General features: G+C 52.1%; 3 protein-coding genes and 1 long non-coding RNA gene across 11 annotated transcripts; 1 reads left to right on the plus strand and 3 right to left on the minus strand.

Moving 5' to 3' along the window:
- Nucleotides 1-3,169: 3,169 nt before the first annotated feature.
- On the minus strand, nucleotides 3,170-96,859 carry POC1A (POC1 centriolar protein A). 7 transcript variants are annotated; one of them, XM_045493034.1, is made up of 12 exons: nucleotides 96,840-96,859; nucleotides 74,295-74,379; nucleotides 73,152-73,323; nucleotides 72,596-72,775; nucleotides 71,587-71,694; nucleotides 70,534-70,649; nucleotides 62,292-62,425; nucleotides 51,784-51,852; nucleotides 49,238-49,336; nucleotides 39,097-39,186; nucleotides 23,602-23,745; nucleotides 3,170-3,921 (listed from the first exon to the last, which is right to left on the minus strand). In XM_045493034.1, the coding sequence occupies exons 3-12, from the start codon at nucleotides 73,310-73,312 to the stop codon at nucleotides 3,823-3,825; spliced, it is 1,200 nt and encodes a 399-aa protein (XP_045348990.1). In that variant the 5' UTR covers nucleotides 73,313-73,323; nucleotides 74,295-74,379; nucleotides 96,840-96,859; the 3' UTR covers nucleotides 3,170-3,822. The 7 variants fall into 7 exon arrangements, with proteins under 7 accessions (XP_045348990.1, XP_045348984.1, XP_045348983.1 ...); XM_045493028.1 differs by lacking the exon at nucleotides 96,840-96,859 and adding an exon at nucleotides 77,664-78,108 and having other exon boundaries at nucleotides 3,170-3,917; XM_045493027.1 differs by lacking the exon at nucleotides 96,840-96,859 and adding an exon at nucleotides 77,664-78,074.
- A 4,170-nt stretch (nucleotides 96,860-101,029) lies between these two features.
- Nucleotides 101,030-103,670, minus strand: LOC123605704. 2 transcript variants are annotated; one of them, XR_006715857.1, is made up of 4 exons: nucleotides 103,050-103,670; nucleotides 102,651-102,808; nucleotides 102,099-102,190; nucleotides 101,030-101,342 (listed from the first exon to the last, which is right to left on the minus strand). It is a non-coding gene; the product is annotated as an uncharacterized LOC123605704 (long non-coding RNA). The 2 variants fall into 2 exon arrangements; XR_006715858.1 differs by lacking the exon at nucleotides 102,099-102,190.
- Nucleotides 103,671-103,785: 115 nt separating this feature from the next.
- On the plus strand, nucleotides 103,786-118,028 carry ALAS1 (5'-aminolevulinate synthase 1). Its single transcript, XM_045493026.1, has 11 exons — nucleotides 103,786-103,937; nucleotides 104,925-105,144; nucleotides 107,861-108,088; nucleotides 108,887-109,036; nucleotides 109,453-109,675; nucleotides 111,085-111,269; nucleotides 111,825-112,004; nucleotides 112,357-112,521; nucleotides 115,039-115,307; nucleotides 115,985-116,147; nucleotides 117,720-118,028. Exons 1-11 carry the CDS (start codon nucleotides 103,788-103,790, stop codon nucleotides 117,878-117,880), a joined length of 2,094 nt encoding a protein of 697 aa, XP_045348982.1. The 5' UTR covers nucleotides 103,786-103,787; the 3' UTR covers nucleotides 117,881-118,028.
- A 6,079-nt stretch (nucleotides 118,029-124,107) lies between these two features.
- On the minus strand, nucleotides 124,108-134,504 carry TLR9 (toll like receptor 9). The gene is made up of 5 exons (XM_045493035.1): nucleotides 134,391-134,504; nucleotides 132,525-132,675; nucleotides 132,269-132,390; nucleotides 128,242-128,344; nucleotides 124,108-127,344 (listed from the first exon to the last, which is right to left on the minus strand). The coding sequence occupies exons 2-5, from the start codon at nucleotides 132,588-132,590 to the stop codon at nucleotides 124,252-124,254; spliced, it is 3,384 nt and encodes a 1,127-aa protein (XP_045348991.1). The 5' UTR covers nucleotides 132,591-132,675; nucleotides 134,391-134,504; the 3' UTR covers nucleotides 124,108-124,251.
- Nucleotides 134,505-140,794: the final 6,290 nt, after the last annotated feature.

The raw sequence follows: 140,794 nt of genomic DNA on the forward strand, positions 1-140,794 counted from the left end.
TTCCGGGTAATCACAAACACCCACCCTTGAGCCTGTGCTGGCCCTGGTGGCAGCCTGGGTGATAGCAGAGAGGTGGCCTTAAGAGTGCTGGCCTCCCTAGGTGGGGAGGGGCTGCCCTGAGTCCCCCTGCCTGCCCGCCCAAATCCCCGTTCACCACAGGCATGCTCATGGCAGGGGCCACAGGATCAGGAGTTCGTAACTGTACCATCTAGAATTCCAGAGCCAGAGGGACCGTGGGACCATCAGCCCATTGACACATGGACCAACTTCCAGGAAAGGGGCCTGACCTGTCACAAGTGTCACCCCAGACTGGTGGTGGTGGGGGTCATACCAACAGTCACACACTGACCACACTCTCGCTCTGTGCCAGTCACTGCTCTGAGCGCCTCATGTGCCTGAATACATAGGCATATAACCTCAGAGAGAGTCTACAAACTTGGGAAACTCATTCAAGACCACGGAGCTAGCAGGTGGCAGAGCCGGCGTCTGGAGTTGGGAGTCAGCGACCCCTGACTCCATTGCTCAACCTCTCAGCAGCCTGCTTGCACAAGGTTCATCTTGAAACCCCAAGAATCTGGCAAAGGGTAGGTGGAGGGAAGCACAATTTAAATCACCCATCACCAACACCTGTTCTTTTATTTCCCGTTAGGAAAATCAGGGCACGAGAGAAGGGGGTGGTGGGAATTGCCACTAGGATATACTTCTTTTTAAAAAAAAATTTTTTTTTTAACGTTTATTTATTTTTGAGACAGAGAGAGAGCATGAACGGGGGGAGGGCCAGAGAGAGAGGGAGACACAGAATCCGAAGCAGGCTCCAGGCTCTGAGCTGTCAGCACAGAGCCCAACGTGGGGCTCGAACTCACGGACCGCGAGATCGTGACCTGAGCTAAAGTCGGAGGCTTAACCGGCTGAGTCACCCGCCCCTAGGATATACTTCTTAACAAAAAACCCCTAACCTAATCTCACCTTCCTAGCAAAAAGAAGAAAAAAAGAGAGAGAGAGAGAGAGAGAGAGAGAGAGATGCCTGCAATTTGGATTTTGGGGGACTGTTATCAAAATCTACAACCAGAAAATACGGTGGCTGAGCTGAGGCACTTGCATTTCCAGAAGGCAGAAACACCAGTGGGGGCACTGGTAAGAGCCCCTATGACGGGGGAGCCGGCGGCAAGGGCTGGCAGGGAGACACCACCACAAGAAAGCCCCTGTCATGTGGCCCCCCAACCTTGCCAAGCCACCTCAAGCCCACCTAGGCCTCACGCTCCTCCCTTGCTTGTGAGGGTCCCCACAGCCAAACAGCCCAGTGTTGCCCAGCTCAGGGTCCTGTAGCACCTTCATGGGCTGGGGGTGGGGGGTCAGAGCACCCTAGAATCTCCCGTTCCCTCTTCCTCAGGAAAAATCTGGGCCCCCTAGATCCTCACTGAGCAGTGAGGTCCCAACTCAGGCCCCACGTGAGCAATTTCAAGAAAGAACTCTTGGGGTTAGAACTTAGGCCCTTCATTGCTCTGCCTTGTGTGTGTGACACACTGACCCTCGGGCTTGGAGGAGGTGGGTTCTCTGTGGTGTTTCAAAGACCAGCGCAGCTCTCCAAGAACCTTCTTCCCCCACATTCCGGGTCTGGCTGGTGGCTCCATCAAGGCAGGTGTGTGAGTGTGCAGGAAACCCCTCAGGAGGGCCCTGCCTGGGCCACCCCAGAGAAGTCCTCTCAGACAGCCCGTGGCTGCCTCAGTAGGGGAGAGCCCAGGCTGGGCTGCCTCAGAACACGCGGACATCGGCCTATAAGGGGTGTGGTGAGGGGGGCTGATAAACTAGGGTGGGGCTTCCAGGGACAAACACTACACCATTGCCCCCAGGCCACTTCCCGAATCCCTAGCAGGCTCTCCATCTCCATTTTCCTCACAGAGAAAACTCAATCCTGGTGTAAACTGAAGGCAGGGAGATGGCAGCCTGGGCCCGGCCGGAGGGCAAGAGCTGCCACACAATGCCTGGAGACCTGGTTCCAGTCCTGCTGTCCCCAGTGCGAGGTACCATCTGTGTCTCTCGAGATGACCTCACCCTGAGATGGCTGCTCAAATCACCAGAGCTCCAACACAGACCTCCAGCTTCACGACTGGAAGCTACAACAGGACAGCCAGCATGGTGGGGGCAGGGGGTGGGGTGGGTGGGTGCTGACAAACCTAGTCCCACAAGCTGCATCCTCTCTGAGCAGGTTCACTTAGGGTACCCAGACTCCCTAAAGGCCTTTACGGAGGGGGATCCCATGACCTCCCGAGGCAGCCGAGCACCTCACCTGCCAATTCAAACCAGCAGGCCCGCCCAACTCTTCTACACGCAGGGACACATGGGAGGCCTTAGCAGATCCCTGGGGACCTTCAGAGGAGTCTGAGCCAGCAGCCTCCTCCCCACTTTCCCACTCACAGCTCATGGGGAGCGAGCCTCCCTCGTAAGCACCTGGAGGGGTGGTTACCACCACCACATAACACAAGAACCTGAGGCTCAGAGAGGTTATGTCGCCATGCGGAGGTTACACAGCTGGCTAAAGGCAGAATCTGTAGCCTGATCCTGGACTGCGGCTCTCTCTCCACACAGCCGGGGGAGGCAGCTTCCCCGTTCTCATCGTTTATCAGGGCTCAACACAGGCTGCCTCCTTGGCGGCCCAAGCTCCTAGGCATTCAGGCTCTGCTCCCACCTGGAAGCCGCAGAGGCTGGGAACCTCATTAGCTGCGTGGTACTAACAGCTCCCGAGAAGATCTAACACCCCCACCCCGCACCCCGGTCCCCCAGGGCAAGGCAGGTATGTTGAAGGATAAATACCTCCCTGGCTGGCTGGGTCCCAAGAAGCCAAATGCTGAAGGCATAGACAACACCGAGACATATGGCAAACACTGCCTGGCTCTCCCTGCAGGGATGCAGAGGAAGGCGCCTATGAGAACCCTCAGGAGTAAGTGGAAATGCAGGTGCCTGAGTCTTCCAGGATCCAATCGAGGAAGCCAGCTGGGGGGCCGGCCAGGGGAGGTGGATGTCATGCGGGGACTCTGGCTGTCCTTGCTCCCCCAATACCCTGAGCTCCAGAGGTAACCTGGCAGGGGCTCTCCGAAGTCACCGCTCTCATTCTCCCTTTATGGGCCCTGAGGATGGAGGCACTGATAAGGTCTCACTCAGAACAAGCCACTTTTATGAGAAGCTCAATAAAGTCCATTTTAATTTCAGATTCCTTCACCTTCGTGCATACAGAGGAGGAAGCCACCAGGCCCCAGTGAACATGCGTGAGGCAGAAATCGAGGCCACTGCAAAGCTACCGCCTCCCTGCCTCGAGTGCTTGTTCCTGGATAAACCTCAGATGGACCCACATTGGGCCTTCTGTCAGATTTAGAGAAAACTCCTGGCTCCCCATCCAATGTGTAGTCCATTGCTATGGGTGGGAAGAGCCAGTCATATGACAGAAGGTTGGACAAACCCTAGGAAGGGGACTCTTCTGGAGGGGGCAGGGAAGCTGCGATCTTAGGGCTCATTGGGACTCCGAGGTAGAGGTAGCAAACATTTCCGGGTGACTCCTTCACATTAAACCAAACACAGTCCATTCTGCATGTGTTGGCCCTGCCCACAGGGGGCCGGCCTCCCACTGCCAGGTGGAGAGCCTCCAGGTGCAGACAGCAGGTGGAGGACAGAGATAGGGGCATAATCTCTGGGGCTCAGGGATGAATGTGATGCCCACAGAGCTGAATCCCTTTCATTTAAATAAATGAGTCCCCAAGTCCCACAGTACCAATCCCCGGTCTGCCACCCCCCCAAAATCGACCAAGCTCTTGATTCTTGCTCCCCTGATCACGGTGTTGTTCTCTGCATGATTAGCTGCTGGTTCTCCAGACACTGCTTCAGCTTGTCCTCCGTCAGTGTCAACCGCTGCTCCAGGATGGAGACTGTCTGCAAAATAAATGGTGGTCAGGCTTCAGGGTTGCCCTAGGGATCCCCCCAGCCATTCCTGCTCAGCTGCTCGGCCTGCTGTCCTGTCAGGTCCCTGGCTCTGGTGGCGACTGGGACCGCTCTTGCTTTCATGTCTCTTCCTGGCTCTGGATGGCTGTTCTCTGATGTTTGCAGGCAGGGGGAAGACACAGTGAGGGGAAGGTTGGCAGCAGGTCCCACAGCCCTGGTCAGAATCCCTGGCCCTGGTGGTCTGGCACTTAGATTGGGGTCTGGAACAGAACCACTTCCTCATTTGGGCCAGGTTTCTATCCACAACCAACTGGAGACCATCACCCATCTCCATTCCAAAGGTAAGAAAACGACACCCCCAAGTGAAGGCACCAAATTAGGGTCCTGCCTACACCTCAGGCTCTTCACCTCTATACCTGGAGAGACTTCCCAGACTGGGAGGTGAGCGACTGAGCGACCCCGAGCCTAGGAGAGCCTCTGCCTGTCCAAGTCCAGTGAGGACCATTGCAGGAATATGCCACCTGGAAATTTGGCCCTAACTCCGCTTCCAAGCCCCCTTTTTCCTCTGTAATGGAAGGATAACGCCAAGCTCACAGGAGTCCTGGGCACTATGGGTTTTGACTCGGGATGGCACCCAGCACTTCTTAGCTTGACCCATGTTGGCAATGCTTGTCATCATGTTGGCTTCCGGAGGCTGAGCCCTTGCTCCCTGGCCTCTCCTGCACACCCAGCACGACCTAGCTGTCTAGCCTGCCCATGCCCCCAGCTGCTGGGTATGCATGCGCCTTATGGGCCAGGGCCAGTGTTGCAGATGTGGCTGCAAAAAACCTGCCCACCTCCTCTGGCTTTGGACAGAGTGCTGGCAGAGGGGCAGGTGCTATCTGGGAGCCGGTGTGCTCCCGGGCCTGCCCACCGGTCACACGGCCAACCCCACCCATCGCCCAGCCTGACCCATGCTGGCCACTATGGCTGAGCTCACATTCCCCCCATCGAGAGCTGGGTGAGTGCCTGTGCGTGTCAGGCCCGCACCTGGCACTGGGTGAGTCTGCTGTGAGCAAGGCAGGCTCGGTTCCTGTGTGGTGCCGCCTACAGCCAGCAGAAAGGCTCAGATTAAGAAACAATACTTTCTATTAATTTTACCCATTTGTCTGTGGGCTTTCCCAAGAGGTTTTGCCACCTTCCCTGAGGCTCCACGGAGGCTGTGGGCCTTGGTCCAGTGAAAAGGAAACTTTCCCTTCATACATTTAATAAAACATTGGAACATTCTGGGAGGGAGTTTCCCCTCTAAGGCTGCGATAAATTCTCACAGCATCCCGCACGGACGTCAGCCACTCACGGAGGCTGCTCCTCCTGGCGGCTGGCCCTTTCTAACTGAGCTGGCCTGGGCTGTAAGGGCTCTGAAAAGGTGCACTGCACCCTGAGAGGCAGGGCTGAGCTGAAAGAGAGTCACACTCCCCCTGTGCTGGCCAGAAGCCGTCGAGGGGTCTGTACCTCGTAAAAGTGGCGGCGGAAACAGCCCCTTGGCTGGCCCAGAGCAGCATTCCTGGAAGTTTCCACAGGCTGCTGCAAAGCTTGTGCGGAGCCAAGCTCCAAAATCATTCTTCATCCAGACTTTTTCCGATGGTCCCGGACTCCAGGCCACAGTGGGGGAGCCTGCCTGCTTTTCCTCTTTGCACACCCCCTCCCTGCCCCTTTAAACTTTTCACAGGGACCGAATTTTCAAGTGTGGAGGCAGCGGGTGCTGGGCCAATGTCAATACCGGGGGTGCCACGCATTTCATGAGGCCTCCACTTAGTTCCATGGGGGGGCCCATACTTTAGCTCGGTAGAAATAGGGCCATTTCTCAATATTACATTTCTTTGAACATAAATGCACACACCTTTTTCATATCCAGCCCCCTGAAAGGAGGGTGCCAGCCCAATTTTGGGCCCTTCCTGGGGGAGCTTTGAGAGGGTGCTTTGTGGCATGTTGTAGACAAAAAGGCTTTCACAAGTCCACTACTCCTCAAACCTGCAGCTCCTTCCTCTCCCTGACGTTCTCCCACTTCCCCCCTTTTCTAGCTGAGAAAGACTCGGGAAGAGTCATCATCTCTGTCTTTTCTCTCTACTTCCTGTCTCCCCTGTGCCCCCGGCATACTCTGCCAAGATGCTGGGTGGCAGCCACCATCCAGGGATGAAGTCTACCAGGCTCTTCCAGCTCACATTTAATCCCACCCAACCCCCGTCTGAGCCAGAAGGATGGGCCAGGGAGAGGACGATTTTTTGGATTTCTGTATGTTAGAATGTTGTCTTGGTGTTCTCTGCTCCACAAGTTTTCCTGAATAATCCTACCCTAATAAAACACGAGACTTCATTTTCATGGAAAATGGTGTCTCTCATGATAAAGTAAAACCTAGAAATCCCAACGTCTAGTTTTGCTGATGTGCCTTCCCTCCACCACGGGAAGGGTCTCCACAGCAATGGAAAGGTTGCCAGTGGGGCATCTGAGGAGCAGAGGTCAAACACACTCAGGGCTGGAGGCACAGACAGCAGGAGGGCAGGTGGGCCACCTGTAGGGACAGTCCAGGCCACCACGGTGTCACCATATTCCCAGCTGCTGGGGCCTGTGGGAGGGAGGAAGGGAAAGCATCTGGGACAGTGTGTGGGTGGGTGAGGGTATCCCCAGCAAGGGCTGGTTCTGGGACATATCACTTGGCCTTGTTCGCAGTGTGACCTCACCTGCTGGTTCAGAGCAACATGCCTGCCTGCACCAAGTGTCAGGCACACAGCAAGCCTCAGTAAACATGTGCTGCCTCAGTGTCCAGAGGGCAGAGGCCGTAGCTCGTTTCTCCCGCTGCCCAGGGCCACGCCAAGCAGGCTGCTCGCCCTGCTCTGTGCGCCGGGTCCTTCCACATGGCGTCTGCAGTGTGGCATGCCTGCCCCAGAGGCAGGGGGAGCACTACCGAGGCAAACAGCTCCGCAGTCTTCCTGACAGCCCCCCACTCCCGCCAACCTTCTCACCCTCCTTTCACTCAGGACAAATGACAGCTGGCCTCACAAGCAGCCCCTGGGCCCTCATGGCCCCTCACCTTTCTCTGTCCAGAGGAGCAAGGGGTGAGGGAAAGTCCCCAAGGAGGTACAGGCTGGTTCTGGTGGCAAATGGCAATGAGAGAAGCAGCCCTGCTTGACCTGGGCATCTGTGGACCTCTGTCTTCTCAGCAGGGCAAAGAAAATGTGGAGAAAGGGCTGAGGAGGCCAGCGTTCTGGCTGCTAGGCAGACCTGTCTGGGTAAGGTGACCCATCTCCCAGGACTCCTGCATGGTGGAGTCCAAACTCCTCCAGAAAGATCCCTCCTGCCTGCTGACCTTGGAGAAACCAGGCAACTCATTCCCTCTCCTTGGCCCTTGTGCCATCCGGGCAGCTTACTCTAGAGTCCCCTCCATAATTGAGGTGTGGAGCCCAGACTCCAGGGGAGACTGGTGGGAGGACCCGGGACAGGCCCTAGGGGCTCATCCTGATGCTTCTTGACACACTCTGCTCCAGGGGCTGCTCTCAGCAGCTCATGTTCACGGAGCGCTTGTGATCCTGCCGAGCCCTCTTCCACAATCCTTCAGCGTGGGAGCCCTCCACATGCCCATTTTTCAGATGAGGAAATCCATGCACAGTGATATTAAGCAACTTGCCTAGAGTCACACAGCTTATAAATGACAAACCAGGCCATGACCCACAGCGGCCTGGCTTCAGAGTTTGGGTGAAGGCACCGGGAGCTGCACCTTCGCTTTGTCCCCATCAAGCACGTATAAGGTGAGGCCCGGCCTAATTCCTCCCCACTTGCTCCAGCCATGCCTGAGGGCTACTGGCTACGTAACCCCAGGAGGCCTGCGTGTCCCCCACCCAGGGCCCAAGCTTGAGCAGCCCGAGGAGGAACTCGTGGATCTCTGTTCTTACCCAGCAACAGTCACCTTCTGTCCTGTCCAGGCCACCTGGACACCTGGCTCCAGATTAAATGAGCAGAAGTAGTAAAAAGGGACACCCCCCAGAGTCACCTAGCAGTCCTCTCACACCATCAGGCCACACTCACAGACAGTTCCTAGGCCTCAGACGCCTCCAATCCCCTATAAAGCAGTCTCTTACCTCACTTAACATTTAGGTTTGGAATTATCATAAAAGTCACGATTTTGAGCTACAAAAATATTATAGGGGGACATATTATAGGGGACATCCCAACAAGAACCCTTTAATAGACACACGATGAGAAAGTACCCAAACACCTGAATTTTAGACACCCTCTTTCACTGGAGTGTGGTGTCACTCAGCATAAGTGAGCAGTTCCCAAACACGCTGTGGGACTTGCCCTGGTCACTGCTGGGTGTCCCACCCCTCACAAGACGGGGCTCAACTAAGTAAGGCACCTCTCTTCCTGAACCATGGGGACAGGAAACAGAATTCAGACCCCACACCTGGACACTGTCACCCTCGCCCAACACTGTCCACTTCCAAGGTCACAGCATTCACCTGACAGCCATGGGGAAGCCTAATGGGACAAAGTCATAGGAGACTCAGAAATTTCATCTTCAAAGTCACCCTTGTCAGAGGGTCACTTGGGGGCTTGTTTCTGAACCACCTTCTGCTGCTGTTACCAGCAATTTCCAGAAAGCCACAGCCCTTGTCATGGGAAACAGGACCCTTAAAAACATTCCTGTTCGCTGTTGAACATACTCTGTTGTATCTTTAGACCGAGGCTTGGTGTACTTGGCCTGCTGTCTATTTTGGTAAGTAAGGTTTTATTGTCACGCCCATTTGTTTATGTTGTCTACGGCCGCTTTCTGGCTATGATGGCAGGTTGAATAATTGTGACAAAAGACCCTATGGCCCACAAAACCAGATATTTACCAACCCTTGCCTCAGAATGTCTTCACTCACTCATCCTCACTGAGCACCCCTGTGTTGGCTCGTGTCACCCAGGGTGACAACGGTGCACACAGACTCGGCTAGGCCTGCAGGGTGCACACCAGTTTGCAGAGGCAAGTACCAAGCAGTCGTACAGACCAGCAAGGTGTGCTGGGAAGAAAGAGGGGTTTGGCCTGGGGAAGTGGGCCCGGGAATGGAGCGGTGAGCAAAGGCTAAGGAAGAGTTCACCAGGAGAGCGGGGCAAGAAGGTGCTGGGGCCAAAGGATCACAGAGCACGGAGCCCCGAGGTGGCAGGGAAGGTAACGAGCAGAGGGATGGATCAAAGGAGGCATGTCTGAGGGAGTGAGGAAGGGCCTTGTGGAGGCAAGACATGGGGCCGGGGCCTTCTGGCCATGCTAGGCGGCGGCCTTGCCTTCAGCCTCAGAGCAGAGGACAGGGCTGGTGGTCCTGGGCCGAGTGGGGAGCAGACCCTTCTGGCCGCCACAGGGGGATGTTGCACACACGGCTGTGGTTAGGTGTGTTGGAGGCCCAACCAGATACCAACGAAGTATGAACACCCACCAAGTGGGGGTAAGTCAGAGGCAGATGGGAAAAGGGACCATTCCCTGAGGCCCCAAACATAGGACAGAACACAGGACAGGGGCAGAGAATGGGCTCCAGACAGGACGGGTTAAGTGTGAGGGCCCTCCCCCTCTGAGTGGGCTGGGCAGGAGGCCTGAGCCAGTAACAGGGGTATTTTGCATTCTGACACTATCGTCCCTGCTGGGGGCAGAGTGGGGGAGGAAGAGGTAGGGAGAGCAGAGGAACAAGCCCCTGGACACCAGACAGAATCTGGGGCGGGATGATACCAGTGACACTGCTGAAGCCCACTGGAAAGTAGCCTAGCCCCTCAGTGGGTGACAAGGAAGGGACAGCCAATGCAGGGAACCTGTCAGGGAGAGTGCTGGAGGCACAGCAGACCAAAACCAAGAGCATGAGTGAGGCCGGCTCAGGCTGGGGGTGGGGCAGCATTCCCAGCCTGACTTGGCTGCCTGAGCTCTCCAGAGGAATATCCTCTGGGAGACGCTGAACAAGGGCATCTTATTCAAATCCTCATCTTCCTGCCTAGGGGAGAACAGACGCTGTGATCTGTCCCCTGTCAAGGCAACATTAACAGGGCAAGTGGCTTCTCTCACTCACAGTTCAAGATGTGTAAGACGGTTCATGTAACACCCTGAAGGGCCTTCTGAGTGGGGTCTAAAAATAACCGACTTTAAAGCGACAGGCTTGTTTTTTTAGTCCCCTAGGAACTGTAGTGATGCCCAAAGAAGTTGCGCCAAAATGCCAGTCTTCAGCCACACGTCTGGCACCCAGGGCCCCCAGCTCCAAGCGGGAGACGACACAACACGAGGGACATCTAGACAGCCATCGTGGCTCTGGACCTCGCTGCCTTGGATAACTTTTCCCTAATGGCATCAAAGTAGCAGATGCCTGCCCACGGCTGCAGGGCTCTGGGAGCTGGAAGAGTTGAGCCCAGCTCCCACACTGGCCCCCTGCCCACCGATGGCCCAAACTGGCCAGTCCAGGTGCCCTGCATGGGGCAGAGCCTGGGGGCATGTATCTCCACTGACTTTTGAGGTGCCCAAGGGGAGAGCCTCCACTCCTGATGTGTGACAGGGACTTAGGCATCTGAAGAGTGTTGCCAAAGGCCAAAGAGCATCTACAGGGCCTCTGCCTGACTGTGCTGCCTGAGAGGGCTGGGAGCCATGATGCTCCCACGGGCTCTGTGCTCCCACGGGCGTCACATGGAGGCGGCGAGAGTCCAGTGCTCCCTGAGAGCATAATCCCCACCCTTGGAAGTAGAAGTGGTGCAACAAAGCAGAAGAAGGGCTGCTCTGCCACCCAGCGCGTGGAGGCCCCGCTCGCTCCCTTCATGGAGCTCTTCATGCTCCTCTCATGGCCGCTCTCTCCCTGCCAGTTCCATCACGCTTTCCCTGGGCTTGGTGGGCTTTTCCTTTGTCCCTTCTTTCTCCAGTGGACTGCCTACTTCCCAGCCCCCCTCTTCCTATGGTATGACCTCCCCTTCTTTCAGCCCTGTTGGCCTCTTTTTTCTCCCCAGACTGGTTTCCTCTTGAGGCGGGCTTGTCCTGCATTTTTTTTCCTCAGCTCTTTCCCCTAGTCCTCATTTCTACCTCCTTTCTTTTTGTTTTAGTTTTTAAAAAATGTTTTATTTATTTTTGAGAGAGAAAGAGAGAGACGGAGTATGAGCAGGGGAGGGGCAGAGAGAGAGAGACACACAGAATCTGAAGCAGGCTCCAGGCTCCGAGCCGTCAGCACAGAGCCCGACGCGGGGCTCAAACCCACGAACTGTGAGATCATGACCTGAGTCAAAGTCAGATGCTTAACCGACCGAGCCACCCAGGTGCTCCTCTACCTCCTTTTTAGGTCTCTTTTTCATCCCCTTTACACTTGTGTTTGGAGAGAAGGCAAGAAGGAAAGGAGCAGGATATGTTCAGAGAGTTAGCTCCAAGTGAAGCCCAGGCCCCTGACATGGCTCACCTACTCTGGGGCTAATATACCTGGGAAGAAGAGCTCTGACTCTGACTGGGGCCTGGGAGGCCTCTGTGAGAAGACAACAACCCGAGACAGGCTAAAGGAAATGTGTTCCAAACACAAGGTATAGTAGGTGCAAAGGCCCTGAGGCACAGAAGAATATGGCATTGTTGAGGAGGTGAGTGCTGTTGGTTTGGAGTGGTTGAACAGGGAAGAGAGTGTGGTGGCCACAAGGAAGGTGGAGGAGGGACCCTAGGGCCCTTGACCAAAAAGGGACAGGAACAGGGAAGCCTCCACCCTGGCACTGCCTTATCACACTCACAGGTCTGAGCAAGTACAGCCAGGAAGACGGGGCTCCTGCATGCCTGTGGTCAGTTTTCAGAACTGGTTCTAGCGTGAGTCTGGGAGAAGAGGCTCAGCCCGGGAACTGACTACGGCCACCAGGTGCCACAGTCGGAGGTGAAACGGAAGGGGGTGAACTGGTACTTCAGAACACCAAGGGCAGACCTCGTGAGCCAGGGGCCTTCCAGCAGCTGCTCCTCCTGCCAGAGCACTGCTGCTACTACGACCTTTGCTGAAAGCGTCTCTCCTGTACAGCCCACGTGCAAATGTAGCAGGAAGACTGGAGCCATAACTTCCACAAAGACCTGAGGGGCCACAGCACACCAACAGGGCCCTCCTGCCCACCTCATCCATCCCCACACATTTGTCAGATCCGCCACATGCAGCAGACAAGAGACCGGCTTGGAGGGGCTTCCGGGCACTGGCGTGGCCACAGCACTGGTCCTGTCTGGGCTGGCTTTTGGGGAAGCTGCTCGACCATGACTGACAGTGAGTAACATTTTGGAGGAAAGGAGAAAGACAGAAGGTAACCAGCCAGCCTTTCTGTGTGCATTTCTCAGATATTTGGCCAGTTCCTTCTGGAATGCTGCTGCACGTGCAGACCTCGCTCCAGGCCTCCCCGCAGCACTCCCCACCCCATCCGGCTCTGGTGCAGCCCTTCTATCCCAGGGCCCCCGACCCCAGCCAGGGAACTTCTCCATGTCCACTTTCTGCTCTGAGCAGAGCCCTAGCCCTCTTAGGTGGTTTCTATGGTCAGAATCCCCTCCTGGGCCTCCCTGGAACATGGCCCAGAGGTGGACAGGGTGGCTGGGCCAGAGAGCAAACATCCAGCCACAGGCGCCCTCAAGCTCTCTGCCAGGCTGGGGGCACCGCAGCGAGGAGAACTAAAATGGGCAGCAGTGTAGCAGGAAGCTGGGACAATGGGCCACCCGTGTCTGAAGGGGGCCTGGGGGGCAGCGAGGCGAGAGGGTTAAGCAATTGGGGTGGGGGTTGCTGCCCAAGCAGGCGTGCGGCAGGGCTACAGTGTGGGGGGAAAGTCAGGCAGAGAGACGTCAAGTATGCGGGGCCAAGTATGTGGGGCCGGGAGAGGGCGGTGGGGGTGGTGAGCACAGCAGGGCACCAGAGCAGGGGGGCACCGCAGGAAGGGCTGATGGCATGTAGGAAACCAATCGCATGACTAAATCGTGCTGTTCTCAACTCTTCTGGCTGCCGAGTCGGGCTGGGCAGCATCCTCACATCAGGGCTCTGCCTCACGAGTGTCCTCACCAGACCCAGGTAGGCTACTCCTGCCCCAGGGCTCCCAACATGAGATGGGTGCCCTAGGCCCCTCTCGGTGACTACTCCGCTCAGGCTCCACCTTCCGCCTCGGCTTTCCGGGACTCCTGGGTCACCCTCCACCTCCACACTGCTTCTGCCGTGTCCCTTTCCTATCCAGGAGCTCAGGGATAACGGACGAACTCCTTGGCATAGCATTCTCATGGCACTCAAGGTCCACGTTGCCTATTACTATTGCTCTCTCTGACCAAAGCCACCTACCAAAAGCCCCACCTCAGCCCTCTTTCCCCACAAGTCCCCCTTCGGCTCACCCCCACGCTCAGTGCCTGCCCAGCTCCTCTCCCAGGATGTCCTGGCCATAGCACAGGTGCAGACTCTTGGAAAATGCTATTATGGTGACCCCTGGTCCCTACCTTTGTCCTGTGTGGTAAGAGCACAGGCTCCAGAGCTATGCTGCCTGGGTTCAAATCTGAACTTGACTGCTAACTTGCTGAGTGGCCTTGGGCAAGTTATCTGACTCAAGGCTTTAGATTCCTCATCTGTACACTGCATCTCTCGAGGCTCCGTTGTAATACTGTATCAACAGCTAATATTTATGTGGCCCTTGCTCTGGACATGGGGGTGCACCGTGGGCAACATGGCTCCCTACTTCATGGGGGCCATGGCTAAGCTCTGAGCTGCAGGGGGCCTTGTATAGATGGGGCTTGATGAGGCCCCCAAAGAAGGCAGCCTGTGGTCAGGCCTGGTAGGGTCTGAGCCATCAGGGCACGTGGTGGTCTGGCTGCTCCTTAAAGTTCTCTTGTGACGGAAAGTTCCTTTTAATCATTTCCAGGCTTGTGGTGGATTTGGCTCCTCTAGGCGGTCTCCCACAGGGGCTGGGGCATCCCAACCCCCTCCCCCCAAGACAGAAGCCAGATTACCAGTGGTAGTGTCCGAGGTGCCCTGGGGCTTAGGGAGAGGACGCACCTGCCTGGCCACACCACTGGGGGCCTTTGTGCCAGGCTTCGGGGAGCATCCTGGCGCTGGCCATCGGCTCAATGCCCCTGTCTCGACTGTGCCGCACAGAATGTCTAACTTTCCTTTCGTTTCATTGCAAAGATGGAAAAATATGGAATTAATCTCCCCTCTAGCATGGTTTTGACTTCACTCAGATTCTAAAGATCTAAAACAGATGCAATAAAAGGGGAATCTCTTTGCTGTGGGGTCTTGTGAGCTATCAAAACAAAGTGGGGCTGCTGGGCTCAGCGCCTGCACAGCTCTGCCTTGTCTCCTGCCAGCTCCAGCTTTGTCTGTTGGTGTATGTCGGTGTATGTCAGTGTGTGTGTGTGTGTGTGTGTGTGTGTGTGTGTGTGTACACACATGCAGGGCCCTGTCTTGCTGATGGTGCCCTGGTCAGCCAGTTGCCACATGTCAGGGCTGAACGGGGGCCGGAAGGGCCAGCCTGGCTTTGGGAGGCTGCCGGTCTGAGCCAAGTGCTTCCCACCAGCCAAGGCTCTGCCTCTTTGCCCTGGCCTCTGTCCAGCGCCCAGTGGTCCGTGGCACAGGGGCCTTCGAGTCAAAGGGGCAAATGCTGGCCCTCGACAGCCCGCTGACGTCCATCAGTCTGAATGCCGGCATCATAAGGACAGGGGTTTTTGTCTATTCTTGCTCACTGCGGTCTTCCTGCTTCCAGGCACAGCTCCTGGCACACAGTAGGTGCACACTGAGTGCTGGATGGACAAATGCCAGGCCCTGAGCTCCATGAAGATGCAGGAATTCAGGTACTGCACCAGCGAGCCCATCATGTTCCCAAGGCCCAGGCGCAGCCTTACTCCTGGGATGAGCCCGCCTGGCTGGTGAGGGACGCTCCCCTCAGGTTGGGCCTTGGACCTGGCAGGCTTGAGGGGACAGCGGGGGAGGGACTGGAGGCTAGATAGGCCAGAGGGGCCCCTGCCAGCTGGCCTTGGCCTCAGCAGGATGTGGGGGTGTGCAAAATAGGATGGGAGTCCAGGAAGCAGTCCACTTCCTCCCCTTCCCACCTCAGGCCTGATTTGATGAGGGCTAGCAGCTTCGAGGCCTGAATTTCAGAGGGGAAGAAATGGGAGAATCCCTCTCCTGCTGACGTCTGACATGTTAACTTGCCCGGGATCACACACAGCTGATGCACAACAAAACGTGTTTCTACAGAAATTCCTCCCAATCTCTCTGGGCTCAGCAACTGTCTTTTTAACCAACCCCCTTCACCCAAACGTTTGCTGCTAACAACACAAAATGAGCCTTTGTCCCTCGAGCCCACAGGTCTATGTTTCTGTTTCACATTATCTCAGGGATATAGGATTTCTCTGACGTTTTTGCATCCCCCAGCCCCCACCTCTACTGCGGATTAGCTCTCTTCGGGAAGTCCATGAAACACTATTTTCTATTGGTGGATTAGCCATGGGATTAAAGAATCTTGGCTAATATACCTTCCTTGTGGCTTTAGAGCAGCTCCTTTTAAATGAACACAGGCTTTTCCATATTACTGCTTACCCCCAAAAGAGAAGCTATAAAAAGTAGATCCACTAACCACTATCCATAAAACGGAATGCTCCTGGGGCCCACGGGGTGCTACCCACACCAGGACAAAAGTTCTGAGCTGCAGACCCTGCCAAAACTGGCCTGAGTTCAAGCTCATCTCCTTGTCAGCCCTGGGCAGGCCGCCAGGGAGGCAAGGGTCTACCAGGGACACGCCCTAAGGTGCAGGATGCCAGTCACTGCTCAACCAGCGGCTTTGCTGTACTCTGACTCCGTGGTGAGTCCAAACAGGGCTGAGCACGGGCTGTGAACCTTGGCTTTGGCCATCTTCTGCATTCCATTTCTTCAGAAGTCGACTTTCCCAACAATCCATAATCCAAAGTGTTAGTTAATTTACCACAACTTGATAAAACACAATCATCCCAAGTCAGAGAGACTGTCAGGTAGCCTCCTGGAGGCCTCAGTCCAGCCTGGCAAGTCAGGCTGTGGCCCCAGCCCGACAGGACCACCTCAGGGAAGAAGGGCTCACAGGCTGCCCCCTGCCCTGCCAAGGACCCAGCGATCCATGGAGGAAACCAAGCCTCTCATCTTGGACGGTTTTCTAGAGCCACCAACTGGGCCCAGATCAGAAACGGGGACATGAAACCGCTCCCCTAAAAGCCATGTCCCACTGAGTTTAAAGCTTCTTTCTGTTTTTTCTCCTCCACCCAGGGAGAGGGTCTGTACTGACAGTCCAGGCCCAGAGAGGGCCCTCCACAGGGCAGGCGAAGGAAGTGGCAGACCTGACTCTAGCTTTCTCTGACCCTGCTCTAGTGGCAGGAGAGTGCCAAACGGCCACAGGGTCAGCTGTGACTTGGTTCATCACGGAGCCATGAAGGCCTCTTTGGGACTGCCTTTCACAACCAGAATACTCATAGGTCCCTTCTTGTGGCCTGTACTTAACCCTTCCTTGGATGGCCCGTGGGTCCGCAGAGGAGTGAGAGCAAACCATCTGGGGTCCACATCTCCCCTCCTCTAGAGTAATCCCAGTCAGTCTGAATGAGATGCCCCTGCATGAGCCTTGTTATCCGGCTCCAGCCCCTGTGCCCCCACCCCCAGCTCTCCAGGCCTGCTCAGGGCCTCACAGGAGAAATCTCGGAAGACTGTGAACATTCCTAGGCCCTAGAGGCCCCAGAGGCAGCCACCCTAAGCCCATCTGGTGGGCAGGGGCCTTCCGTCTTCAGCTCCTCTGGGGAGGGGTGCTCTTTGCCACAACCACAGATGGCAGAGAAGACGGAGCTTGAGCCTGTCCTGCCTTTGAGGGCTGCTAGCAGCACCAGCCTTTGCTTTTTGCAAAGCCAGGGGAGCCTGTGGCTAAACTGCCAAAAAAGAGTGACAGAGTTGGGAAAGGGTCAGGGCCCAGCCCCTCTGCAACTGGCTAGTCAGACCCCAAGTACGCTTCTGACACAGACCAGAGAGTGTCCTGTCCCCAGGAAGCAGCTTCTTGACAGAAGAAAAACAAGTCTCTCGTCTCCAAACCCCAAGGGGCAGGAGTTCAGGCTGTCCTGAACCTGACTTTGGTCCAAGGGTAATTCTTGAATGTCTATACAGAGGAGGACAGCCAGACGACCTCTGGACCGTGCAGGCCCGGTGGCCAGATGTGCTGTGGAGAGAGGGTCCACTTTTGTGGAAACCAGCAACCACCACCCCCACGCCACTGGCCGTATGTGCGAGTGATATAGGGGCTGCACACGCCCTATAAACAGGGATCCTGGTGGGGGCGTGGGGGCGTGGGGGCGGCTGGGCAGGGTGCCTTTTACTCTATACCTTCCCAACAAGTTGAGTCTGGGCGCACCTGAGAGGGCTGGCCCCCAGCTAAAATGGCAGAACTGTTTTAAAATCTGGAGTGTGTCTGCACAAACAACAGCTAGTCTGCCCAGGGAAGAGGTACACCAAGAGCCCCACAGTGTGGTCAGGCAGCTCGGCCCATGCGAGAGCAGACCCTGTGTTCCCACCTTCCCCACCAGCATGAAACTAGGCACCTCACACAAGCGGCGCATCAAATAGGGAACCCCCAGGACATGGGCGGTTGAGGGGGGAAGGCCAGGATGTCTCAAAACAAACAGGCCATTCTATCCAATTCCCCAAAGCTCACAGAAAAAAGTTCTTAGCCTTGTTGAGTTAGATCAGCGGAGCTACAACAACCTGGATATTTCACAAACTCAAACGTCAGGAGACCCAGACTGGCAGGGCTGGGTGGGCCTGCCCCCGCCTGCTTCCCACTGCACGCATGTTCTAGTCCTGGAGCCCAGCAGCCCCCAGTGAGTCACAGGAACCTGAACGTGACATCACAGCATGGCTGTGGCCAGCCTGAAGCACGGGTGCCATAAAAAAAACATAGTTGGAGCAGGAATTTTCATGGCTTGGTATTTTTAAAAAGCAGCAAGATGTGAAACTGGAGTCGAAAATAACTCTGCTGTGGGCTTCTGAGGCAAAACCACCAAGCCGCTTGTTGGGCCGGGGCCCCTCGCTGCAGCCTCCCCAGCTCCTGGGCACTGTCCACGCCTCTGTGCCCCACCCCTTACCCTTGAGGAAGACTGAGGGACTCTGGAACTCCCAGACACCACCCAAACCTCTGTCACTCAGGAGTCCGCAAAGGAAGCAAAGGGAGCCAACCCGGGAGGTGAGCTCATGCAGTGAGGCTAGTTGTGGAAAGCAGCCTCTCCCTGCTCATTGGTGAGTCTTCCAGCATCTGTGAAAAGGGCCCCTGGGTCACCTGACGCACCCCCACAAGAACATGAGGGGAAAGGTCACGGCCTCTGTCTGGATGCATGCTGAATGCCTATCACCAGGCAGGCAGCCCTGGCAGCCACAGGGCCCACCCTGGAGTCCTTCTTCCAGGGGAGGGGAGATATAAAGGTGACTCATGGAAAGAAGGACCTGAGGGAAGTCCTGGCCTCACGTGCGGTGCTGACCTCTGTTGCCCATCCCACGGGACAGGTAGATGGGCAGTGCCTAAAGGCTCCCCTGTATAGAGATGAAAAACCAAGGTTTACTCAGATCCACACAGATGGAAACAGGCAAAGCTGGGTCAGAGCAGCTGGGGCTTCTGACTCCTGGTCAGGGCTTTTCTCTGGATCCCACAGGCCTCCAAGGTCAAGCCACCTTTCTCAGGAAGAGAAGACTTGGGGCGGGTCCAGCAGGTCAGTAACCCATGGTAGCCATAGGACAGGTGCGTGTGTGTGTGTGTGTATGTATGTATGTATGGACAGGGTCACGAGAGAAAGAGGGGGTACACAGCCCCCACTCAGGACCTCAGCCCCAGGAGTCCCTGAGAATTCCCATGATGGGGTTTTGAGGAGCAAAAAGTCGCTAAAGAAAAACCTAAACCCCATTATTAGGAAATACTTTTTTCAACAACCATTAAGATAACTGGATTCAAAGAACAGCTATCACAGTAAGTATACAACTTTGAAGGGCTTCAATCTTGGCCCAGTGCCTGGGTCTGGGTTCAAGGCTCTCATCTAATGGGCCCCATGACCCATCCCTGATTTTCAACAGCCCCTGGGCACCTCAGTTCCCCATCACCTCCTGGGCTCCCCTTCCTGGATCTGGGGAAAGATCTCTTCCTTTTCTCCCTGTTGTCCTAGCGCCTAGCCAGACCACTAGAGTCTCACTGGCAGCTCAAGAGCATTCCTGGGACTCAAGTCCAGCAGTTGCAGAGGCCTGTGGAATGTCCACTCCTGACACTCCTGTGTCACCTGGACACCCTGGTACTTTCCCACATTCTCCTGGGAGCACGTCGACTTCGTGCTGTGCTTTATGAAATAGCTGGTGCTGGTCCAGCTAACCAAGAGCTTCCCAACAGTGCTCAGAGGACATAAGCTGGCTCGGCTGTCCCCGCTTTACGAGGGAGGAAACTAAGGCTCTGGGGAGCAATGTCACCTGCCTAAAGTCACCCAGGTGATTAATGGTGGGGTTGGTCCTCAAATCCAGGAGGGCAGGTGTGTCCAGGCTGATGGGCAGGTGGCTCACTCTGCTCCCCGGAGCTGGTAGGGATGTGTAAGACCAGAGAGACCCCAGCTGTTCAGAACATGGCATCCAGCTGGGATCAGGGTCCCCAGGAGCTCTCAGTGGAGGAATCCGTGAAGCCCTCAACAGCAACCTCACAGGAGTAAGGAGGGGTGTCTCCTATATAAAGAAGGGCCATGGCAAGGGGTATGCTCTCTGGCCAGGGACCTGAGGGTTGCCCGGCTCTGTAATCACAGAGCAAGAACATCTGGCCGTAACTTTCAGGAAGATCAAGTTTGGCTTGCAGACGGACTCCTGGATGAAGCCATCCCTGACCACATGAAAACTGTCTAGCAGGGGAAGCCCCAGGCTGAGTGGCCCCTGGGGCTGGCCCATGCACAAGCAGTTACTCTCACCCTATCCACACCTGGCATGGTGCCAGCTGCTGGGCACCAAGTGGGAGGATGACATGAGGGTCACGAAGGAGAGCCCCTGGAAAGCTGCAGGTCTCAGCCAGATGGCAGGAGGAGGAGGAGGACGGCAATGAGGACATGACCCCACACTCTGCAGACTTCCCGTCTAAAACAACTCCCTGCCAGGCCAGGCCAGTCCAGACAGCACACCTGCTCCGGGGATGGCCAAAGGCCTGTGAACCTTGTAACGTGTTCCAAAGTTATCTCCCTGAATGGATACACTTTTGAAAAACAACATATGCACTTTATAGAAAAGGTGTTCCTAAAGAAATAAAATGGTAAAAGGGTGCCTGGGTGACCCAGTCGGTTAAACTTCTGACTTCAGCTCAGGTCATGATCTCACAGGTTGTGGGTTCGAGCCCCAAGTCAGGCTCTCTGCTGTCAGTGCAGAGCCTGCTTTGAATCCTCTGTCTCCCTCTCTTTCTGCCCCTCCCCTGCTCGCAATCTCTCTCTCTTAAAAATAAATATGCATTAAAAAAAAAAAGTAAAAACAACAACAAAATGGTACAACCCCAAATCGGGAGTCAAAGGGCTGCATTTTGGATGCTGCACATGCCCTAAGGGCATGTTGCTTTCCTTGGGATGACAGGCCTTATGGCCTGGCCTGGGAGGGAAGCCACCCGGCTCGCTCACTGGCCCCAGACACAGAAAGGGCTCAAGGAATGAAGGGAACTCGCCACCCCCACTGTGAGGGCTGAGGAATGGCTCTCCTGGGCAGGGAGACAGTGGGGAGCCCGGAGAGCTATTTCTCGTGCTGCTGGGATCCCCCCGCCACCTCTGCCAGGCCATGAATAATGACAAGGGGCAGCACATGGCACTGCTGGACACCGCCCAAAGAGCCTCACACGAGCCGATGCATCTAATCCTCACAAGAGGCCCATAAGCGGGTACTATTATCATTCTGTATTCCAGACTTGGAAATTGAGGCACAGAGGTTAAGTACCTTGCCCAAGGTTACTGAGATCTTGACCCAAGCAAGCTGAGTCACATCTCTCCATGGCACACTCAGCTGCCCAACCTCCAGGTCTCTGCTTTGCACAGAGGTGCCACTGAATAGGACTGAGAACGGGTCCTGGGCCTTCACATTGGTGTAAATGGGCTACGAACATCCAGAGAGGAAGACTCAATCGCTGGGCCACACCAGCCTGTTGAGCAGGAAGCCAGGCTCTGAGGACTGTGAGCTTCCACAACGGGGTGTCCTGCTCATATCACCCAGGGGCTGGAGGCTCTGTGACTCACTCAGTAAACATCCCCAGTCACTGCAGCCCCCACAGTGCTTCCCTGGAGGATATTCTGCAGGATGGACGACCGAAGGACCTGGAAGGCAGCTTCCCTCTCAGAAGCCTCTTTGAAGTAGACTTCCTTTGGGGGGGGGGGGCGGGGAAGGGCAGCGAAGTGGTGAGATAGAGAATAGCATAATTCAGACGACTGTGAAGTGTGAGTCACTGTTGGGGTGGCTGACAGCACCTCTCCAGAGCAGAGAGGCACATTGGGATGGTGAGGAGCATTCACTGAGGGGGCAGCATGTGTCAATACCTACAGACCAAGGAGGCTCAGAGGCCGCTGAGCAACCTGCATAGGTAGCTACACACAGCAGGGTTACCTGGCTCTAGGCCTCAGAGGAGCCTCCAGAGAGGGGACTGCCCACAGCCAGGCTGGTCCCAAGAGGAGGGAACTCCCAACGCCACTGGGGACAGCTCTGGCTGTGGCTAGAACACCTCAGCTAGAGCCCCAAATCCAGGAGTGGAGGTAGACCTGAAAAAACCAGTGACCAAGCTCAAAGACAGCATCTAATTAGCACAAATGCAACTCCTACCACTTTGAAATGGGCTGAGGCCTCAAGTGGGGGCTTCATCTGTGGAACCCAAGTTTCCTCAGGATGTGTCAAGTCCATCAGGAACATGTCTCACTTGGTGGCATTCAGGAATGCACACCATTTGGCAAAGCAGGTGACTGGCTGATGGGCCTGGCATCTGGTTGAGGGCGGAGTGCTGTTTGGATCCACCAAGGGGCTGGACAGCGTGAGGTAGGACGAGGGTGCTACAGTCATCCAGACCCCGGGCCAGAGGCCCAGGCCACAAGAGAGCCTTCATTATTCTCTGTGATGCCAGTTTCTTACAAAGTTACTATCACACTCTGAACTGCTAACACATAACAAAACCTCCCATGTGCACTCCTGAAATACAGCAACGGGAAATGCTTTTAGTGCTATACTCCAAAGAAGTGATCCAATGAAGCTATTTTTAACCATCTTCTCAGACTTAATTTCCAATTTTATCCTATAAAGTTCTAATTGATTCCACCTCCCCTGATCTCTCACTTGACAAGGCTGTGAAGAACATGAGGCAGGCTTGGCAGTTTCTGACGCATCTGAGGTGGGGGATGTGCATGTTGCTCATACTTCTCTCTTAGCACGTGCCTTCTCAAGGGTTAACAGATTTTCCAAAATGTCTGTATGAGGTGCCCGCAGTTCCCCTGGCCTCCAGCCACTGATACCTGGCCTTTCCCTTCAAACGTCCTTCCTTCACTGGGCCCAAGGTGTGCAGCACCAGCCGGGATGCTGTGACACTCCGTAGACCACGTGACATGACGGAGAAGAGCTTTTCTCACTTGGCCCCAGATCCAAGTGAGCCTCATCACTGGGTGGGCTCCAGAGGGAGGGAAAGGATGCCACACCACTTCAGCTCCATCTCTGTCAGAGATTCAAGGGTCCTCTGCCTTCTTCCCACACCCTTGCTCTACCCATGAGCTGGCATAGGAAAAGGCTGTCTGCACCCATAGCCTAGGCGGGGAAGGGTCTGAGGACCTTTAAATCCTGCCTTGCCACCCAGCACCCCCCCCCCCATGCCCCATGTCAGCCACACTGGGCCTTTTGCCCATTGCTTGGATGTGCCCATGGCCCCCTCCAGTCCTGCAGGCAGGCTGCTCCCTCTGCCAGCACTGCTCTCACGCCCCTGGTATTGGCTGCCACCTTTCGCCAGGGCATTTTGCTCTTACGGAAACTGCTGCGCTACAATTCTGTATTGGGACCTGACAGATGTACACGTGCTCCAGAGGGCGGGGCCCACGTCCATCTTGACGATGGTGGTCAGCACACAGCTAACATTTATTGAGCAGCTACCTAGAGCCAGGCATAAGCCAAACACTTCCCACAGATTCATCTCCTTTGATCCTGACCACAAACGTGGGATGTGGAGTCCATGACCACTGCACATCACAGAGGAACCCACCAGGGCTTAGAGAGCCGAAGGGATTTTGCCAAGGTTGCTTGGAGGATAAGGAGCAGTGCCAGCACAAACCCAGAGCCTGGGCTCCCAGACGCCTTGACTCACTGCTTACAGTTCCCTGGCACGTCCCTGGAGTGCCCACCCGGTGATGAGCAGGATGAATGGACAGTGTTTCCTCCAAAGCTCTGCTGCAGCCTAGGCCAGCCCTGGGAGGGCATACCCTGGCAGGATCTAGCACTGCTGATTTTAGGGTCCAGTGGCCTGGCCGGGGCTTGGATGGTTCTGAGAGCCAGGATCTCAGGGCAGGCACTGCAATTTCATTAATTTGGCCTAGAAAGTAGGTCCATTATGATTATGTTTTTTAAAAATCCAGCACTTGCTGGCCAACTCCAAATGGTCCAAATGCCAGGCCAAGTGCAGACGGTGGGGTGAACACACGTCAGGGCCTACCTGGGTGAGGACGTCCAGCTGGCCCACGATGTGCTCCAACGTGCTAGTCAGCGTCTGGGGCATACTGATGGGCTCCTGGGGCTGGCTCTGCACCGACTCCTGACTCCTGCCTCTGCCTGAAGGGACAGGGAAATCCACTTCTGGCTAAAGACAACGAAAAGAAAGGGAGTCCTTCAGTCTTCATTCAGCGCTTAAAGAAACAACAGAGGAAGGAACAGCCCCTCTGAAGGATGAAGTAAAAAACCACCAGTAAACTGGAGAAAATGAGTTCCAAATATTGGCAGGAAACACAGTGAGGGGGTACTCCCACAACCGGGCCACACGCCCCCTTCCAGGACTTCCTTTCTAAGCAGAGGCTGTGAGTGAGGAGCGCAATCAGAGCATTTGGCAGTGTGGGCCAGAGGGGCCTGGGAGGGATGTGCGGGTGGGCCGGTGAGTGCACTCCGCTGGCTCCTGGTGGCCATCAGGGCGGCCAGGCCAGCTGCTGGCTCTTCAAGCAGCCTACACCCCCCAGTAGGCCTCTCAGAGTCCAGAGACCCTGAAGCCCAGCCTGGCTCTGAAGCCACCCCTCTTCCTAGTCAGATCAATGCCAATTCCCCACCCCCAGCGCAGGGATAGCCTAGACCCAGGGGGATGTTCTAATCCCACCCTAGTGCACATCCCCTGGGAAAACAGGCATTCTGTGTGAACATCCTGGCCAGATGGCTGGTGGGAGTCAGAATCCACAGGACAGGCACCCTGGGCTCTTTAGACAGGATTCCGGGAATGTGAGGAATCAGTGTTTCTGCCTAAGATCCTTCTGCTCCCAAACGCAGAAGCCATCCTAACCTCTGTCCACGCCACCCCCCACAACCACTGAGCACAAGTGATTTCCTAAGGGGACTCATCCCAGTCCTACATGTGTCCCCCCAAATTCAGGCACCAGTCTGCACACAGATGAATGCCTCTCCTAACCTAGGAAGTGCTGTGCAGGGTGGGATTCCCAAGGACAGTCAGCAGATGCCCCAGTTTGGTCTTGGAGCCTCCAATTCCTCCGTGGACATGACATATTTGGTGAGGCTTACACTCTTGGCCTGGCCCAAAGGCCCCAGTAACCCATAAATGCAGCTACACTTAGGGCTCAGGGCTTTAAACCATGACCTCACTAACAGCACTAACAGACATCCCAAATGTCACCACATTACTCCCTGACTTTGCTAGTCCTCCAGGGCTCTCTGCTGCCTTTGGGAGAAAATTCAAGCCCCTTGACAAGGCACCCCGCTTCAGCCTACCTCCTTTCACAGCTCCCCTCCTGCTTCTGCACCCTCTAGCCCAACTCCCAAAGTCCTCCCTATTGGGGGACCTCCCAAGGGCCCTCATCCGCCCTTCCTTTCCCCTGGCCCCAGCATCCTGTCCTCCACTCATTTTGCAACCCTGAACTCCTGATCAGAAGCTCCTCTGTACTCCCACACGCCTGTGGCTGCCCCACCCCAGCCACTGCATCCCCAGGACCAGGACACATGAGTGGGCTGGATCAATGCTGGCCTGCCCACAGGGCCTGCTGGCTGCCCATCCATGCGTCTATGTCCCTCTTTCTCCTGCCCACACTCATCACCCCTCTCCCTTATGAATCTAGGACATTACTGAGTTTAGAGCTTGCCAACTACCCAGATACCACAGAGCGAAGGCTACTCTACCTGGCACCCCTCCACCCCTCAATGCCATGGCCAGTGGAGTATACTAGTTATGACTGGGGCTCACCTCGGATGCCTGCACACCTGTCCACTGTCTCACCCCAACACGGCTGCCTGCACACCTGCCACCAGCACCTAGCTTGCATCTCTGAGTCTCCCCATCTCTTGGATGAACCCACAGTGGCCAAGCCCTAGAAAGACGCTCTGCCCTGGACGTGCTCACCTGGGTGGAAATCAGAGTCCTTGAAAAGTATCACCCCAGGAGATGATTCCCAACCAGCCAAGGCGGGCAATTTAGCACATGGACCCTACTGCATATCTTCCTTTATTAGGAAAGTGTTCCAATCTCATAGATAACAAACTCTCCAGTCCACGTCCATTTGAACCTGGACAAATACAGGCTTTGGAGGTTACAAAGAAAGTGAATGTGAGACACATTCTTGAAAACAGGAACAGTGCCATGTGTGCAAACCCATCGTGTGCGTGTCTGCTGTGGTGCTACAGCTGTTTTGTAAGACCCTAGCCCACCAGGGCTGGGGTTCCAGGCCTCTAGGAATCAATGCCCTTGGCTAGTGAAAGCCCTGACAGTTGTGGGTGTTTTGTTTTGTTTTTTTTCCTCTTCTTTTTTGTAATGCCAGTGCTTGACTTCAGCTTGACTGCTCAGGCATCCACTTCAAAGAGGCATCCGCTGGAAAAGGGCTATCTTGAATAAACACATTGCCAGCACACGACCAGATAAAGAGCCAGGCCACCTCCCACTGCAGAGGCTCCTTTGTCTTAGAGATCTTGGTAGATTTTTGATAACTGACCATTGGACCACTTGTTTTTTCTTAAATTCCCACTCTTAAGTTTCAAATCCACCAATAAAGAGTGAGCCCTTCAAATTCCTAGTCCCCTACCTTCAATCCCAATAAAAGTAGAACCCCAGGCCTATGAGTGCCCACTCTCTCTACCCGCCAACCTCAACCATGTCGTGTGGCCTCACGTGTGCTATTTCTAGGTACTGAAAGTAATAAACCTTTATTTTTTCAAAGTTTCCTGATGGTTACTGCTGATGGGAGTCTTATAATCATATAAGAACTAAGGGGCGGTTCAACCACAACACTGGTTATTGACAGAGACTGGCACACAATGTTAGATCCCAATGTCTATCCAGAAGTCCATTCCGAAAGGAAACATTTCAGAAGGCTCGACCAGCCTCTACCTCACTGCAGCAGCCCCCAGACCCAGGTGGCAATGTCAGGAGACACAGCAGAGTGCAGAGAGGATGAGCAGGGACTCAGGCGTGGCTCACATCAAGCTCCACCACTCACCGGCAAGGTGGCCCTGGGCAAGAGGCTTAACCTCCCTGGGCCTCCACCTCCTCATCTGCAAGATGGGGGTGATGATTGGGCCTGCCCCACAAAGGGCTGGGCTGTGAAAGGCACTTATCTGAAATCATCAGTGGACCTTTCTTGAGAAGTAGCCACGGCCCTGTGCCCACTACTTCCAAAGGACCCCCATCTTTTGGACACGCACACTCTTCCTTTGGACAGTGAGTTCCCCGTGGCTCCCTCAGGAGAGGCCATGAGAAGGAGGGTGGGAGTCAGGCAGCCCTCTGTCCCGACAGCCAGCATCCTTGAGGAGTGGTCAGACGGGCGCTGCCTGCTGCCTGGGAAAGATGGAATGGAAATTCTGAGTGTTTCTGAAAAACGGCCCAGAAACTGACAGTGCCGAGCGGAGTCTCTGGAAGCCCAGTGATGGGGGGGGGGAGGGAGCACCACTGACTCGCAACAGGAACCCTCCTTCTGAGCCAAAACCGAGCCAGCTCCAAAGGTGCACTGAGGACAGCAGCCATGTGTCAAGTCAGGGAGGTAGTCTTGGTAGGAAAGGAAAGCAGGAACCACCGTGTTTTCCCACCTACTCCAAGCTTCACAGGCTGCGTCCATTATACAATAAAGGAGACTGAGGCTCAGAAAGAAAGTGACTGTCGGAAGGTTCCCAGCCTCAAGCCTCACTCACAAGGTCCAGGGTCCTGCCTGCCCCAGGCTATTCCTCCGGCCATGCCGTTTGGTCCCTGTCCACCAGGACATGGCCCTTTTCTGCTTCCTTGTCCTCTCTCAACAGTGGACATTATAGCACTTAACACACCACCAGGCTGGCATATAAAGATGGCAGTCACTGCTGTCTACTTATTACCTACCATGTGCCAGCGTTTATACATGTCACTTCGCTTAATCCTTATAGGGGCCCTTCACAGCAGGTGTTAGTAACCTTCTTTTTTCTTTCTTTTTTTTTTTAAGTTTATTTATTTATTTTTGAGGCCGGGGTGGGGGGTGGGGAGAGAAAATCCCAAGCAGGCTCCAAGCTGGCAGCACGGAGCCCAACGCGGGGCTCAAACCCATGAACCCGTGAGATCATGACCTGAGCAGAAACCAAGAGTCAGACGCTTAACCAACTGAGTCACCCAGGTTCCCCTTAACCTTATTTTTCAGATGGGGAAGGAGGCTCAGGGAGGTAAGAATCTTGCTCGAAGTCACCCAGGAAACGACAGAGCTGAGATCAGAACCCAAAGTACAGGCAGTTCCCTGACATCAGGCAGCTACTGACAGGTGACATGGCCTGCAGTTTTGCTTCCACATGCCCAGCTTCTCTTACATCCTGTGTTTAACACTTTTTGCGTCATTCCCCCACCCACCTGCCCTGGAATGCCTGCCTAGCACAGAGCTGAACACAGAGCGGGCCCTCCACACACACTGGATGCCTCAAAGAGCCAAGCCCACCACGGTGACATTCCTGTGTAGTGAAACCTTCCCAAGACAAAGGGCCAACAGCCCCACCTGACACAGCATTGTGGCCACTCACCTGCACTCCAGCACCCTGGAGATGTGGTATTTCCCAGAGCTTGGCAAACAAGCGATAAGCAGAGATAAGATGACAAACGAGAGTGGGAAGGGACACACGCGCCAGGGCCGTGAGTAATGATAGTGATGGAATAACTGGAGCAGCACTGAAGGAGGAAAATCCTATCAGTGCTTTGCCCATTCAACATCAAAGGGTCCTGGGGCCCTGCCTGGTGGTTCGCAGGCATAGCATGCATGAGTAAAGTCACATTAGCCTACATGTACATACCAACAGAGCTGTACCAAGTTGTCATCTTTCACTTGTGCCAAATATAAACATCTCATTATTTATTATTGTTATTTTTTTATTTTAGAGAAAGAGGGAGAGAGAGTGTGCCAGTGGGGGAGAGGGACAGAGGGAGAGAGAGAGAATCTTAAGCAGATTCCACACTCAGCACGGAGCCCGACACAGGGATTGATCCCATGACCCTGGGATCATAACTTGAGCAGAAATCAAGAGTCAGCTACTCAACTGACTGAGCCACCCAGGCACCCCAAATATAAACAGCTTAACATCAAAATAAAAAAAAGGTGGGGTATCTTAGTTGGTTAAGCGTCCAATTCTTAATTTCAGCTCAGGTCGTGATCTCATGGTTCAGTTCGTGGGATCGATTCTTGCATCGGGCTCTATGCTGACAGTGCTGGGGCCTGCTAGGGATTCTCTATTCTCTCCCTCTCTCTGTTCCTCCCCTGCTTGTACTCTCTCTCTCAAAATAAATACACAAACATTAAAAAAAAAAGTGAGGGGGAGGGCACCTGACTGGAGTGACTCACTTGATTAAGCATCCAACTCTTGATTTCAGCTCAGGTCATGCTTTCACGGTTTGAGATAGAGCCCCGCATTGGGCTGTACACAGACAGCATGGAGCCTGCTTGAGATTCTCTCATTCTCATTCTCTCTCTCTCTCCCCCCCCCCCACTTGCATGCTCTCACTCTCTCTCTCAAAAATAAATAAAACACTAAAAAAAAATTTTTTTTAAAAAGGTGAAAACTCAGAAAAGACAAATCTGTTTAACTGTGGAAATCTCACTTGGGGTGTGTAGGGGTCCCCTCTCACCCCACCCTGGTGTGGGATCCTGGGCTCTCATAGTAGGTTAAATTGCTTGTCTCAGTTTCTGCTGCTGCCAGCCTATCACATGCCACCAGGAACTCACACTTTGCACACAGTAGAAACTGCAGAAATACCTGTGGTTGATCTCAGTCACTTAAACACATGGGTCACTAACCATAAATTTTCATTAAAAAACACAACAACAAAATAGCCTGCAGGTCTTCCTTGTGACATGAAGTCAACCCATCTGGACTGACTATGGTCTCACTTATTCATCATCAAGATGCAGATATGGATAAGGAGCCTCTGCCTAGGATGTAGAAAGTTGGGTAAAACATTAACCCCATCCTAACAAGAAAAAGACTAGCAATCCAAAAGAATTACAATATAGCAATTGCAAGAATAGCAATCCAAAACTTTCTTAAATCAGAGAACTGAAGTCACAAAGCAAACAGCTAGCCTGAAATCTAAGGAAAGGCAGACTCATCTAAGGAAAACAGGAAGTGAACATCAGTTCACCTATGGCAAAGCACAGGAGGAAGGGGCATTGGGTACTATATAAGTGGGTAAGAAGAACTGAGTTAAGCCAACAAACTGCTAGAGGCTGAGTATAGAGAGTGTGAGAGTGAAGAACCCCTGGGAGCCACAGACACAAATGGAGTTTGCATCCACTCACAAGTTTTTCACAGACCTCCACTGGGAATTCATGACAAAGATTGGCGGCAGGGCAGGAGATGGGAGAAAACCATCCCTGAGGGTGCAAACCCAGAGGAAGGCAGCTGACACGGAAAAGGCATGAAACCCTAACAGGACCCTTCTCTCCTACAGAACAAAACCCATAAGCTATTGGGAGATGAGCAAAGATAAAACCCCGCTGCCCCTGGTGAGGAGAGGCAAGAAACCATCCTGAGCCAACATCACTCAGGCTTCCTAAGGCTGAGGGAGGGGATGGGCTACTAAGAATGCCCTACTTCTAAGACCCAGGGATATAGGGCCTGTCTAAGACTAAAGCTGGGGCCAGGCTAACAGAGGAGACTTGCAACAAAGCTAGCCAGCACCAACAACCTTGCACCAGCAGCCTATTGCTAGGGGAGGTGTAAGAGCATGGAAATAGATGCCCTCTGAGGAACAGGCCCCCAAGGAAGGTTGAAAGCTGGGGGTGGAGCAGGAACATTGAGAAAAACCCTCCAACACCCAGACCTCACCTAAGTACACAGTAACACTAAACTCAGCTCAACTCCTGATAAGACTATTTACTTCTGTCTCTACTGTCCTAACCATGATGTACAGCATTTAATCAAAAATTACGAGACACACAAAAGGCCAGGAAAAAGACACTGTCAGACAGAAAGTAATTAGCAGAATCAGAGGACTTCGACGTTGGTACTATCAGACATACAATTTAAAATAACAATGACTAACATGTTAAAGGTCGAATTGGAAAATGCGGACAATACACACAGACAGATCCGGAATTCCACCAGGGAGATAGAAATTACAAGAAAGAGTCCACGCAAATGCTAGAAATAAGAAACCCAGTAACTGAGATGAAGAATGGCTTTGACGGGCTATTTATAGGCTCAGCTCAGCTGAGGAAAATAAATCAATGTCCTTAAACATTGATCAATTCCTCAAACTGAAAGATAATAGGGGTGAAAAAAAGAGAACAGAGCATCCATAAACTGTGAGACAATATCAAATTGTCTAGCATGTATGAGTGGAATTCCAGAAGGAAAGGAGAGAGAAAAGAGACATTCCTTATAGACCAAACTTGCTGGTAGTGAATTATTTCAGCTTTTGTCCGAAAAAAGTCTATTTCTCTTTCATTTTTAAGAGATATTTTTGCTAAGTACAGAATTCTGGGTTGACAGTTTTTTCTTTCAACGCTTTAAGATGTTACTTCAATGTCTTCTGGATTGTGTAATTTCATATGAAAATTCATCTCTGATTCTTACCTTTGACCAGCTCTGTATATAATGTCTCTTTCCTGTCGACTTTCAAGATTTTCTCTTAATGTTTGATTTTCAAAAGCTTCAATATAATTTGTGCAGGGTTTTAGTTTTGTTTTTTATTCAGCTTGCTTGTCCTTTCTCTGAGGTTTTTGGATCTATGGTTTGACACCTTTCATTAATTTTCAAAAATCCTTGGTCATTATCTTTTTAATAGCACCAAAAATCATGAATTTTTTAAACAAGTTTATTTATTTTGAGAGAGAGTGCACATAAGCATGAGTGGGGGAAGGGCAGATCTCGGGGCTTGATCTCACAGACTGTGAAATCATGACCTGAGCTGAGACAAAGAGTCAGATGCTTAACCGATTGAGCCACCCAGGCACCCCTCATGAATTTTATTATTACTTTCTTATGGTTGTTCTAACAAATTGTCACACTTGATGGCTTAAAACAAGAGAAATTTATTCTCAGAGTTCTAGAGATCAGAAATCCAAAATTAAGGTATCAACAAGATCCCTTCCCTCTGGAGGCACTAAGGGAGAATCCGTTCTTGCCTCTTCCACCTTCTGGTGGCTCCAGGATTCCCTAGTTTATGCATAACTCCAGTCCCTACCTCCATCTCCACATGGCCTTATCTTCTTCTCTGTCTATCTCTTATAAGGACACTTGTCATTGGATTTAGGGCCAATTAATTCCATCGTCAAGGATCCTTTTCCCAAATAAAATCACAATTGCAGGTTCTGGGGGTCAGGACACAGACATATCTTTTGGGGGGGCCACCATTCAACCCACAACAAAATGCTTAGATATAAGTCTAATAACATATATGCAAAAAAACTACCAAACGTTGATGAGTAAAATCAAAGAAGACCAATATCAATGAAGTACCATGTTTATATACTGAAGGCTCAATGTTATTAAGATCTCAATTCTCCCTGAAATCAACTATAGAAATCAAGAAGCTGATTCTAAAATCTGTATGAAAAGGCAGAGCAACTAGAGAAGCCAAAACAATTTTGAACAGAAGAAGAAAATGAGAAAATTCACATTACCTGATTTCAACACTTAGTCTAAAGCTACAGCAACCAAGACAAGCGTGGTACTGGTGAAAAGACAGACAAATAGAACAATGGAAGAAACAATGTCCAGAAATACATCCACAGATATCTGGTCAATTAATTTTTAACACAGTTACACAAACAACTTAGTAAAGACAGTTGCAGGAACAACTGGCTATCCATATGTAAAACAATGAACTCTGTTACATACTTTACACCACATACAAAAAGTAACTCAAAATGGATCACAGACCTACATGTAAAACCTAAAACTATAATATTTGTATAATTTTCTTTCCTAAAACATAGGAGAAAATCTTTGTAACTTTGGATTAGGCAAAGATTTCTTAGATATGACACTGAAAGAATGGCCCATAAAAGAAAGCACTGATAAAATGAACTTCATTAAAATTTAAAACTACTATTTGAAAGACAGTTAAGAAAATGAAAACTCAGGACGCCTGGGTGGCTCAGTCAGTTAAGTGTCCGACTTCAGCTCAGGTCATGATCTCATTGTTCATAAGTTTGAGCCCACATCAGGCTCTGCACTGCCTGCACGGAGCCTGCTTGGGATTCTGTCTCCCTCTCTCTGCCCCTTCCCCATGCGCGCTCTCTCTCTCTCTCTCTCAAAATAAATAAATAAACTTAAAAAAAAAAAAGAGGGGTGCCTGGGTGGCTCAGTAGGTTGGGCGTCCGACTTCGGCTCAGGTCACGATCTCACGGTTCCTGAGTTCGAGCCCGGCATCAGGCTCTGTGCTGACAGCTCAGAGCCTGGAACCTGCTTCAGATTCTGTGTCTCCCTCTCTCTCTGCCCCTCCCCCGCTCACACTCTGTGTGTCTCTTTGTCTCTCAAAAAATAAACATTAAAAAAAATTAAAAAATAGGGGCGCCTGGGTGGCTCAGTCGGTTGAGTGTCCAACTTCATCTCAGGTCACGATCTCGTGGTCCGTGAGTTCGAGCCCCGTGTCAGGCTCTGGGCTGATGGCTCAGAGCCTGTAGCCTGTTTCCGATTCTGTGTCTCCCTCTCTCTCTGCCCCTTCCCCATTCATGCTCAGTCTCTGTCTCAAAAATAAATAAAACGTTAAAAAAAAAAATAAAAAAATAAAGAAAATGAAAACGCAAACTACAGATTGGGAGAAAGTATTTATAAGTCACATATCAAGATATTTTAGAACTGTCAAAAACAATGAGAAAAAACCCTAATATTCAAAAAACAAATAAGCAAAGATGTGAACAGATACTTCATCAAAGAACATATAAAAATGGCAATGATACATAAAAAGATGCTCTGCATCATTAGTCGTTAGCAAAATGCAAATTAAAATCACAGTAAGATACCAGTATACACCTATTAGAACAGTCTAAAGTTAAAAAGACTGACCATACCAAGTGCTGACAAGGAGGTTAGAAAAATTCAAACTCAGACACTGCTGGGGAGAATGTAAGATGGTACAACCACTTTCGAAAACAGTCTGATAATTACTTGACAGGCTAAACATATACCTATAAGTCCCAGCCATTCCACAGCTAGGTATGTACCCAAGAAAAAGGGAAATTATGTCCATAGAAATATAAGTACATAAAAGTTAACAGCAACTTTATTTGTAATAGCCCAAAATTGGGAATAACCCAAGTGTTCAACAAGAGCAGACAAATGTGCTATAATCCATTCAATGGAGTACTCCTCAGCATTAAAAACAAATGAACTACTGATACATGTTAACAACAAGGGTGAATCTCAAAATAATTAGGCTGAGTGGGGCGCGGCGGGGGGGGGGGGGGGCAGACCAGAAAGAATATATAACTACATGATTCCATTTATATCAAATTCGGAAAAACACAAACCAATCTGTAGTGACAGAAAGCAGATTAGTGGTTGCCAGGGGCTGGAGGTGGAAGGAGTGGATTGATATAAAGTGGCAAAAAGGAACTTTTGGGATGATGGAAATATTCTGCACCTTGAATGTGGTGGTGATTATATAACTGTATATGTTTGTCCAAACACCTAGAGCGGTTTTTTTTTTTTAATGGTGAATGCTGGAGCTCATGGCTGGCTCAGTCAGTAGAGCATGAAATGCATGATTTTGGCTCAGGTCGCAATCTCACAGTTCGTGGGATCAAGCCCCGCATTGGGGTCCATGCTGCCAGCGCAGAGCCTGCTTGGGACTCATTCTCCCTCCCTCCCTCCCCCCCCCCCTCAAAATAAATAAGCTTTAAAATAAGTAAATAAGCAAGCCTGACTTTATTTATTTTTTTTAATGTTTATTTATTTTTGAGAGAAAGAGAGAGAGACAGAGTGTGAGCTGGGGAGGGGCAGAGAGAGAGGGAGACACAGAATCTGAAGCAGGCTCCAGGCTCTGGAAGCTGTCAGCATAGAGCCTGACGCAGGGCTCGAACCCACGAATCGCGAGATCATGACCTGAGCCGAAGTTGGACGCCCAACCGACTGAGCCACCCAGGCACCCCATGCAAGCCTGACTTTAAAAAAAAAAAAAAAAAAAAAAGATGCAGTTACAACTGAAATGCCCCTGAAGCCCGACCTGCCCATCATGACACTGCATACCCATCACAGTCACTCTGTACTCAAGGTGAAAATCACTACGTCTCCATTGGACATCACCAGGGGGCAAAACCCACGGCTGAAGGCTCCAGGTGAGGTCCATGAGGTCCACCATCGGTATGGTGATTATAGTTCCAAACCAGACTCACATTTCAGTACAGTTCAATTCCCAAAGCCTCAATCTCCCTGGTCATCAGTGGAGGTGCCCAGGCAGCATTTCCCAAGCAGCGGCTGCCAGGTGTATGGAATGTTAGGCCCCAGCCACTTAGGGGTCCCTATGCAGCTTGACAGTCATGAACATGCAAGGTCTGCAAACACCTGGCCGGCAGCCAGTAGTGGCTGGAGATTTACCACAAAGATGCTGTGAGCCGACGTGACAGAACTCCCCACTATGGTAAGTGGGGTGGTCAATTATTAACACCTGTTCAAGATGGAAATTTCTCCTCTTCTCTCAATCTCTAACACTGGACCTTGCCCCCTGCTCAGCCTATTCTGGAAACTGAAACTGTAAAAGACAAAAGTATCCAGGAACTGGTCCACGGCTTGACTCTGGACCACAAAAGGGAGAGGAAGGTGACCTGGGCCCAAGATCTAGGCTGCCTCATTGGTACCCAACTCATACAGACCCAGGAAGCAGCCCGACTGGCCACCGCCCGCTAAAAACACTGAAGTGTGTCACTGTGTTTCCAAAGCAGGGCTGAGCACAAAACTGAAAGAAATGGACAGACACACGCACCATGATTAAATCTTTTCAACTTAATCTTTCATTCAACTGCTCATTGCATAGTCTGCTAAGTGAAGGTACAGAGATTCACGGACACGTTTCTTACAGTCTTTGCCTCAGGCCTTTGGCTTTGACAATTTGCCCTCATGAAAAGTTAATAGGTGTCTATGTCTGCCTGCCTCTGTTTGCTAAACCTGATGCTGGCAAGGAGAGCAGAAAATAGGACGGAGCTCACTTGAGCTCACCCTCCTCTCCAGCTCTTCCAGTGGAAAAAGTCATGGCCATTTTCTCAAATCAGAACTCAAAAGAAACCTGGTACTGAATCCACCACACATATTTGTGGACTAGATATACAACAGTCTTGTCTGCCCTATAATTTAGAGTTCCGGCCTGGAGTCCAACAAGAGAGAAAACTTCTGGTTCTAAACATAGCCCTGAACCCAGGAGGAATTCTGGTGTCTTAAAATCATCTAATTGTTCGGCAATCTTGCCAATGTTCTTCCAAGCCAGCCTAAATATCAGTATGGAATTTGGTTACTGTGTTGGCTTTCATCTAGAGTATGAATGTGCAGGGTGCCTTCGTGTGTTCCCCACAGTAGGCTCCCAAGGAAGGCAGGGTGCTGGGTCATCTGTGTGCACAGAGGGAGCCAACAGGCTCAGGGGCACAGGGGCCTGGGGCCAACGGGGCAGCCTCAGAATGGAATCAAACGCTCCATAACGATGGATCACATTTGGGTCTAAAAGCCACCCTTTGATTCCAGGCCCCCACTGATGGGAAGGGGAAAGAGTATTCTTTGAAGTGAGAATTGTGAAGGGGTCAAAGGATGGGTCTAAAATGGATGAGGGATCCATGTGCCCGACCCACCCTAGAACTGCAGATAGCTCAGGGTGCACTTTCTCACCTCACAGTCCTCTCCTCAGGGAGTGGTCCCTTTGAGGCAGGTGGCATCCTATCACACCTGTGTCACTCACAGACGCGCCTGGCACATGGGAGATGCTAACTGCACAAACCAAGGTGCCCCACCTCCTCCCCCAGGCCCAAATCAAGACTGAGGCCCCCACACCCAGGGTCTAACAGCCACTCCCAGGCTCTAGCCCCCACAACCTCCGGCTATCCCCCAGCCACACTCTCTGGGAGTTTCCAAGTACTGCCCCACATACAAGAGGGCTGATGTATAAAAGCCAAAGTTTTCAAAGGAGTGAAAGCATTGCCTTGATAAGCAGGACCTGGGAAGTCATTCCGACATCCAAAGATGCCCCTAAGAGAAAGCAGTGGAGCTGGAAAGGTCTGTCTCACTGCAGGGACACAGCCAGGTGAGGGAAACTCTGGGGAGAAAGGAGCAAGGATGAGCCAGGAGAGGAAGGCTAAGCAACTACAAATGGGTGGAGGCCATGAGAAAGCAAGCAGGCTATCACGCAGCAAGAACTTCCCTTGGCACAGAGGGGGTCCCTGGCCCTCCTCTCTGGAAGGGCTCTGAGGGAACAGGGAAACATCCCAGGCCTTTAGGCGCTGAAGCCCTCCGGACCATCATACCCAGTATAGCCAGAAACACACGCAAGTGGGCCGCAAGGCAGAGCTGGGGGCCAGGGCCAGAGCCAAGGAGGAACCGGGCAGCGGTGGGGGTAGAGTCTTCCACACAACCCCAAGAGGCCTCGGGAGAAGGCAGGCCGGTCACGGGCCTGTGCTCATGCTAGAGGACATCTGCTGAGTCTGCCCCGGGGTTCCTGGAGCCAATGCACCTCTGAAGCATTCGCACAAGTGACAACACAGACAACCAGATGAAGCCACTGCACAGTCTCCATGCCAGTGACCAATACCTCGGCCAGCTCATTCTCTCTCTGAACATGACCTGCTTCTCTTGGGGCCAGCTCTTGCTTAGTTCCGTTCCACAAATGTTACTGAGGGCCCACTCCAGGCTGCGCGCTGAGCACCTCAGGGTTACCTACCCTCTCCCTTGAGCCAGAAACACCTACCCTTCCATAGCAAACACCGGGGCCGAGGCACTCTGGGAGGGAGCTAAAGCCCAGTGTTGACTGGAGACTTTCTTTTAAAAAAAATTAAACTGCTTTGAACTAATTTTAGACTTAGAAAAAAGTTGTAAAAAATAGTACAGAGAATTTCCATATATCCCTCCCCCAGGCTTCCCCAGTGCTAACGTCTTACATAACCATTAGTACAATGATCAGACCAGGAAATTAATCTTGGGACAATACCATTAACCAAACTAAGGACCCCACTTGAGCTCCACCAGTTTTCCTACTAATGTCCTTGGATCCTGCTGTTCCAGAATCCCATCTGGGACCTCATGCTGCATTTAGTTATTTCTCCTTGGTCTTTTGCAACCTAGGTCAGCTCCTCAGTTTTCTCTTGTCTTTCATGACCTTGACACTTTCTTTTTTTTTTTTAATTTTTTACATTTATTTATTTTTGAGAGACAGAGCGTGAGCAGGGGAGGGGCAGAGAGGGAGACACAGAATCTGAAGCAGCCTCCAGGCTCTGAGCGGTCAGCACAGAGACACGGCTCTGACCTGAACTGAAGTCGGACGCTTAACTGACTGAGCCACCCAGGTGCCCCGACCTTGACACTTTCAAAGAGTACTGATCAGTTATGTTGTCAAATGTCCCTCAATTAGGGTCTGTCCGAAGTTTTCTCAGGATTGAATCGAGGTTAGCATTTTTGACAAGAACACCACAAAAGCCCAAGCACCTGACATCACAGAACTCATGCAAACAGGACATATTATTAGTGGTGCTGACCTTGATCAATGGTGATGGTGACCTCTCTGCCAGGTTTCTCCTATGTGAAAATACATCTTTCCCTGTGTAGTTAATCTTGGCTTTTAAAATGTGGCTTTTTAAGAGGGAACGTGTTGCTGTCATTACAACTACACGCTGTCAGCCCAGCCTGCTGCTGGCTGCAGCTGCCCCACAGATGAGAGGCAGCTAATGAAGATGAGCGGCAGAGCCGACGTCTCTGGAAGACGCCGAAGCTCTCGGTGACAAAGAGGAACAGTAGCAGTTTATTTATAGATCCACTTGAAGACAGCTCATTGTAACTACTGGGGTTGAATTTTTAAAACCTCGGGAACAAAGGCTGGCTATTTTAAACTCTCCTTGCACTTAGTTCAATGGAGAGTGTTAGAGGCAACGACCACACCCAGGCATCACTTCCAAGCTTGGCAATTCATATTTTGTGTAGCATCTCAGGACACGAGCAAAGCCTGCCAGGACAGATAACCATGACTGGCTCTGCCTACCCTGCAGAGGCGGCGGGACTCTTCTGGGCCAAAGCGCTCACCCCCAGGGAGGAGTCTAGGGAGGCTGTATCCCGTGGGGTCTCCCAGCCTCCCCTTCCTGGAAAATTAACTTGCATACAGCTGTTGTGAACCAAGGTTACATCACCTCTCTCCCTGCCTCCCCCACAGGCTGCAAAGAGGGACAGCGCCCCCCAGCGGATGCCTGCCCCAGGACAGCTGGCAGCAGCTGATCCATCTCCAGGCTGGAGCAAGGGGTTCCTGGAGCTCACAGTACACAAATATCCCTAAGGATGGTGGGAGAGAGGCATCCCAGAGCTCCTCCTGCCCCCAACCTACCTGTACCTCTGGGCCAAGACTGCTCAGTCTCTCCATGCACCAGAACCACGGTGGGGAGCAGAGATTGGACTTTCTCAAAGCCTCCCAAATCTTTATTTGAACAAGAAGCACAAAGCCATATTCTTGAAACATGTGAAAAAATGTGAATATGGACTAGACAGATGATAGTAAGGAATTATTAATTTTGTTGGGTGTAAAAAGAGCACTACAGTTACACAACGAAGAAAAGTCTTTATTTAGGGTAAAATAATGTATCTGGGATTAAACAAAAATACTCCGACTCCACTAAACAAAACAAAACAAAACGTGTGTGGGGTGGGGGTGGGGGAGATGAACAAAACAGATTGGCAAAATGCTGAAGCTAGATGAAAGGTACATGGGGGTCTGTTATACTAGTCTCTCTACCTTTTGTGTGAGCTTGAAATTTTCCACAATTCAAAGGTTTTTTGTTTTGTTTCATTTAATAAAAAAGAAAAAGTTCCCAGGTGACTGGAATGAGCGGTGGCCAGGCAAGTGGGACCCTAGGAAGAAGTTGACGAGGGTCCCCAGCCGGGTGTCCTGGCACTTTCAAGTCCAGGAGGTAGATCTGTCTCAATCCATGAATGTTCGGACCAGCCTTTGGCATTGCCGCAGAGAAAGCCCCCAATGTCACCACAAGCATTCTGTGAACCCTGCAGCAATGTCCAGACCTTCAAAGAAACTAATTTTAAGATAATCTCCATGGAAACCATCTATTCTGATTTTTTCCATGGTAACCAATGAGAACATAAACACAAGCACTATCTAACACCCTTACAACACATGGGCCAACGCTGCCATCCAATCTGGAAAATATAAACTGCAAAGGGCTTTTTTCCATTGAAAATGAGAAGTACTGAAACTTCTAGTCCAGATATGCAGATTCTACCATGCTCCACTGCCCAGTTACTGCCCATACCACCCCATGCACCTGCCCCCAAAGTGGCAAACCAGGCCAGAAAGTGATTTCCTTCATTTAGCCTGGGACCATCAAAAATGCCAAAAGAAAGAGCCAGGGCCTGCCTCTTGCCTCACAGGTTCAACCCATATTGCCCACAGACTGCAGGCACGTGTCCACCGAGCTCTGATTTCCAGAGCATTCTGGGTTCCAGCGACATGCTGGGCACCACAAGAAGACCAAGGCCCCAGCCCTCTGGGGAGGCCAGACAGACCAGTGAATAACTGACTACAGGAAAGAGGGGTTGCTCCAGCAAGCAGAGTGAGTGCTCCAGTAGGTGGGGCGGGAAGAATTTGCAACCCGTGGGCCTCCCAGGGAAGGCCGCATGGAGGAAATGTCATCTGGAAAGAAGCTGAAAGGCTGAGTATAGTTCTGCTGGAGAACAGAGGGCGGGCGGCGAGGGGTGGGGGTGGGGGTGGGGTGAAGGCAGCCCAAAGTCTTAGTCAGACTTAAGCAACTGGGTCTATTTCCACTTGTGGCTCATTTCCTCCATTTTTAGGTTTCTGGGTTTGAAAAAAATAGCATGGAACTGAAGAAGACTCTCACATCCCAACAGTCTCAGTTCTTGCCCACCCTCTCTGTTTTATAACCACACATGGCCTCTGTTGGCTCTTCTGTGAAGAAGACTTATCAGCGTGGCCTGACAGGGTTGTAGATGCTTGTTACCACTGTCAGCAAAATGGCAGCATCACAGCAGTGGCCCTGGGTCATGCATGCTTTGTAGCAAAGCATCATGGTCTCAGGATCCCACTGCACACTGTCCCATGATTTAGGCTCATTTCCCCACATGCAACGTGGAATCTCCACTGACCCTGAACCCACACTATGGCTGCCAGAGCGAAAGGAAAGCAGATAGTTCTGAGAGCCTTGAATGAGATAACAGAGCTCTCAAAGTTGTGTGTGAGCGCCCAGGTTTATGCTCCCGATGTATCCTGACACACGCAGAACTAGACGCAAGGGTCCCCGGGCCTTGTGAGGATTCCAGAGGCAGGTTCTTTCATCTTCATGACACTGTGAGTATCTCACCATGCCTTGCCCAGGATTTCTGAAACCATGCCTCCTGTTGGTTTAAATCATTAAATAGGCCTTTTTTCCTTCCTGGATAGGCCTTCCTGCCACTCTTCTCTGGATAGGGAGCTACCTGTTTGTGGAATGGATGAGAATTTTCCAGTGGCAGGAAACTATAACTCAAAGGGGCCGCTCAGAGAAGGAGACGCAGCCTCTGTCTCATCCCACAACCCCATCCTCTTGCCACCACTACTGTTGCTGCTGTTTTGGGACTCGGTCCTACTCTTGTTGCCTGGAGGCACTTCCCCAAAAGGCTCCACAAAGAAGACCTTCACCTGGGGGCTTAGATGTTGAGCCATAAGCACCAGGCCATCTCAAGCTCGGGTGCCAGAGACTCTTACCTGTCAGCTTCCCTAAAGGCTCCTCAGGCTCTGGAGGATGGGAGCTGATATAGGTGTCGCTGTCTAGAGGGCAAGAGGCAGGAGTCAGGGATACTGAGGACAACGCAGGAGGCAGGTGAGCCACAGGACGTGGATTCAGGAGCAGGTGACTGGACTGGTGCAGCAGCACTGACGGGCAGAAAAGGAGCCAAGACAGCAAGACAGGTGGCAGAGGCCCACAGAGGACTGCCCTGGGTACCATCCTCCCTCCTAGTGCATCCTGGCTGCTAAAAAAAAACACACATCTGCCTGCCCAACTGTAAGCAGGGCCTACTGGGTGCCTCTGGGTTTAAAGAGCCCACAGGGAAGTGATGGAATTTAACGCTAGACTGAGATTAGAGCCAATGAAGTACCACTTTTCCTCTTTTGGAAAGAAGTGGACCACAATTCTCCAAATTGGGCTGAAAGGGACCCCAATCCCCCAAGTGCTTTTCCCAAACTATAGTTAGTCCCCACGAGCCATGTAAACTCCCCAAGATGGACAGAGGCTCTCTTCTTCCCCCTACGTCCCTGCCCAGGATGCCATGGTCACAATTGGCTAGACTGTTTTCCAGTAGACCAGTGACTCTTCAAAGTGGGTCCTTGGACCATCAACATCACCTAGAAACTTCAAATTCCTTACCAAATCAGATGCTCTGGGAATGGGGCAGGCTGTGTTTAACAAGGCCTCAGGGTGATTCTGAAGCACATTAAGGTTTGAGAACCATTGCAAGAGGCTTACTGCAATCTATGTCAAATGTTAAAGGGCCTGTCTCCTCACTGCACTGCCAAAGGCAACTTCTCCCTTCTGGTAAACACGGTAATTATTTAACATGTGCTGGGATAGCCCTGACCCACCTCCCAATAAAGTCAGTTTTAGCCTCTGGAAGGAAAAGGAGAGGAGATCTTGCCTGCTTCCCGGTAACAGACACAAGTCGGACCCTGAGGGAAGGAGCCCAGCTCCCCACACTGATCCCGGGCCCAAAGAGCCCCTCCGCGGGAAGCATCAGAATCTTTGGCGCTTCTAGACTTCGCACAGCCACGTTACTCCTGGCCACTGTACAAGGATGCTCTGATTCAAGCAGGAACTTCCTTTAAATAGTAGCTCACAGGGCGCCTGGGTGGCTCAGTCGGTTAAGCGTCTGACTCTTGGTTTCGGCTCAGGTCATGATCTCATGGTGTGTGAGGTTGAGGCCCGCATCAGGCTCTGCACTGACAGTGAGGAGTCTGCTTGGGATTCTTTCTCTCCCTCTCTCTCTCTGCCCCTCTCCCAATCACACAACAAATAAATTAATTAATTGTAACTTGGTAACAAATATTGAATCTTCTTTATTTTTAGTCTCTGTCTTCCCACTGAAACTAAGAAACCCAGAGCACTTTCCATGACTTCCTCTCAAGTAAAGGTGACGAAAATGAAACTTGAGTGTGAAGTGAGACATCTTGTCTGAGGGCCTCTGCCACCCAGAGTCAGCAATGGCTGTTGCGGCCACCCTACCCCCACCCCTGCAGGATGATCTTTTCCACAGCAAGCCCCTAAAATGGAAAATGCCCAAAGGATGTAATGTGGACCGGTGGGGAGAAATCTGAGTACAGAGAATCAAGACGAACTGCCTGAGGTCACAGGAGAGATTTGACCTAGCTTCACTGTGGACCAGCACACAGGGGCGGTACAGCTCTTAAACTGCCCGCCAAGTTGTTGAAGGCTGTCGAGAGTCTGGCTTCCATGAAACCAACCCTCTTCTAAGACACATAAGTATCTGAGCATATTCCGACTCACCTGCTGATAAGAGCCAGACAACAATCTTGGGAAATTCAGAGCCAGAATGGGGGCCAGTGGGAGAAAGGAGAGGCTCCCCTCCAACACACATAAATTTGGGGTTCAACTCTGCTGTAAACACCCAAAATGCCTTGCCTGTCAAGCATCCCCTTGAATCCATACTTCTCCCTACTACTGAAAGCAAATGTCAGCCAGAAATCTGTGTTATCAGCAAGAGACCCCAGTCCTCCACACTCACAAACAGATGGAAATCCATAAGGCAAGTGGAAATGGACCCCATCCCCTGCCTCAACTCTATGACTCCTCCAGGTAAGTGCTTGGGGTGATAACCCAGGACCCCCAGATCCTCAGCATGGGGCAAGATCCAGTGCCAAGACTGGAATCAGAGCCCAAGAACCCCTAAGTCAAGCCCCGTGTAGCATCCCAAGACAGAAATGTGAGAGCAGAAACATGGGTGCGGGAGGTGGTGGGGGCTTCACCCTCAGAACCAGAACTAGGAAGAAACAGGCCATCCTCAGACAAGGCTGAGACCTCAGATACTGTTAGCTAACCCAGCCTCCTCCCCCTGGGGACAATTCTAGCACTGAGGCTCTGGGGGTCCCAAGCACTTTACTTTGAGGAGTCATGGGGGTGGGGAGCACAGAGGACTTGGGTCTCTCATCAGGAAGCACAACAGATTCCTGCAAGGGTCTAAAACCCTCACTGGACCTCACAAAGACGACCTGCAGAAGGGAGTCAACATCGAAAATTATCTAGGTCAGAATTGCCCCCTTTCCTGCATGTTGTCTCCCCACTCCAACAATCTCCCCAACTGGGCAGGGGGCTCATCCAGCCCTCAGTCTGACAGAGGAAGGAAGAGGAACATTTTAAAAATAGCTAAAGCTTGGTGAGCACTTGCCATGTGCCAGGCACAGTTCCAAGTGCCTGCCTGGCATGTACCACCTCGTGAAATCTCATGAAGGAGGGCCTGGTGCCTCCCCATCTGAGGTTGAGGGAGAAAAGCCCTCGGCCCCTGAACTCAAGGTTACTGTCTGAACTGGAAGGCAGCCAGCCCTGACAACTCAGGAAGTGTTTTTCAGTTTTCCTGAATTACCTAGAATTCTGCATTCTTCCCCTCCCACCTGCCTAGCACAACCTTCCTTCCCAATTGCATAATGGGCTCTCAGGTATTTGGAGGAAAGGCAAGAATAAGAGTAAATCAGAATAAATGCATCCTTGTTAAAAGTGGTTTAAAAATGCCTCTATGGTTGAAGTAAAAACCAGTACTATGGTAGCTGGGACTTGGGAGGCAATGGCCAAATCCAAGGCCAGCCAAGACACAGTGGCCCTGATACCTCAGGGATGGCTCTGAAGCACTAACGGCAGGAAGGAGCTAGAACTTGAGTAGATGAGTACAGGGAGGAAACAGAGAGGCCAGGGCTGCAGCACAGGACAGAGCTAAGCACCAGACCTTAAAACCCCCAGCACAAGTACCTGCTGCAGATGACTCGTGGGGGTCCCACTCTCTGCCCCGACATGAGCCCCTCTGGGAGGCACTCACCTGCTTGCAAGCAGCCCTCCCAGCCTCCCTCCGGCCTTGCAGTATGTCATGGGGAAGAGCATGGAGCTTCCTGCCCACCTCGGCCCAGCTATTAGGCTGGAGTCCTTCCTCTACAGCCTTCCAAGCAGAGAAAGCCCCCCAGCCACAGCCCTAAACCCTCTCCTCCACAACTCAGCCAAGAACAGAGAGAAAACGGAACCCTTTATTCTCATTCTGGAGGGCTGGGAAATGGCTTGTGCTTTTCAACATGAAATGTGCCTAAAAATAAGCTGTGAATTTCAACCAGAGGTTGAAAATAGCTCTGGCAGTGAACAGAGCTCTGTTCAGAGTGAGCTCAAGGATGGCCTTCATTCCAAGAGTGAGAGCTGAATGCTGCGGCCCGAGCAAGGGTCCTGGGCAGGGGGTTTTCCAGGGCAGAGGGGCCATCACATGCTCGTAGGGCTGCCCTTGCCATGCTCTGTTGGTGGGCCTGCCTCTGGCTTTAGATTGCCATACTCTATACCAGACACAAGGTACCTGGCCTGGTGGCTTCCTAAGACGCCCCAAATGCCCAGGTGTGTCTCATGCAGCTTTAGGGTCCAAGGGCCAGGGGACAAAAGGAGCTAGAGAGGGAGGGGTCATAAGATCCAAGAGCTCCTGGGGCACAGGCCAAGCCAAGCCACCCTGGCCAGCCACCAAACCACTCACTGGTTACTATCTTGGAGCCAGGGAAGCCAGCAGGCAGGAAGGACAAGAACACTCCAATTGTAAGTGAAGAATATCAAGTTGCTAAAGGTCTTTTTTTTGTTGTTTACCATCACCTCTGGAAGATTCCAAAGTGTGACAGGCCAAATGACATTTTTATAAAATAGACTTCTGCTAGAAATAGGCTAGAGACCCAAGCCACAGCTGCGGGGATAAGCCCAAATCTGGCCCAATCGAGCAGGCTCGGCGTGGCCCGCCCTCTGTGCCGTCTCCATGCCTCCTGCCACAAGGACATCCCTACCCCCAGGCTCATTCCCACACTCCTCCCGCTTCTGCAGCAGCCTCCCTTATGGGCTCACTCCTGAGGTAGGAGTTAGTGCAGTGATTCTTGACTGGGGGCCATTCTGCCCCCCAGGAGACATTTGGCAATGCCTGAAGACATTTTTGGTTGTCACAAGTAGGGGGGTGGGGAGATGCTATTGGCAGCTAGTGGGTAGACGCCAGGGATACTGCTAAACACCCTACAATGCACAGGACAGCCCCCACAACAAAGATTTATCTGTCCCAACGGATGAGAAGTGTCGAGGCTGAGAACCACTGGGTTACTGGAGGGACAGTATATCGATAGCCGGAGGGGCAGGCGCTCATCGGATGCACCGGCTCCTGGCACGTGGCTGCAGAGCACCTGGGCCCCCAGAGGAGCTGAGATGCCCTGGCCAGCCATGGGATCGGTCACCACATCTCAGTGCCACGGAAGCCTTTGGGCAGGAAAGCTGAGACTATACTCGTCAGCTTCCCTACCCACCCTGGGGGCAAACCTAACCACCAGGCAGTGCTGGCTCTCCCAGGCTTGGGAAGACCAAAATAACTCTATGGATGGCGGCAGTGATGGCTGTGCAACAACATGAATGTACTTAATGCCACTCAACTGTATGCTTAAAAATGGCTAACAGGAGAAATTTTATGTCATGTATATAAAATGCAACAAAACAAACAAAAAATCCCTTAGCTCTCCTCTTGGCCTGGGAGTCCTGAGATCAGACACACTCCTACAAGTGTACTCCACATGGTGTGCAAGATTTGGCATGGGTGTGTGTCTGGATGAGGGCCCATACATCTCTTCAGTGTCCCAAAGGGGCTTGTGACAAATAAGGGAAGAGCCATAAACAAAGAACAATTTCAGGACTAATAAGTCAAGTCACAGTGTGGGTCAGCAGAGTTCAGCTCTGTCATACATGGAGTCCTCAGAGCCCGCCAAAGGGGTACACAGGTCCCATCGTGGAAAACAGAGGTTTGGGAAGAGCAGGTGCTTTGTCTGGGACCAGACAGCTAGGGTTCAGACCCAGTTCTCTGACCCTAGAGCCCATATCCTTTCCTCTGTTTGAGTACCATGTGGTGATGCCCAGTGGAACTGACTACAGCTCTGTCGTGGGCCTGAAGGTAGTAGGGGAACAAATGGTTTTCCTGAGCACTGGTGAGCACTGGCATCCCATCCATGCCAAACTCTGCCCTGTCCTGCTGGCTTCCCTCACCCCGAACACCTTCATGCTAGATGATCAGGCCCCACAGCTCTGGGATGCAAGGGTGCTCCACACCCCGTATCTGAGCAGGACTGAAGGGACAAGAGGTGGCTTGCCTGAGCTACTTCCCTAATAGCCACAAGAAAAGGAGCACAGGATTCTCCCCTTGCTGATGGTTACTGACCATTCCCAAGAGACAGGTGGCAGTGCCCTTCCCTGGGATGGGGAAAAGCTGACAGACAGCCCTCTGCCACCTGCAGCTTCCAGCTCAGTCAGCCTCGCTCAGAGGGGCCAGCGTGGTGAGTCTGTAGGTCCAGGCATCTGGGGCAAGTGACTAAGCCCCAGATGTCTCATCTGTGAGTAAGAGTAGTAACTTTGCCCACCCAGCCGGCCAAGGTAGGGGATAAACAGGGCAGCACACATAAAGGCCTTGGCTGGACCTCATTCATTGCGAATGCCCAACAGATAGGGAACAGATGCTACAGACTCCATAGGATCCCAGTCCTGCAGTTTGAAAAATGCCTTCTGGGGGTGTCTGGGTGGCTCAGTTGGTTGAGCGTCAGACTTCACCGACTTAAGCTCAGGTCACGATCTTGTGGTTTGTGAGTTTGAGCCCTGCATCAGGCTCACTGCTGTCAGCACAGAACCTGCTTCAGATCCTGTCCCCTCTCTCTCTCTGTCCCACCCTGCCTTGCACTCTCTCTAAAAAAAGAAACATTTCAGGGGCACCTGGGTGGCTCAGTCGGTTAAGCGTCCAACTTCGGCTCGGGTCGTGATCTCATGGTTCATGGGTTCGAGCCCTGCATCGGGCTCTGTGCTGACAGCTCAGAGCCTGAAGCCTGTTTCAGATTCTGTGTCTCCTTCTCTCTATGCCCCTCCCCAACTCACGTTCTGTCTCCCACTGTCTCAAGAATAAATAAACATTAAAAAAATAAATAAAAAAAAAAAAGAAACATTTCGAAAAAGAAAGAAAGAAAGAAAGAAAAAGAAAGAAAAGGAGAGGAAAGAAGGAAGCAAAGGAAAGGAAGGAAAGGAAAGAAAGGAAGGAAAGGAAGGGAGGAAAGGAGGGAAGGAAATGAAGGAAATGAAGGAAAGGGAAGGAAAGGAAGGAAGGAAGGAAGGAAAGGAGAGAAGGAAATGAAGGAAAGGAAAGGAAAGGAAAGGAAAGGAAAGGAAAGGAAAGGAAAGGAAAGGAAAGGAAAGGAAAGAAGATAGATGCCTTTCTAGGTAGACCAAACAGCAGCAAAAAGACCACCATGCAACCCAGTCATACCCCAACAAACCCCAAAGCCAGCAATCAGCTATTCATTAGCAAACGTGGAGGAGAACATAACCTCCCAGCTAAGGCAACCCTTGGAAGAAAACTTTAAATCTCAAGCTGGCCTATTCCTAGAGGGAGCCCCAACACACAGGATGGGTATGTTTAGGGGGGTGTGGGTGTGTGTGGGTATCTCGCTGGGGTGGGGGATCCCTCTGCTGGAGCCAAAGAAAGCTCAGGATGGACTCAGAGACTTCCTGGTTCTATTCTGGGCCAGCCTTGAGTTGCTGGGGGCCTTGGGCAAGCCGCTTCCTGTTGTTCAGGCCAGTTTCCGTGGGTGGGAGAGGCCACACTGCCTCTAGGGTCCAGGAGGGAGAGATTCAAACAGCTTATGGCCACTGGCACTTAAAACCTTCAGGGCTCCACATCCTTAGCTTTTAAAGCTTATTTCAGCCAAAGCTGAATGCAACTTTATTCAATGAGATCATATCAGTTCTCAAACATTTTTTCCCCCAAAATATTTGTCAAAAAATACCATTAACTATCTTAATTCGGGAACACCAAATGGCCTTTTACCGACAAAGGTACTAAAAATGGCTTGTGGCTGAGGAACTTCCTTTCCATGGTTTAAAAAAAAAAAGGGAAGTGAGAGCAACAGGGCTGGGCCTTTCCCATCCGTCCCAGCTGTGGCCCAGGCCCCACGCCCTCTAGGAACCTCCCGCAGGGTCCTGTGGCCCAAGCCTCAGCAAGGGACAGGTCCTTCCTTTCCTCAACCATCAGTAGCATATGCCATGGAAACACCCCCTGATCAAACGGCAGGGGGCCTCGGCACCTGCAGTCCTCACGTCTTGCTTGTTAATTCTAGATTTGAAACAAAGTACAAGCGCCGAAGTATTATTCACCGTTTGCCATGACCACCAGAGTTTCAGGGCTCAGGACATACCCGCTGAGCCACTTACCAGATTCCTGGAGGAGGTGGCCAGGGTGGCTGGGGGCCTGTGCACTTTTGTGACTTCTCCATAATCGACAACATCAAAGTTACTCTTCCAAACCATCACCTGCCAAGACCCACAAGCACAGAGAATCAGGAGGAGAAAAACCCTTGCCAGTCCTACTTCATGGAAAATGCGAGCCCAGAGGCCACCTCGGAAGTTCTAGGCCAGTGGCAGGATAGTCCCCACCAGACACCCCAGCTCAACTCTGGGACCTGCCCCACCTCCCAGGCTTTCCGGACAGGCCTCGAGAAGACCTGGGTGTGCCATCAGGATGGACTCACTGCATGCTGCCACGAGGCCTTTGTACTTGCTGGTCCCTCCCTGCCGTGTCCCAGCCCAAGTGTAGCTGTCTCCTCAAGCTAGAGTGTCCTCTTCCACAGCATCTTCTCAGAGAGCACTTCCCTGGCCTCCTACTAACTTTTATCATAGCTCTCTGCTTATTTCCTCCATAGCATCAAACTTCGTAGTTATTTAATTTCTTTGTCCCTCTTCCTCATTTATCATCTGTCTCCCCACTAAAATAGAAGCTCCCGAGGGTTGTGGCCTGGCCTGTTACACCAGACCACTGCGGTCAAATTCCCGGCTCCGTCCCTTACTGTGTGGCTCTAGGCAAGGGATTCAACCTCTCTGTGACTCAGTTTCCCATTTGTGAAAAGGGGATGATCTTCTGACCTCACAGAGACAGCTTGGCACAGACACTGGTACCCAGGGAGCCATGGGCAACACACCCCTTATTCCACAGTCCACTTGAAGGATTTTCACATCCTAAGGCTCCTCCAACAAAAGCTTGGCAAACAGCCCTGCTGGGGAGCAAGAACGTTCCTATTGGAGAGAATCAGCCCCATGTGGCTGCTCTCTGCCAGGGTCACTTCCAGTACAGCAGGAATTGTGGAACGTGGCCAGTGCTCAAGTGAGACCACAGAAGAGCCCTGTGTCCAGGTAAGACGAAAACTCAGCATAAGCAGGACACTTTCCTGAGGCTGTTCGCCACTCCTAGAGAAGCCTACCATTTACCGCTCCCTGAATCATGGCCATTAAGGTCTCTCATTCCTCCTGCCTACAAACAGAATTAGCACACACCCCCTTGTTCACAGGGCCATTTGTAACTGTGCTAGTCTTGAAAAATTCCCGGGAATAGAACAGTATTACGAATGTGAAGATTCAAATGTCTCTCCAAAAAGGCTCTCAGAGCAGACTTTAATAAAGCAGCCAGGGAGCTGATAGGAGTGGCTGCCTGAGGAGGGCCCAGAGTGGGCGGAAGCCCTACTTTCTACCAGGCTGCCTCTCGTACTATGTGACTTTCTTTTACCATGACTATTTCTAGTATGACTCTACTGCACTATTTTCTCTTGCTTAAGCAATGAGCCAGGCCTCCACACCCAGGGACAGCTCAGGGGTCCCCTTGGTCTTCCTCCTCCCTTGTCTGGTTAGCACAGAAACCAGTGCTGGTGGGGGGAGACACACACTGCCTCTTATCCAAGCCATGCTGAAAGAGCTTCCAAAACCCTCTGCTTTCTTGGCAGAAACTCGACCCGGATCAGTCCACGGGAATGGGGTTGGGGCTCATTGGAAGGCCAATGGGACTTTTCTGGCTGAGCAGAGCTGTGAGGCCCAGCATCTAGAGAATGAACATTCTGGGGGCACCTGGGTGGCTCAGTCGGTTAAGTGTCTGATTCTTGATTTCGTCTCAGGTTGTGTTCTCACGGTTCATGAGTATGAGCCCGGCGTCAGGCTCTGTGCCACCAGCACAGAGCCTGCTTAGGATTCTCTCACTCTTTCTGCCCCTCTGCCGCTTGCACTCTCTCACTCTCTCAAAAATAAATAAACGTTAAAAAAAAAAGAGACAGAGAACATTCTGGGCAGGAGGTACCCGGGCTGATGGGCAGAAAGCTTGGGCACACAGGGTGACAAAATGGGACAGGACCTCCTCACACATGTCTTCTCCCTGCAGCCATGCAGTCTGAAAATCTGATCCCTCAAAACTATTTGCAGAATAAGAGCAAAGAGGGCAGATGACAGAGGTGGGGGCTCCAGGGCAGCCTGATCTCTGTCATCTGCTGAGCCTCAGTTTCCTCATCATACAATGGAGGGACCAGAGGCCCTGTCCACAGGGCCGCCATGAGGATTAAATGAAATATGAAGCTTTTGCCACATTGCCCACATTGCCAGGCTATGTATGTATCCCCTAATTACCTCATCAGGAAAAAGAAGTTATTAAGAACCTACATTTTAACTTTTTCATGGCAATGATAGCTCAGGATCCTTCCAACCCATGCTGGTTTGAGCAGTTAGGGTTTTAAGATGCTGCCACGGGGTCAGCACCCCTAGGAGACCTGCTTTAAGGAGATGAGCACCCTGGGTCTAAGTACCCCACCCCAAGTGCCAGCCTTCACGGTCGCTGAAAGACACCAAGGAAGCTAGTGAAACCTGGCTCATCCTCAAGATGCTCTGACCTCCTGTTCTCTTCTGATAAGTACCAGCCAACATGTCTTAGACCAATCTTTACTTACTTGTTCATCAGAACCTCCAGAAGCAAAATACTCTCCCGTTCTTGAAAAAGCAACAGTGGTGGCTGGACCCTGTCAGAACAAACAAACAAGAAAAAACACCAAAGGTCACCGTAGATGCTAAATGCACAGGAAGAAAACCAGAAGCTCCCGAATGGGAGCAGCAGCAGGACAAAGGGCTAAGGGCCTCATTTAGCCCCTTGTCCTCCCTCACCTTTGGCAGAGACACCTGCAGAGCTCAGCCGTGAGTGTCACTGCTGAGGCCTCTGCTCCCCACCACCACTGACAGCACAAAGGCCAAGCCAGGGGGTCATAGGTGGGCAGAAAGCCCTGCTGGGTTGCCATCACTGTGCCCACTTCCCAAAGATAAGATGGAGGTCGGACAGGTACACTGACTTATCCCAGGCCCAGCACTGGCACCAGAACTTGGGTCCCCCTGGCCCAGGTCGTGCTCCTCCCCGACACCACCCTGCAGCTGACCAGAGAAGTGTGCAGCCCTGAGGAGGAGCCAATGAGCAGAAACGGGGTGCAGTCAGGGAGCCCAGGTGACACAAGAGGCCAGAATCAGGGTAGGAAGGAGGCTGGGGAGGGGGTTATGAAAGGTGTCTGAACAGAGGAGCAACGAGATGTCTCCCTCTAATGTGCAAATCACTTTCTTTATGTTAGGACCTTTGGGGAAGAAGTACCAGCTCCGGCTTCCCAGGTGCTGAAGGTCCACATGACCACCGGAAGGGACACGCCAGGCCTGTGCCACGCAGTGCTTTGAGGGCCCGTGAGTTTATCCGGGCTTGGAGCAGGGGCGCATAATCCTCCAGTAAAGAGGGAGGGCTCTTCCTCACATGCCTGAAATCTGCTGCAGAAAGATGCACGGAGCAAGAATCTGTTCACACACCACTGTGAACCATCTCTTCCTCCTGGCCAAACTTTCAGTGTGGTAGTACTTGGCATTCCCAAAGAAAAACCAGATAAAACAGATTCTCTCCTAACTGATGACAGCATGGCCACTATTACAAAGGCCACCTCAGTTCCTCCAGACCAGAGCAGGGAGCAGCAAGAGCCCCAACTGCCCAAATGAGATGCCTCCGGCCATGGGGCAGACATAAGAGGTGGAGCCATGGACAAGAGGAACACTGGGACACACCTCCACGATGCTGGAAAAGACAGAGAAGTTCTGGGCTAAAAAAACGGATCTGAAGTCATGGAACGAGACCAGCTTCTGCCTGCCCAGAAGAGACAGGCAGGTGGAAAGATGCCCCTGGGTACGCTGGGCAGGAAGGAATATGTACCCCCACACTTCCCCATTGTATCCACGGCCCCTCCTCTCCAACGTGCCCATAATGAAGGTGGTGAAGAAGAAAGTAAGTACAAGGCCAGCTAACACTAACCTGCACTTACCCACTTCACCTTCAGAGGATGGTGTGCACGCTTACCCTTCCTACAGGTGATGCGTCCCAGAGGAGAGACCAAGGCCCAAGAGGTCAGAGACAAAGCCTCCAGCCTGTGCCTCTCTCCACCTCCTCTCACAGATGGGTCTCCGAGGGCCTGGGGTTCAGGGCAGTCGGGAGTCCTATATGGCCATCCAATAGGACAAAGGAGATCCATTCTTATGATGGGGAACGTCAATTGCACTAGGGAGTGTGAAATGCCAGGTGCAAGGCATCGTGAGCCACAAGTGCAGGGCCGAGTGCGGGAGGGAGCAGATCACGCGTCACCCTAATACTCTTCCGGGTGAACAATCCCCAAGGGTTAACACAGTGGGGTGCGGGATGGAAATTTCAGGTGACTCACTTGATTCTTGGAAATCTTTGTTAATTCCTCATACTTCGAACTCTTAAACAGTGAGTATATGGTATTGCTATGTTAATATAAAAACAAAACAACAAAGCTATTTTCATTTTGAGGAAAAACAAAAAAGGAAGAGAGAAAAGAGAAGGAAACCAGGACACGCAGTGTCAACAGAGACAGGCTCTTTGCCTGTCCAGAGCTCACTGAGGAATAGCGGGTTTCCAAGAAGTCAGAGCAATTAAGGAACCAAACAAATATTCATCAGCCAGTCTCCTTTCCTGTTGTCACTCAGCCACCAGATGCCAAGTTGCCGACAAGATTCTGGAGGCCAAGGGCGCCTGGGTGGCTCATTCAGTTAAGTGTCTGACTCTTGATTGTGGCTCAGGTCATGATCTCACGGTACGTGGGATCTAGCCCCATGTCAGGTTCTGTGCTGACACAGAGTGGAACCTGTCTTTTACTTTCTCTCTCCCCTTCTCAAAATAAGCAAACTTAAAAAACTTGCTGGAGGACAAGCAGTGGCAGCACCACTGAAGAAGGCGGCCGGTAGCCTGTGGCGTGGTGGGGGACTGGGACCAGAAAGCAGAGGCTAGCGCTTTCCCCGGAGTCCAAATGCCAGGAAACTCTCTGGGGATGATGCCAGCAACATACAAGCAGTAAGGGGAATCTTGGGGGTGAGACCCACGGTCTTCCCCAGCAGTGCCCATTTACCCAGAGGATTGCTCAGCTCCCACACCAGGTACCTTGGTGTTCCTGGAAAGAGCAACATTCCACAAACGCTCTTGCCTGTCTGTCTGTGGCCCACAAAAACAGCCCCGGGGAGCAGGTGGCCCTAGGCTCTGCTGTGGGACAAAACCAGCAGGGACTAGAACGCAGACCGAGCTACTCCACCACTGACAAACATCATCCCAACCCTTCGGCACCCAGACAACCCCGGCCCCCACCAACCTCGCCAGGGCCCCTCCTCCTGCCCTCACTGGTGCTCCAGCCCCACCGGCCTGCTCAGGGGTCCTCACTTCGAGCTCCAGTCTTCTCTTGCTTCAGGATCTTTCTGTGACCTCTGGCATTGAGCTCTTAATTCAGTTATTTCTAATCTCTCTCCGTTTTAAATAAACTCCTTTAAGGCTACACATTTGCCTCTGATTACCACCCTAGATACATCCTCAAAGTTTCCAATATGCAATAATATTCTCACTGGTGGCCACCTCCAAACATTTAGTTTCCACAGCGATTTACTCTTTAGCCCAGCAGTTACATTTTGGAGTGCATTGTAGCTTCCAAACCATGGGGGCTTGACGGGCGCTTTTGTCACAGACACTGATCCAATGTGATACACGTTGAGATCATTCTGCCTTCAAGGTGGCTTATTCTTTTTGGTTAATAAGTTACTCTCAATGCATTAGTTCACCAGCTCAGGGCAGGAATGTTGCCAAATTGTTTCTTCTCCCAGGCAAGACCCAGGGGCCTCTCCAGAGACTCCTGAGTATGACTCTGAACTCTCTGCTGAGACTTTAGCAGTGTGGTCTGAATGCCAGAGGTGTTTACCTGCCTGAGATCCTGGTCCCCTCTGGCTCCAGGCCATGTCCACAGGTAGGATCCTCACAGGCTCAACCAGATCCTTCCCTCCCTTTCTGGATCTGGCCACCTTAGGTGAGACCATTCATTCTGCTTGGTCGTCATGAGCACTGGATGCAGCCTGGCCTCCCACCCCACTCTCCCTCCTGATGCAGCTGCATGTGGCCCTCGAGGTTGGCTAGGCCCACACCCAGTCACTTCACCAAACACCATCTTTGCCTTGACAACCTCCAAACCAAGAGCCCCGCACAGTCTGCTTTCTTCACTCTTGAACAGCAAGGTGTTAATCAAGAAACTTGAAAAAAAAAAAAAAAAAAAAAAAGGCAAAACAAAGGAGCCCATGGTGTTTAGCTCCCATAGCTTCTGGGTGACTTTCCCTTTAGGGCCCCTATAGCTGGTCCAGACCCCTCTGCTCTCCTCACTCCCTTCCACCGGACTCCCTGAGGCCCCTGTGCACCTGAACTCTGACCACTGTGTCCACAACAGCTATGCTGGCAAAGACCCAGCCAGGTACCCCATCCACCACCACCTCACGAGGCTTTTGTAATGTTTTTCACTGGCTACCAGCCAACAAATAGTAATGTCACAACACATGCCTGGTGTCAGAAGTAACAGAAGAGTGACCATTAAACAAAGACATGGAGACCAATGAGGCATAAGCGGCCTCTGGTGTGGGAGCCCTGGTCTCTGATTCCCCAGGCTGCTTCTTCCACAAGCCCCACACCAGGGAGGCTCCTGCACTCATTCACCAGCATCTTGCTGTGGGCTGGCTCCTGTGTCTGAGTAGTGGCCCCATGGACTAGGAGTGGCCTCTGGGAAGAGCTGGTGCCCAGAAATGCTGAGGCTCTGTCCTGACCTTGGCCAAGGGCACCTCCTCCCAATCCTCAACCCTGGGCTGCTGGCAGGGGACAGAAGGCCAGGCAGGCCTCTTGGTTTACTCAGGTTGGAGTACATGAGCTGTTCTCCCTCGTGATGTCCCCTCACCTCTCCCAGGAGGTGCCCAACCATCCAAACCAGGTCTGAGCTTCCCAAGCATAAACCTAATTTTCCAAAATGAAATGACTACACAAGGGGCCGCAGAGTGCCAGAAGAAACAAGGTGGCAGGGCGGGGAGGAGCACGTTCAGAGAGCCTCCTTCCACCTGGAGCCACCTAGGGGCAGCCCATGCATCCCAGGCCACTCTGTCACACTGCCGCCTCTCCTCCTTGACCATGTGTACCCCTTTACTGCCACTTGCCCAGCCCCAGCCTAGGCTCTGGCATGACACAAGCTCCCAGGGACGTGGGTGGATCCCGTGCCCTGAGCCTGTGATTTCACAGTAAACAAGCCTAGGAGCACAGCCCCAGGTGCAGACAGCAGCGCCAGTTCTGGGTTCTAGGCCCTTAGTTGGATGGCTGCTCACCTGCACCATGAGCCAGCTGGGGTGCGTGGAACCACATGCCCAGTGATTCCCGTGCAGCTCAGTCACTCCACAGCAACATGAACGCCAACTGCATAGCCATAAACACCAGATTTAACTCCCACCCACGTCCCGCCCACCATCCTCTCCCAAATAGCTCTGGGGAGTTAAACCAAATGAGCATGGCTCAAGATTATGTTTCAGAAAATACAGAAAAATAAATCTGTATTTCTAGCACACTGCCCCCACACTTGCCACCCAGAGCTATGGGGGCCTCGCTCAGGGCACAAGGTTTCAAACAATAGCTGTACTTGCTGGGGAAGTCCTTCCTTCTTCTGCTCTTCCCTGCTGCAAGGTGAGGGGTGGGACAGGATGAAGAGGCCCCTGTGTGCCCTGACACCCCTAAGTCTATACTGGATTCAGCAAGAAGCAGGGGCTCCTTAAAGCATAAGAGACTCTTAAAAAATGAGAACAAACTGAGGGCTGATGGGGGGTGGGAGGGGGGGGGGGTGGGTGGTGGGTATTGAAGAGGGCATCTTTTGGGATGAGCACTGGGAGTTGTATAGAAACCAATTTGACCATACATTTCATATATTTAAAAAATAAAAAAAAGAAGCAGGGGCTCCTTTTCCTCTTGCTTAAGTGTCAAAGCTGTGGCAGATTCCCAGGGCAAGACCTTCCAGAGCCCCAGAGAGGGCACTGGCACCTCTGCCAGGCCACTGCCAACAGATACCTGGCCTGTCCTCCAGGAATTGGGCCGTAGAATGTGGCCTGACAGGCGGGACTAATAATGGGCACTGCAAACAGACCTGTGGACCAAGGCACCAGCAGGCCACACCTACTCAGAGCAACTGGTGGGGACAAGTACATTCAGAGGAGTCACCACAGGGACAGATTTCAGGAGCTGTGTGACAAAAGAGAAACCAAAGCAAGAGGATGTTCTGGGGGAGATGAGGACAAGACTAAACAAAAAGCCAGATAAACCCTTGAAACACTCTGTGGGAGAGTGGGTGGAAGGAAAACAGGCACTCCCATCCCAGCGGGGGAGGGGCTGACGGCTATGGCCCTGTGCCCATAGAAAGGGGTGAAGCCATCAGAGTCCCCTACCATGGATTCATTTTCCTACCAAAGACTGACTGCCCACCCAGGGTGCCAGAACCATGCCCATAACAGTAACATTCAATGGCCTTTTATTTATTTTTAAATGTTTATTACTCATTTTGAAAGAAAGAGAAAGTGTGTGTGAACAGGGGAGGGATAGAGACAGAGAATCCCAAGCAGGCTCCATGAAGTCACGGCAGAGCCTGATGCAGGGCTCGATCCCACGGACCATGAGATCATGACCTGAGCCAAATCGAGTTGGACACTTAACCGACTGAGCCACCCAAGCTTCCCATTCAACAGCCTTTTAAAGAGCTCTCACCTAGAGCAACAAAAGATCTTTTCCAAGAGCTGAAGTGGAAAGGGACCAACATCTGTGAGGATCTACTATGTCTGGTGCTGGGGAATGTAGACACACCCTCTCCTGTTATGAGGCAGATACAGGAGTTCTTACAAATGAGCAAAGTCTTAGCAAAGTCAAGGTCTTGCCCAATGTCCCAGGGTAAGAGGCAACGCTGGAATGCCCTGACCTTGATGCCCAAGGCCTTTCCTCTCATCTGCAGCCTCCTGAAACCCAGACTTAACTGAACAAGATGTGACAGTACTCATGGCTTTTCCAAACCAGAAACAGGTGGGTACAAGCTATTTGTTCCTGGAAATACTGGGGTGTTTCCTTAAAAAGCTGGGCACCATCACTGACCAGATAAGGCTGTATGAACCCTCCTCAACCGAATGCATCCTAGCACTTGGCCTCAAAAAAAGAAGCTGGCAAAGGTGACTGGTGCAGGCTCTTTACCAGCTCAAGCCACAGAGAGAGAAATTGCTCCTGCGTTCCCAGGGACAAAGGCAGAAGAAAGAGGGCAATGTACCACATCCAGGCTGGCAGCGCCCTCCCTGCTCTGTCCACTCTCCACTTGGGCAGATTAGGCTGGAGGTAGATGGCTACCCAACCGCTCAGCCCCAACCCCTGCCTTGGCAAAGGGGTCAGTGTCTGCTCAGGTTGCATTTGGTAACTTGCCACCCGCTGCCTCCTCATCACCGAGGCCCATCACAGCTGAAGCAGCAGAGCTATTGAGGGGCCGGGGCCCAAGGACTTGAGCTAGCAAAGGGCTTGCTCAGCTCTTAGGCCTGCCACCCAGCAGCCAAGCACTTGAAGAGACTCACGCGTGGAAGCCTCTGTAGAGCCACATGGGCCACAGCTGCAGCCAAGGAACTATTCCCAGGGTACAGTCTGTGTGGCATCAAACACCCATGGGACAGGAGCCTCTCTGTCCCCAGCTACATCCCCTGAATGGCCCTTTGTAGCTCAGAGTCCCAAAGCCAGGACTTCAGAAGAAAAGCACCAGAATCCTCGAGGCCCACAATAAGCTTATAATTGACATCCACCTCTAACCTCACAAAGTGAGCCAGCCTCACATGGGCCGATGGGAGGTGTGACCAAGTGCATGCTAGAGAACCACCAAACTGCTGCTATGGTCAGACTCCCAGGTTGACAAGCTGCCCTCAAAGCAGTACAGAAGACCCAGACTGCATTGGGTGATCCTGATCTTAGCTCTGGCACTTGGCAAGTGCCTCCGTCCTGGTGCCCCCATGCCTTTAAAAGACAACTAAATAGATGGGGCACCTGGGTGGCTCAGTCAGTTAAGCAGCCAACTTTGGCTCAGGTCGTGATCTCACAGTTCGTGGGTTCAAGCCCTGTCGGGCTCTGTGCTGACAGCTCAGAGCCTGGAGCCTGCTTTGGAGTCTGCGTATGCCTCCCGTCTCTGCCACTCCCCTGCTCTCACTCTCTCTCTCTCTCTCTCAAAAATAAACATTAAAACACAACTAAATGGCATATCAGACTTCCAGCCTCAACCCAGATAAGAAAGCGTCAGCCCAACAGCACTGCTTCCCCTGACCCTTCTTCTCCACGCTGTTGCTCCCTCAGTGCTCCCCCACAGGAGCTGGCTCAGCCCTGCCCTCACGCGGGACACAGGCACTTCCCTGGCACATACCCAGAGCCCCCTCCCAGCTGAGGGCTGTCTCACCCCCAGCATTGGCTTCCTGTGGCTGGCTTCTCTCAGCTGGTGTGCCACCCCCTGCCCAGCTGGCCCTGCCTTTCTCACAGGTGTGGAACTGAAAGCAGGAGGGGGGTGTGCTCCAGTTGGCCAAAAAAACTCAATAGCCTTCCCTCCCACAGCTCTCTCCGGGCCACGCCCAGGGATGGTCACAAGGAGGTCCTCCAAGTCCAAACCAAAGTTTCACTTGGTTCCCTCCTGCTGAATCAGAATGAGGTTATGTAGCAGCAAGGCTGGGACACAGCAGCCACAAGGCCTGCTGGCCTCCTCCACAGATCAGTGATCTAAAGACAAGAGTGAAATCACAACTTGACATCTAAAAGCTGTGTGTGGGGGGTGCCTGGGTAGCTCAGTGGGTTAACTGTCCAACTTCGGCTCAGGTCATGAGCTCATGGTTTGTGAGTTTGAGCCTCATGTCAGGCTCTGTGCTGACTGCTCGGAGCCTAGAGCCTGCTTCGGATTCTGTGTCTCCCTGTCTCTCTCTCTCTCTGCCTCTCCTTCACTTGTGCTCTCTCTTTCTCTCTCTCAAAAATAAATAAACTTTAAATAGATAAATAAAATAAAAGTGGGTGTGTGAGGCAAGTGAGTACTCAGGGTTGAACCGTAGAGACATGGATACTTATCCCAGCTCTGCCACCCTAAGCTGCACGGGACCCCGACAATTCAAACCACTCTCTGGGCCTCAGTTGCCCCATCTGGATCAAAAGTACTTTCAAATCGGCCATCCTCATCTGTGGGATGGAATCCCTGGGCACTGAGGACCCAGTGGGGACCCCTGGGGCCACTCAGTCACACACTTCAAGAAGTGGCTTGTGGCAGCTGGGCCTTATGGGAGCACTTAGCCACCTCCTGGAACAGAATGTGAATGCTCAAGTCACCAAACAGCCCAGGTGCAAATCTTTCTGGAAAGGTAGACCAGGGAATGGACTTCATGATCAGGGAGCCCAAGAGAACTATACATCTGTATGGGGCTATGTGAACCCAGATGTCCCTTGGCCTAGTTCCCACATTTCCAGGTTCAACGGCAGACAGGCAACTGCGCCGTCTCACTTGGTCCCTGTTTCACTTCTCCAGAAGAAGGTCAATGGGTTTCTGTTATGTGCTTGATGCTGTGCCCAAACACAGGACAGGCACTTAGACACCACATTTCTAGGGTTATCAGGCTAAGAGGTGAGTCAGCTGTTTAAAGAACCTTTACACACACACACACACACACACACACACACACACACACACACTGAAAGCCCTGGATGATCACTTGGCACACATCTGTTTGCATGTTTCTGGATATTGCTTTCTTTCTGTGGGGAGCAGGAGAGACAGCACCATTCGGGTGGTTTTCAAATACCCTCTTTGGTTATAAGATCTCAAACTGGTTACACATGAATCTGAATAACTGACTTGCCAAAGAAATAACAAAGGTGGCTCTGTAACAAGAGCAGAGGTCACCCAGCCCCGGGGCCACATATTACACCTAGATGTGCCAGTTGCTGGAAGAATGAGACCTGTTCTGCACTGCAGACATGTGACATGGAGGACGAGGGGTCACCATGGGCTGAGGGCAGCAAGGAGCCTTCCAGGTCCCAAGGAAGCAGAAGACAAGGCCCATGCTCCCACGCCAAGCCACAGCCAATGGCCAATGGCCCCCGTGTGCCTGACTCCGATGGCGGTGAATCCAGAGCCCCAGCTAGACACCACACCTTGCTCCCTGCCCAAGATACACGGGCACCCCAGGGCCTCCCTCAGCCCTCAAGAGCCTGTCCTCACCCTCCACTCTGCCTGCCCCCCTGCTCACAGGTGGAGAAGGCGACAAACTGACAACTCTGGTCTCTGCACCCCATGTCCAACTTGGGTGTGGCAACTATGTCCCAACAGGAGACATTCTGTTCTGCCCAGCAGGAGACAGCTCAGCCATAATTGGGGGCTGGTGTGGGGGTGAGGGTGAGAGAGTGACTCCCAGACCGGCTTCTAGGAGAGCGGCAGGCAGCCCACCTCACCATGGCCCTGCGCCTGGCCACTGCCCACTGAGAGAGTCCAAGGCACCAGCTGCATTGGCGAAGGTTGCTCAGAGAGGTCCCTTGATTCAATTCCAGGAATTCCCAAACAAACACACAGGAAGATGTCCATCCTAAGCACTCGTCTCTGAGAGATACCTGTTAGTTTCTATCTCCAAAGGCATCAACATCTGCAGAACCCTCAAGAGACCCCAATGGCAATTCAGGGCATGGGGTCCAGGGCACTACTCAACCAAGGGATGCCCGAGGTCACTCGGGGGGGCAGATTCCATGTAGCTCCCTGGGATAAATGTGCCAACCATGTCTGAATGGCTCTGTCCCACTCCCAAGTTAGCTCCTGCACCCCCTTCTCAGCTGCGGTACCAGGCCCAGCACTTCTGCCGGAGCTCATGGGCCCCATGAAGGGCAAACCTGTTTCTGCCCTTCGCTCCACTGCCCAGACTGTGAGAAGACCACAGAAGCCATCCCCAATGGGCTCCAAGGGAAGGCCCACCTCAGATGAACCACAGCCCTGCGTGTGCCTCAAGGCGGCACCTTCGCCTCCCTCTACACCACTCAGTGCCAGGCCGATGGCCTCACCTGATGCCCGTGGAGAGTATAGAGCAGCCGGCCCTCCATGAGGTCCAGGATCTTCAGGGTCGAGTCGCTGGAGGCCGTGAGCAGGTAGTTTCCGGATGGGTGGAAGGAGAGTGCATTCACCGCTGCGCTGTGCACTAGGGAAGGGACATCTGTCAGGCACTGGCTGGGAGGCCAAGGGATACAGCTGAAGCCCAGAGATGGGCAATCGGGACCAACCGAGGCTCGGCTCCAAGGAGCTGTGGGGAGCCCCACAAGGATTTCCCAGAAGTGCAGCACAGGAACAAGAGCAGACTCATCCAGAGCTGAGAACCAACAGCGGGAGATGCAGGGCAAGCGGGCGCACAAGCGACAAGGCCGGTGGGATCAGGTGATTCCCCCACCTCTCACAGCACACAGAGTATCGAGCTGGGGCAGAATGGAGTGCTCAAACATAATGCTCCGTCTGTCTTTCATACTGCTACTCAGGGGAAATGAGGTGGAAAAGAAATCCCCTGAAGTCCCAATACCATGCCCCTGCCCTACAAGAGTGTGGGGCAGGCAGGCAGACGATAAGACACACTCAGGAACTAGTCAGGCCTGGGTTCCAATCCTGGCCTCCCTGCTGGCCCACTTTATGACCTTGAGCAAGCACCCTGACACATCTAAGCCAGTTTGTTTCTCCTGCTGGATCATGGCACTCACATGTCAGGGGTGCCGTGGGGATAAGCCTGCCTATGGGGCCTCTGTACAGAGTGAGCCCTCAGATGTGCCTCTCGGCTGCCCCTGGTGTCACACGCAGTTTCTAGGTCCTGCCACTTTACCCAACACTCAACAGCTCAATCCCATCCATGACTTTCTTTTCCCCATTGGCTTGACCCAAACCCCACTATCCGTCCCAGTGTCCCTCACTCTGCAGGATCCAGCCAGCCCAGCCCTTGACAGCTCTCCAGGCTGACAGCTCTCCAAGTATTCCCCATGGGCCCAGGAGACCCTTGCCCACCTCTTCCCCTGACCTTGAAGCTCATTACTCAGTTACCTCCTCCAAGAAGCCTCCTGGCCTCCTGGGGGCCACCCCCTTGAACTGTCCTCCTGAAGCACCACGAGTCTCCAGTGGGTGTACTCCTCACAACAGTGTTTTACATTTATGTGTAACTATTTCATTCTGGGCTGGGTCCCCCATTAGACTGTGTGCTCTGTCAGGCAGGGGCTTGACTCAGTGTCAGGCACTGAGCAGGACTCAGAAAGCAGTGGGTGAGTGGGTGAGTTGGACCCAGGCAGGCCACATGGGGACGACAATGTGAGCACCAGCTACATCGCAGCTTCTAAAGCAGCTGCTGAAGACGACCCCGGTGCCTTCATACCCACTATTCAGGCCTGGGAGGGGACATCAGCGGGGGTAAAATAAACGCGGCCTGCCAAATCAGAACAGCCACAAACAGAAAGGCAAATTCTAAAACCAACCCCTCATCCTGGCACTGTGAGGCTGCAAGAGCAATAAACACATCCACCGCAAAATGGCCTTCAGCAGAATCCACAGAGGAACATGGAGCCCCTCAGACACCAGCCCAGCTGATAAGCTCATATGCCTGGGGAATGTGGGTACATGTTCCCGAGCACACTTGGGGGAGACAGCCAGGGATTTACATAACATGGCAATTTATGTCTGAACACTCTTTAAGCACCAGAACTCCAGGAGCCAGTCTGCAGAGGGGCTGATGATGTCTGGGGACGGGGAGGTCAGTGTCCTCAGTGATTACTTAGATTTGGGGCATGGAGAACAAAAGAGTACAGCCATAGATGACCCCAGCAGGAACTGAACAGGTGCAGAGTGTGACTTTCACCACCCACATGTAGAGGGGCACACACACGTGCAGAGCGATGTGGACAGAAGCTCCTGGTAGGGCCCTCCTATACAGTCTTATGGGTAGGACAGAAATAAGGGAATTTTTACTCTGCATACTTCCAGAATAATTTTTTAACCATCAGTATATAGTCACTGTGATTACACAACTGGGTGAATGATAAAAAGCAAATCCTTCCCGAGGTAACTGGGTGGCTCAGTCATTAAGCATCCGACTCTTGATTTCAGCTCAGGTTGTGATCTCACAGTTCATGGGTTCGAGTCCCACGTCAGGTCCCTAGCTGACAGTGCAGAGCCTGCTTGGGATTCTCTCCCTCTCTCTCTGCCCCTCCCCCACTCACATGTGCTGTCTCTCTCAAATTAAATAAACTTAAAAAAAAAAAAAAAAAAAAACACCTGTGTGTAGGGGGGGCACCTGAGTGGCTCAGTCAGTTAAGCATCTGACTTCAGCCCAGGTCATGATCTCACGGTTCGTGGTTTTGACCCCCACATCAGGCTCTGGGCTGACAGCTCAGAGCCTGGAACCTGCTTCAGATTCTGTGTCTCCCTCTCCCTCTCCCTCTCACTCACTCTCACCCTCTCCCTGTCCCTCCCCCACATGTGTTCTCCCTCTCTCAAAAATAGATAAATAAACATCAAAAAACAAAACAAATCCTTCTCTCCCCTCAATAGAGAGTCCTGTCCAGGGAGGCGGAGCCCAGGCTTAGCCTGGCATCGCCCTGGCAGCACTTCAGGCTGTAAGTCTACAGGCTAAGAGCTAGTGCCCTGCACTCCTGAGGGGCCAGCTATGCTCACCAGACTGCTGGCTCACATTGGCGGAGAAGTGAGGGACGAGGAGGGCCAAAACACTGGGAGATGCTCCCAGGGGAGCCCTGCCACCCTAAGCCCTCAGTCCCACAGCAGAACAGCTACCTATGCCCCATCTTCCCTCGGGCTTCAAATGCTACTCCTGGCATGTCTGCCTCCCTGAGCCTGGAGAAGGGCACTCTATTCTCGTTTCTGCAGCCCTTGGCAGCCTGTACTGGAAAGAACGCCACCCCACCCCACCCCACCCCACCTGAGACAAAGCTGGCAGAGGAACAGCCAGGGTCAGGAGGGTGGATCGGGGGAGGGTGAGCTCAGGGAGCCCAGGGCTTCCCAGCACCACCAGGCTGGCGGGGTCAGGATGTGGATGCCATGCCAGGGCCTCCCACCTGGGCAAGTCCACCCCAGGGAAGGGAATCTCCTCCAGAGAAAGGGCACCAAAAGCTCTGCTCCAGTATAAATGGCAGGAATATCAAAGACCTCCTAGCTGGGGTGGAAACATCTGGAACCATTTACTCCAGAAAAGGGCTCAGACTGGGGGTGAGGATGTACCAGACGCCAGGACCTACTGCCTTTCCCTCCTTGTTCTCCTGCCTTGCCCGCCAGCCCCACCAGCCTGGGGCAGCCTCTCTGGCTCTACAGAGGTGGGACAGCCATTCTAGGGAGGCCCTGTCCTAAGAATCATCCCTGCGTGACAGTCCCCCAGGTAGGCTCCCACCATAAAGTCCTGAGCAGTGACTGTGCAGGAATAATCCACTTTTCATCAAGCCCAAAACTTATAGGCCCTCTTCTTGCTTCCATGGCAGTTATCAGTGTTAACTGATGGCGGATTGCCATTTGGGCACAGCTGTGGGCTCCTGGCAAAAGAGAGACTCCAACTCAAGGTCAGAGGTACACCAACATCAAGGTTCTACAGGCCACCAGGAACCCAGAGAGGGTGGGATCGAGGCCACTGCAGACCCTGCCCTGGGAACTGGCCACAGCATGCGGGCAGCACATGGCCTGAGGAGAGTCCCAGGTACCCACAAGCCACTCTGCCCACACAGGTCTGTTGTACAAGCCTTCGGCAAATCTGGCCTACTGCCCAGTGGGCTTCAAACTGACCGAGGAGCCCAGAGTAACCCCCAGGTACCCAAGTAGGAGGTACCTTCCTAAAGCAGGCCACACCAGACCGAGTCCCACCCCACTCTCATCACAAAGGGCTCAGCTTAACTTCACCCGGGGTGACTTCTCATAATATGCAACTGGAACTACCCGTGACTTTGGGTTTACGAGGGGCTATGGATTCATACAATGAAGTTGCTCTGATACTAGCAGGGAAGGATGTTCAAAACCCTCCTCTTTGTGACTGTCACATAAATGCTCACTTAGGGATGGTGGGAAAGAGCCAATGAGTTGGCCAGATCAGGTGGGACAGTGCACTGCCTCCTGACCAACTGTTTCAGTCTCAAAAACCAAGCAAAGGGTACAGGCCTGCCCCACCAGCTGCATAGCTGCCTTAAAATCCTCCGTGACTGTAGCTGGGGTGGGACAGAGGGGTGTGTTAAGAACCAATGGAGGGGCTGCCTGGGTGGCTCAGTCGGTTAAGCAACCGACTTCGGCTCAGGTCACGATCTCACTGTTCGTGAGTTCAAGCCCTGCATCGGGCTCTGTGCTGACAGCTCAGAGCCTGGAGCCTGCTTCAGATTCTGTGTCTCCCTCTCTCTCTGCCCTCTCCCACTCCTGCTCTCCTTCTCTCAAAAAAAAATTAATTAATTAAAAAAAAAAAAAAAAAAGAACTGATGGACAGAGAACCTGGGACTCTGAGCTCTAATTGGAATTTCTGGAGAGGGCCAAGCCAAGGCTTCCCAGAGGCCTCAGGAAGTAAATGACTAGAATCAACACAGTGTAAGAATCCAGCAAGGGGTGGTGGACAGAACGTCAGACTCGGAGGCCTTGAACTGGGAGGCTCAGATTCCCAGCTTCCCAGCTGTGTGACCGTGGGCAAGCCTCAAACTCCCCATCTGTGAAATGGGGAGCAGCCCCTGACATCCACCCAGGACCTGCACGTGCCTGTAAACCGCAAACCACATCCGGGTTCCGGATGGGGGCTGCTGCTCAGATGTTTAAACAGCCTTGATGTGGGCTCAGAGCATATGGAGCCTAACCCACCTCCGTGGGGACTGGTGCTCCCAGGGCTCTAACAGCCCCACTGTCTCCTTGCTGAATTGGGAAACCAGAACTGCTCCCCACAGTGACAGGCCAGAGCCAGGAAATTCCTTGCCCGAGAAAAATGGTGCCAGCTACCTGCTGTTGCCTAAAGCAACTCCCAACAACCTAACACGGGACAGGAAGTGTCCTCCATAAAGCACAACCATGCGGCAGCTGGACACGGGCAGGCTAGGATTGCTGACCACACACTGCAGTAGCATGAATCGAAGTGTCTCAGAAAAGCCCGACAGCCTCATGTGCCCAAAGCCCACTCAGGAGTGCCTGGTTCTCACCCAGGGTCCCCAAGTGTCACAGTGTCCCTAAGAACTCTCCTCTGGGTTTCCCAGGGATCGGAGACAGAAAGTAGCTCAGGTGTCTGCTGTCAAAGGGTCAGAAGTCCTTCTTGGGGAATCAGCCTCCAAACAGATGCCCCTGCACCTCCAAGGGTGGGGGAGCAGCTGCTACTAAGGGGCTAGGGAGAGTCTCTCAGGTAGAGGTTCAGCCATGGAGCTCTTAAGGGGAGCCACCAGCCAGGAGCAGACCTAGCCAAGTCACTCTGGCAGCACAGAGGGTGAGGGGCATGTCCCCCAAGCAATGTGCTCGGATCCACCTGGCTCTTCTTGAGCCCCAGAGGGTGAGTCTAGAGGTAGTGGGAAGAGTTTGCAGCACCGTGAATACCCACCATGTACCATGCACCATGCACTGGGCAGGAAGCTGAGGAAACCCAGTTGTTGATGGGGTACTCCAAGCCACCAGAGGTCTCTGATCTATATCGGGGTGGCTTAGGAATGAGACACTGAGTAGCTCTGTCACAGAGGAAAGAATAAGAACAAAAACTCACTGAAATCTCTCTGCAGAGCCTGTCAACCTCATGTGCCCCAGGTCCCCTCAGGACTTGGCTCCTGATGCTATCTGAGCCCTCCCACTACCTCCTCAGCCCTGCCAGTCACGGACTCCCACCCCCACCCACTGCCAAGCCTGCTCCCTCAAAAACCCCAGGGACCTCTCTCCAGCACCTGCCACCCCCCTCAACTGCTCTGCATCACTCCACCTCCTGACCACCCTCTTTGGGAGACTCTGCCCTCCTCCATACCCCTGGTTCTGCCCCCCTCAGCCCTCCCATGATGGGAGAGGGGGCTCCCACCCCTCACACTGACTGCTTTGTGGACCTTTCCTTTCATGGCTCCTCAATCGCAGGGACCCAGGATATGGCCTGAGTCCTTCACAAGCCGCAGGAATGGCCCCCTACCCACAGCATCAACTTCTGACTCTACTCAATCTCCAAAACCCATCCCCTGGGCCTGACTCCTGCCCTACTTGGATGCCCAGCCCTCACCCAGACACACCGGCTTCCCACTCCCATAGGCTCTCAGCACTGCTGTCCTCTCAGACATACCTTCACTCTGCAAACCATGGGACAGTCCCACCACTGCCACTGCATCTTTGGGACCATGATCCAGAGTACGGCATTCAAGGTCGTCCCCAGTGGGTACTTGCTGGTGCATGCCACAAACACCAACTAGGCCCAGGCTCCTGATCCATCAGAGGTGAGGCTGGACCCTCCCAAGGTCACCTAGAGATCCTCTCCCTGTAGTGTCAAGACTTATGTAGTACAAAATAATAAGTAATAATAAAAGTCTTATGTGGTACAAACCATATTTCCAGCACTCTATTATAATTCTCATGTGGACTCCCCCAACAGATCTTCACAAACCCCATAAGGTACTATCACTACCCCCTTTACAGATCGGAAACAGCCTATGCTCCTAACCTTCCCATCTCTCCTGACCCCACACTCAGAGGCTCCTTTCTGCCCAGCACTCCTTTGCACCTGCCAAACTTCGCCTAGTCAACTTTGCACATGTGCCCAATCTCCAATCTAGGCCTGGCCGAGAAAAGAGAGAGGCCTCTAAACCTGAAGGAGGGGAAGGAGAGGTGTGGTCTCCAAGGATGGGGTAGACCCCATATCTGCTCTGTTCTAGAAGCTCTGTCTGAAATGGCATCTATGACAAACCCCAGGGCTCACTATAGAGAAAGGAACCAGTTATGCAGCTGGCCCCTGCCACCTGGTGGTGGTGTAGGGTAGCGCAAGCCGTGACTGACGGCTCACCTTGCCCAGAGACCAGACCCCAGGACCAAGACTTGGCAACAACAGCATCATCAACAACATAGTGCTTGTTTTCTGTTTTGTGCCAGGCACTCTCTGAGTTCTTCATGTGGACCAACTCATTACCCTCCCAACGCCACCTGTGAGAGAAGCCCTATCACTGTCCCAGGGTGATCAGAGGAGTCAAGTGACCTGTCCAACGTCACACAACTAGGCATGTTGAGGCTGGCTGCAGAGCCCACCCTCCACCATGTGACCAGGAGCCTCTCTCCCTTCTTAGGAGGTCTGTTTCCCTTGGTTACCTCAAGAAAGTGCTGTCCTCACAGTCTGAGAATCAGCTAGGAAGGGCTTAAAGCAGAGCTCTGAACCCCAAGCCTGACACCTTTGTCCAGATGCATCCTTCCCGTCTTCAGGTGTGAATTCTCGAAGTGGCCCATGGACTTTAAACTCAGTCCCAAGTCAACAACCACAGTTTTTCAAACAACTCCAGCTCTGCCCCTCCCTGGTCTGGGCCCCAGGCCCCCAAGGTCCCCTCCATCTGCTCCTTGCACAGCCTCCAGTTCCTCCCGTGGCCCCTCACCAGCTTCCTTCCCTGGCTCCATCCCCACCACTGAGGTGACGCATGGCCATGCCCAGTCACACCTGCTCTCAAGACAGCTCCATACTCCAGTACCCTCAGCTCGGGCCTCCTAATCACACCCAAGTCTGCTCCTGCCCCGCCCCCCAGCTGGAGCCTGACGCCGGCCCACGTGGAATGCCTGCGGCTCTGCCTCCCAAGGGCTACAATTAGATCAGGGGACACAACTCCAGGGCTTGCGTCCTGGCCTCTAGCCTAAGTTGACCCTCCATATGGCTCATGGCTCCGTATCAGTGGAGGACATCATGAGGCCCAAAGTGGCCAAGGTCTCACATACACTGACCTCTTTTGACAGACCTGGCCCCCTCCCCTGAGTTAGCCCTGGAGGCCAGTAGCACGGGCAGCCCCTGAGAAGTGGCGCTTGAGCAGAGCCCTGGCCGGAGACCCACTGAGAGCTCCTCATCCGGCCCTGCAGTACATATGAGACCCTGGCAGCTCGTGAGCAGGCACCAAAGGGCTTGGTGGATGCCAGGTAGTGCCATGATTCACCTCCTGGCCAACGTTAAAAAAACCGGCATAGCCACAACACGGACTACTCGCCCCTGGAGATCCCAGCAGGCCTGGGACTTCTCCCCACTGACTGGGGCCATCCTCAGGCCCATTTAAGCACCACGGCAATGAGCCCGACACCTGGCCCCACACAGTCCCGCTCGTGGACACTCACGCTGATAGTGCTGCAAGAGCCGGTGCGTCCGCACGTCCCACACCTTCACTGTGTTGTCCATGCCGGCCGCAGCAATGCACGTGCCGCTGGGGTGGAAGTCCACGTAGGTGACAAAGCTGGAAAGACAGGGGCCACCGCAGGCTATAGGAGGGCTGTCCTGGCTCAGAACAGACCTGAAAACGTCCAGCATTTTCCCTCCCGTGCATACCTGCTCAGGCTGTCCCCTCAACCCAGAACACCTCCCTTCTGCCCTGTTTCTTTACCAGGTGGCCAAGGAATAGCAAGGAGAGGGTGAGAACAGTGGCTAGCAATAACCAGAAGTAGCCTCACCAGGGAGCAAATCCCAGCATCCACTTCTAAATACAAGTAGAGAAAGTGTCTTCAGCCCAAAGGTCAGCTGATGGCTCAGGGGTTTTCAGAGTTAGAGCTGGTGCCCTCATCAAAGCAGGAGGCAGGGCAGGCCCTGCCAGCTGAGGCCCAGTCCCAAAGGGCCAACAGGGCCCCAGGGCCGCTGGTTCACCTATCTCCAAGAGACAGGCCAAGGGCCCTCAATATACCGACACGTAACACCCAGAGTGGTATCGTGGCCAGCTCTCAGGAGGAGCCTGTCCTTGGGGCTCCCAGCCTAACTGAGGAGGCAGAAGCTGGGGTTCACTGAGGAGCCCAGAGCAGGTGAGTCCCTCTCCTGGTGATGTGGCACAAAACGAACAGCCTCCAAGAACCTACAAGAACCTGACAAGCTTTTTCCTTTATAAAACCATCACCATAGGTGACATACTAACATGATTTAGGAGGGTCCAGGCTCACCTGCTTTCAGACAGACGTGGCACAATTGGAGAACTGGAGAATGAAGGGAAAAAAGAGGCCCCGAGAATTATAGGCCTTGAAGTTAAACACTCCTGTTATCTGTGGGGATGGGAGTAAGGCTGAACCTCCCATTCACATAGGAAAAACTTCAGAGACAGAGAGCAGCAGAGACGTGGTTCCACATGAGGCCACTGGGGCCCCTCACGACTAGGTCCTGCAGGTGGTGGACAGGATCTGGTGACTTACCCGCCATGCTCACAGTAAGAGTGGACACACTCCCGGCTGGTCTTGTCCCACAGCTTGACAGTCTTGTCATCACTGGCAGACACAATGAGCCGCCCGTCGGGAGAGAACCTGAACCAGGCAGGGCACAAGTCACACCACCGTCATGGGTGCTGCACAACTATCCTCCACAGCCACCTCTCTGCACTGCCCACCCCCCGATCCCAGAACCAGCCAAAGCCACACACCCTGCTCTGACCCTGAGTGATCCCAGCCAAGTGGCTTTCCTTCTGTGAGATGGGTAAGAATGGCGCCCACCTCACGGGAAGCAGGGAACAGCGTTGCGTGCGCAAGCCCCCAGCACTGCACGTGGCATACGACACCGCATGGGGTGACCCCTGATGCTAGCAGCATGAAGGTGGTCCAAAGCCCACCATCAGCCCCGTTATCCTGTTCCCAGGCCCCCCGAATCTACATACTGCCCCCGCCACACAAAAGGGAGAGCTGGCCTCCAGACCAGCCCCCTCAGAAGCCTGGATCCCCAACTAGCAGCTCAAGCAAAATCAACTTCTGAGAAGCAGACTCAGGTTCAAACCCTAGCTCTGCCATTAACCCCACCAGAAACCGCACTCTTCCGGGCCTCAGCATCCTCATCGGCATAATGGGAACACCATTTAGCCTGCAGGGCTGCCATGAAGAGTGAAGAGAAAACGTATAGAGGCAGCAGCGACATCATCCTGTTGTTGCTAGTGCTCATAAACAGCCCCTTCTGACTTGCTTTGGGCCTTATCAGCACAGTTGTCACGGCGGCCAATCACGGCTGGCAAAGGACCAATGCACTTGTCACCTCTGAGCTTAAAGCTTCTCAATAATTTACAATGTAACAACGTCTTTGTTCCCACTTCACAGATGAGGAAGCGGAGACGCAGGAATAGAAAAGAGTAGTGAAAGTGTTTGCCCAAGGTCATGATACTGGCACCTGGCAGCGTCTCTGTACCTCTCAAGCTCCAGGTCTCGACAGGACAATGCTCACCTGGCACAGCGGACCCAGTTGATGTGCTGGCTTAGGGAGAACAGGAATTTCTGGCGATGAGTCGACCACACCTTAACTGTCTTGTCATCGGAGGCTGTCACGAAAGACTGGCCATCACTGCAGAAGTGGACACTCCTCACTGTGGCCGTGTGTGCCCGGAACACAGTGGACTCGCCTTTGCTGCAGGAGTGGGTACTCCAACTCAGGAAACCCGTAACAGTGACACAAGGGCCCATGAGCACATCAAAGCTCTCCCCACCCCTCGGGAGCCCCTCCGAGTTGACACAGGCCTGCGCACCCGTGTCCCACATGTTGCCCATGTGTGAACAGCACCAAGATGGGACCCCTTCCAGGATGGCTGGGGTAAGCCCAGAATCCCTCTCCCAACACCAAGGGGAGGGGCCCAGCTAGAGCTCCAGCTTCTGATGGCACCTCTTCAGAAGCAGAGCAGATGTCCCACTACAATAAGTCCAGAGCCAGGATGGGGACCTGAGTGTGGATAGCTCTGGCACCAGGGCCCCAAGCTCAGATGAGCCCTTCAACGTCTATAACTCACACATTGGGTATCCAGATCCGGACAGTTTTGTCTCGGGAGCCTGAGGCAAGAAGGTGTCCCGAAGGGGAGAAGTTCACACAGGTGACAGCATCCTTGTGGCCCGCAAAGCGGTAGGCACGTGACTGGGGCTTCATGTGCCAGATCATGAGGCATGAGTCCATGGAGCCGCTGGCTGAGAAAGTAGGGACGCTGTGACCCTCAGGTCCAGTGGGCCTTGAGCCTCCAGCAAGACAAAGGGGTAAGGGGGCAGGGGACAGGCCACACTTCCAGTGACCACTGAGCTGGTGTTTGGAGAATCTACCGGTCGTCAGCTCCCCGAGCAGCAGGCCCACATGGGAGCCAGACCAAGAGATGCTCTTCACATGCCAGCCCTGGGCTGCAACCCATGGCCTCTGAGAAAACTTATCCTCCACAGGACCCCCGCACAGTCACACCCTAAGGGCTCTAGAAAGCAAGTCCTCCCAACACGGGGCAGCCAGTCCAATCCAATTGGGCCTTTTACCATTGAGAGTGCCCACATCAATCAGAAGCCTGGCGATCCCCAAGACAGGTCAAATAACTTCAGTTTGCTCTTAATCTACACTGATCACAAGGCCAACCGCCTCTGACAGGGGACCTTGACCATAGGATGAAGGGAGAGCCTTGTCCACAGAAACAAGAAAGCTGCAGCCATGACAGTTGTGTATGAATCCCCAAGCGGCCAAAGAGCAGGGGTACTCAGCTGGTGTGCAAGGGCAGTGGTAGAAGAGGAGTACCCGGCTCTACTCCACGCCCTTCTCCTGGATGCTCCCATAATACTATGGACAACAGAATGGAGGACCCAAGGAAAAGAAAGCACTGTTTAGGGCCATTCCGTAAGCCAGACCCAAAAGGTGGCTGGGATATATGCAGTGAAAAGCCCAGAAGCTGGTCCCACCCTCAAAGCCTATGTGACCTTGGCAAGGCCCCCAACCTCTGCCATGTAGAATGAAGCTCACAAAGCCCCCAGCACCCAGACAGCTGACCAGCTGAAGCAAGATGCAGGTCTAGACAAAGCACCCGGGTTCTCACTGTGCCCTACCTCCCCCACACCACACCTCCCAGGTAGAAAATCAGCCTTCTCAGCTCATAAGCTAGGGCCTAGGAAAAGACGCCTCCTCTTACCCAGCTGCTTCGTGTTGAGACTGAAGTCCACACAAGTAACTGCATCTCGGTGGCCCTTAAAATGCCTCTCCAGCGAGGGGTCCTCCTGTGGGACAGCCAGGGTCAAATAAGTGAAAATGTGGAGGAGGATGGGGCTTGACCCCAGGGCCAAGACTCTTCCTATAATAGGAAGAGTTTAAAAAATGCTCAAGGCATGGTCTTGGATATAGAAAATCTTAGGGAATCCATTAAAAAAAACTAAGCCAGTTAAGTAAGGTTGCAGGATACAAACATGAGTAACATACAAATATCGATCCTATACACCAGCAATGAACAATCTGAAAAATGATGGCAATTCTATTTATGACACGTGAGAAAGAATACTTTGAAATAATTTAAAAAGAGGAGTGCCTGGCTGGCTCAGTCAGTACAGCATATGACTCTTGATCTCAGGGCTGTAAGTTTGAGATCCATGTTGATGGAGAGATTAATTAAAAAAAAAAAAAATCTAGAAATAAAGGGGGGAGAGGAAAGAGGGAGGAAAGAGAAAAAAGAAAGAAAGAAAGAAAGAAAGAAAGAAAGAAAGAAAGAAAGAAAGAATTTAACAAGAGAAATAAAGGCTTACACAGTAAAAACTGTAAAACTTCATTGAAAGAAATTTTAAAAGACCTAGATGAATGCAAAAATATCCATGGTCACAGTTTGAAAAACAATTTTGTTAAAATGCAATACTTCCCAAACTGATCTACAGATACAACACAGTCCCTATCAAAATCTCGGGTGCCACTTTTTGCAGAAATTGACAAGCTGATCTTAAAATTCATACGAAAATGTGAGCCAGCCAGAACAGACAAAATAATCTTAACCAAAAAATGGAAAAAGTCACTATGGAAACAAACTTTGCGGGGCGCCTGACTGGCTCAATCGATTAAGCGTCTGAATTCGGCTCAGATATTGCAGTTCGTGAGCTCGAGCCTTGCGTCAGGCTCTGTGCTGACAGCTCGGAGCCGGCAACCTGCTTCAGATTCTCCCTCTCTTTCTGCCCGTCCCCTGCTTGCACTGTCTCTGTCTCTCTCAAAAATAAAATAACATTAAAAAAAATTTTTTTTAAAAACAAAAAAATCTCACTGTTCCTCAAAAAGTTATCAAATTCTAGGTAAATACCCCAAAGAACTGAAAGCATGTTCACACAAAAACTTGTACACAAGTGTTCATAGCAATATTATCTATAATAGCCAAAACGTGGACAAACCTAAATGTCCATCAAGAGATGAATGGGTAAAAAGGGGCACCTTGGTGGCTCAGTTGGTTGGGCGTCTGACTTTGGCTCAGGTCATGATCTTACAGTTTATGAGTTTGAGCCCCCTGAGTTGGGCTCTGTGCTGACAGTGCAGAGCGTGATTGGGATTCTGTCTCCCTTTCTCTGCCCTGCCCCACTCATGCTCTCCCTCTCAAAAATAAATAAATGTTGGGGCACCTGGGTGGCTCAGTCGGTTAAGCCTCCGACTTCGGCTCAGGTCATGATCTCACAGTTCGTGAGTTCAAGCCCCATGTCAGCCTCTGTACTAACAGCTCAGAGTCTGGAGCCTGCTTTGGATTCTATGTCTCCGTCTCTGCTCCTCCTCTGCTTACACTCTGTCTCTCTCTCTCAAAAAGAAATAAACACTTAAAAAAAAAAAAAAGAGAGATGAGTGGGTAAACAAAATGTGATCTCTCCATACAATAGAATATTACTCAGCAGTAAAAAGGAATGAAGAAACAGACATGCTACAAAATGGATGGACCTGGAAAATGTTACGTGAAAAAAGCCAGATACAAAAGGCCACATTTTGTCTGATTCATTTATATGAAATGTCCAGAATAGGCAAATCTATAGAGAATGAAATTAGATTGGTGAGGAGAAGGGGAGTGACTGTTTAACGAGTACAGGCTTCCCTTTGGAGTGACAAAAATGTTCTGAAATTAGATAGTGATGATTATTGGACAACAATGTGAATGTACTAAATACTAATGAATTTTACATCTTAAAAGGGTACATTTTATGGCATGTGAATAATATTCCAATAAGGCTATTTTTCTAAAAGAACCAAAGAGAGAAAATGGGGAGTCTTTCAGCAACCTGCATCTCAAGATTCAGATTCCGTACCCTCAGTCCCACTGTGAACCCAAAGGTCAGCCTGGACAGGCCCCAAGGGCCGCTTCCATCATCTCCACTCAGCCCAATGTCAAGAAAGCAGTAGTTTAGGTCACTGCTTAGGAAGACATGGAGATAATATTCCAGAGAGTGTCCACTCAACAGCAGCTTCTTAGCATTTGAAGAATCACAGCCCTGCTGTGCAAACATCTCCTCCTACCCCAAATATCAGAAACCTCAAAAAAGCATTTCAGGCACACCAGGGAGGTCCACAAAACCTCCCCTTGGGGGGAAAAATGTCCTTGGGAAAGAGCAAGGCCATTGCCACCTCCACAGAGCTGTAACCAGAATAAAGACCCTGTGCCCAGCTCCACCCCCAGCACACCTGCCAGAGTCCCCTTTTCAACATGAAAGGGAGTGGCAGCTGGGGGAGGGCCCCCAACAGAACAGCAACTGGCTCACCTGAACCTCTTGGGAGAACAAGGGTAAGATAATGCTCACCTCTAGGCTCAGTGGGAAGAAGCAAGTTCAGATCCACCTCTGACCAGAGGGCCCCCTGAAACCTCCCAACACCCTTCCCACCTCATCCCACCAGGCTCTGTGGTTCCTCATCTCCCCCAAAGGTGGCTTATATATGGAAGGAAGTGGGGAGGGACTTAAGGGAAGGGCACTAGGTTAGGGGTCAAAACGCCTGGATCCTATGCCTGGGCCCTCTGCTCAAGTCCCCACACGCCTAAGGGTGCCAATAGGCACCACCCAGTCTTCCTCTCAACCCAGCCCAAAGGCCAGAAAGAGGAGTTTTGGAGTGCTTCTCTCTGGAGGAACCTTAGACTCAGGGCGCCGGGCCCAGATCATGCTGCAGACCTAGGCTGCCCCTTCCGATAAAGGGGTACGCTAAACTGGCCCCTACCCAGCTATCCACTGCTCAGGATGGCGAGGCTGAGCCCAAGGGAGGCCCTGCGCTAACCCCAGGTTTGACCTCCAGTTGGAACATACCAGTACCAGTGTCTCCTCCGCTAGGATGCAAATCCTGGGAGCAGGGACTGGTTGGTCGGCTCCGGGAGCCCGCAAAGGGTCTGGCACGCAGAAGGTGCTCACTACGTGTCCCCACCCAGCGCCCCCTGCACAGACAGTAAACTGGGACCGGAGAGAACTGGCTCGGAACCCGGCTTCCCCCTCGAAGCCGTCGCCCGGCCAGGCGCCCACAGTCCGGGCGGGGAAAGTAAGGCCGGGCAGACCCGCGGGCAAAAACTTACAGGGCAGGGCGCAGCCATGGCGGGCCCGGGGCGCCCAAGGCGCCGGACTAGGCAGCGTCGGCCGTTGCGGCAGGTTCAGTTTCCGCGCCCCCAACCGCCGCCAATAGCAACGCGGGTCGCGTTGCCACGCCCCGCCCACGACGATTAAAGGAGACGCAGCGCCTCTGCTTTTTGCCCCCGGCCGGAAACAGAGCTGTGTGGATGGTTCCACAGTGTCAGCGCGCAGCGCCTACATGCCAGGCAGCCCACGAACACCGCCGCCAAAGGCTTCTGTCCACCGTCACTCATCCCCTGAGAAATTTAAAAACCCAGGATGAGGAGTTCTGTCCACCGGCCCATAGCCCGGTTCCTGAGACGGTAAGCAGAGCCTTCTGGGAAATGCAGTTTCAAGACGGCCGCCGCCATGCGTCGGCCGGAAAGTGGAACTACTCTTCCCAATATACCTTGAGGGTGAGCCGGGATTCACCACCTGTAACAAGTATCCCGGAAGCGGCGGACACGCGGGTCGTTGTAGCCTTGTCCTCTTAAAGGGCCCCGGAGGCCAGGTGTTTCCCCCAATACCTTAAGATCCAATTAGTCGCCCCTCAGAGATTCTTTAAATGGTTCGCTCCTCTGAACTTAAAACAGGTGTTGGTTTAGGGGCGCCTGGTTGGCTCAGTCTGTTAAGTGTCTGATTTTGGCTCAGACAGGATCCCACGGTTGGGTGGGTTCCAGCCCCACGTCAGGCTCTGTGCTGTCAGCGGTGAGTCCACTTCAGATCCAATGTACCCCCCTCTCTCTCTGCCCTTCCCCTTCTCTCTGCTCACAATCTCTCCCTTTCTCAGGAATAAATATTAAGAAAAACAAACAAGTGTCAACTTAAAAGAACACCAGTCACTCTGAATCACATTCATACGTGAAGAAACCTAGACTCTATTCTGTTATTGCTACTTCCTTGTGTGACCTGTGACCTGAGGGAGGCGGGGGCGATGGGGGAGAGGAATACCTCTGCTCCAGGCCTCAGTTTACCCATTTATAATTGGAGGGAATTCGTGATGCAGCCTAGCCCTCTCCGGACTCCTCAGACCTGAGAAGGGTTTATAAATTCCATCTCTAAAAGAAAAGGAGACATTTCTAGATATGTCTCCTGAGGCAAGAGAAACAAAAGCAAAATTAAACGTATTGAGATTATATCAAGTTAAAAACTTCCTACACAGCAAAGAATATAATCCACAAAGCTAACAGACAACCTCCTGAATGGGAGGAGATATTTGTAAATGACATATCTGAAAAAAGGGTTAGTATCCAAAATATATAATGATTTATACAACTCAACACCAAAAATTTGAATAATCCAATTAAAAATGGGCAGCGGCGCCTGGGTGGCTCAGTCAGTTGAGCGACCAACTTAGAATCAGGTCATGATCTCATGGGTTCATGGGTTCAAGCCCCACATCCAGATTTGTGCTGACAGCATGGAGCCTGCTTTGGATTCTCTGTCTCCCTCTCTCTTTCTGCCCCCTTTCCACTTTGTGTGCTCACGCTGTCTCTCTCTCTCAAAAATAAACATTTAAGGGGCGCCTGGGTGGCTCAGTCGGTTAAGTGTCCGACTTCGGCTCAGGTCATGATCTCACGGTTCATGGGGTTCGAGGCCCACATCGGGCTCTGTGCTGACAGCTTAGAGCCTGGAGCCTGCTTCAAATTCTATGTCTCCCTCTCTCTCTGCTCCTCCCCACTCATGCTCTGTCTCTCTCTCCTTCAAAAATAAATAAAAACATTAAAAACATTAAAAAAAATAATAATAAATAAATAAATAAATAAATAAAATAAACATTTAAAAAAAGTGGGTGGAAGGGGGCACCCTGCTGGCTCAGTCGGTTAAGCATCCAACTTCGGCTCAGGTCATGATCTCACTGTTCATGAGTTCGAGCCCCACGTCGGGCTCTGTGCTGACAGCTCAGAGCCTGGAACATACTTTAGATTCTGTGTCTCCCTCTCTCTCTGCCCCTCTCCAACTTGTGCTCTGTCTCTCTCTCTCAAAAATAAATAAACATTAAAAAAGTAACTTGGGGGTGCCTGGGTGGCTCAGTTGATTAAGCGTCCGACTTCAGCTGAGGTCATGATGTCACGAGTCCATGGGTTCAAGCCCCACATCAGGCTCTGTGATGATGGCTCAGAGCCAGGAGCCTGCTTCAGATTCTGTGTCTCTGTCTCTCTCTGCCCCGCCTTCACTCATGCTCTCTCTCTCTCTCTCAAAAATGAATAAATATTAAAAAAGATTTTTTTTAAATGGGTGGAAGACATGGACAGTTCACCAAAGAAGACATACAGATGGCCAACAGACACATGAAAAGATGCTCAACATCACTCATCAATAGGGGAAATGCAAATTAAAGCCATAATGAGATACCACCTCATACCTGTCAGAATGGCTAAAATCAAAAACAAAAGAAACAACACGTGTTGGCAAGGATGCGGAGAAAAAGGAACCCTCAAGCACTGTTGATGGGAATGCAACCTGGTGCACTCACTGTGGAGAACAGAAGTTTCCTCAAAAAAGTAAAAATAGTACTACCATATTTTTATTTACCTAAACAATACAAAAACACCTAATTTGAAAAGATATAGGCCTCTCCCCATGTTTAGTGCTGTATTATATACAATAGCCAAATTATGGGAGCAGCCCAAGTGTTCATCGGTAGATGAATGGATAAAGAAGAGGTGCTGTATTTATACAATGGAATGTTGCTCTGCCATCAAAAAGAATGAAATCTTGCCATTTGCAGCAATATGAATGGATCTAGAGAGTGTAATGCTATGTGAAATAAGTCACAGAGAAAAACAAATACCATATGATTTCACTCATATGTGGAATTTAAGAAACCAAACAAAAGAACAAAGAAAAAAAAACCCACAAACTGGTGGTTACCAGAGAGGAGGTGGGTAGGGGGATGGGTGAAATACATAAAGAGATACACTTACCACGATGAGCACTGAATAATGTATAGAATTGTTGGGCGCCTGGGTGGCGTAGTCGGTTAAGCGTCCGACTTCAGCCAGGTCACGATCTCGCGGTCCGGGAGTTTGAGCCCCGCGTCGGGCTCTGGGCTGATGGCTCAGAGCCTGGAGCCTGTTTCTGATTCTGTGTCTCCCTCTCTCTCTGCCCCTCCCCCGTTCATGCTCTGTCTCTCTCTGTCCCAAAAATAAATAAACGTTGAAAAAAAAATTTTTTAGAATTGTTGAATCACTATATCATACACCTGAAACTAATATAACACTGTATGTTAACTACACTAGAATTAAAATAAAAAATAAAATTAAAAAATAAAAGAGAAGGAGACTTTCTAGGGGCCTGGCCACTAGAGGCCATCCCTGCTCACTTTATGCTGTGGAAAGTCCAGGCTGTCCTTGTCTAGACCTTCAACCCTGCTCTGGGCATCTTCCCAACCTGGAACTGACCTGGACCGGATGTTTTGCAATATTCAGGAACCTTCTGTCACCTCCCCTGGACAGGCCAGTTTGGCCAGACTCCAACACTGATTAGGATCTGGCCAGGCCCTGAGGTTTCTTACTACATCCTGAGACCTAAGGTGGTGTCTACGTGGACCTTCAAACCAGAACATATTCAGAAAAAGGCACATGTAGATAGCTGGCATGGAGAGGAGTGGATCTCTCCTTTGGACCTGAAAAGTCTGGGGCCATAAAGAAGAAACGGAGATACATTTAATCTCATTTTCAAGGTGATTTGGCATAGGTTTCTTTACATTACAAATGTTCAGGTTCATTTAACTCCGATATCAAAATTCTCCTTAAAACAACATTTACTGTGGGGTGCCTGGGTGGCTCAGTCAGTTAAGCATCCGACTTCAGCTCAGGTCATAGCTCATAGTTCATAGGTTCAAGCCCTACATCAGGCTCTCTACTGTCAGCGCAAAAGCCGCTTCAGATCCTCTGTGTCTCTTTCTGCCTCAGCCATGCGCGTGGTACACACACACTCTCTCTCAAAAATAAACATTTTTAAAAATTCAAGCATTGTATCATTCATATACCCAGAAGTTGTTCAACACTGTTCAAATGATGATTTTCAAGTCTTCCCACCAACTTCACCTTATTCAGCTATTCTATTGCCTGCTATGCAAACACTTAAGGTGAAAAAATTAAGGAAAAAAATTAAATACAGAAAAATCTATCCATTAAACTCAGAGTTCTTTTATTGTTGTTATTGGTAGTGTTTTTTGTTTTGGTTTGTTGTTTTGTTTGTATAATTTTAGCTATGGAACACCCTTGGTCTATAGAAGCTCACAGTCTACAAAACTGAATTTAGAGAAACCCTTTTGTAAAATGATTTTCAAATGTCACGCTTGCTCAAAGTTACAGGCACTCTAAGATTTTACTCATCCTCCCTGGTCTTTCCAGATCCCACTATTTTCTATCCTTACCCATCAGAAGAGGAGCTGGGGGTGTCCCACCCACTCTGGCTCATTTAGTCTCCAAAAATTGCAACACCACATTCCGCCAACGCCATAGAGACAAGCCAGGATCCACCACTGGCACAACCTGCATAAACCAAGATTGGTGCCTCCCCTGTTTGACTGAATAGCTCCCACCCTGTGCCACCTCCATCAGATTGGACTCCATTTCTATCTAAGTCCCTCATGTTGGGGGAGTCCCTCAAGTTGCTCAACGTTGGAGGAGCCAACATTGCTGGCCTCAATGTTGAGGGGGACTAGAAGAGAGCTTCTTTTTCAAGCCCCCTTGTGGCAAGAATGTTTCTATCCTGGTATAAAGCCCATGGGTAGGCACCCCTGCAAGAGACTGTCCCCCTGTCATCACTCCCAGACCCCCTGCCCAAAAGCCAACATCTCAGGGTGGGGCAGAGAAAGCAGGAGGAAAGGTAGGGATCACACCCACCTGCATAGCCCAGTCCAACCCATGCCTGGAAAGCCCCATCAGTTCTGTCACTCAGCCCTGCACTGCGGCCTGGCTTGAAACTGAGCACGGCAGCTCAGGGCTTGTCCCAGCGTCAGGCATATCTTGGGGTGAGCCCAGGCCCTGCCAACTTCATGCTGGGTGACCTACCAGGAGTTACACCATCTCTCTGAGCCTCCATGTCCTTGACTGTAAAATACTCGTAACAAACTGCCACAATGGGGGACGAAGGATTCCGTGAGCTATTAATCAGTATCAGAGCTGGATACTGAGCTGCCACTTAATACATTTGACTTTTTACTGTGACCTCAACCACATCACATACCTCCTCTGTTCCCACAATCTCGCTGACACCTCTCTGCCTCTGCTCCTACCTCTCTCCCCTGACTGCCTCTGCTCCAGCCACATTGGTCTTCTTGCTGTTCCTTGAATAGGAATGTGCCAAGCGTTCTCCCATTGCATTGGCTATTGTCCCTGTGTCCACTTGGCTCAACCCATCACTCCTCTCAGGACTTTGTTTGTATGTCACCTTCTCAGTGTGGCTTTCCCTGGCCACCCTACTTAAAATGCCAACCTGCCTTCCCTATATTTTATTTTCCACAAGTGGCATTGCCATCTGGCACACTGGACTTGATGGTTTGTTATCTTCTCCCCTCTTAGAACATCAGCTCCAGGGGCGCCTGGGTGGCTCAGTTGGTTGGGCAACCGACTTTGGCTCAGGTCATGATCTCACAGTTTGTGAGTTCGAGCCCCGCGTTGGGCTCTGTGCTGACAGCTCAGAGCCTGGAGCCTGCTTCAGATTCTGTGTCTCCTCCTTTCTCTGCCCCTCCCTTGCTCACGCTCTGTGTCTCTCTGTCTCTCAATAATAAGTAAACGTTAAAAAAAAAAAAAAAAAAAAAAAAAAGAACATCAGTTCCAGGGAAAGGATGTGACTATATTCCTGCACCCAGCACAGGGCCCCAGAGAGAGGGGGGTCACAGTAAATATTTGCCAATAAAGTAAATGAATAGTGACAAGATTGCTCACAGAAGGTAATGAGGTCTGGGGCGCCTGGGTGGCTCAGTCGGTTGAGCGTCCAACTTCGGCTCAGGTCATCATCTCGTGGTCTGTGAGTTCGAGCCCCGTGTCAGGCTCTGTGCTACTGACAGCTCAGGGCCTGAAGCCTTCTTTGGAGTCTATGTCTCCCTCTCTCTTTGCCCCTCCCCCACTCATGCTCTATCTCTCTGTGTCAAAAATAAATAAACATTAAAAAAATAAAAGAAAAGGTAATGAGGTCTGTGAAGGGTGGGACTTGTTCTCAGCAGGAGAGAAGGGGAAGGGATTAGGGTAATTGGGGAAAGCTTCTCTGTGGGGGCAGGAAAACCTGAACTTCAGAGCACAAAGAGGGCATAGGTAGACAGGAGAGAGGATGGGCACAATTCCAGTGCAGGGAACAGACGAGGCAAAGGTCTGGTGACAGGATTGAGGGTGGAGTATCTGGAGACCAGGGACAAAGTGGATGGCCTCAGAAGTAGGGCCAGATTATAAGGACACAAATGTTGACAAGAGTCATGGGGAACAGTTTCAACGGGTCATGGGACTAGCCACATGTCTGTCCCCTCCTTGGGCTGAGGTGAGCCAAAAGAGACCCCTCACAGATGAGGCTACGCTATCAGGACTGGGAGTGACCCCTGCAGGAGGACCTTCCCTCTGAAGTCTCATTGCAGTTCTGGGCCTCAGTCTTACCCCCTGTGGAAATGGCACACCCCTACAAGCCAAACTTCTCTAAATACAGGCCATACCCCAAAGCAGGAGGGGTTTAAGGGGCCACAAGCCTTCGTCCTCACTCAGGCCTACTCCTCCATCCAACAGCATTGGCCACTCTGGTAAGAAGCCCACACCCGTGGGGACACTGGGTGTCCCTCTAGGTGAGCGTCCACCTTGAGCCTGTCCTTCCACATTGCAAACAGTGAATGCATGACTAGAGCTGCTATGGCAATTCCTGGGGACAGTGATGTCAGTGGATCTGGGACCAGTTTCCAGGAGGTGTGAAGATACAGAGTCACTACGCCACACCATCCACTCAAGTCAGATGTGGACGCCTCTGTGTGCTGAGTCCTCCCGTGAGCATGACCAATGCCCTCCCTCTCACAGCCCCAAGCAACCCCTTGGAAGATGCTGACCCTCCCCTTCACATTGTCCAGGGAAAAGAGAAGGACCCAGGGCAGCCCAGCTATGATAGAACAAACCCCAAAAAACTGAGGCCACCTGGCCTTGGCTTTGCACAGGTGGGCTGGGGGTGGGGTGCAAATGCCATCAAAGGTCTGAACTCAGGGGCGCCTGGGTGGCTCAGTCGGTTGGGCGGCCGACTTCGGCTCAGGTCACGATCTCGCGGTCCGTGAGTTCGAGCCCCGCGTCGGGCTCTGGGCTGATGGCTCAGAGCCTGGAGCCTGTTTCCGATTCTGTGTCTCCCTCTCTCTCTGCCCCTCCCCCGTTCATGCTCTGTCTCTCTCTGTCCCAAAAATAAATAAACGTTGAAAAAAAAAAAAAAAAAAAAAAAAAAAAAAAAGGTCTGAACTCAAACGTGAGAACCTTCCTGGTAGATAATGCTGACAGGGCTTCAGAGCAGCAGTATTCAGCCCTGGCTGCCATTTAGAACCTTTGCAGGTGGGGCCAGGTACCAGTGTCTTACAAGATCCCCAGGTGAGGCCATTGGGCCCAAGCTGCTCTAAACCAGAGTGACCGAGAGAACTTCCCGTGATGATGGAAATGTTCTCTACATCTACGCTAATACAGTAGCCACTGGTTACATGTGACTATTGAACATTTGAAATGTGGCCACTGTGCCTAAAGAACTGAATTGTAAATTATATTTAATTTTCATTAACTTCAATGTAACAGCCATATGTGCCCAGTGGCCACTGTATTGGACAGCACAGCCCCAGACTATGAATTGACTCTGTGGTCTTAGGCAAGTCACTGAGCGTTTTGGACTTCAGTCTTCTGGTGAGGCCACGGGGAACATAGACCCAGTCCACAGTAGCCAAGGTAACTCTTTGTCCTGGTGCCCCACTGCCCAGCTGGAGGAGTGGGGGTGGTTGGAGTTACCAGCACAACTCCAGAGATGTGGGGCAAGACGGGAAGATGCAGGCCACAGCCCCTTGGGCCCCAAAGCAGGACTCTGCTGGCTGCCCCCAGAGCATTTGGAGTGAGAAGTTGGGGTCAGGGGCCCAGAGTCAGAAGGCAATTGGATTTCCCCCCTCCAGGGAATCCTGAATTGCAGTGCAGTGAACTGGCCTCGAATAAGGTCAGCAATAAAATAACTGATAACTTTAATATACCAGAGTCACTGTACCCCAAATGCCACATGAAGTCTTAGCGCCAACCCCAAGAGTGATGCAGTATTTTGTCCATTTTACTGATGGAGAAACTGAGGTGCAGAATTAGTAAGTGGGGAGCCAGGATCAGAACCCAAGTCTGTGTGCCTGCACAGCCAGAACCTTTAATTCTAACACACATTGGAAAAACTAAGAACCCTTACATAGTTCAGGCCCCAGTGTAACTTAAAAGGGTCTTAAGACTTTAACCCCCAACAAGCAGAGATGGGGGCCAAAAGAGTCCCGAAGTGACTGACCCCACGCTAGAAAGTGTCTCATATTTTATCTTAGTCAAGTCGGTTTGGCATCTACTTCTCTTCTAATATCTTTTTAATATCAAATTAATGTTTTGATGATGGACCAGTTCACTCCAAGTCAAGCTGATAGTCAGGAATATGCTCCAGTGTATCCTGTAGTTTCATGTCCCCCCTCCATCACCCATCATTGTGAGAAGCAGGACTGTAGAGGGGCACCTGGGGGGGCTCCATCGGTTAAGCGTCTGACTTCAGCTCAGGTCATGATGTCATGGTTCATGAGTTCGAGCCCCACATTGGGCTCTGTGCTGCCAGCTCAGAGCCTGGAGCCTGCTTCAGATTCCGTGTCTCCCTGTCTCTCTGCCCTCCCCCACTCACTCTCTGTCTCTGTCTCTGTCTCTCAAAAAAAAGAAATAAACATTTAAAAAATTAAATATTAAATTAAATTTAATTTAATTTAAAAAAAAGAAGCAGGACTGTAGAAGAGTCTCCCAGCTGGTCATCAAAGGGTGTGAGCTTGCTCAGAGGGCCTAGGGCACAGGGTTTCCAAAATCCAGGGTATAGTTGGTTTCAATGCTGATTTCCAGGCCAGCTGTAGAGTCTGACTCCATGGGTCTGGGTGATTCTTATGTAATGGTCCTGGTAACTCACCAAGAAGCCCTGGGCACAGTGGGGACCTGGACAGCCCTGCCCTGCCTTCAAAGGGAGCTCTCACCTACCTATGATGCTCTGGCCAGGGACCAAAGACTAGACAAGTCTCAACTCTGACCCCAACTTGCTCTGTGGTCCCAACTTGCTCTGAGGGGAACTCAGGCCTCAGTTTCCCTATTGTCCAATAAGGACATCCATAGGGAACCTCTAAGGCCCTTCTGGTCTCAATGGGTGGATGTAGTTGGGCAGACTTCCTGAGGGAAGTGGCTGGAGGCAAGCCTAGCCAGACCTCCTTTGTCTCTCCTTCCTCATCTTGTCACTGGCCTCCTGCACTCCAAGCTCAGACCCTCCCAGGGACCTTTGCACTGACTGTTTCCTCTGCTTGGCCTGCCCTTCTCTGAGATCATGGCTTGTCTCATGCATGGACCTTCAGGTCTCAGCCTGAACATTAACCCCTCAGAGACACCTCTTTCCGGGCCCACCCCAGGGACCCTCTCCTGCCTCCATCCTCCAGGGTGCTTATGAGCAATTGCTTTCTTGTGCATCTTCCTGGGGAACATGAGCTCCGGTAGAGCAGGAACCATACCCTGCTGGGTCACCCTGCCCAGTGCAGTGCTGGGCACTCATCATCGGCCTGACACAGGGAAAGGTCACCAGAACTTTGACAGTTCAGTCACCCGACTCACTGGACCCAAGCGACACTGGGAAACCCTTTCAAAGGCCCCAGTGATGCCCGGACTCAGAGAGAAGGGCTTTCTATTAGGTTGGTAGCAGGAAATTCAATTCCACAAGCATCTGTGAAGTACCAGCTGTGTGCCTAGCCCTATTCTGGGATCACTACATTATGGAGGGTCAGGTACACAGGAGCCCTTGTGCCTGGCTCATCAGGGGAATCAGATAGAAGGAGCCATCAAGCAAGCTGAGCCCAGTGAGTGTCCTCTGAGGGGTTCCATCCAGCTCAGCACTGGGGTGTCCCTCTGTGGATAAGATGGGAGGCTTCCAGGAGGAGGCATGTGGGAAGGGGGGTTCAAGGACAAGCAGGTCTTCCACAGAGAAATGGCATCCCAGGCCCCAGAAGGGCAAGTTATGGGATGGAAGAGACACACAGCTCCTCTGGGCTAAGGTGGGCAGTGACAAGCTTGCCTGGTGTGGACTCACCTCCACTGCCTAGTTTCCACCCATCTGTTCCCCTGCTCCTTGGGGATTGGCCCCTCCCATCCCAGCTGCCAGGAGCCAAGAGGTTCACCCAGGTGACAAAGGCCTCCTGTGGTGAGTCATCCTTGGGTCCCAGGTAGGTTCACCCCCCAACAGATTACTCATATGTGTGGGGCCTGAGCATCCACCTGTGAAAGGGAGACACTGAATTCCAGAGGGGATGGGACTTGTCTTATGGTCCTTGAGGAGGCGAGAAGGGGTTTGACGTAGATGTGGGATGATTACGCTTGTCAGTATTCCCTGGGGCTTGCCATGTGCTCCCTCAGTCAAAACCCATCCATGGCTCCCCTCTGGTTGTCAGAATAAGGCAAGGTTCTCCACAGCCCATCTGCTCTGTCCCTGCTCCAGCCTTGCCTTGCACCCCATCCCACCTCATGGGCCAGACCTTCCCACCCTTGTGCCTGGTCTACACTATTCCCTCTGCCTGGGACACCCCAGTGTTCAGCCCTCAGGGCAAATCCTACCCTCTACCCTTGGCTCAAATGCCCCCACCCTCCACAGGTAGAAGGATAGGCTGCTTCTCCTCTGGGCCCCATGGGGCTCAAGCTGCTCAGATTCCTTCAGGCCAGATCCTCCGCTTCTGTGGCTACCGGGCCTGGGTCTTCTTCTGAGGATCTCTGTGCTTCTGGAGGGAGGGTCCGGTCAGTTCATTCTGGTCCCCTCTCTAGCACACGTGGAACGGACACAGGTGTGTGCCTAGCTGTGTGTGCATGTGTCTGCGTCATGACTGAGGATGTGTCCGTGTGTCTACGAGTATGAGCGTATCTGTGTGTGCACGCATATGTGTGTGTGTCTGAGTACGACTGACCACATGTGCCTGGCCGTGTCACTGAGCACTTCTACATGGCTGTATGTGTCTGCTGCATGTGTATGTGTGCCTGTGTGAGACTCTTTATGCATATCTTAGTTTGCTGCATATCTTAGTTTAGGTTCTTCCAGAAGCTCGCCCCGAGAAAGGATTCAGGGGTAATTTATTTGGGAGGTGATTCTGGGAAACAGCAGTAGGGCAAGGGGAAGTGACACAGAGAAACGAAAGCAGCCAGTGAAAACTATGTTATTAAGCAGATGGCCACTGTGGGTGACCGGGGCCCCATTACATGGGAGAGCTCTGGGACACAATACAGAACGTGCCTTGGGGCCCTCCCACCTGAAGATAAGGGAGACGAGGGGTTTATCCTCACATTCCTGATAGCCATGGTGCAGGCCTGGCACTTCCGGGCCATCTGGGGGAAGAACGCCCTCTGCACAGGGCCTGGAGTACCAGCAAGGAAGTCGGCCTTGTGTGCATGAAAGTTGTAAGAGGGAAGGGACCAGGAAGGGCGCCAACACAAGCTGCTACACCCTGCATGTGCTGGTGTCCTGCTATGCCACATGGACACAGGGACTCCGGTGACCTCTCTTATGCAAACTTCTGCTTGTCCAGGGAAGGTCAGCACAATATCGGGCAAGTAATGGCCTTGCCCTCCTTTCCTCTCTCAACCAGGCCGACACAGGATTTGCCAGATCATGCCAGGCCTGTGTCAGATTTGGCCAAACAGATCTGCACCTGCTTTGGGCAGTGTCAGTTTTGCCCTTGGGCCAGGGTAAAGGCAAGGGATCAAGCGGGTTGGGGGCAGGGAACCAGGGAAGGCCCTACTGCAGAGAGGACTAGAACACAGACACCATCTGTCTGAAACTTGCTGCCCACAGGAGCCTGGACAGTAGCAGGAAAGGCCACAAAGGCCACGCAGGGGAACTTAGCCTCCATCCTATAGGCAGCAGGGGAGTATTAGAGGCTTGGTGTGCCAGCGAGGGGTGCAGCCTTCCCCTTCATAAGGACCACTCTGTGAGACTGGAAACCTCAGCACTCAGAGGTGGTGCTTAACTGGACAGACTGGGCAAAGCCCTAAGTGTGACAGGTGACCAGCCCAGGGTGAAGGGGGATGTACATGGGGGTGACATCGGCCAGGGGACTATTCCTCTTTGGGGAGAGGTGGTAGCCACCTCTCAGCAAAGTGTAGGAATTCAGGAGTTCTGGGACAGAGTTGGGGGTCAGGGACCCATGGGAATGGGGAAAGGAGAAATGCCAGGTCTCACTGGCTTGGTCTTATGGCCACTGGCAAGGAGCTGGGGTAAGACAGGAGTCTGAGTGTCCGGGGGTATTGTGCTTGGCAAAGAGAGAGCATGGAGGTCCCAGCAGGACAGCCCCCAAGAAGCCCCTTCAGAAAAGGGAGAGGTCTGAGAACAGAGCGGCCTGGGTTGTTTGGAGGAAAGGGGTCCAGCTGCAGGGAGATATGACTTCATGGAGATGGCAGGAAGGGTGGCAGGATGCTGGGTTGTGGGGCAACCAGAGTTCCCACATGGACTGAGGCCACGCTGGGGTCCAGAGCGTGGTGAGGGAAGAGTAGGTAGGTAGGATTGGAGCTTGGGGAAGCCAGGACACTGGGAAAGTCTAGGAGCCAGCAAACAAGATTGGAGGCCGCTAGCAGGGAGGGCATGGGGTCCCCCCTGAGGCTGGGGATTGGTGTGCTTTCGTGGGTCAGGGGATGGAGGTAAGGGAGGAGGTGATAGTTCCGGGGTCCATGAGGGAAAGGCTGGAGTTATGCAGATTGGGTTCCAATCACAGGTACAACACTGACTTACTGTGTAGCTGTGGGCAGGAGCTCAACCTCTCTGAGCCTCATCTCCTCATGCAATGGAGATCATAATAGAAGCTAGGGGTACTGGGGCCACCGTAACAAAGTGCCACAAACTAAGTGGCTTCAAACAACAAAAAATGATTCTCTCCTAGTTCTGGAGGCCCAAATTTAAAAGCTGGGGGTGTCGACAGGGTCATCCTCCTTCTGAAGACTCTAGAAGAGGACACTTCCTGGCCTCTTCCAGCTCCTGGTAGCCCCTGAGTTCCTGGCTTGGGGCCACATGACTCCACTCTCTGCCTTCTTCAAGTGGCTGTCTTCCCTACATATCCAAATTTCCTTCTTCTTGTAAAGACACCAATCATGGGATTGGGATCCATTCTCATCCGGTATCATCTCATTTCAACGTGATTACATTTGCAAAGACCTTATTTCTGAATAAAGTCATATCCACAAGTACTGAGGGTTTAGGACTTCAACATACCCTTTTGAGAGACACAACCCTAGGGAACAGAGTTGCTGTAAGGATTAAAATACAGGCCTGGCACCAGTAAGCTCTCAATAAATGGTAGTTTAAAAAAGCAGGGCACACTGGGGGGGGAGATTGTGGGAGCTCAGACCGGCAGGCTTTTCCTGAAGGTACCTACATACTCATACACGCACACTTGTGTGTGCCTCGGCAGTGTGAGTACACAGGAAGGCCAGGACAGGTGGCCCAGGGACCCCAGCCCCCAGTCTACCCACCAGGCAGAGCCATTCAGAACAAGGCTCAGGGCCTAATGTCAGCTCACTGGGCAGGAGGCCCAAATTCAAAGCCTTGCTTGCCAGAAAATTCCTTGGGAATCCTGAACAAGGCCACCACTGATATCATGTGCAAATTCACACAGTCCCTGTGGGGGGCTACTCAAGGCTACCCAAACACAGCCTTGACATGAGCGGGGAGGGCTTACAGAGGTACCGCCAGCACAAGACACAGAATCAGACAGGCCACCCTGGTGAAAGTCCTGGGCAACACACCCCCCCTCCCCCACCTTACAGAAGAGGAGAGTGTACCACTGCCCCACAACCTCCCTATACCTCCTCTGCATCTGGCAGTCAGACGGGCTTGGCTAACCCTCCTTCCCCCAGCTGCCCACTGGGATTACCCCTAGGCCAAGCCAGAGCCAATGGAGGCTGCAGTGGGGAGACAGATCTGGCCCCCGTTCCTCAGAAACTTCTGGTTTCTGCCACAGGACATCCTCTGAGCTCATCAGGATCATAAGTTCATCAGCACTTCCATGACCTCTGGGGAGATGCACCAGGAACACAGAGTGCTCCAAGGATAGGACGCAATTCAGCACTGATAAGGTTCACAGAGCCAGTGACAGAACCTGGCATCCACAGGGCCACTCCCCACGGCCCCAGCCTGGACACCTCTGCCCTCCTCCCCAGCCCTTCCCAGGGCACCAGACCTGGCATCAGACCAGAGGGCCCCATCCAGAGTCCACCTGTGAGGGTGTTCCTAGATGCTCAGGCCTGTCTGGCCTGGGAGGCCCAAGCTTTAGCCCTGCTGGGGTCCTGGGCTCCATTCACTTAACAGTCCCCCCAACCTTTGCTGAGCACTGTGCTTGGTGCTAGGAACAGAGTCATGAGACAGCACAGCCCTGGCCTCATGGAGTCAACATGCAGGGCTGTGGAAAGAGCAGTGGTATTGGAGGGCCTCTTGGAAGAGCAGGGGTACAAGGCTGGGTTGGGGGTGAGAATGATGGGATGAGGGATGATTGCCCCACCAAGATCTGGGGGAGGAGCATTATACAGGGCAAAAGGGACAGCAACAGCAAAGGCCCCAGGTGGGGATTTGTTGGGTAGGGTTAAGGGACAGAGAAACAAGTAGAGGGACAGTGTCATTGAGGTGGGGGGGCCTTACAGACTCCATGAGGACGTGGCTTCTGCTGAGTGAGAGGGAGACACAGAAGAGCTTTGAGCAGAGGAGGACCTCTGTGTTTTAGCCTTAGAAAGATCCCTCTAGCTGTTCTAAGATCAGTGGTTTTCCAAGTGATGTCCTGGCAGCAGCTCCTGACAACTTGCAGAAATTCAGATTCCCCAGCACCCTGCTGAATCTGGAATCCTGGTACCCCTCAAGCAGCATTGCTCAAGGTCTCCCGCCCGGCCAGAGGCTTGGAGAAGAAAGCAGGGTGGAAATGAGACTCACTCTCTCTCTCCACCCACTCCCAGAACACTGTTGCAGCACATAGCCTGATACAGGCTCTGCCAAAACCCACAAGCAAGAAACTGGTTTACCTTTGTTCAGCCAAGCTGAATTATATAATAGGCTTTCCTAACTTACTTGACCACAGAACTTTTTTTTTTTTTTTTCCAGAGAACACTGTGAAATGTCCTGCACCAGTGCTACTTAGGGTGCACTTTGGTTTATTTTCTCTGGGCTCCTGCACTGCACCTGGCACACATTGGCCACTCAACAACCACTCTTTGGAAAGTACACAAATCTCCCTATGGTGACGCTGACTAGATTTTGGGGATTTATAAATCTACTGACCTCTCCTGAACTCAGGGGGACATACTGGTTATGCTGGAACCCCAGGGGTCTGGGAAGATCAGGAACAAGAAGGAGAAGAAGGAGGGGCTGCCTCTGGCCTTTCCAGAACAATGACTGTCTCTTGTACTGAGACACCCTGCCTGAGCTTGCAGTTGAGTTATGTGGCAGCTTTTCTAGAAGGTTCTTTCTGCCAGTGTGTTGCTTGTAAGAAGGCTTGGGTGAGTCCCCCAGAGATCAGGCTTTGTGGCGCCCCGTCTCACAGGCTCCTCCTGTGACCCTGACAGACAGCCAGGTATCAGGCCTTCAGTCAGAGCATAGCTGGGCTCTCCTTTGTTCCCAAGGAAACCTCACTGGGGCCCATTCATTATTGAGAGGCATTTGCCTTAAGGTTTGAGTAGAATCTCAGGAGCCAGGTGGCTCAAGGAGCCCAGGGCCCAGGAAGTGCTTGAGGGGTCACAGGATCACAGCTGTCCCTATCATGAGTGCCAGAAAGGACTTGGAACCACTAAGTCCATGCCTCCATTAAACAGGTGAAAAAATTGAGGTCCTAAATGAAGAGACTGTTATCATCACACAGCTTGACTGTAGTGCCCCAGAGTCCACACAGGCCCGTTGGGTACTTTTCAGAGTTGTACAGGACCATCAGGGCATCCGTGAGTATTATGGACACAGAAAAGGCAAGCCGAGGGAAGGATAGGGCTCTTGATAGCCTTGACCTCATCAGGGATGTGGGTTGGGGAAGGGATGGTGATGACACATCCCAGGGAGGTAGTGAGCACTTTGGAAGGTTGGGATAGCAGTAAGGGGGAGGGGCAAAGTAACGTGCACAACCCTGTGACCCTACATGGTTCAGCCCACGTGTGTGACCTCATGTATGACAATGTCACAACCATGGTGCACTGTGGCTGCCCTAGCATGCCTGCCTGTAACAATGTGACTTTGCAGCTATATATGGCTATGAGCATGTGTTTTACTGTTTCTATGATCAGAGTGGCTGGGCATGTGGCTGTGCAGAGGTGGTGTCAGTGACTCTAGCACCTGCGGGCCTGAGACCATGAATGAACTTGAGAGATATCCAGTGTGTGCACCTCTGAATGTGGCTAGCAGGTTGCTCTGGCAGAAACTTGGCCCTAAGAACTCACAAACCTGATTTGTCACTTCAGAGTTACCAGCAGAGATGCAGGGAAACTGTGGAAAAACTATTTTCTAAATGTAGTTAGGCAGAGGTAAATGAGAGCACTCCTGCTGCACGGTCATGGTCATCCTCTGATGTGCTGGCCACATAGGTGGCTGGAGAAAGACAACCAGAAGGGGCGAAGGTCTGGGATGGGGAAGACTTACTACTTGTCCTGTGGTCTGTGCTGTAGCCCCCATCCCATGCCAGCTCTGCTCCACAGACCAGGCCCAGGATCAGAGGTGGCCTGACTCAGGACAAGCACAGAGGGAGGCGTGGAGGAGGCTGCGTGGACACCTGTGAGGGCCCATGTGTGCTTGTTAACGTTTATTTATTTTTGAGAGAAAGAGACAGAGCACGAGCAGGGGAGGGGCAGAGAGAGAGGGAGACACAGAATGCAAAGCAGGCTCCAGCCTCTGAGCTGTCAGTACAGACCCCTACGTGGGGCTCGAACCCACGAACCATGAGATCCTGGCCCATGCCAAAGTAGGACGCTTAACTGTCTGAGCCCCCCAGACGCCCCCCAGTGCGTGCTTGTATATGGATGAGAGGAGGTGTGGTGGCAGGATGCTCAGAATGTGGGCGCTCACAAATCTCCCCAGGGCAAGCTCCTACAAATGCCCAAGCAAGGGGGTGCCTGTTAGATGACCTTGCGAATTCCCCTTCCCATCTCTGGGTTATCTGCTGACCAACCATCTGCTTCTTGCTTTCCACACTTGCCTCTTGCTGACACAATCTGCCCACAAACTGCCCCATTTCTGGGGCCTGAGAACCCACACAAACCTATGCATTCACACAGTCCACAGCAAATCCTCATTTATTTACCCATTCCATTTATTCATTCATGCATGCATTTGCTCGTTCATCCATCCATTCATTCAACAAATGCTCATTGAGTACCTCTCTTGTGAGCCACCAGCACTGCTGACCCCCTCAAGCACCCTTCTCCCCAAGTCAGAGCAATGAAGGCAAAATCCCAATGGACCTTGATGTGGGTAGCTCAGAAAAGAGGAACCTAGGGCCTGGGTGGCATGGTGACAGTTACCTAGAGGGAAGCACTGAGCCCGTGTCACAACCAGGGTGCTGCATTCAAGCCGGATGGGTTCTGGAGGTTGGGTACATGTCATGGGTGGCCTTGCCCCATGGTAGCCCCCTCTGGCTGGGTCTGTCATGGCCACCCTGACTGAAGCCCAGGGTCTGCTGAAGTTGAGCCTCAAGGCTTCAGAGCTGTCTCCCAATCCCAAACTTCACACAGTAAGGTCCATCTCTTGGCTGGCTCTCAGGGCCCTTCAGTTGGGCCCAGGCTGCCTCTGCTGCCCTTCATGCTACGCCAGCCTCTGTGACTTCAGTGAGGCCTCAGAGGCTTGGAGGCCTTCCAGCTCCTACCCACTCTCCCTCCTCAGGGTCCTCAAAGTTCTAGAGAGCCCATTCGAGCATGCCCACCTCCCACAGACTTCTCGCCCATGTTTTCTTGCTCATATATTTGTCATAATAACAGTAATATAATGAAGCACACCCATGCCTCCTCAGCCCTGGGCAAGACGGCTGGTGTTCCCAACTTTCCATGTTATAAAGTGCACTGGCCAGGGCTGGAGGTGGCCAAGGGCATAGATTCCCCAGCCTGGCCTGTTCTACCCCCATCCTTGTTGGCTCCTTCTGGTCCATTAGGACTCACCTCCTCAGAACATCAGAGGGGGAACTTCACCATCAGAACATCCCCTCCTCAGAGAGGCCTCCTCAAACCCCAAACAAAGCAGCCCCTATTCTTGTCAGACCACCTATGTGAGCGCTCATTCTGTGGTCACATGTTGACATGGGCTTGTATTTACTATATATGCGTGTGTATATGTGTGTATATATGTGCATATACGTGTATATGCGTATGTATATGTATATATATATACACATATAGTCTCCCCCACTAGACCATCCATCCCATGAGAACAGGACTACATCTGCCTTGTTCTGTCTTAAAATCTAGTTCAATGCCTGGTAAACAGTGGGTGCACAATAAGTATTTGCTGAATAAATAAACCTATTTATCCTTTTCCAGAAAACTACTTCACTTCATCAAGGGCCTGAGGCTGCTCACAAGAACACATACAATTCAATATCAGAGAAAAAACAACCCTGGAATCAAAGATTTTGACCTTTGGGGCACCTGGGTGGCTCAGTCAGTTAGGTGTCCGACTTCAGCGCAGGTCATGATCTCGCGGTCCCTGCGTCAGGCTCAGAGCCTGGAGGCTGCTTCAGATTCTGTGTCTCCCTCTTTCTCTGCCCCTCCCTGGCTCACACTCTGTCTCTCTCTCTGTCTCAAAAATAAATAAAATGTTAAAAAATTAAAAAAAAAAAAAAGATTTAAACCTTTGGCTTGCCCTTTGACCTAGTGATTTCATTTCTAAATATCCCACAGAAGTCCTCACCCCATACAAAGAAGCACGTTCAAGAATTTGTATGAGCAACCTACCGGAAACCACGGAGCAACTAGAGATGAGGTAGGCCACAAGAAGTCTCTCTGCTCGCTACAGGGCTCTCTCCAAGCTACAGTGTTAAACACAAAAAACAAGGAGCAAAATGTGTTTTATGAATGCAGGTCATTTATAGTAGGCAGTCAACAGGTAAATGTTGAATGACTGAGTAGGATCTTTCTGGAAGGACCCATAAAAACTTGGAAGCAGTGGTTGTGTCTATGGGCAGATTTGAATGAGGGAAACATTTTCTTTTACCATGTCATACTATTTGCATTTTAGCCATATTCAAATATTATCTACTCAACTAAGTTTTTGATATTTAAAAATATAAGAATTCCAAGTGCTCACATCAAAATCTGGATGTGAGGCTATTCTTGAAATAATGGGAAGAAGGCCTGGCCACACTAGGTTGTGTCCCATAGATGACAATGAGCAGAGCGGAGACATAGAGGATCCCAGGGCACCCACTGCCCTCCCTGACCTGGTCCCTGCAGAACCCTGTGCTGCTAACCCCAAGTCTGTGAGGCACAGGGATTAGCTTGCTAGGTCTGCAGGGTGGGTGGTGGGGTTAAGAAGCCATCCCGAAAGAGAAGGGTCGTTATTTGGTCATCACTCCTGTGCTGATTTCACCCCAACGATTCCAAAGGCCACAGCAGGGTCACAGCAATTCTAGGGTTGGTGAATGTTGGCATGTCACAAGCCTGCTAGTCTTGCACAAGAACCTGTTAACTCAGTACCAGCTGGGCCCCAACAGTGCCTCCGGTCTCACCTCCCCCACCAGGGCTTGAGGGCTTTCATTCAACCCAAAGGGGATCCTGGAGAGAGGGAGCCACCTCGACCCAAGGTTCTTGGCAAGGAGGAGGGTGACAGGGCAAGGACACGTTGGGAAGGCAGATCTGGCTCAAATACTGCCTTGAGCTCTGAAACTTTGGACAAGTTACTTTGCCGAGGCTCAGTTCCTTCATCCGTAGCCACCAGCTAATACTAACTGCATGCTGTTTCCAGGTGCTGATCCCTCCCGCCACAAGCACAGAGGCAGTGGCTCAGCGAGCCCTCATGTCAACCGTGTGTGTTTATCACCAGGTTTATCAGTCAGGGTTCTCCAGAGAGACAGAACCAATAAGATAGATATAGGTGTATGAAGAGAGAAATTGATTTTAAGGAATTGGCTCAGATGACTGGAGGCTGGCAAATCTGTAATTTGTAGGGCAGTCTAGCAACCTGGAAACTCAGGATTCCTATGTTACAGCCTGCAGCAAAAGACCTTCTCCACAAAACCTTGGTTTTTGCTCTTTAAGGCCTTCATCTGATTGTATGAGGGCCACCTACATTATCAAGGATAATTTCTCTTAAAGTCACCTTACTGTTGATGTTAATCACATATACAAAATACCTTCACAGCAGCATCTGGACTGGTGTTTAACCAAACAATGGGCACCATGGCCTAGTCAAATGGACACATAGTTCAACCATCACAGAAAGTACCACTCCCTCTTCATGCATGCAGAAATGGAAGCTGAGAGAGGCTGTGCTGTCTGCCAAAGGCCAGGGGGCACACAGAGACGGAGCTGGGAGCTGAACACAAGCAGGATCCTGCCTCCACTCTCTAAGAATGGGTTGTGTATCTCCACTTTGTAGGGCACATTCGGGAATTAGGTGCAGAGACACGCACAAGTGCCAGGCCTGTGCCTATGGCAGAGGCAGAATTCAGGAAGGCATGGGCTGTTCTTAGGGATTGCTGTTAGCACTGGAGAAGGCTGGAGTGTCCAGGAGGCCTGGGAGAGGAGGAGACAGAAAGGAGGCGAGTTCTGGAGTACAGGACAGAAAGCCTGTAGAGCCAGTGCCCCCTTTTCTCCTTCCAGGAGCCCCAAAGAGAGAGGAAGGCAGAAGGGGGTCTGTGCCAGGCTGTGAGTCCTACTGCTAAGCATCTGGGCCCAGAGCTGTTAACCCAGGTGCAGGGGATAGAGAAGGAATACAGTGTCTACCAGTGTGTGGGTTCTGGAAGGAGTCTTCCCTCCTGAGGCCATGACTGGCTGCCCAGAGGTCCCTCAAAGTAAGTGACTCCCACTAAGAGTCAGGCTGGTTGGCTCCTTGGCTGGGAACTCCCATCTGCCTACCCAAACTAGGCTGATTTCCCGGAAGTAGAGAGAAGCTTCCACTCAGACCTTGACCCCCAACACAGTCCCAGTCTTATTCCTCCCAGCTTCCTCATCCTCCTCAGGGTGGAATGCTAGACCAGAAGGCACAAGGCCAACAGGTAAGCCACACTCTCCACTTGCTGGTTGTGTGAATTTGGGCAAGCTACTTAACCATTCTGAGCTTCTGCCCTATGGATGGGTCTCCTCATTCCACTTACCTGTAGGGTTGCTCCGAGGGGACCTGAAATTGTGCACATAATCACAGCGCAAGGCCAAAACATTGAGGAGAGCTGTTCTTGTTGCCATACCCATTTGCTGTAGTATTATAATCCCTCCCTGGCCTTCTCCTAGTTACCCTTGTCCAGTACCACTTCTCTGAGCCTCCCTCACTCTTTCCCTATTCCTCCTCCTTTGCTTCAGCTCCTCAATGTCTGGCAGAAGGGGTGCTGGGCAGGCCTTCAAATGCTCCTGGGCCAGAGAGATTTAAGGGCCTTACCTTGGTTGATAATCACATTGTTGATAACAGTGGGACTCTGGCAGCAGTTAGTTGGGACTCCAGCCTCCTCCAATCTCCATCACGCACCCCCTTCTCCCTCTGAGCCGCAGCCTCCTTGGCTTCCTGATGTCCCTCCTCCATACCAGCCTCCTCCAGCCTTCACTGGGGGCCCCCTCAGCCTAGCTGACCTGTCCACGACAGCATCTCCTCAACACCAGGATCCAGCTCTGATGTGGGTCTCCCTCCCTGCCATTCTCTGTCCCCACGCCCTTGACCACACTGGTCACAGTCTCAAAACAGGTACTTTCCTGCCATCTCTCTCCAGCATCCCAGGAGGGCAGGGAACAAGGCTCCTCCATCCTGTGAATACTATACAGGCCAGAGGGGCAGGGGCTTAGCCTACTCCATCCCATCACCACCCATCGCTTCACAGGCCCTGTCCTGGTCCGATCTGTATGCAGGGGCTGTGGGTGGGGCCTGAATGAGGACAAGCACTAGGGAACTCATCTCTTAGTCCCTTCCAGAAAGCCCTCACAACCAGCCTGATCTTTCCCCTGACCCCTTGCCTCAGACTGTCCTCCAGAGGCTGTGAGGGCAGAAAAGCCCAGTGTGTGGCTTAGAAAGCAAGACACTTGGGTCCCCTTGCAGACCAAACCTCACTTGCTATGTGGCCTTGAGTGAGACCTCTCCCCTCTCAGGATCTTAGTCACCCTGGCTCTAAAATGGGTTAGGGCTGCAGACACATACTCAGATGCCTACAAAGCCAGAAATATGTTATTGCTGGGACATTACATGTCTTAAGGATCGGGGACCCACTGATGGGAGGGCTGGTAGAGAACTGGGGAGAACAAATTATGCCTGGGCCAGCTCAGGGGCTCCAGGCATGCTGATCCCTCAAGGAAAGTTGGGAATATTTCAGTGTAACAATATCTTGATTATTAAATGTTGGTAACTAATCCACATTTTTAAAAAGCACTGTCTGGGTCAAAGAGAACATATCTGGAACACAGTTTGTGGGTTCCATCCTAGAGGGCTAGGCTCAGGGGTCCTCCAAGGCTTTTTGGGAGAATAGTGTTTGCTCTTTGGGGGTAGGGGATACTATTCCCTACATGCAATCCACCCCCCCCCCCCCCCCGCCAACACACCTCCTGAAGCATTTGATGGCTTTGCCCCAATCCAGCCCCTTTCTCCTCTAGCCAATCAGAACCCACCCCTTGCTCCAAAGCTGGCTTTACAAACCCAGGCCCAGGCCTGTCTTCTGGGTGGGCCAGATCCTAAGAAGACTCCAAAGGAAGGGCCAGCACAAGGCAGGTGTTGGGGACCCTCCCACCCTGCCCAACCCTTAGAGTCCATCTCCTATGCTAATTATTGGACCCTATTACTGTTAACCCTGGAGCTCACATTCCCAACTCTGTAGGGCAGAGCTGAACTGTTTCCAGAGTCTCTAACCATTCTGTAAGGCTGATCTCCCACTCATTGCCAGCCAGCCAGCCAGACAGACACTAACATCCCAAGGAGCATGGCTGGCTCACAACCAAGGGCACACCAAGCATCAGAAGAACAGGCTAGAGGTTTTATTTATCTTCAAAACTGTCCCATGTCCATCTGGATCTCCTGGGGCTGGGGAATTGGAGGGATTTCTTGCCTGGCTGATAGATGTTGAAAATGAGGCTCAGAGGAAAGCAGTAAGCTTGTCCAAGGTCCCTTGTTGGCTCCTTCACTCTGACAGAGAGGCACTACTACAAGTAGTTTCTGGGGCACAGAGTGGAAAAGGATGAATTCTGGGGCTGGGGTTGACATTTTCCTTCTGCCTTGACCGCTGGAGTGCTGTGTGCAGCAGTCCCAGACGACGATGATGACGCAGACTGGAGTGGAGGGAAGAAGTGGGGGAGGAGAGGTCATGCCTCAGCATTGTCCCCGGAATGGAGCCTGACCTTGCCTGAACTCCAGCAGCTTGGTCTTCCCTGCCCAGAGCCAGGGTGATAAGACGAGTTTGTACTGCAGCTCTGAGGAGGGAGGCAAGACAGCAGTGAGGGAGAAAAGGGAGGGAGGAATGGAGAGAAGAAAGGAAAATGAATGGGGAAGGAAGAAGAGAGGAGAGGAAGGCTGAATGGGACCCACTTAGACTCATCAGCGAGACAGCTGAGGTACTTTCACTTTACAGATGCAAAAACAGAGGCTTAGGATGTGGGGTATTTTGCTGATGACCTCACGATCAGAAAGTGGCAGAGCCAGGATTAGAACTCATGGCTTTAGTACTTGCCCTTCAAAATCCCAAACTGGAAACCACTCAGGAAACAGTTCCCAAAATGTGGCCCTAAGATATGCTGCCCGCACATCACCAAGAGAGAGGCCTGGTGAAAATATAGATTCCTGGGTCAGAATCAAAGGGCCATTGCCTGCGAATACACATTTTGACCATTGCCCTGGTGGTGGTTCTTGAGCTGACACTGGAAATCTCTGTGGCCCCTTTATGGCCTTTCTCTCCTACCTCCTCACATTCTAGCTGCATCCCTGAAGCCCAGCTATTCAGGCTGACTCACACTAACCCTCCAGGACAGGCCTGGGACTTTCCCACTGAAAGCTTCAGTTATCAGTCTCCCAGTTGCATGTAGACCCACCCTTCCAGCTGGCACCACTCTTCAGGAAGGCTTCTTGGTGGTTGGGATCCCCCCTCCTTCAGTGTCTGGGGAGTAACAGCCTCCTCCTCCATCTGGAATTGTTTACAACATTCTATTTCACTTTCCAAGTGAGTCTCTTTTGTTTCTCAACCTTTCCCTCTATTAAACAGGAAACTCCCAGCTGGAGCCTTGCTGGTTTAAACAATAAGCCTCTGAAATCCATGACTTCACCTGACCCTCCTGCCAACCACAAGTGGCAGGGCTGGGAGAGATTTACAATGAGGAAAATGAACCTCAGAGAGGTTGTGGCCTGCCCAAGGCCAAGTGAGATTCAGTGCCAGGGTTAGAACCCATATTTAGTTCCAATGTCCAGTTCTTTCTGCTTCTGTTTCACCTCTGATCACTCAAACAGTCCTGTGAGGCAGGTAGAACAGGGATTATGATCCCATTGCCCAGATAAGGAAAGTGAGGCCCAGAGAAGAGCAAAACACTCAACACCATCTTCACCATTTCCACTTCTAGGTGCATTTGGGTCTGAGTCCAAGTGCTGACCTTTCCTCATGTCTCCTCTCAGCAGGATGGGGCAGAGCTCGGCCCAGGACTCCTAGGCCAGAGCCCTCTTCATGGGCCCCTGGACTGGTCCTGGTGCCATTCTGGACCCAGCTGCCTCCTCTGCATGTGGAGACTCCCCTTGCCTGCCTCTCAGCTGGCTGGAGACTCAAGAGAGAGGGAATTAAGAAGTACCTGGACACATCTTAGTCACCATCACTCTGGGCTTTGTCCCTCTTATTATTAATGCCCAGCTAAGGAAGGAGCAACCTGGATGGCCCCTTCAAGACTGGAGGAGGGCAGCTGTGAGCCTGGCACAGGCCCAGGCCAACCCAGCTCAAGTTAAGTTGGGAAGGGTGTGGAGCAGATTGGTGTTCCTGAGAGGGATTTGCCTAACCCTACCCTGCAGGTGTGGACTGGGGAGACCCAAAGGAGCCATGGCCCAACTCTGAACTTTGGGATGGAGTTCTGAGCCGCCCAGTTGGTGCCGAAGGCGGCCAGCAAGAGACTTCGGACTGCCTGCGATGGAAAAAAAAAGTCATAATAATATGTGTCAAACCCTAACTACGTCAGGCTTTGCGCCTCCACACTATCTCCAGATAGTGCTCAGAGCTGTGTAGTGCACGGGTTCTATCCAGCCCAGCCCCTCTTGCCCTTTCTCTGCCTCAGATTAAGTCCCTTCATCTCGGACTCCGAGGGGTCCCCTCCAGCCTCACCCTCTCCCCACATCACCCCCAGAACCACTCCATCCTTGGGCAAATACACCCCCACCTCTTCTGGGAAGCCCTTCGTCACAGACAGGGCGGATCCTGCTTTAGACCGTGGTCCGGAACGCCTTCCTTACCCTCCTTCTTCTATATCCAAGGCACCAGTTTCTATAACCCTATAACGTCCCAGTTGTCCTCAGGGGCACTTCCCCTCCGACTCAGCCCTTTTACAGGGTTCTGAAGCATAGTCCAGTTAGTAGAGAAACAAGAAGAGGGTGTAGGATCCACTACCGTGCCCCTCCTTTTCTTGGCAGGCGATCCGGGAAAGCCCAGGTCCCAACCGACTAGCCAAGCCCACGTAGGGGCCCCGCCCTTCCTACGCTAAGAGCTCGACGCGGTACGCCTGCGCGGAGGAAGTCCACGCCCATGGCGCATGCGCGGCGCTCACTCTGGCTGTATATTAGGGCGACGCCGCTCGCGGCCTGAGGGTTCCCGCGGACAAGGGCAACGGTTTGGTTCTGCTTGGCCTGGGTGTCTGCCGCCTCCGCCACAGCCGCCGCCGCCTCTGCAGTCCCCCGCGCAGGTGAGGGCCCGCGCTTTGGGTACGGCGCCGGGCAAGGAAGTCCTCGCGTGTCTTGCCAGCCCGCGCCCCGCTCTCCCGGACGTTGGGACCCCATCCCCCACAGCACCCATCACCTGCCTGCTCGGGGTCAGCGTTCATCTCCCAGATTCTTAGCCCATTGGGCTGCCTCAGTGTACCCTATTCAGCTCCCTCCTTACATTTCCTATTTAGCTGGCCGCTTCTTTAGAATTCCTTTCTCATACTCTTTCCGTTATTCTCGAGCCCTCAACCCCCGGATAACCTCTGACCTCTCCCCGCCCGGGACTACGATCTAACTCCAGACCCAACACCCTCGATTTTATAGTTCCTGCCTCTCCCCAGTTAGCCCCAACCGTACTTCCCCTCGTTTTCCTGCCCTTCTTTATGTCCCCTCCTTTCTCAGTTTAGTCGTGTTAGAGCTGTGGGGGATGACCTCAGGGAAATCCTTGCCTCTGGGACCCAGAGCCCAGCTGGGTGCCTTCCTGGGGTCTGGGGATGTGAGGACCAGGAGAAGTTTAGGATCCCTACGAGTCCTCTGCCTGGATGAATGACAGTGACTTCTTCCCTAGCCTCACTTCTCCACCTGGGTGTGTGCCAACGTGTTTTATCTGCACTGTGCATCTTCCTCTAGGAGCCTCTGACCTCCCAAACCTGTTCCTGACTTGTCCCTTGTTGTCTCAGCCCCTTGGTGGTTAATCATCGGTATTTACTTCACTTGGTAAAGTTGCTTTGCAGGTGCTTTTGTGTAGAGCTGGGGAATGAAAGGAGAAGTTGGTGACCTGGGTAGAGTATGGTCACCACTAATTAGTTGAGTCCCACATGAATGCTGTCCTTAGACATTATTATGTGAGACTTGTTATATCCCAGGGTACCCTTGCTATAAACTGTGGGCAACACCTGAACCCAATGACCTTGCAATAGTATTTGCCTGATTATTAAGTGTTGATGTCACTCATTGTCTTTCTATAGGATCAGTGCACCCTCTCGGACATGGAGACTGTTGTTCGCCGCTGCCCATTCTTATCCAGAGTGCCTCAGGCCTTTCTGCAGAAGGCAGGCAAATCTCTGTTGTTCTATGCCCAAAACTGCCCTAAGATGATGGAAGTTGGGGCCAAGCCAGCCCCTCGGGCCCTGTCCACCTCAACAGTACACTGCCAGCAGGTCAAAGAAACCCCTCCGGCTAATGAGAGTAAGTGTCATTGGCAATAAAGTAGGAGGTGGCAGTGTTAGCATTCATCACTAGACTAGAAGCACTTCTAGTCCACAGCGGTGATGGGGGCACAGTAACAGAGGGAGTTACTCTGTGTCAGGCTTGATTCTTTGCATGGACTATCTCACGGTTGGCATCCTAACCCTGCAAGTATGCACTTTTAGTTTACCCATCTGGAAAGGTGAGACGGTGGCCAGTGTGCATCTTACAGGTTATGGGTTGTATTCGATGTCTGTTGGAGTTTTAGTGTTCATAAGTACCTCATTCACATAAATATAAAGTTGGGATGTTCCAGTTCAACCTTTCCTTCATTAAATATTTGGCTCTTTGGCTTTTTTTTTTTTAAATAGGCTTTATTTTTTAGAGCAGTTTTAGGTTTGCAGCAAAATTGAGTGGAAGCTTTTGGCTTTTAAAGTTGTAACTTTTTTCTTTTCTAAATTATTTTTTTTATTGTGGTAAAATGCACCTAACATAAAACTTAACCATTTCTTACCAACTGTAGGTACAGTTCAGCGGTGTTAAGTACATTCGTATGTTTTTAAATTTTTTTTAAGCTTATTTATTTTGAGAGAGACAGAAACAGCGAGAGCAGGGGAAGGGCAGAGAGAGAGAGAGACAGAGAGAATCCCAAGCAGGCTCCACACTGTCAGTGCAGAGCCCAACCACCATCCAATTTCCAGAGCTCTTCAGCATCCCGAACTGAAACTCTGTGCTCATTCAACACTAACTCCCCCCCCCACCGCCCCCCGCAAATACCATTCTACTTTCTGTTTCTGAATTTGACTGCTCTAGAAGCCTCACATAAATGGAATCATAGAATTCATTAAAGTAGTGATTTTTTTAATACATGTATCTTTATTTTATGTATGAATCTTTAAATTTTTTTAATGTTTATTTATTTTTGAGAGAGGCAGACATGAAGCAGACTCCAGGCTCTGAGCTGTCAGCACAGAGCCTGACATGAGGCTCGAATTCACGAACCGTGAGATCATGACCTGAGCCGAAGTCGGACGCTTAACTGACTGAGCCACCCAGACGCCCCTAAATTTTGTTTTTAATAAAGAGATCAGAGTTGGATGTAGTTTTTCCCTGGCTCTACCAGGAGAGGATGTGGCTTTTCAGGTTTCACTTAATCCTAGAGAATAATTTACCTTGTAAACTCTGTTAGATGTGTTCTCTGGATGTGTTTCTTGTAAGAAAGGAGTGGTTTTTTTTTTTGTTTTTTTGTTTTTTTTTGTAAGCAGAAAGGATATAATCCTGTGTAGGATTTCTTTTCCTCTTTACTCTTTTAGGAGTTAGTTATGTGTTTTTCCTGAATAGTCAAGATCCTCTTTTACTATTCTGTCCCTAGTACAGAGGAAGTTGAGTAAAACGTGGCTTGTTCGCTTGATAGACGTTGCAGCCATTGCAAGTGATATTCACAGGCTATTTTGATCTTTATAATGAAAAGGGCAAAATAAGCAAGCACATGCAGAATAAGTAAAACTGTTTTTTAAACTTGCACATATGTAAAAAATATGTTTTTAAAAAAACATAATTTACTAAGATGCCTGCAATGGTTATGTTTTGAATGATAGAATGCTTTTTTTCTAGATTTCCCACAGTGAATGTGTATTACTTTTATAATGAATGACATGGACTTCAAAGCAATTTTTTGATTTTATAGAAAATTTTAATGAAAACTGCATTGAGACATCTTACCAAGTTGTAGAAGTTAGCCTCTGACTCACAGTATTCCAGGAAGATGCAGAATAAGACTTTACTAGAAGGAAGGTGAATGAGTTTGCTTCAGGGGAAAGGAGAGTCATTGTGAGTAGAAGCACAGTTACCAGCCAACTGTGTTAAGTCAGTGAACTAGTTTGATGCATTTAGATGAGCTAGTAGATGCTGTGTATGTGATATCCGTGTGGTTTTTTATTGGCATATACTAATACTTTGAATTCTGTTAGACAAAAATGTAAAGAGTTCACTTTTAGCCTAATTTCTTTTGTTAAGAAGAAAATCAGTAGTTTGTATGTTAAGCAACAGCAAGCCTTTTTGTCAAGAACGTGTTTTGAAAATATAAGCAGAGAGGGGCACCTGGGTGGATCAGTCAGTTGAGTGTCTGACTTCAGCTCAGGTCATGATCTCGGGTTTGTGAGTTCAGGCCCCACGTCAGGCTCTGGACTGACAGCATGGAGCCTGCAGCCTGCTTCAGATTCTCTGTCTCCCTCTCTCTGCACCTCTCCTGCTTGTTCGTGCTCTCTCCTCAAAAATAAACATTAAAAAAATTAAAATATATATATAAGCAGAGAAAAAATTCTATGAACATTTCTCCTTACCTTCAAGAGTGTGTCCCCTCCTGAAATATGTTGTGTGTCGTTAGGGTAGATTTACTGAAATCCATCTCAAGAACTGTTGGCTGTCTAAAACTAGAAAATACTACTTTTGGTGGATTTATAAGGGAAAAATACTGTGGGTTTGAAAGGTAACTGGATCATGCCAATTAACTCCTCACAGGCACATTGATTCCAGTGAGGCAGATGAGAAAACGGTTCAATTAGCAGAATCTAATAAAAGTCAACTTGTGCCTAAAATGTGGGGGTAGAGTAAGTATAAAACTTCTCTGTGAGGCAATAAGAGAAAGAAACAAGGGGCTTTCTTGCGTGTTGTGCAACCAGATCTGATGCTTCAGTTTTTCCATTTCACCCCCCAGAGGACAAAACTGCCAAAGTCGAGGGTCAGCAGGTTCCTGATGGATCCCAGCAGACTCCAGATGGCACACAGATTCCGTCTGGACATCCCTCCCTTGCCACAAGCCAGGGCACTGCGAGCAAATGCCCTTTCCTGGCAGCCCAGATGAGCCAGAAGGGCAGCAGCGTCTTCTGCAAAGCCAGTCTAGAGCTTCAGGAGGATGTGCAGGAAATGCATGCCGTGAGGAAAGGTAAACAGATGACTGGAACCATTAGGAGGAGTACAGAGGTCCTTTTGGTTCTTTTGATCCTCCAGATTTATGTATGAGCTCTTATTAGGGTAGTATTTGTATAGAAACTTCCTCTTTTAGGGCCAAGGAAGAAGGTCATCAAGATAGGAGTCCGAGGACCATATGACAAAATGTGGGACTTTCTTCCTGGTGTGTGTGTAGGATATGACTACCTTTTATAGTAACTGCTTCATTTCTGAAAATACCCTGATGGTGTAAGCTGTTACAAAACTGCCCTTTCTTTCTTTCCTGCTATCTGGTGGGATAAAAGGTAAAAAAATAATACTGCAATAATTGATGGTCTTAGGACTCCCAAGCTGTGTGTCTTACTGATGGTGATTAAGAGGCAACCTTAATTCCAGTTGTGGCTATGTCCACAGAGCACCCAAGGTCCCCAGAAAACCTCACCAGCAGAAATGACGCATATGGCTGGAATTGTTTTCCGTGAAGAAAATTGAGATTAGGGTTGGGTGGAGTGGGAAGGTGGGGAAGGCATGCCAACCGGCTAGAAAGCTTTGGACTTTAATGTTTATTAAAGCTGTCTGGTAGCTCTGAAAACAAAAGAAAACAACACCAGGTGTTGACCATTAAAATAAAAGGGAGGGAGAAAACTTCATACACTCAGTTACTACTAACTTTGGTTATGATCAGTTTTTTTTGGTGAACTAGACAGTAATTCACTTTTGACAATATTTTGACAATTCAATATTGTGAACTCAATAGAATGTTGGTTCCCTTCACTTGTTACTTTTGTTACAGAGGTTGCCCAAACCTCAGTGAACCCCAGTGTGATTAGTGTGAAGACCGACAGTGGGGAGCCAAGTGGGTTGCTGAAGAACTTCCAGGATATCATGCGAAAGCAAAGACCAGAAAGAGTATCCCATCTTCTTCAAGATAACTTGCCAAAATGTACGTCTCATCATTATTTGCCTGATGCAGGAGAGGGTTTTTAACGTAAACATACATTAGATTAAATACAAGATTGCATGGTGAGTTGTGGATTAAAAGCTATGTGTTTTGCTTGATACAAGTAGGTGTTCTTGGCCATAGTAAATACAAATCCTGTTGGTAACCTGCCTTCTGTCCCTTAATACCTACCTTTCTGTGCCCTAGCCCTGTATTAAACAGTTGACATACACAGTCTCATTTGAAAGCTTCACAATCTCAAGATGAGGATGTCATGTAACTTCCCCACATGAGTACTTCATTAATTTGTCCAGAATCTCCCTGCCATTAGATGACCAAGCTGGGGTTGGAACCCAGGTCTTTTGCCAAAGCCCAGATGTGCTTCCTAACCATCAGACTGTCCCATCTTTGGTTTTTAGCTGTTTCCACTTTTCAATATGATCGTTTCTTTGAGAAGAAAATTGATGAGAAAAAAAATGACCATACCTATCGAGTTTTTAAAACTGTGAACCGGAGGGCACACATCTTTCCCATGGCGGATGACTATTCGGACTCTCTCATCACCAAAAAGCAGGTGTCGGTCTGGTGTAGCAATGACTACCTAGGAATGAGTCGCCATCCACGAGTGTGTGGGGCAGTCATGTAAGTAGCCCTCAGCTTTCAGATACCGCTGAAATTGCCAATTATTTGGCAAGACATTGATGATTTAGAGGGATTGGATCTTTTATGGGGGGAATATTTAGCAGCTGAAAGTGTACCATAGCAAAATACTATTCTCAGCCTTTGAAAATATCTACAGATTACTTTTTTTAATTAAAAAAATTTTTTTTAATGTTTATTTATTTTTGAGAGAGAGAGGGCAAGTGGGGGAAGAGAGCAGAGAGACACAGAATCCCAAGCAGGCTTCACACTGTCAGTGCAGAGCCCGATGTGGGGCTTGAAGCCACGAACCGTGAGATCATGACCTGAACCAAAACTAAGAGGCGCTTAACTGATTGACCCACCCAGGCGCCCCTCTGCGGATTACTTTTAAAAGAACTCGAGCGCACAAGTAGTTGGTAGAGCCCCTTTGTGTATGAGGGTTCAAGTTTATTGGCTCATTGACTGCTCCTGTCTATTCACCCACTACCACTCCTTAAGTGAGTGTGCCTTTAACACCAGGCAGCCTTGCACAGAGGCATCCCTGCTGAAACTTCGGATGGAGAGCTATAAATCTAGCAGCACTGGAGGAAAAGCTACTTCAAAAAGACATTTAAAAAGATGGTAGATCCTGGGGCGCCTGGGTGGCGCAGTCGGTTGAGCGCCCGACTTCAGCCAGGTCACGATCTCGCGGTCCGTGAGTTCGAGCCCCGCGTCGGGCTCTGGGCTGATGGCTCAGAGCCTGGAGCCTATTTCCGATTCTGTGTCTCCCTCTCTCTCTGCCCCTCCCCCGTTCATGCTCTGTCTCTCTCTGTCCCAAAAATAAATAAACGTTGAAAAAAAAAATTAAAAAAAAAAAAAAAAAAAGATGGTAGATCCTGTCATTCATGTTCTTTAGGAGGTTTGCCTGGCTGAGGACACTTGAGAGAGTTGCTTGTCAAAGTCTCCAAGGAGGCTTGCTAAAGAGAGTCCAGTCTGAGGTGTGTTGGTAGATAAATCCTAACATTATGTGACTGGTTTTCGGAGGGTTTAGGTTCAGGTAACCGCCATCCAGGATGTCCATGTAGCGACTGATGTGTTTGGAGAGAAGGGTATTTGTCAGAATAAAGAAGCCTTAGTAAATTAACTCAGCTAATACTAAGTACTTAGTTGATTGATAAACGAACACTTGTTTTTGATCCCTGGAGTTATCCTCAGGGTATCATCATCCTGGTGTTGACATCAAATGCCACCTAGTCTGAAGATGAAGTCAGTTGAAACTTCTGGCTCCTGGTTTCACCATGAGAGAGTGCTAGATCAATGTAAAGTTCAGTATCCTAGCTCCTAGGGAGAGGAATGATGCACATAGTGTTCAGAACCATGAGATTTATTTTCTGCTCCCTCCCCAATTTTTTTTTTTCTTCAAATAAAAGGGACACTTTGAAACAACATGGTGCTGGAGCAGGTGGTACTAGAAATATTTCAGGAACTAGTAAATTCCATGTGGACCTGGAGCAGGAGCTGGCTGATTTACATGGGAAAGATGCAGCACTCTTGTTTTCCTCCTGCTTTGTGGCCAACGACTCGACCCTGTTCACTCTGGCTAGGATGATGCCGGGTAAGGAAGCCTGTCATGGGTGCCTTAGAGTTTTTTGAGTGTCCTAGTAATAGCAGGGATATTGACAACAAAGAGGGCTTACCAAAAACAGTTAAGAGCAGTGATAGTATCTGGGAGCATTTTTCCTTGAATTGAGCATCAAGTGCTCACTGCACATGAAAAGTTCCAGCAGCAAATGATACTAATGAAGAAGCAGATTTGAAGGGCTGTCCTTAAGCTAATTGCTTCAAATGTGTGTTGTATGCTAGGAAAATCCTTTGGAGAATTCTGTTAATCATTGGTAGTTATCTTTTGATAAAGTTTGGAATGAGGTGGCCAGATTTAAGAGCAGATTGGTTGTCTGCCCAGTGGTTATTCTATTCTACACCTATGGGCCTTCTCAAAAGAGAAGCACTAGTTCATGGTTTTCCCAGGAAGAAACTGGCAAGCAGTGTCTTTCCTACTGGGCAAAGCAGCACTTTCAGGGCAAAGTCTGTTGTCCCTGACTGTCTAGGAAATAATTTGTCTTTGGTGCAGATGGCTTGATAAATAGTGAGGTTTTTTGTATCCTGTTAGGCTGTGAGATTTACTCTGATTCTGGGAACCATGCCTCCATGATCCAAGGGATTCGGAACAGCCGAGTGCCAAAGTACATCTTCCGCCACAATGACGTCAGCCACCTCAGAGAACTGTTACAAAGATCTGACCCCTCGGTCCCCAAGATTGTCGCCTTTGAAACCGTCCACTCAATGGATGGTAAGTCTAAGTAGAGGCCAGTCTGAAATTCACTTAAATGAAAAACAAGCTGGGCCTGGACTCTTTAAATAAAGTGTAATGTTTATTTTGTTTTTGCAGTTTCTTTTCATTCTGCTAGGAATTCGTATTTGGTGGACATTGTATAGGTTTGAGGGAACGTAGGTTTTTTTTATTCTGGCTTTTACTAAGCTCTGAGAACCTTAGATAAACTAGAAACGGGGAAATTCATTGTCTTTCCCAGTATTAAAAATGATATCTTTAGAACATAAGCTGTTTTGTTCTGACTGACTCTTACCAAGCAGAAATTTGTGAAGTAGCAAGCTCTTCAAGGCAGTCTGTGTTCTTTCCTCAGGGGCAGTGTGCCCACTGGAAGAGCTATGTGATGTGGCGCATGAGTTTGGAGCAATCACCTTTGTGGATGAGGTCCATGCCGTGGGACTGTATGGGGCTCGAGGTGGAGGGATTGGTGATCGTGACGGAGTTATGCCCAAAATGGACATCATTTCTGGAACGCTTGGTATGTATACTCTGCACATTCTGTAATCTGCACTAAAGTTATATTTTCCTGGGGCTCCTGGGTGGCTCAGTCAGTTAAGCATCGCTCAGGTCATGATCTTGTGGTTTGTGAGTTCGAGCCCCGCATCGGGCTCCACACTGACAGTGCACAGCCTGCTAGGCATTCTCTCTCTCCTCTCTCTGCCCCTCTTTCTCTCTCAAAAAGAAATAAACTTTAAAATAATTTTTAAAAATAAAGTTGTATCTTCCTATCAAGGCCCCAGGACTAACTGGGGTCAGGTGAAGAGACAGTGTGATAGCCACTGGGCCACTGGGCCACTTTCTGGATGAGTTTGTATATTCTCTGTGGTGGCACAGCTTAGCAGAATCCCTTGAATCGTGGAGGCATGATTCCCAGAATTAAATCTCACAGCCTAATATGACAAATACCATTTGTTGCCATCCGAGCTCATTCCAAACATAGTTGCGGTTCTAGCTACATGGCAACAGCGTTTACTCTCTGTACTTCAGATTGTTCCATTATATTGAAGAATCCTAGCCATGTTTTAGAGCATTTGTTGGGACCTACGGGTTCAGGTGTGTGAAGCACTGAGCTCTGTGCCCACTACATGGAGACCATTGCAGTTCACTCTGGCTACTCTGTATCTGCTCCTCCTAGGTGAGAAGCATTATCTCATGGGGCTGGCCGCTGTAGCCATGTTGCCTGCTGGCCATAAATCCCATCTGCATAGCTCCCTGGCTGTGTAACCTGGAGCTGCACCTCAGTTTCCTTACCGATACAGGTTTCCCCACTACCTGAAAGTGGAGTGTCCCTTTGAAACGTTTCGTAAGACAAGATGGCATAAAGCAAAGACACAGGTGCTCACAGACGCAGATCAAAGCTCTGGTGGCCTGACGCTGGGGTGCCGCCTGTGCTTCCCGGGGATAGGGCTGGGCAGGGCCACTTTCGTTGCTTGGGGTACGCGGTGCCAAACACTGGCGGCTATTTTCACCTTCCACTTTTTCTCATAAAAGTGAAAGCCCTCTCAGATTTCTTCCGGTGAGTGAAAACCAAGTACTAATGTAGGTCTTTCATAAAAGCAAAGTGGCATAACAACTTTTGAAAAGTAGGGACACCTGTATAAGGGAGCTAACAAGCCCTACCTCAGTTTTTGTGGAGAAGATAAGTAAACAGTTGCAAGCAATTACCATAGACCTTCTCTTTGCCTATGAGGAGTCTAAGATGAAAATGTGACCTGTAAAACTCTGAAGATTTCAAAAGTTAGTAAGGCAGGGGGGGCTCCTGGGTGGCTCAGTCGGTTAAGCGTCTGACTTTGGCTCAGGTCATGATCTCACGGTTTGTGGGTTTGAGCCCCACATCAGGCTCTATGCTGACAGCTTAGAGCCTGGAGCCTGCTTCAAATTATCTGTCTCCCTCTCTCTCTGGCCCTTCCCTCTCAAGCTCTGTCTCTCTCTCTCTCTCTCTCAAAAGTAAATAAACATTTAAAAAAAAAAAAAAAAAGGCAGTTGGAGACCCGTGTAGCACTCTGCTGAAATGCCAGTTTACAGCCTGCATTAAGGAAGGGCGGGCCTAAAAGAGTGTCCACCAGCACTGTCTAGGGGCTGAGAACCTTGGGCAAACCAGGAGAGGTCAGGGGTCTCAGGGTAGAGCCCCTGCCAGGAGAAGAGCACTTGTTCGTATGTCCTAATTACAGCAACCATTTTCTTTCAAAGAGCTCTTGTGATGCGGGCTTTGTGAAGGTGTAGTCATTGTGAGCTGGAACAGACTGGAGAGAGAAATTTTCCACTGTAAGAGCTTACACCAACCCAGCCCTGTGTGGGGTTCAAGCAGGAATGTTAATTACAGAACACAATGTTAACATCTAGAAGGACTCTTCTCGAGCCCTTAATCCTGAAACTTGAGCTACAGATTATACAAAGGGATTTGAGGAGAATCAAAAAGTGAGGTGGGCCCTAAATCAACCCTAACAGGTTCTGAGTTTTCATTTTTCTCTGGGCGATGCTGCTTGTCAGAGTTCAGTGTTTACTTAGGTAGGAGACCATTCTGGTCACACCAAAACAGTTCATGTCTTAGCTGGGTTACATTCTAGCCTCCGGGGGAATGCTCACGGCGAGAGGACATTACCAGCAGCACGATTCTGATCCTGTCCCAGAGAGCATGCACCACGTACCATGTACAACGTGGGAGGTGGCGCCCTGCCCACTGGGGGAGCAGCCAGTCCGGGTGGGAAGAGACACAGTGGCATGCTCTTCAGGCGCACGGGATGGGTCTCTCAGTGCTAGGCCTGCTGTGGAGACCTGTCCTTTGATCCTAGTCAGATACCAGCATGGCCATGTGAATTAGGGGAGGACCCTTTCATAACCTCCTCAACTTTCTCCCTTTCAGAAATCGGTGGACATCCCTTTACTTTATAGTCTTAGGGCACATTGAGGAGACAAAGATGCTCTAAGGCTGGGCAGCGTCTTGCTGGTACATTTAGGGGCAGTTGCTATAGTAAATGTGTCTGTCTCCTCCTAGGCAAAGCTTTTGGCTGTGTTGGAGGGTACATCGCCAGCACAAGTTCTCTGATCGACACGGTACGGTCCTATGCAGCTGGCTTCATCTTCACCACCTCCCTGCCGCCCATGCTGCTGGCTGGAGCCCTGGAGTCTGTGCGGATCCTGAAGAGTGCTGAGGGGCGGGCGCTTCGCCGCCAGCACCAACGCAACGTCAAGCTCATGAGGCAGATGCTCATGGACGCAGGCCTCCCGGTTGTCCACTGCCCCAGTCACATCATCCCTGTCCGGGTAATGACCTGTCTGTGACTGGACTTGCTGGGGGCTGTGCCTCTGCACATGACGTGTGAGATGTTCTGTTTCGTGCCTTCTTGAAGTTGTGGGAGGCAGGGGGGCTGCTGGGCCAGGGGGCTGTAGTCAGTGGCCCTGTGCTCGTTGCTGCCTTTGGCTGACTTCACAGTGAAAATGAAGGCTTTGAACCCAGCAGGCTAGAGCAGAGGTTCCTTCTCCGCAACACTGGCCTTAAAAGGGTAAACACAAAGCTTCTGTCTGAAAAGTCCCGGGAGCCTAAATTTGGCTCGCTTTGAAGTATGGCTTTTTATTCAGTTAATTTTGAAATAGGTCTTGCCCTTTCCACTGTAAATAGTAGCCTGTTGGTGTCACAGTTGAATTAGTAGAATTAATACAGCTAGTACAATCAAAGCTGCTTCATTCCCACGGTATGCACATCCCTGGATAGGAGAATTAGCTGGCATCAACTGAAGTTGAAGCTTGGGAGGGAGATCAGTGTGAAATTGGCTTCTTATGTGGTTTCCATCCCCCGGACCATACTAAGCACAGCTGGGCCCTTTAAGTTGCAGGCTTGCACTGCTGCTCGAGCCTGAGCCTCCTGAGTGCCGTGTGCATTAGAATTGCTGCTAAGAGGCAGTCCATGCTGTTGTGACCTTACCTTCTGTTGTCAAACTTAGGTTGCAGATGCCGCAAAAAACACTGAAGTGTGTGATGAACTAATGAGCAGACATAACATCTATGTCCAAGCAATCAATTACCCCACGGTGCCCCGGGGGGAGGAGCTCCTACGGATCGCCCCGACTCCTCACCACACACCGCAGATGATGAACTACTTCCTTGGTGAGTACCTGGAGAGTGCCGGGACCTCCTCACTGGAGAGTAGCATAAAGCTGTCTTTGTGGTATGTATAATCGAAGCCCTTCAAAGGCATTCAGAACTGTTTCTTTCTCCAGGTAATTAAGAATGCTCTCAGATGGTATAAAACTGTAAAAGACATTTGTTTGATTCACTTTAAGGGGTATACGCCTGCTTTTAGAAGCTCTGAGGGAGCCTGCTCATCCACCCACCGTTTCCATTGCCCCCTTGTCAGGGTGACTCAAAGATGCACGGTGACGGCTGGGGAGTAGAGAGAGGCCTCTGAAGGCTTTAGTCTGCCCTGGCCCTCTGGGGCTCGGCCTGGGGCTTCGATTCCCCTGAGGTGCAGTCCCTGAAGCAACCCCCCCCCCCCGCCCCAACACCTTCTGATAAGCGTAATTGTTCAGTGTTTTATACTGCTTGTGGTTCTGTACAACGCAACTCAGCACCCCCATGTCCAACCTGAAGGCAGAGATCCAGGAGCTGCTTTCAGCCACAGGTTGCTTCTGCCTCCTGAGCCTCCTCAGGTGGTCCTGCTTGCCTTAAAACCGCATTATTGAGATATAATTTACATACCACAAATTTCACCCTTTTAAAGTACACAGTTCTGGGGGTCTTAGGTCCATCATGATGCTGTGCAACCGTCACCACTATCTGATTCCAGGACCTTTTCATCACCCTGGAGAGAAACCCCATACCCATGAGCAGCCATGCCGTCCCCTTTCCCCAGCCTCTGTCAGCTGCTGACCCCTTTCCGCCTCTGTGGATTTGCCCATGCTTTACATTTCACATAACTGGCATCATACCCTACATAGGTTCTTTATGCCTGACTTCTTTACAGCACAGTGTTTTCAGGGTTCACCTGTGTCGTAGCCTGAATCCTCACTTTCTTTTTATACCAAATAATCTTTTGTATGGACGTACACATTGTGTTTATCCATCAGTTGATGGACATTTAGGTTGTTTCTGCTTTTTGACTGTTATGAAAATAATGCCTCTGGCAACGTTTGTGTTTGACTTTTTTTTTTTTTAATGTTTATTTTTGAGAGAGAGAGAGACAGAGTGCGAGCAGGGGAGGGTCAGAGAGAGAGGGGGACACAGAATCTGAAGCAGGCTTCCGGCTCCCGAGTTGTCAGCACAGAGCCCGATGTGGGGCTCGAACTCACGAGCCATGAGATCATGGCCTGAGCTGAAGTCAGATGCTTAACTGACTGAGCCACCCGGGCGCCCCAGTGTTTGACTTTTTGTGTAGGCCAATGTTTGCATTTCTCTTGCATGCATACTCCCTTCAATTTTTTTTTTTTTTTTTTTTTTTTTTTTACATTTATTTATTTTTGAGAGAGTGAGACAAAGTGAGAGCGGGGGAGGGGCAGAGAGAGGGAGACACAGACAGGATCGGAAGCAGGCTCCAGGCTCTGAGCTGTCAGCACAGAGCCCGACGCGGGGCTCAAACCCACAGACCATGAGATCATGACCTGAACCGAAGTCGGACGCTCAACCAACTGAGCCACCCAGGCGCCCCACTCCCTTCAATTTTTAAAAACTTTTTCCTCACAGAGAATCTGCTGGCCACGTGGAAGAGAGTGGGTCTGGAACTCAAGCCACATTCCTCAGCCGAGTGCAACTTCTGCAGGAGGCCACTGCATTTTGAAGTGATGAGTGAAAGAGAGAAATCCTACTTCTCCGGCATGAGCAAGTTGGTATCTGCCCAGGCCTGAGTGTGTCGTGACCTCAGTTACTCACTGAACCCCAGGCCGTGTCATATCCACATAGTCTCCAGAGTTGTCTTTATATGTGAATTAAATTATATTAAATTTTAATCTATAGTAAAAGCACAGTCCTGAAAATAAATTCTTGTTTAAGTGACGGGTCCTGTTACTGGCTGCTGAATCAGAAAAATCATTTTTCTTCATGCCTTTCAACTTGGTCTGTATTGCTGAGATATGTGAAATGATGGACATGTCCTGGTCCTCTGGTAGTGACTGCGGACCCGGCTGGGGTGGCAGACCCTCCTGCTCGGCATGAACCCAACTTTGTCTTCACTGCCCACTGCCACCCCAGCCCTGCAGCTGAGGGGCCCTGAGCAGGCCAGGCCCCGTGGTGGCCATTTCACTCCAGTTCCTCCCCTCGAATTGTGGTCCTGCCACAGTGGTTTCCCTCCCTGCTTTCCCTTCTCAGCTACTGCCTTGGCCTCAGGCTTCCCTGTGAAAGTAGGGCAGTCAGAAGGGAACTGCTTGTCTGTCCCCACTGCGTCCTCCAGCCCTTCTGCCCTCTATACCTGTGATTGTGTCCCTTGCAGAGACAGTGCACGTGTCCGTGCTTCTCTGTCTGACTCCTGCTTTTTTTTCTGGGTCCTATGGTTTCTAGCACCTTCCTACAACCACCTCTAACCTCCTCAGTCATGAGGTCATGAATTTGTTCCCATTGGCATACAGCAGGCTTTGTCACCCACCCACTAAATAAGCCAGCTCTCCCTTAGTCTAGACCCCCTTTGGGCTACTGCCCGTCCCCTCTGTTCTGCCTCTTTCCTGATCAGCTGCCTCACTTGGTCCTCTGTCCTGCGCCTGCGGAGGCTACTTTTTTTTTTTTTTTTTTTTTTTTTTAGCCACATTTTGTCTCTATCTTACCAAATCCAGTGTTTTTCCTTTCATTGGCTCTCCCAGTGGTCTTTGCGGTGTCTGTCCTTGGCCTTTTCACAGCTTCCTTCTCTGACCTGTGCTACTAGCCTCTCCTGAACACTGAACTCTCTCACGAACTGGTCCCTTTTTGAATGTTGGGCACCCACCAGCCTCATCTCTAATTGCACTTAGCGCTTCCCTCACGCCATGTGATCTCTCCCATCACCTCCCAGGTGTTTGAACACCTCAAACCACACAGGTCCAGAGGGCACCTCGGCCTGCCCACTCCTCTGCCTTCTCTTGCCTGGTCTTCCAGCATCTACCCACTTACTTTGGTCCCTCATGGAGAAGTCCGCTATCTTTTCTCACACAAGACTGTTGGCAAAGTCCTATAAATTCTAACATACGTGTCAGGCTAGCCCACTTCCTGTCACCTCTGCTACTGTGATCCCAGGTGTGCCATCATCCTGGCATCTGCCCCAACCTTGACCCCACACGGTAGCCTGAGAGAGCTTTTAAAATTATAAAGTGTATTATGTCCCTCCCCTGCAGAGAACTTTCCTGGGCCTTCCAGTGGCACTAGGATTAAATTCCAGCTTGTTCACACAAGCTAACCATATTCTCTGCGGTCGGGATCCCATCCCACCTCCATTCTCGATTTGTTCACTCTGCTTCATGCGTTGATGCACTCTCCTAGGCCTCAGACCTCCCAGGTGCGCTCCAGCTTCTGGGCCTTGCTGTTAGCCATCCGGATTTTTCTAGCCTGGATCATGGCGTGGCTGCCTCTCTTTACATAGGTCAAGAGTCCTGAGGAGACCTTTCCTGAGCCCCGGGATAAGGCAACCGAGCCCCTCTAGTGTTCTCACTGTCACTTGACCTATTGTGCTCCCCTTCCAAGCACTGGTCACTACCCGCAATGACTTTCCCCTGTTGATCATGTGCTCTGTCTCCTCACTTGTATATCCCCAGTGCCCAGCACAGTACCTGACACACAGCAGGCACTGAGCAAGTGTGTGTTGAATGAAAGGGGGTTTTCTTCACTGTAGCTGTCGTAATAAAACACCCCAGACACCAGGAGACATCCATTTCTCACAGTTCTGGAGGCTGGGAAGGTCAAGATCAAGGTGCTAACAGATTCAGTTCCTGGTGAGAGCCCTCTTCTTGGCTTGCAGACTATTCTCTTCTTGCCATAAATTCACATGACCTTTTCTCAGAATGTGCAGAGAGAGGTCTCCTTCTTCCTCTTTCTCTCAGGCCACTAATCCCACCATGAGGGCCTCACTACATAACCGAATCTAATTATTTTCCAAAGGCCTGCACCTCCAAATGTCACCACACTGGGGTCAGGGCTCTAGTACATGAATTCAGAGAGTACACATTCAGCCCATACCAAATCTACTTCACTGGAAAACATAGGTGAGCTGAAAGAACCCCAAGCAGCTGGAGGACAAAGACCATGCCCGGCCTTGCTCCCCTCTCTTACCTCTAGAAGGGCAGCTGTGGCTCTCTCCTCCCTGGAGACAGTTGTACTGGCATTCCTGCCTGGGGCGCACCCTTCTCCAGGACTGGCCCTAGAGAGAGGGGCTGAGTTCTGGTCCCATCAAATAAAGCCACACATCTAGGCAGCCGCTGGGCACGATGGGAGGCAACATCACCTCGCAACCACCACACAGTTCCTTTCTGCTCAGGAAACATGTCTCACTTGCTTTCCCAGCCCTGTTCCCACATGAGCGGCTGGGCTTTCCCATTGTCCGCCCCCCAACTCACCCCGTGTTCCCACGCCGGGAACTCCCTCCACCTCTTTTCCTCCCAGTGTGACTTGTTCCTCCAGCCTGGGTAATGTTTCTCTCTGAATACTTAGCAAGACTTCCCTTCCTTCTCATAATACCCAGAGCCAGCTGGGTCAACGAGATTGGTCACCTTCCTTCTCTCCTCACTGCTACTCGGGGTTATGAGAACAAAGGATGGTGGTACCATCTGCAGGAAGTGGATGGGATTCATGAACTGCTTAAAAATGAGAAGCTGGGCTTCTAACAGGGTCTTGAGTGTAGAAATGTGTGATATCATAGAAATTTTCCAAGAATATGGAGACGTCAGGAGCATTACAGTATCCTTGAGGGAAAAGATAGTTGTCGTCGTTGAGCTGAGTTGTTGTCGTTGAGTTGTCATTTCCAATCTTGGCGGGGAGAATTTCCTTACATTTAAGTTTTCCTCTATCAGATTTCCCTAAGTCTTGTGCCCAGACCTCTGTTTGTCTAGTAATCACTGCCCCATGACAGCAAAAAGCACAGGAGGCAACACCAGGGTCCTGCTCCCAGCTTCCTGTGCCCCTGATTCAATCACATCCGCCTCCGAAACCCGTTCAGTGCTCCAGGTGGAGAGTCAGTCTCTGGGTACAGAGATGAAAAAGCAAAGCCACATCAGCATGAGCCCCTTACCTAATAATGATGACTGGGGGCTGCTAGGTTTCTCAGACCTTCACACACGTTAGCACCAAGCCTTCTAACAGCCTGCAGAGTAACCCCGGCCACCCCTATTTACAGATGAGCAAACTGAGGCTCCAAAGGGGAGGTCGCCCACTGCCCAAGATAATCCAAATGGCAGAGCCAGTACTTAGCCCAGGTGAGCTGACTTGAGTGCCACTCTTCCCCAGCCTTACGGAGCCAGGCCACAGCTGGTGCTCACGCTCCATGTCCAGCAGTGCAGAAGAGAGGGCCTGGAGCCAGCCACGGGTGCCCTTCTTGAACACAGCGCCATGGCAGTCCCTCTCAGCAGTCCCACCCGAGCCCAGGACTTGGGATAATGGAGCTCTGTCCCTTCTGATCCTGGAGACAACATTAGAACTTTTTTCTGTAGGTTGAACCTAGGGCCATGTATCTTCAGACTCACTTAAGCCAACAGTCATTCTCATAGCCCCCATGCTTCATCTCTAAAATGCTCTTCTGAATCTGAGGCCCCAAAAGAACCAGAACTGTGAGCATGAGGTAGGTGGGTACATGAAGGTTCCGTCTGGGAACTGCCTGAGGGCAGACTCAGCTGTCCTGAGATATAGGCAAATAGTGTCCCCTGCATGCAAAACATGGGGCCCTGGATTGGGCCCTGCTTCCCGCTCCTAGGTGTGGCCGGAACAGCCTAAGAGCTGTTTGGCAAGGGCCTCCCCTAGACTCCAGCCTGAGTGAAAGTTCTTGTTCTCTTTTCTCCCCAGGCACAGGCCAAGGAAGTACATGGGGCCATGCCATTCCTTCTGCCTGCTCCTCCAGAAGCTGAGAGGCCCTCTCAAGAGGCAGGATAGAGCCCATGTGGGACTTTTTTTTTTTTTAAGTTTATTTATTTTGAGAGAGAGTAGTGGGGGGGGGGGGGTAGGGGAAGAGAGAGAGGGAGAGAGAGAATCCCAAGCAGGCTCCGTGTTGTCAGCATGAAGCCCAATGCAGGGCTTGAATCCCACAAAAACAGTGAGATCATAACCTGAGCCGAAAACAAGAGTCAGATGCTTAACTGTTTAACTGACTGAGCGACCCAGGCTCTCCTATGCGGGACTTCTGACTGGTGGATCAGACCTTTCTGTCTTTCCAGCTGGAAAGCAGGTAACAGAGACCACCAGCCTGCCATAGGAGCCCCTGTGCCCAAGTCAGAAAAAGGAAGGTGGCCCATATTTCTTTCCCAATTATGCCCTGGAGCGGGGGGCAAAAGCAGCACCCCACCCCCTGACCCCAGGGCTGCCCACAATCAGGCTGCAAGACCGGCCAAGACTGTGGCCAGCTCCAGTCTTCCACCCTAAGAGTCCTGGAGCAACTGGGCTGGCCTCCAACTGTCCCGAGCCAGCCAAACTGCTTCCGCTCTGCTGCCACCCCAGGTCCCAGCTCCAACTTTCTGGCTGTACATGTCTCTTCTCCTCAAAAGGTAGGCTCAGCTGTGGGGACAGTGAAGCAGCAACCCAGGACAAAGCAACCTCCAAGGCTCCAGGCCTGACATGACCCACAACTCCCCACACGCTTGAGTGCAGACTCTATCAGTCTGTCTCCAAACACTGGTCATTGGTGCTTCGAGCAATGTCTGGAACCCTACACTGGATATCAAAACTAGAAATGCACATACATACTTCACCCTCATCGGATGTGGCTGTGTCTCCCACCTAAATGCAATCAGCTGTGAAAGGCAAGGGCAGGGAAGGCAGGCCCACTTTTGTAGCCAGGTTGTGGCTCACCCAGGTGTCCCTTTGATGTCAGAACAGAGACCCAGCATGCACTCTAGGTGAAAACAGAAGGGGACTGGCTGTGAGCTCACTCTAGAATCTTCTGTGGCTCCCAGCTCCTTGCTTTGGGGAACTACCCAAGGGCCTCTCCCCAGCCTGGGCCAGCCTCTTAGGCACAGCACAGGCATGGCCACCAGAGGGCACAAATGTCCCTCTGAACTCCCGACAAAGCTTTCCCCCTTGGCTTGGGAATGAATGCTCCCCAGGGCTGCTGCTTCTCAGGACTTTGCCAGGGGGCAGAAATGAAGCAGGTCTGCGGCACCCAGGTGGCTCAGTCAGTTAAGCATCAGACTTTGGTCATGATCTCGTGGTGCTCCTTCACGATCTCATGGCGCTTCAGATCCTCTGTCCCCCTCTCTCTCTGCCCCTCCCCCACTCCCTTCCCCCACTCCCAACCCCTCTTGTGCTCTCCCTCTCTCAAAAGTAAATAAACTTTAAATATATAAGTATAATATATAAGTATATATTATAGTTATATACTTATAAGTATATAATATCTAATATATAAGTATACTTATATATTATACTTATTACATAAGTATAATATATATACATATATATTTAATTTGTATTTATTTTTATATTATTTAGTCATATATTATATTTTATATTTATAAAATATATTTTATATATTATATTTTATATATTTTATAATTATTATTTATTATTTATATTTATTATTATTATGTATTTATATATATTTTATATATTTATACATTTTATATTATTTAATTATATATTAAGTTGTCTGCCTTCAAGCCATTTTCAGTCCTGCAGGTGTGGGAGACAGATCCTGAGACCAATATACAACAGAGAGGTACTGACCCAGCCTGGGGACAGCAGGACACTTGGGGAGGGGTTAAAAGGGGCAGGAGACCCAGCCTGCTTTCCAGACCAAGCAGCTGCCCTTAGCAGCTTCCCTCCCCTGCAGACCTGTGTCCTGTGGGCCCTCCCTTTTTCTCCTTTCAATTTCTCTCAAATCACCTCTTGTCCCTCCTCACTTTAGGAAGGAAAGCCTGGCGAATTCTCCCTTCTTTCCTCCCACTCACACCTTCAGTGAGCTCAGGGTTAGCCGTTCAGCCTACTAGTAGCATTTATTGAGCATCTGCTATATGCCAGGGGTGGGAGTTGGGGAGGCAGAGCGGTGGTGTTGCAGGGCCAGCAGGCCCGGCATCCCAGGCAGACAGGCAAGGTGTAGGAGGCTTGGGGTGCTGGGCGGTCACTCTGCCGTCGTGGGGCCCCGGCAGAAGTTCTGGTTATAGAAGTGCTGGTTGTCCCTGGTCAGGGCCGTGCCCAGCTGGGCCCAGAAGCTGCGCTGGCCACTGGGCTGGTGGGGCCAGAGGAGGACGCTCTGGCGGCAGAGGCGCTGGCGCAGCCGCACATAGCGGGAGCGGTGGGCGTCGGGGCGCAGGATCACCAGCACCACAACGTCCTTGCGGTCCTCCAGCAGGCGCTGCTGGGCCAGCAGAAAGCTGGCGCGCAAGAGGCCGCTGACCCTGTCTGTGTGGGCCAGCACAAACAGCATCTTGCGGCTGCTGTAAACTGAGGCCCACAGGTTCTCAAAGAGCGTTTTACCGGGTAGCCAGTCACGTTCCTCCAGGCACAGGCGGAGCGCTCGGCGTCCACGGCGCTCCTCTAGCCGTACCCGCAGCTCGTTGTACACCCAGTCGGCCACCGCGCTCTGTGCCTTGTCGAAGACCACAAAGGCATCGTAGGGCAGGGCATCCGCGCCCCGCCGCCGCCCCCGCCGGGGCAGCCAGGCCAGGCACAGGTGGAAGCAGTACCAGAGGTCCCAGCCACAGAGGTGGTGCAGCATGGGCACGGCCAGGCCCAGGGCCACGGTCAGCAGTGAGAGGCCAAAACAGTCCCAGGAGAGGGCCTCATCCAGGCAGAGGCGCAGATCCTGCGCAAAGATGCTGCGGCCCTGGAGCTGACATGGACTGCCACACTTGACGTGGCTGGGCAGGCCGGGCACTGCAGCCTGCACCTCCAGCAAGAAGTCCACGAAGGCCGCCCCACAGGCGCAGTGCAGGGGGTTGCCAGTCACATCTAGGACTTTCAGGGTGCCCGCTAGAGAACCGAACCAGGAGGGCTCCACTGTCTTGAGGGCGTTGGCACTGAGGTTGAGCTCTCGCAGCCTTGTGGCCAGAGCAAAAAAGCTGGAGGCCACGAAGCTGATGCTGTTGCTGCTGAGGTCCAGCCTCTGGAGCTGGGTCCCGTTAGGCAAGCTGCCGTTGCTCAGGGCCTTCAGCTGGTTTCCTGCCAGGTCCAGGGCTTCCAGCCTGGGGAGGAGGACCAGGCTGCTCCAGTTGAAGAAAGCCAGATAATTGTCACGGAGACGCAGCAGCCGCAGGCTCTTGGGAAGGTTGTCCAGGGTGCGTGGCAAGAGGGTATGCAGGCGATTCTGGGACAGGTCCAACCGGACCAGGCTCCTCAGGCCTCGGAAGAAGCGGAGATACAGGTCTCCCTCGGCCCACATCCGGCTCAAGGCATTGCCGCTGAAGTCCAAGGCCCGCAGCGAGGCGCTGCAGAGCTGCTGGGACACACGGCTGTGGATGTCGTTGTGCGCCAGGCTGAGATAGCGCAGGGCCGGCAGCTGTGCCACAAAGCTGAGGTTGTGACCCACGCCCTGCATGCTGAAGGGCTGGCTGTTGTAGCTGAGGTCCAGGGCCTCCAGCCGCGGCAGCTCCGTGAAAGAGCGCCCATGGTACAGGTCCAGCTTGTTATGGGACAGGTCCAGCACCTGCAGGCTGGTCAGCGGCATAAATTGTGAGCCGTTGACTGCCTGCGAGATGCTGTTGCGGCTCAGGAGCAGGCACTGGAGGCGCGAGAGCCGGGCAAACATCTCTGGCTGGATTGTCACTAGGTTGTTCCGTGACAGGTCCAAGGTGAAGTTGAGGGTCTTGCAGCCTGGCATGAAGCCCTCAGAGCTAGGGGTGCCCAGTGGGCCCAGAGCTAGGTCCCCAGATGGCAGCCGGACTCTCTCCCCACCATCCACCTCCCCCGTGGCAGCCGCCAGCTCCATGGCTCCACTTATGCGGTTGTCTGACAGGTCCACGTATCGCAGGCCAGGGAAGGCCCCGAAGATGCTGAGCTGGGCCTGATTGATGAAGTTCATCTGCAGGTGCAGACTCTGGAGCATGGGCAGGTGGGCCAGCGACTGGAGCGTGGTCTCGCTAAGCGAGCGGAAGAAGATGCCGTGCATGTCCAGCTGCTGCAGGGAGAGCAGGCTCCCGAAGGAGGGCGCCAGATGCAGGTGGGCAAAGGACACCTTCTTGTGGTAATTGAAAGACAAGTTGAGTCTGCGCAGCTGGGCCAGGCCCTGGAAGGCTGTGGTTTTGGTGATGCAGTCGTATAGGAAGTTCTCACTCAGGTCCAGCACCATGAGGTTGCCCAGGGCATGGAACCATCTGGGGTTCAGGTTGTAGAGAGAGCTGTCCTTCAACACCAGGCCTTCGAGGTGGCGCAGGTGGCTGAAGGTGTCAGGGTGCAGGTGCGGGAAGCCCTTGGGGCACTCCGTACAGGGGTTGCGGGCGTGGTCACAGCGACGGCAGTTCCCACCCACATCGAGCACACGCAGGGCGGTCAGGTTGGCCAGGTCCTCAGGTGCCAGGGTGATGATGTGGTTGTAGGACAATAGCAGGTACTCCAGGCTGGGGGGCAGGCCACGGGGCACCGCAGTGAGGTTGTTGTACTTGAGTGACAGGTGCGTAAGGTTGCCCAGGCCAAGGAGGGCGCCCGGGGCCACCTGCAGGGCCTGCGGGCAGGGGTTCTTGTAGTAGCAGTTGCCATCCAGGAACAGGAAGCGCAGGGAGTGCAGCCCTGCGAGGTTGGCAGGGTCCAGCACCAGGATGTTGGTGCGGCTCAAGGACAGGGACACGAGGGAACTGGGCAGGGCAGGTACTGTCGTGATGCTGTTGTAGCTCAGGTTCAGCTCCTCCAGGGTGGGCACGGCCAGGAAAGTGTGGGGCTCAATGGTCATGTGACAGGGGAAGTGCATGGGGCTAAGGCTGGCGGGTGGGCAGTTCCATTTGAGGTTGAGACGCCTCAGGCTGGACAGGTGGACAAAGTCGGAGTCGTGGAGGTGGTGGATGCGGTTGGAGTACAGGGAAAGGCTGGTGACGTTACCACGGGGCGCTGCTGCCGAGAAGTGGGGCACGGACTTGAGGAACAGCCAGTCGCAATTCACCAGGCCGTGGCGCTGGAGCTCACAGGGCAGGAAGGCAGGCAGGGTGCCCTGGGCCAGGGCCACGGCTAGCGCGGCAGCCTGCACCAGGAGAGACAGGGGGTGCAGGGCGCCACAGCAGGGGCCCTGCGGGACTGTGAGTGTGCAGCCCCAGCCCAAATCCACCTGCCCCCCTTGCTGGGGTCTCCCAACAGGGCTCCTAAACCCTCTCCCCAAGCCTTCCCTGGGGAGGCTCTTGCCTCTCTGCCCAGCACCCACCCCACTTCTAGGCCTCATGGAGAACTTAGACTCAAGTCTCAGACCCAGCCTTCAACTCAGAACTGCTTCTGCAACCTGGAATCCAGAATCACAATCTAGAACTTTTACTCAAAACCAAACCCCAGCCAGACAGGAGAGCCAGGCAGGCAGTCAACAGGCCCACCAGGTTCTCCCTGACTTTCCCTTTTCCTTCCTCAGAGGTCATTTCTCTTCCTTCCTGAGCAAGGAGTCATCTGGCTCCCTTCCATGCAGCCACCCTGAAAAGTCCCCTGTGTCCTCCACCAACCTCCCCCAACTCCTCCCTCTCCCTTTGGCCAAGTCCCAGGAAGGAATGAGGGTCTTCTGCTGGGGTCCAGGCTGAGGACCACCCAGGGCCCTGGCTGGGATGGGCACTGCCCAGCTCTTCCCCCTCTACCCACCTCTCCCAGCCCAAGCACTCAACCCACTGTAGGTCAGAACAGATCAGAGGGGGTGGGCAGCAACGGGCCAGACAGGGCCTAGTCCTGTCGTGTCCACCTTGCTTGTAGCCCCCTTGCCTCCACTGATTGAAGCCTTAGGCCTCAGCCTTCTTATCCACACAATGGGTTTGGGTCTCATTGCCTAGAGAAAGGCGCCTGGTCTGATATCTTCAGGGTTCAGTGAGTGTCCCCAGGGCCAGGTTGGGGGATAACCCCCTTCACTATTGTCTGCAGCCACCAAACCCGCCTCTCCCTCACCACTTCCCACTGCCCCCCTTCCCTGGGGGCCTGAGGGCTGCTGTCCTACCATGACAGGGAGTGGGGGCTTCTCCAGAGGGTCTGGATGGCAGACTGGGCAGCGATGGCAGAGAAGAATGCCTGGAGCTCGCAGACCCTTCCCACAGTGTAGGCTCAGAGAACAGAGGAAGTGAGAATTTAGAAATAACACAGTAGCCCCCTCCCTCGCCCCCATCCTGCCCACAGCGAGAGGTGGTGGGTGGTGTGGTGAGTCAGAGGCCATTTGCATAGGCAGACGCAGACAGCCCCTTCACTCCTTCCTCTTTCCACTCCCCCACTGCCCCCCACCCTATCCCAACAGTGTGCCACAGCTGGAGAGGGCCTCACACCTGTTATCAGGGAGAGATGGAGGCCCAGAGCCCAGCGTCAGGCCAATGAGAAACTGGAATTGAGGGCAGTGCTGGACGTGGGCTTGGCGTGCTGACCCGATGTCAGGGCACCCTGTCCCAAGAAGACTCTCACCCTCACACCTCAGCCCCTCGGCCCCTGCCCCAAAGGGAGCTCTCTCGGGCCAGTGGTTCCCACATCTGCCCTTTTCCTGTCCCTGCGGCCCTGTCCCCAGAGCTCCGCAGGGCCTGACATACCCGGGAGCACAGCAGCATTGGCCCCAGCCAGGCTACACCTGCCTCCACCACAGCTAGCCACTTCCTCCAGGAGCAGGGCCTCCTCATCTGCATCCCCAGTGTGCCTGGGGGCCTGTCCAAGCACCTACCCCACCCCACAGCTGGGCCAGCTGGGTGGATCTTCACATGCTCCCTCTGACCCAGTAGATCCTAACAGGCCCAAAGTCTCAGGGTGACCTGGGCCCCTCAGCAAGTCTTGTTGGCTTCACCTTCAGAATCTGCCCATCGCCCACCATCTCCACATTCACCGGCCTGGCCTGAGCCGCCATCATCTCTTCCTAGACCAGTGCAGTCACCACCAAGTCGTGGGTTGCCCTGCTTCTGCTCTCCTACCCCACAGCCTATTCACATTGAGCCCCTAAGTCACGTTACGTCCTTCCTCTGCTCAGACTCCTCCTTGGCCCTTTCTGGAATCAAAGGCACAGTCCACATAATGGCCAAAAAGGTCCTATGGGATCTGGCCTCCCATTGCCTCCCCGACTGGTCTCCACCCACACTGGCCTCCTTTCTCTGGCTTGAATAGTCCCATGCAGTTTCCCACCCCAGGGCCTTTGGACTTACTGTTCGCTCTGCCTGGAAGCTCTTTTCCTAGATATTCACATGGCCCCTTCCATTGCCCCCTTTATATCTCAGCTCACACATTACCCTCTGGAGGCCTTCCCCAACCTTCTTTTACACCTCTCACCCTGGATCTGGCACTCCTAAGCCCCTTTTACCTGCTGCTTTTCTTCGTCCTAAGTTTTTACCTGCTAACACATCATACCATTGATTTTCCATGGTTTCTTGTAGTTTGTCTTATTCCCCTGCTGGAATGTCTGCTTCTTAATGGCAAGAGTCTTTTTGTCTGTATACCCAGGGCCGAGAGTGCCCAGAACATCATAAGGTGGTCACGATTTGCTAAGCCCATGAGTCTCCAGCACTCAGCTCTGGGCAGGCACAGAATGTCTCTGAATGATGGCGGATGAATTAATGAATGAACAAATAGGGCTTTGGCTTGGGCTAGATACCTGCTACCCTTGCTTTTCCATGCCCACCTCTGGGTGGCTATCCTGGAAGGTAGGTTCCAGGCTGCCAGGCATCCAGCTGGCACACAGGCCCAGGGCTTTAGCAGTGTGGGAGTGATGGCACGGTCTTCCTACCCACCTAGGAACCAGTGTTTGGGGATGGATGAGGACAGGCCACCCTCTCTAGATCCTGACTAGGGTTCCAGCTCTCCTCTTTGTAATTCTAGGGTCTTTAGTAGGGGCTGGGAAAGGCCTCAGGGATGGGACACTCCCCTGAGCCCCAGCCCAAGATGTGCTCCCCAAAGAAAGGACAGTGCCCATTCAGCAGCTGAGTCCCAGCCACTGACCCCTCATGTCCCCATCCCTACACACCTCCCACCTGGCATAGGAGGGGTCTCCCACCCCCTTCTCAGGTACAGACTGAATTTCTGGCTCCCACTGAATCCCAAGCCTAAAGAGTCCCTCCCAGAGACCCTGGGACCAGGGAGCCAGACCCTTGTGGGCAGAAACGCAAATATGAGGGAGAGGGCCAATGAGCTGACAGGTCTGCATGCACACACACACGTGTGGACTGGAGACATCAAGATCCAGAGGTCCAAGATCCATGCTGCAGCCCCAAAGAGGCCAGGAAGCCCAGGAGGCAGAATGTACCCAGTGTGGCAGACTGAAGAATGCCCCAAGGAGATCCACATCCTAATCCCCAGATTCTATGAATATGTTACTATACAGGATAAAAGGGGCCTTGCAGGTGGGAGGAAGCGAAGGATCCTGAGCAGGGAGAGTATCTGGAAAGCGGGGAGGTGAATATAATCACAAGCATCCTTGAGACAGAGGCACAGGGGGTCTGACTACTGAAGGAGGCATGTGACCGGGAAGCAGGATCGGAGATACCACTTCTCTGGTTTGAAGATGGGAGCAGGGAATGCAGGCAGCCTTTTAAGCCGGACAAGGTGACAGATGCTCCCCCCCTCCTCCCAAAGGAACAAGTCCTGCCAGCAACTGGATTTCAGCCCTATCAGACTTTGACCTTGTTAGGTTCACAAGAAGTGCTAAGACAGTAAATATGTGGGGGTTTAAGCCACTAAGCTTATGGTATTTTGTTACAGCAGCCACAGGACACTAATACACCCAGATGCTCCATATCACCGTGAAGGTGTGCCTGCCTTTTGGGCCAAGCTCCTGTCAACAAGGGGACCTGTGTGAGGCTTGTGTTCTCACGCACGCAGACACACGTCTTCCCATACACCTGTAGCGAGGAGTGCTGGAGCCCCACCTAACAGGCTCACAGACCCGCTTCGAAGGTGAAAGCATGCAGTTATATACACGGGGCCTCCCGATTCCCAGTGTCAGAGGTGGATCCCTCAGGGCCAGACTCAGGTGTTGATTTAAAAATATTTTATTCTTTAAAAAATACAGCATTCAACCATCTTATTCTGCAGGGACACCCTACCCCAGCCCTGACTAAACCCACCCCTGTGGCCAAGGCTTCTGGGATGTGCTAGGATCCTAGTCTCAGTTCCCCTGGGGGCCAAGCTCATTCTAGGCTCCCTACCCAGCGCCCTTCAGCCAGGCAGGCAGGGTCCCCAGACCCCCTGGGCACACAGATGAGAGGCAGGGACAGCAACAGGGGAAGGTCACAAAATGCCAGCTCCAGTGGCTCTCAGAAGCTGCAAGAGTGTTCTGTCAGCAGCCCTCCTGCCCCACAAGAAGCAGCCCACCCCTGGAGCCCAGGCTGGGAAGGAGGCAGGTGGCCAGGAGCGGTGGGGCACACAGCCCCACAGTCCACATGCCGGGGCAGCTCAGGTCCGGCCACCTAGCTGTCATCCCCGTTCTCGCCAGGACCACGGATGAGGCGCTTGTGGCCCCGCTTGCCCCCTGGGCCCTTGGGCTTGGCGAAGGCCTGCTTGAAGGCGTGTTGTTTGGGGTGCACCTCGTCGTAGAGGAACTCGGCTGTCAGCTCCGCCCCATCTCCAATCTCAATCTGCATGGGGCAAGGCAGTGGTCTGGTGGGGCGCCCCCGACACATACCACCCTTGGTCACCTCCACAAGGGCAGCCCCTTGACCTCTCACACTCTAGCCTTGGGGTCTCCTCCCAGATCCCCCCACCTGGAATGCCACCTCCAGGAACACATTGCTGGGGCCCACTGCCCTGCATGCCTTGGTGACACCCTATCTGCCTTTCAGACCCTGGGAGAGCAGAGTCATGGGCGGCCAAGACAAGGGCTTGTCCATGCCACCAGTCAGATGGGCACCTTGGGAATGCATGCTACCCCTTGGGCCTCATCCACGTCCATCCCACAAGGCAATAATGACCCCTGCCCTGCCACTGTCTTGGGACTCCAATGCCCCATGTGGAGGGTGGTGTTAAAGGCCCCTTGGCTGATGAGGCTCTGGGGAATGGGCACCCACCTTCTTGGAGATCTCCAGCTGGAAGTCCTGCTCCACGGAGTCGAGGAGGCGACTCTTACAGCTGGAATAGAGCATGCGCTCCTTGATGCTGCACTTGTACCCCGGCATCGAGTAGATGAACACTGTGGGGGATGGGGACGTGAGCAGAGGCCGGGGGACCTGCTGACCCACGCCCCCTGCAGCAAGCCCACCCAGCCACAGGCCAGTGCTGCTTCTATTCAGCCACGGGCGTGGGGGCGCTGCTGTGGCCACTCACCCACAGACTCAAGGTGGTCACCCTCATGGGTGTGCTTGTAGAGGAAGAAGTGGTAGCGGGCAGCATCTCGGGGCACCCTCGAGGGCAGCTGGGCCACTTCCGTGGGCTCTGTGTGCACCAGCTCAATGGTCTCCCGCTCCAGGTCCAGCTTCTACCAAGGGTAAGGGCGAGGTGAGGGCCTGAGCAGCAGAGGGCCCGGACCCACCCTAGCAAACAAGAAGTCCCCAAGGTGACAGGCAGGAGTCTGACTGTGGTCTCCCTTTCCCAGGATTCCCCACCTCAGTGGCCATCCACCATGGGGTCCCCGCGAAGAGGCCACTCCTGAGCCCCCACCTCTGCCTTTGAAAGCTCTACGAGAGGAGGAAGTCCCACCAGGGGCAGTGGACAGGACAGTGGGGAAGGTCTCCACCTGAGGGAGAGGCCTCTTGGGGGACACATCATTTTGCTTGGAATGGGGAAGTCTAGGAGCACTTGGCTAGCTCAGTCAGCGGAACATGTGACTCGATCTTGTGAGTTCAAGCCCCACGTTGGGTAATGTTTTTACTTATTTTTGAGAAAGAGAAAGAGCACAAGCAGGGGAGGGGCAGAGAGAGAGGCAGACACAGAATCTGAAGCAGGCTCCAGGCTCTGAGCTGTCAGAACAGAGCCTGACACAGAGCTCAAACTTGTGAACCGCGAGATCATGACCTGAGATGAAGTCGGACACTCAACCGAGCCACCCAGGAGTCACAGGCATAGGGCTTACATTAAAAAAAAAAAAAGAAGGTGTACCTGGGTGGCTCAGTTAGTTAAGCGTCCTCCTCTTGATTTCTTTTTTTTTTTTAATGTTTTATTTAAAATGAGTGGGGGGGGGGCAAAGAGAGGGGCAGAGAGAGAGAGAGGGGGACAGAGGCTCCAAAGCAGGCTCTGTGCTGACAGTGGAGAGCCCCATGTAGGGCTCGAACTCATAAACTGCGACATAGTGACCTAAGCTGAAGTCGGATGCTCAACTGACTGAGCCACCCAGGTGCCCCCCCTTTTTTTCAATTGTGTATTTATTTTGAGAGAGTGAGACAGAGAGACATAGCACATTTGAGCAGGAAAAGGGCAAAGAGAGAGAGAGAATCCCAAGCAGGTTCTGCACTGTCACTGTGGAGCCCAACAAGGGGCTCGAACTCACAAACCATAAGATCATGACCTGAGCCAAAACCAAGAGTTGGATGCTTAACTGACTGAGCCACCCAGGCGCTCCCTGACTCTTGATTTAAAGTCATGATCTCACAGTTCAGAAGACTGAGCCCTGTGCTGGGGTCTGTGCTAACAGCGCAGAGCCTGCTTGGGATTCTCTCTTGCCCTCTCTGCCCCTCCCCTGCTCATGCATGCATGAGCATGTGCTTTCTGTTTCAAAAATAAATACGTAAACATTAAAAAAAAAAGAAAAAGAAAAAGAAAGAAAGCGGGAAGCCTAGGCCACTGGAGCAGAAAGACCCAACCTGGGGAAGGGGGCAGTCAGGGGAGCTGCAGAGGGAGTCTAGGACAGGAAGGGGCTCAGGTCTGAGGAGTCCGTGTGAACTCCAGGCTGAGTACATGTACACAGTAAGAAGGGCAGAATGAGGGACAGTGTCTCACACATGTCCCTGCATGTGAGCAAGGACTGGGCAAGGCAGGGGAACACATTGCATCTACTGTATGAGGCGTCTGCACTCAAACAGGAACAGGGAGCGACAGGGGAGCAGGAGGGGGGAGAGTGGGTCCCCGCAAGTACATAGGTGAGCTGAAGAGGACAGACTGGGTACTGAATGCACATCCGTGCACATGTCTGAGCAAGAGCAGGGGAGGGGCACGGTGTGCCCTGCATGTGTGCCTGGGGCAGGGACAGGCACCCACCAGCTGGATGTAGTTGATGGTCTTCTGTTTGAGCTGCTGAAGTGCCCTCTGGGCTGCCGGCTGCAGTGGGAAGGTGAGGCCCTGCAGGGTCTGGTGCTTGCTCTCCACGCTGATCTCCGTCTTCACCTGGGGACGAGTAAAGAGTGAGTGAAGCCCTTACCTGCCTAACCAGGGTATAGCCCCACTGGAGCACAGGCCCGGCCAGCTGGGCCTAACGTTACCTGGAGGGCCTCAGGGTGGGACTTTTGACCATTGGTCTGGTGCACCCACCTCGTTAATACGGATCTGCTGAAGCTCTCTCTCAGCTGAGGTCAACGGGGCGGGCGCTGCACAGGATGAGAGGTGCTTCTGGTACCCAGCAAAGGAGAGGTCATCCTGGCCAGTGGATGCAGAAGCATAAATGGGCACCTTGGGTTGCTGGGCTGGCAGAAGCCCACTGAGCACCCCAGCTTGCAGCCCCTGGACTTTCCCAGCCCTCTCCACTCCTCCCCAAGCCTGGCACCCACTTCCTATGTGACCCTGCATAACATCCCACACTCTGTGGGCCTGTGATCCCAGCTTGGTGGGGCCTGGCCTAGGGAGCCTACCTTCACAGTCCCAAAGAGTTCATCCTTGATGTGGCCGCCCCCAAACTCCTTCTTCACTGTAGCCCGTGTGGCTGCATACAGCATCTTCAGCCGCACCTGAAGGACAGGAGCTAAGCTGTGAGACCCATCCGGGCAGCGCTGTCTCTCTAGAGAAGCAGGCCAGAGCCTCTGGGTGGGGACCAGGTCATCGCTTTGTGCCCATATACCCAGCAGAGGGCGCAGCAGGGTGGGAGGACGAGAGTGGGTGGAGCCTCCCCAGCCCAACATCTCCGCCTCCCAGAGCCAGGCTGAGGTGGCTGGGGGGCCTCTGGGAGACATCGGGCTCCAAGCACAGGGCCTTGTCCTGTTTCAGACTCTGAGGCAGGACCTGGTATCTCTCCCCTTGGACTTCCCAGGGCAGGGTCTTGTTATTTCATTCAGATCCAGCTTCCCCTCTCCCCAGGTCTGGGAACTGGGCAGGGATCCCTAGGACTCACAGGAGAATTGTCAGGTGACCAGGCGAGGAAGAGCCACTCGAAGCCCTGGGCGTTCTGCGAGTCCAGGCGGTAGAGCAGATAACAGGGCTGCTGGGCATCCAGCAGCGGCAGCACGGCCCTGTCGTAGTCCTGGTCCCAGCAGCCCGCCAGCTCCCGCGAGGCGCCTAGCACGAGCTGCTCTGGGGGCAGAGGCCGGGTGAGCCAAGGAGTAGCTATCTCCCATACCCACCTCAGACCGTGGGCCTTCTTGGCTGGGGCTCAGGTCTGCCGGCCACTCCACCCACCTTTCCCTGGAGCCCCCACGTCCCTGAAAGATGAGGCTACGTGACTGAATCTGCGAACAAGCGAACGAATGAATGAAGCACAGAGCTGCCAGCTATATGAACGCACACACATATGCACAGAAATGGCCTCGAGAATGCTCCCACAGATAACTAAGCACGGACAAACACGAGAAGACATGTGGCTTCATTGCCCACAGCCACCAACAATGCAGTCCCCTCACAATCACCCACACACTCAGACCCACCCCACTGGCATGGCACAGTCCCACTGTGTCACTTCCTGCTCCCCTCCTCCCTTGGCCAAAGATTCTAGGGGAACCCGCAGCACACCATTCTCAGAACAACTGTGCTGAGGGAGGTGGGCCTAGCCTCAGGCCACAGGGACCTGCCAGAGCAAAAGCATGTGGGAAAGAGGGAGACAGGGGCTCTTATCAGATACTATATAAATCTGTACTCTGTTGCCACTGGCCAGCTGTAGTCCCCTCCCCACCAAATTAACAAACCTCTTAACGCCTGGGGTCAATAGGCCGGCCACCTCCCTGGCTGGTGCACACTGGCTGAATGGGCCATTGAGGCTGGACATATACTTGACCTATCCACCCACAGGGTCTTGGGTGGGCACCCAACATCAGCCCAGGGGTGCACAGTCCCAGGGTGGCAGAAGACCTGGGGCAAGCGTTAATCAACACCTGGCCAGGGGGTACCTGACCACCAGGCCCTCCTGATGAGGGCCAAACATGCCAGGCCCACCAGCCCAGCTGCCTCTCTGCAGGCCTCGGACTCCTTGCCTATCCTTCTAGAACTCAGATGGGGTCAAGGGTGAAAACCAGCAGGCAGTCGGCCCAACAGTACTGCCAACAGTGTTTAATTTGTTGCCAACATTTTCAAAATGGGAAGTTTTACATAATAAGTGGAATTAACGGATACTCTAGAAGGAGCTCAAGCCTCACTCAGTAGGAGATGGGCAGTGGCTCCCTGTCAAGATGCCTGAACCTTCCTGGGGACTCCCAGGTGCCCCAACAACTAAAATGCAGAACAGAGATAAGAGCCCACCTAGAGATTCCTCCTGGTAAACATTAGTAGAGGTGTCCTGTCTGGGAGGCGACAGGGAAGGCTGAGAGCTAAGGTTGATGAGTCTATCTCTTCAGGGGGCAGGGAGGCTGTGGCCTGTCACCACGGGAAGCCTTCATTCTTGACCTACTATAGTGACCACGACCTGACCTCTGAGGGCATCTGAACTTGGGGACCCTGGACAAAATCCAGCACAGCTCTGGCACTAAAGTCTGGGGTGAATTCTGGGTCTGGGTAGAACTTGCTTTGTACCAATTCAATGGGTGAAAAGTTAGCTGGGCACCAAGCCCATTTGCGGGGGTGGCCCTAAAGGGCCCACTACTGCTGGCTACCAAGGATTCATGGGGCGCCCAGCCCACGCCCAGTGTCTGTACCCATCACCTCTAGGGACAACCCTTAGCACGAAGGGAAGGGGAGGAGTCGCCACCAAGCCTCAGCTTCATCCTCTACCTCCCCAAACCCTCCCCCCCACTTCAAGCCTCAGCTCAAGCTCACCCACTCCCACCCCAATATGAGGAGCACCCACCCTGTGCAAACCTCAGGTTCCCAGTGTCCAGGCCAAGGCTCGGCCAAGGCTCAGCCAAGCCTGGAATCCCCCGGTCATGTTGTCAAACCAAGCTGGGCACGAGTCCCTTTGCCCTGTTGTAGGGGCACTTCCCAAGGGCAGGGCCCCAGCTTCTCCTTGGGACTCCCCCCCGGTCACGCCAGCCTGCCGATCATAGAGGGAGGTGAGTGGCACTCGCCACATGGGGCAGTGCCTGGCCTCACTGATCTCCTGCTCCCATGCCCAGCATAGCATCCTGGCTAGGCCTCTGACCCCCACATAGCCTCTGGGGAGCTGGACAGGACCTCTGGGCAGGGCCCTCCTTGCTGTCGTCCCAGCTCTTATTTCTTGTTCTGTGTAACAGGGGTAATGATCATGCCCACCAGTGACGCTCTTCTACAAAGCATCTCCAGTCCCCAGAGGGAGCAAGTGAGGTCCTGAAGGGGCTAGAGGCAAATGTCCCGGCAGCTCCCAGAGAAGCAGCTGGGTCTAGCCCCCCACCTATGCCCTAGCTTATCAAAGGGGGCAGTACGGGGCACTCACCGTCCTCAATGACGACTTTGATGAGCCGGATAGAGCCAGCCCGTGCCTTGGCGAAGAATTCCTTCAGCTCTTCGGTGGCTACAAGAACAAGAAACATGGTGAGGGATAAGCAGGCAGCGTGAGCAGGGTGGGCAGGGACACGTTCAGGGCCTGCTCCGTCCTGTGGGGTCTGGTGGTGGAGCTGGGAGCCGGGTTAAATATGGCCCCCCCATGTGACTGGGAACCTGACACGGTCCACAAACATAAGCTCCCAAATTTAGCCAGCAGTGTGGCCTGCTGGCTGAGATAGCTCTGGTGACAGGGTAGGCAGGGATGGGCCAGCACATTCAAGGATGGGGCAGGCTCTGGGCCGGGGCAGGCTCTGGGCCAGGCCAGGCTAACCAGAGTGAATGGCCCCCAACTGTCCCCTGTCCCCTAGGAAGGCCCAGCACTGAAGTGGCCTCTGACACTCCCAGTTCTGTCATATCCACAAACAGAAATACATGAACACATGCCCCCAGTATGCACTGACCACTATGTCCGTTAACACACACATGCAATCACACGCACACATACACGCACACGTGCACCACCTGTTGCATGTGCCATCAGGTACGTGCTCAGTCCAGCACATGTGAATGTAACACATAAACATCTATGTGACACAGTGGAGGAGAAATGCAAATACCCTCACACGTGACAACATATTCAGCTGGTCAAACATAAATGGACACACACATTTCGACACACAAACATACACAAGAACACAGTCCCCAGAGTGTGTTCACAAACACATAGGCAAATGCAGAACCCGGCTAAGACATGTCCAGGCAAGAAGATGTACAAAGCATACACACAAACACACACACATGCACACCCAGCCCACCAGCCAGGCTGCCTAACCCTGAGAGGTCCTGAGCCCAGCCCTAGCACAGCCCTGCCCTAGCACAACCCTGCTAGGGGCACTAAGTCCCCAGCCCTTAGGCAGTCCAGAATGCTCCTAGAGGAGGAATGGCAATCAGGAACTCTCCAAAACAGACCCTGTCTTGGTCCTTGGGTCACAGCTGGAAGATGACAGCCAATGACCAAGGACCCAAACACAGAGGTGAGACCAGGAACGTCACAGATCTACCAGTGGTAAAGACACAGAAACCAAAGTTCAAGTGAGGAGGGGCCCGACTTGGGTCTCTACGTGTGCTAGGGCCAGGCCAGCATGACCTTGAGGCTATCCAGGGGTCAGAAGAATTCTGCAGGAACACAGCTGGAGAGCTGAGGTCAGAGAATATTTATAGGGCCCAGACTGGGCAGCTTGAGGGCAGGGGGTGGGGGCCTTTAGGAAAACAAACTCTGGTCATGTCCTCAGGGGCCCTCATGCAGGGTGACCCTGAGCCTGAGAAGTCAGGCTGTGTACCATCCTCCATGGCCTCTGGGGGAGCAGGGTCCCAACCAAGTACCATGGCATGGAGACACAGTCCCACTGGGCGAGGACAGGGCTGCTTATCAGCAGACCCCAAGCAAATCCCTGAGGAAAAGCCTGGCCTCTGGGTCTCCACCTTTCCCATAGTTGTGTGTGACCTCTGACCTCACTGAGCCTCAGACTCATCTATACTGTGGAGCTAATACTCTCAACGTGCAGAGGGCTGTGCTAAGGAGTAGATGGGGAAAAAATGCTCAGTAGTGCGGACTTTACGAATAATTGTTAAATTTAAAATTTTACTACTGTAAATTTACTACTGTAATGATGGCAGAGCAGGCTGTGCTGAACTGCCCTTTCCACCTGCTCAGACCTTCTGGGAGGGAAAGCCAAGAAGCTCCCCTAAGGGAGAGGCTGCCACGCCCCTTCTAGAGTTACTAAGACAAAGTGACACCCCAGTAGTGGAAGAGACATTCCCCGCCCCCCACCCCATGACTCCTCAGCCACCATCAATAATCCAGAGGCCAGGCCTGGGACACCAGAGCCTCTATCATCAAAGATTCATGCTCCCCCCCCCCCCACCCTTCTGCCTCTGCTGCCCTGCCCTCCCCTTACCCCATAGCCTCAAGTTACAAGTCCCTCCCTCACCCCCTCCCTCGTCCTGCTCTGAGGTCACCAGATCCACAGGTATGGCCACACTGGGCTGGCATCTGGGCATCCAGGGCAATTGATCTCAGCTTCCACCTCCCCAGGCCAGAAATGGGAAGGAGAGAGCTGCTCATGGGCACTTCCCAGTGATCCCCTAGCCAGGCCTGTCTCACCATGTGGGAAATGAAGGAGTGAGGCAGAGCCCTGGCCACAGGACCTGTCAGCCCTGAGCAGGGAGCAGGGGCCACAGCTTCCGATCTCCTCCAGATGGAGGCAGCAGCAGTGACCAGACAAAGGGGAAGGAAGGGGCAGGTCCAGGGGGCAGTGTTCCCTTCTGTGGGCTGAGTCATGAAGCCACCCCTCCAGCTCCTCCAGCTCCTTCTGGAGAAGCTGGCCCACCTGGTAGGAGGCTGGCCCTGACCCAGACTCTGGCCTTTTCTGGTCCTGTGGGGCGGGGCCAGGGAAACCCTCTAGGCGGTCTAGCCACCAAGCGGCCACAACCACAAGCCAAGTCAAGATCCAGGCAGTCAGGCTGGTCGATGGTGGTGGTGTCCCCGGGGTTGGGGATCCTGGTGTGGTGGGAGGAATGGCTGATGGCCAAACCACCAGACTGTCTGGGCAAGCAGCCTGGGCTTTTCCCACAGGCCAGGAAGTCCTCCCAGGCTAGGGACAGAGGGGGACACTGAGGCCCCAGAGAGGTCAGGACACCTGGTTCCTGCTTCTCCCCAGCCAGTGTAAAGAGGAAACTAAGCCCTTGGGGAATGGGATGATGCTCTAGGCTGGAGAGGCTTGGGGTAGGGAGAGCTGGCCTGGAGTCTCTAAAGCCAGGACCCTCCTCACAAACCCCATATTTGGACC

Source organism: Leopardus geoffroyi, chromosome A2 (assembly GCF_018350155.1).
Source record: "Leopardus geoffroyi isolate Oge1 chromosome A2, O.geoffroyi_Oge1_pat1.0, whole genome shotgun sequence".
NCBI lineage: Eukaryota > Metazoa > Chordata > Mammalia > Carnivora > Felidae > Leopardus > Leopardus geoffroyi.

What these genes read in the sequence shown, in the direction of transcription:
- ALAS1 (XM_045493026.1), top strand. Translation starts at nt 103,788, where the DNA reads ATGCGCGGCGCTCACTCTGGCTGTATATTAGGGCGACGCCGCTCGCGG. An exon ending in AACCCCTCCGGCTAATGAGA is followed by an intron (nt 105,145 to 107,860) that starts GTAAGTGTCATT and finishes TTCACCCCCCAG; the next exon opens with AGGACAAAACTGCCAAAGTC. An exon ending in AACCGTCCACTCAATGGATG is followed by an intron (nt 112,005 to 112,356) that starts GTAAGTCTAAGT and finishes TTCTTTCCTCAG; the next exon opens with GGGCAGTGTGCCCACTGGAA.
- POC1A (XM_045493027.1), bottom strand. An exon ending in GCTCTTGCAGCACTATCAGC is followed by an intron (nt 62,426 to 70,533) that starts GTGAGTGTCCAC and finishes TCCCTTCCCTAG; the next exon opens with TGCACAGCGCAGCGGTGAAT. An exon ending in CCACCTCCTCCAGGAATCTG is followed by an intron (nt 39,187 to 49,237) that starts GTAAGTGGCTCA and finishes GTTCAAATAAAG; the next exon opens with ATTTGGGAGGCTTTGAGAAA.
- TLR9 (XM_045493035.1), bottom strand. Translation starts at nt 132,590, where the DNA reads ATGCTGCCCGCTACCACTTCTTCCTCTACAAGCACACCCATGAGGGTG. An exon ending in AGCTGGAGATCTCCAAGAAG is followed by an intron (nt 128,345 to 132,268) that starts GTGGGTGCCCAT and finishes CTGTTCTCTGAG; the next exon opens with CCTACACTGTGGGAAGGGTC. An exon ending in AGCCCCCACTCCCTGTCATG is followed by an intron (nt 127,345 to 128,241) that starts GTAGGACAGCAG and finishes ACAGTCCCGCAG; the next exon opens with GGCCCCTGCTGTGGCGCCCT.